At 47.6% G+C, this 114199-nt stretch overlaps 4 protein-coding genes across 22 annotated transcripts; all 4 read right to left on the bottom strand.

Moving 5' to 3' along the window:
• Positions 1–3493: 3493 nt before the first annotated feature.
• On the bottom strand, positions 3494–39374 carry ENTREP3 (endosomal transmembrane epsin interactor 3). 4 transcript variants are annotated; one of them, XM_083715687.1, is made up of 13 exons: positions 39203–39374; positions 37070–38802; positions 33583–33639; positions 29316–29492; positions 27983–28084; positions 25215–25322; positions 22872–23032; positions 21290–21389; positions 19996–20083; positions 16002–16541; positions 12468–12539; positions 10443–10708; positions 3494–5617 (listed from the first exon to the last, which is right to left on the bottom strand). In XM_083715687.1, exons 2-13 carry the CDS (start codon positions 37292–37294, stop codon positions 5453–5455), a joined length of 2061 nt encoding a protein of 686 aa, XP_083571813.1. In that variant the 5' UTR covers positions 37295–38802; positions 39203–39374; the 3' UTR covers positions 3494–5452. The 4 variants fall into 4 exon arrangements, with proteins under 4 accessions (XP_083571813.1, XP_083571812.1, XP_083571815.1 ...); XM_083715686.1 differs by having other exon boundaries at positions 27983–28087; XM_083715689.1 differs by having other exon boundaries at positions 29379–29492; positions 39203–39373.
• A 5153-nt stretch (positions 39375–44527) lies between these two features.
• On the bottom strand, positions 44528–70418 carry SCAMP3 (secretory carrier membrane protein 3). Of its 5 annotated transcripts, none has more exons than XR_014558641.1 (10): positions 70273–70418; positions 63612–63689; positions 61308–61439; positions 58306–58426; positions 56648–56776; positions 54824–54983; positions 53104–53205; positions 48367–48484; positions 46257–46850; positions 44528–44837 (listed from the first exon to the last, which is right to left on the bottom strand). XR_014558641.1 is itself a non-coding variant. In XM_083716004.1 (10 exons), exons 1-9 carry the CDS (start codon positions 70327–70329, stop codon positions 46704–46706), a joined length of 1047 nt encoding a protein of 348 aa, XP_083572130.1. In that variant the 5' UTR covers positions 70330–70418; the 3' UTR covers positions 44528–44837; positions 46700–46703. The 5 variants fall into 5 exon arrangements, 3 of the variants coding, with proteins under 3 accessions (XP_083572130.1, XP_083572131.1, XP_083572129.1); XR_014558642.1 differs by having other exon boundaries at positions 61308–61442; XM_083716004.1 differs by having other exon boundaries at positions 46700–46850; positions 61308–61442.
• Positions 70419–71806: 1388 nt separating this feature from the next.
• LOC310833432 (complexin-3-like) lies at positions 71807–81837 on the bottom strand. Of its 8 annotated transcripts, none has more exons than XM_083716168.1 (4): positions 81331–81837; positions 74950–75124; positions 73589–73676; positions 71807–72748 (listed from the first exon to the last, which is right to left on the bottom strand). In XM_083716168.1, the coding sequence occupies exons 1-4, from the start codon at positions 81338–81340 to the stop codon at positions 72542–72544; spliced, it is 480 nt and encodes a 159-aa protein (XP_083572294.1). In that variant the 5' UTR covers positions 81341–81837; the 3' UTR covers positions 71807–72541. The 8 variants fall into 8 exon arrangements, with proteins under 8 accessions (XP_083572294.1, XP_083572296.1, XP_083572295.1 ...); XM_083716170.1 differs by lacking the exon at positions 81331–81837 and adding an exon at positions 78331–79192 and having other exon boundaries at positions 74950–75121; XM_083716169.1 differs by lacking the exon at positions 81331–81837 and adding an exon at positions 78331–79179.
• Positions 81838–83740: 1903 nt separating this feature from the next.
• CLK2 (CDC like kinase 2) lies at positions 83741–103792 on the bottom strand. Of its 5 annotated transcripts, none has more exons than XM_083715852.1 (13): positions 103689–103792; positions 98536–98699; positions 96271–96499; positions 93156–93249; positions 92688–92754; positions 91835–91951; positions 90224–90390; positions 88970–89064; positions 87836–87965; positions 87600–87682; positions 86604–86683; positions 86360–86450; positions 83741–84483 (listed from the first exon to the last, which is right to left on the bottom strand). In XM_083715852.1, exons 2-13 carry the CDS (start codon positions 98697–98699, stop codon positions 84301–84303), a joined length of 1500 nt encoding a protein of 499 aa, XP_083571978.1. In that variant the 5' UTR covers positions 103689–103792; the 3' UTR covers positions 83741–84300. The 5 variants fall into 5 exon arrangements, with proteins under 5 accessions (XP_083571978.1, XP_083571980.1, XP_083571979.1 ...); XM_083715854.1 differs by lacking the exon at positions 103689–103792 and adding an exon at positions 103337–103501; XM_083715853.1 differs by lacking the exon at positions 103689–103792 and adding an exon at positions 103337–103491 and having other exon boundaries at positions 87836–87962.
• Positions 103793–114199: the final 10407 nt, after the last annotated feature.

The raw sequence follows: 114199 nt of genomic DNA on the forward strand, positions 1-114199 counted from the left end.
CAACTCTATGATTCTATGAACTTTCAGCACCTGTAACAAACTACAGTTCCCAGGGTTCTTTGGGGGAAGCTATGACTGTTTAAAATGGTATCACAGCGCTTTAAAGGCATAGTGCTGATGCGGTTTTTAGGATGAAGGAATGTATAATGCCACATTCCCCTGAACCCCCCAAAATAGTTTCAAACAGGGATCCAGTCTGAAGCTGCTGATATATTTACAAATCTACTGTGCTCTGTGGAACGGGTGGGGAGCTGTGACCCTCCAGATGTGGCTGGACTCCCATCAGACTCCCATCAGACCCACCATGGCCTATGGTCAGCGATGCTGTGATCTGTAGTCTGGGGGGGGGGAACATTGGGGTGCCCTAGTTATGCACCCTTGCTGTAAACAGTTGGCACTGTGTCAAATCCATAAACAAATTGCACACTTTGTGTGACTCAGCCTCAACAAATACTTGGCACAGAAATCTTATTAATTAAAACAATTATCTCTCCTTCAGCGTTCTTACAATGACGATCACCTCGTTCTAGTGGCATCTTATCAGCTGCTGGTGGTTACACTGTAAGTCACAAGTTTGCCCAATTCTTTTGCTTGGAATTCGAATCCAATTGCTTAACTCATTTCATTCAAAAACATACTATCAAAAAGATCGGCAGGACTATCAAAAAGACCGGCAGAGAGGAACTGAGAGAGAATTAAGAGCCTCGGACGTGAGATCTCCAGGCTGATAGTAGATCAAGACTGATGGACACTTGTTGGGGGCTGAAACCGGGAAAGGGGGGGTGGAGTTTGGGAATCCAAAGGGTTCATAATTACAATTTAATCTGTTTTTATTTTGTTTGTTATTAGTATGAAAATTGGGAAATTCGTGGAAGGGAATCTTGGTCGATCTTAGAAAAAATGTTTTAAGAATAAGAATTGATGGATAGGTATTGATGTTTAAGTTTGGATAAGGTAGAATTGGACTTTAAAATGAATTAAATTAAATGAAAATAAGGTTAGCAAAAATAAATTGAGGAAAGGGATGAAGGAGAAAAAGTAAAATAATAATATGTTATGATAAATTATTAAGTTAAAGTTGAGAAATAAGTAATAAGGATTTGCTGAGCTAATAATTTGAATTGGAATACAAGAAGGGGAGGTGTGAGGAGGTCTGAGAAATAAGTCAAAAGAAATTAAGCAATTGAAATTTTATGTGTTTTTAACTGTTTTTAAGTTTTGTATTTTTGTATGTTTGTTACTTTTTGTTTATTTTTGTTTTTGTTTTATTGTGGAAAAAGCTAATAAATATTCATACAGGTGAGTATTGTAACCTTAGATCAGGTGACGAAGGTGTGGGATTCCAAAACCGCCATCTTGAAAGGTTGGTTGGTGACTTCAGTGTTTCTCTGAACCTGACAGAGAACAAAAGAATGCAAATGGCTCTCCAAAAGCTGCATAGCCGTAGGCCTATGGGGGCTGGAATGCAGGCTTTGGGGGAAGAGACACAGTTTGGATTTTTTTAATTATCTTTTGTTTCTAAGAAGATGCTGAGCCTGTGCTGGACATTGCCCAAGATCTAATGGATATTTTGGGTGTATCATTTCCTGTTTTTTTGTTCCGTTTTTGATGAGTTCGGCAAGTAAACTTTGAATAATATTTTTATGGGTCTGGACAATGCTTTCTTTCCAAAAAGGAGTTGGTTCTTATACATCCAAACACTTCATGCTGCACAATATTAATATCAGCAATAGCAAGTGTGTGCAGAAACTAGCCTCCTGTACCGAGGTAAAATCTGCACTCCTTGTTCCCCTCCAGCCCTGACATGTGGCCCCTGAAAGGTAGCTCAGAAGAGAATGTGGCCCTTAGTCTGAAAACAGCTCCCCATCACTGCCATATATTGACAGACCTGTATATTTGTAAATAATCATCATTTTTAAAAAAGAACCCCCCCAATAATCATCCAGTGACATTTTTTTTCAAAGGAAAGCAACCCCAGCAGAGCACCCCTAAAAATTCTAACTTCTTGGGGTGAACACAGCATCCAAGCCCACTGAAAGGTCGTCCTACAGTTAATGAGAGTTTGCACTGAAGAGCCCTCCATGGTTTTGAACAGCGTCTGCAAATAATTCACATTTTGCCACATTCAAATGAGTAGAATCGGTTCCCTACCCCACCCCATCACCCCTCCATCCCCTCCTGACTTCTTTATGCTTTTAGTTTCATCTCCAGTCTTCATTGGACATCCGACAATTTGATGTCAGGACTCCGTGACAACCTGGGTAGCCACCGTTTTCTATCCGGCTTGGCTCCTGCGCTTTTAAATTAGCAGACAGGCTTTTTCCCCAATACAGCAGCAGCAGGAGAAAAGGCTTCACTTGGTGAACTGCAGGTGTCAAGCAATTGCTAATTACACCAGAGTACAGTCTGGGAGGTGAGAGGTGATAAGACCTCATGCAGATTCAACCTAGAAAGTGATAAGGAAGGGCTGTGAAATGTGTGGGTTCAATGTACTGTATAATGGGAAGACATGTCAACAACAATCGCATGATGTTCTACTAAAGACAAAGCATTGCCTAATTCCTACATCAGCATAGCGCAACCCAAATCAAATGTTAAACAAGCTCTGCGAGAGATCTTAGCTGTGTGTAGGTGTTTTTTAATGAAGTCTTCTTACAAAAACCAGCAGCTACAGATTAGATAGATATGGCTTTATTTGGTTTATTTCAGATAAGTATTTGTGCAACTCAAACTGACAGTGGTGAGCGTCTCCCAGGGCGCTAGCTTTCCCAACTCCACTTGGCTCCTTTGCTTCTTAGCAGCCACGGTTGGAAATTTGGCGACTGCTAAAGGGAACATAGGCATCATTGCAAGGAGGGGAGAGTCAGCAGCCCTCCTTGCCAACCAAGCTCTCCACCCCACCCTCGCCCCCCGCCACGTACTCCCCTCAGCTCTGCAAAAAGGAGAGAGAGAAAAGGGAGCCCTGTCATCTTACAGATGTGCGCACATGTGTTGCAAAAGAGCGAGGTAAGAGTGGGAGGACACACGACAGAGGAAAGCGTGGAACCAAACCGGTTGGGGGCTGTGTGTGGCATTGGTGTACATGCAGGCTTCCTCCTTCAACAGGAAATAGGGTTGCCGGGTCTTGCGGAGTTTGACCTGAGGTTGCCAGGGGCTAAAAAGCCTCCCTTCTCAGAGTCTTCAAGTGAAGAAGGCCAGAGCGGGTGCCGGGCGCAGGAGTTGTAGGTTTTGGGTTGGGACGGAGTAAGGGACTCTGCAAGGAAGAATGCTTGTTAACTGAAACTGTTAACAATCTAAAGGTAAAGGGACCCCTGACCATTAGGTCCAGTTGTGGCCAACTCTGGGGTTGCAGCGCTCATCTCGCTTTATAGCCCGAGGGAGCCGGCGTACAGCTTCCGGGTCATGTGGCCAGCATGACTAAGCTGCTTCCGGCGAACCAGAGCAGCGCACGAAACGCTGTTTACCTTCCCGCTGGAGAGGTACCTAGTTATCTACTTGCACTTTGACGTGTTTTCGAACTGCTAGGTCGGCAGGAGCAGGGACCGAGCAACGGGAGCTCACCCCGTCACGGGGATTCGAACTGCCGACCTTCTGATCGGCAAGCCCTAGGCTCTGTGGTTTAACCCACAGCGCCACCCATGTCCCTTGTTAACAATGTAGATAGCATTTATTTGTCTGCTCAATTCTTCCTATTGATTGTGACAGTAGATGATTAATCCGAATTATTAACGGGAGGTGAGGAGTAAAATAGAACAGTATGAGAAGGGGTCAGGGTCAAGTGAAGGAAGTGGGGAAAGTCGCTGCTTGACTTGAGAACTTTTTGTTCTTCGCTCTGACTCCTCTTGCACAGTGGCAGCAGGTGTAACTTGACTCCCACCCCCCTGCCGCCTGAGATGTGCCATCCTTTGCCCAGGGCTGGTGCCAGCACTCAGCACCCAAGGGCAGCCGCTGAGGCCCCCGCATGTCCACAGGGTTGACCGCAGTTGCCAGAAACCCTGTGGTGGTTTGATAGCTGCCTGCCACCCGCTGAAACAAAATTCCCACAGTGCCCCACGACAGGGTCGTTGGAGGGCATTCTGGGAAAAATACGCTCATGACACGAGACTGGGGTAGGCTGGGGCTCGCCTCAGATCTGGAGCCAGACCTGCTCTGCTCCACCCCACACCGTACAATGCTAAGCCCCATCTTGCCCCACCAGTGGCCAGGCCTCACCCTTTAAGCTCCTATGCTCAGCTCCTTCTGTGTCACTGGATGGCTTTAAAAGGAGGTTAGAGAAGGAGGAGGTGGCTATCAGTGGAACCTCCAGGCTTAGAGGCAGTCTATTTTTTTTTTTTTTTTGCAGGGCAGAAGTGAGGCAGCAGAGGGATGGCTCTTGCTCTCATGCCCTGCTTTCTGGGAGTCCCAAAGGCATCTCTGTTTGGGGCCACTGTGAGAAAAAGGCAGCTTTGGGGCAGATGAGCCAGCTTTGGTCTTTACGAGTCTTGGGAGACCCAGCAACCCTAGTGGGAAGCTCTCTTTCTCTCCAAAGTGATTCCAGAGAATTTATCTGGCCCTGTCCCAGCACCTGGGAAGCAACCAACCAAACAGTCAATCAAAGGCACAGCTAAAAGTGAGGTATCAGTAGTAGGCAAAGGGTTTGTTGTTACAGATACGCTAGGGCAGCTGAGCTCCTGGGCATGGCGTGTGTGCACAGGGGGCTGTGGGAGGGGGAGCAGCAGCTGGAGGTGAGAAGTCCAGGTAGAGTACCTCTCAGATGGCCATGCAGGGAAATCCCTGGTGATGTCAGTTAAATGTGCATAGAAGAGCTGAGATTATTCCCACCCCAGCCCTCTTCTCGTGCCAAGGAAACCTTTGCCAGGGCAAGCGGGATTCCTGGGCACACATCTCTTCAGACGGGACAGCGGCTGCCATGCACACACACACCCCGCCACACAACGCCGTGAATCATCAGGATGCGGGGAAGCGATTCATTGCCCTGTGCAAGGGCGTCCGCCTCTGCCGCTGCGTGCCGCAGCTGGCTGGCAGGCAGTCAACATTTCCTTGGATATATACAGGTCAATTTGCGGGAGCCAAGAGTGCTGCTGGCCGCTGCGTTTGCCAGCGTTCCCCATCGTACAAGCCCTCGGGCGTTACTGGAGAGTGAGTGCTCCTTCCCACGCCACACAACCTGGAGGAGGTTGCAGAGCGGATGAGAACGATGCTTCTCACAAGCCCATCAATCAACACCTGGTCATTGCACCATCTCTCCGCAGGGCGGAACTCCTGCGCGCTGCATTCCTTTCTTCTGTCTTCCTGACTGAGGTGGGAGAGTGGGTGGTTTTTTGCTTGTTTTTGCTACAGGGGCCCCAATCCAGTTCCTCCAGAAATCTAGCCCTGGGCTTCCTGATCCGAAGCCCGAGTCATGAAGCAGCCCCAATCGTCGGCATCGGGAAGACGCACATTAAACGCCCTCTTACAGGTTGCTCTCTCGGACGAGTCCGCTAAGGCTGTGGGGGCGCCTTCGCTCCAGCCGGCGGCCAGAGAGCAAGCGCCGCAAGGACGAGGTGGAGCTCAGGTCCCCGCAGCTCTGCAGGTGAATCCCTTCTGGAGAGCTTCGCTCCAGCCTCTGCCTGGGCACCTGAGAGAAAAACAAAATGACAGCCTGTAAAGGAAGATGAAGCCAGAGCTGCAATTTTCTTCCCTGCCCTTGAACCCTGTTAGTAGTGCTAGGGTTTGGCCGTGCAGCTTGAGAAATCGTACTAAAAAAAATATAATTGTATAAAATGTATATTTGTATTTTTTCTAATTTGTACTCTATAATATTAATAAATTTTTTTAAAAAGAGAAATCATACTAAAAGGAGAGCAGCTCTGACCTCACAGAGAGATTGGCAAGCGGCGCTTTCAAAACAGGAATCATGGCTTCTAGCAGCTAAATGTATTGCAATATTTTAATATTTTTTGGGAAGCCACCCAGAGTGGCTGGGGAAACCCGGCCAGATGGGCGGGGTATAAATAATAAATTATTATTATTCTAAAAGAGCCAGACTTGTTTCAGAGAGGTTCGCCACAGAAGTTCAGCTCTTCTTTTTAGGCGGGTGAGGCAGAAAAGTAAAAAATTGTCTTAGGGGCCCATGGAGAGAGCTGCTCACATCCCCACAGGCTGTTTGACATATTTCTCCAGGGATACTTCTTTTTTCCCATCTTCCTGCTCCAAAAATGCAGACCTAGCAGCTGTTGCACAAGAGGTTATACTGGCGGTTGCTCGCCTCCCCACCCTCCACGAGCCTGAAGCTAAGCCGGCTGCGTTGCATTTTCAGATACTGCGTTGTTAACAGGAGGGAGGGATTCAGTTCAGTCTGCATTCAAAGGCGAACCTAGCAAATACCTTCTGAAGCAATACATGGAGCCATCTCTCCAAATTCACAGTTCTCCGAATTTTGCAACGCAGTTCTCCAGCTAATTAATGGGTACAGTACAGAGATACCTATGTCACAGTTGTTTTCTTGTTCGTTACTATGCTATGTGTCTTTGTGCTGTAAACCACCCTTGGATGAAGGGCGGTATAGAAATTTAATAAAATAAATACAGATATTAGTGAAAATAACGTAGAAAATAGACACGCACACACCCACACACATATATAGCTTTTTTCTACATTATTTTCACTAATAATGCTTTTGCAAAGCAATTTTAATATATGTGTGTGTTGTTTGCTGTGCCCACCCCACTCTGCAAAATAATAATAATAATAATAATAATAATAATAATAATAATAATTTATTTAGTATGTATACCCTGTCCATCTGGCTGGGTTTCCCCAGCCACTCGGGGCGGCTCCCAACAGAATATTAAAACACGATAAAACATCAAACATTAAAAGCTTCCCTAAACAGGGCTCCCTTCAGGCATCTTCTAAAAGTCTGGTAGTTGTTTATTTCCTTAACATCTGATGGGAGGGCGTTCCACGGGGCGGGTGCCACTACCGAGAAGGCCCTCTGCCTAGTTCCCTGTAACCTCACTTCTCGCAGTGAGGGAACCGCCAGAAGGCCCTCAGCGCTGGACCTCAGTGTCCAGGCTGGACGATGGGGGTGGAGACGCTCCTTCAGGTATACTTCACCAAGGTGCCACTTGCTGGCTCAACATCTCAGCTCACACTAAGCCATGAGTAGGCAAACTAAGGCCTGAGGGCCGGATCAGGCCCAATCGCCTTCTACGGTAAATCCGGCCCGCGGACGGTCTGGGAATCAGCATGTTTTTACATGAGTAAAATGTGTCCTTTTATTTAAAATGCATCTCTGGGTTATTTGTGGGACGTAGGAATTCGTTCATTCCCCTCCAAAAAATATAGTCCGGCCCCCACAAGGTCTGAGGGTCAGTGGACCGGCCCCCTGCTGAAAAAGTTTGCTGACCCCTGGCTTAAACCATGCAATGCAATTGCTGTGCCATTAACCCTTGCCTTGCCTATGTTTTGCTCAGGTCTATGAGTTGGGCAGAAACAACAAGTTCTTCATCTGGTAGCAAGGGTCAAGAAAGGAGCCATCTTAGCCAAGATGGCACAACTCTGGGAAGCCGGCTGTGTCTGTGGCCAATGCTTTTTCAGCTTTATGTCTATTCCTGCTTTGCTGTTGTTGAGGGATAAAAAGAGCAGCGCGTATTTTAAGCCACCTCCACATCATGGCTGTGCACACATTACAGTGGTACCTCGGGTTAAGTACTTAATTTGTTCCGGAGGTCTGTTCTTAACCTGAAACTGTTCTTAACCTGAAGCACCACTTTAGCTAATGGGGCCTCCTGCTGCCGCAGCGCCACCGCTGCACAATTTCTGTTCTCATCCTGAAGCAAAGTTCTTAACCCGGGTTCTGGGTTAGCGGAGTATGTAACCTGAAGCATCTGTAACCTGAAGCGTATGTAACCCGAGGTACCCCTGTATTTGTTTCCCTCCCTCCAACTGTAGTTTGCTCAGGGTACTGGGCGTTGCACACCAGTGTGGGGCGAACTACAGTTCCCATGATGCTTTGTGGGTGGGGAAATGTGCTTTAAATTTACAGCATAGGCACAGTCTCTCGGGATTTTTGTGGGAGGGGTTAAAGCACTTACCAGAAATTTAGGTTTGCGCAACTAAAGAGGATGGGCTTATTCTGTCACCGACCGCAACAAATCCATTTGCAAAAACAACACCAGATATTTAACATTCCGATTAAGGATGGCGAAATGAGCTGAAGCGTGTTTTACGGGAAGACATGAAAGATTAACAGGAAGGCATGTGAAAACAGTGCAATGTTTGTTCTTGTATAACTCCCCTGCAATCTAATCTGAAGGAACACTCAGCAAAGACAGGGCATCGTCAAACTAACCTCCACAATTTGCGCCACGAGATCAGGGAGTATTGATGAGGGTAGACCTTATACTTGGGCTTACTCCCAGGGAAAAGTCAGAAGGGGTGTTCAATTTCTGAAGCAGCCTCCCACATACCCGGGATTTAATCAAGGAAGAATTCATTGTGAAACCTAAACAGGAGCTGGTTCAGTTCCTTTATTGCCTTCTTTCAAGAGCTGTTCCCTAAGGCTCGGGCAATTAGGATGTTTAACCCTAATTAGTCAGCACCATTAATTTGCCTCCTTAAATACCTGAAATGGCCCACATCATATGGGGGTTTCCCAGCCTTTCAAAACTGGGGGTGGGGGGGTTATATTTTTGCCTTTGACATCCTAAGCATGGAGTCCTTCCTGATGGGTCCTTTCCTGTTTCCATCCACTGTGGGTGGATTTTAATTTATTACATTTGTTATTTCAGGGGGGGGGGAGATTTTTTTTGGGGGGGGGGGGATAGCACACAGGCAGTTTACAAGTAGCTCCAGAGGCTAAGTTTGGTCAGAATCGAGTATACTTTTCCAGAGTTAATGCTAAATACATTACTTCTGGTAAATTAGCCGCTAAAGGGCCTTGGCAATTTGTGCCTCTGGCTTATTTAGACTAGTCTACCAATGTGGTATCGGGACGCGGGTGGCGCTGTGGGTTAAACCAAAGAGACTAGGACTTGCTGATTAGAAGGTCGGCGGTTTGAATCCCCGCGACGGGGTGAGCTCCCATTGCACGGTCCCTGCTCCTGCCAACCTAGCAGTTCGAAAGCACACCAGTGCAAGTAGATAAATAGGTACCGCTCCGGCGGGAAGGTAAACGGCGTTTCCGTGCGCTGCTCTGGTTCGCCAGAAGCGGTTTAGTCATGCTGGTCACATGACCTGGAAGCTGTACGCTGGCTCCCTCAGCCAAAAAAGCGAGATGAGCCCCGCAACCCCAGAGTCGGCCATGACTGGACCTAATGGTCAGGGGTCCCTTTATCTTTTACCCATGTAGTATCTGAAACCAAAGCGGCACATGGGTTGCTAGATGTTAATTCCCCCCCCCCCCCGCCCAGCTCTCCTACCCCACTATTAGAGGGAAAGGGCTTTCTTAAAACAAAACAAAAGAATTCTTGTTCAAATGAAGATAACAAAAAGGAACAGAAAATTGTAGAACTGGGAGGGACCACAAGGGTCATTTAGTCCAACCCCTTGCAACACAGGAATCTTTTTGCCCAGCATGGGACTCAAACCCACAACCCTGAGATTAAAGTCTCATGCTCTCCCAACTCGGGGAGTTTTTAATGTCTGATGTCTTGCTGTGTTTCTTATACACTGAGACACTGAGATCCAGCGCCGAGGGCCTTCTGGTGGTTCCCTCATTGCGACAAGTGAGGTTACAGGGAACCAGACAGAGGGCCTTCTCAGTGCTGCCGCCCACCCTGTGGAACGCCCTCCCTTCAGATGTGAAGGAAATAAACAGCTATCCTATCTTTAAAAGACATCTGAAGGCAGTCCTGTTCAGGGAAGTTTTTAATATTTAACGCTGTACTGTTTTTAACACTTGATTGGGAGCCGCCCAGTGTGGCTGGGGAAACTCAGCCAGATGGGCGGGGTATAAATAATAAATTATTATTATTATTATTATTATTATACAGTGGTACCTTGGTTTAAGAACAGCTTAGTTTATGAACAACTTGGATTAAGAACGCTGCAAACCCGGAAGTAGGTGTTTTGGTTTGTAAACTTTGCCTTGGAAGCAGAACATGTTCTGCTTCCCGTTGAGTGTGTTCCATTTGTGAATTGAGTGCCCTGCTGCTATGGGAAAGCACACCTTGGTTTAAGAACGCTTTGGTTTAAGAACAGACTTCCAGAATGGATTAAGTTCATAAACCAAGGTACCACTGTATTCTATTGGGAGCTGACCAGATTGGCTGGTGCAACTCAGTCAGAAGGGTGGGATATAAGTAATAAATTAATTATCATCATCTTCACTTACTTGCCTTCCGTCCCACCAGCCACCGTGACTGCTAAGCTGATAAGAACTCCAGTTCACGCGAAACAAAAAATAAACAGCATAGGAAATTCCACTACCTGGTGAAAACTTGTTTTGCCCTCCGTACCTGCTTGCGCCCCGGGGTGCTGCTTCGCCCTGCCATTTCTGCTCCCGCCAGAGCCAGGTTGCGCTTGGACCTGTGCAGGAAACGGGCCACGAGCCCACGCGTCCCACGGCACACCTTCAGGTCCCCCAGGGAGCGCGTGCCAGTCTTGGAGAGGTGCTGCAGCGGCGCTTTCCGTGGCACCTCCAGCTTGGCCTTCCCTGCCAAGCGAGCCCGCAGGGGCAGCTCGCAGAATGACGGGTGTAAAAGGCTAGCTTCCGAGCAGGGCCCTGGGAAGGGAGGGAGGAAGGAGGGAGGCAAGGTATTAATGGCAGGTAATAAGAGCCTCCGGGACGCGGGTGGCGCTGTGGGTTAAACCACAGAGCCTAGGACTTGCCAATCAGAAGGTCGGCGGTTCGAATCCCCGCAACGGGGTGAGCGCCCATTAATCGGTCCCTGCTCCTGCCAACCTCACAGTTCAAAAGCACGTCAAAGTGCAAGTAGATAAATAGGTACCACTCTGGCGGGAAGGTAAACGGTGTTTCCATGCGCTGCTCTGGTTCGCCAGAAGCGGCTTAGTGCTGCTGGCCACATGACCTGGAAGCTGTACGCTGGCTGCCTCGGCCAATAAAGCGCCGCAACCCCAGAGTTGGTCACGACTGGACCTAATGGTCAGGGGTCCCTTTACCCTTTACCTTTAATAAGAGCCTCCATCTTCAGAGGCACTCTACCTCTGAACATCACAATTGATGGTGGGGTACAGGACACAGGGGTATCAGAGGTTGTGTGATTTCTGCAGGATGCTATGGGACACAGTGGCGGAGCTTTATGCTCCGGCACCGGGGGGGGGGGCGGAGAGCAGGTGGGGGCAGGGTTGGCACACGTCCTGGGGGCGGGGCGTGCCACCCGTAGGGTCATGGCACGCATCCTGGGGGCGTGGCACCCAGTGCGGGCAGGGGGGCAGCCGCGATGGCACCCCACTGGGATTGTGATGGGACACGAACCAAGTGGAAAATAAGCAATACGTCCGCCCTGAAACTTCTTCATGCAAAAACAATATTGGAAGTGGGACCTCCCCACTTACAAGGGGTTTATATTCAGGGCCCCTGCACGCATAAGTGGAACGCATGAAAGCGGGGAACACCGTGGCTCGTGAGAAGACCCTCCCCAGAGCCCGAGTCTTTGGGGGAGGGTCTCCTTACGAGCCACAAGGACTCTCCAGAGTGCTCACCACTTCTGGGTTCCACTTCTAGGTTCCCGGCTCCGTTACACACAAGTAGATCGCTCACACGTGAGGAGTCGTCTGCATAACCTTCCTGACACCATAATGAGCCCAAATAGCTATGGAGAGACAATAAGGAGGAGGTCTGGAAGGACCCCGAGTCACAGGAGCAGGAAATACTTCTTAAACGTACAGTGTTTACAATAACCACCTCGATTTCAAGGCGCTAGACACCTGTCTCATTTCAGCTGTTAATTGATTACAGAGGGCTGAAGCTGCAACACTAAAAGTCCAGTTTCTAGTGCAGGCTAAAGACACTGCTGGGGCAGGTGGTTACTCTCAGCGGTGCCCCTTCTGAAGATCACAGTTGCCATGCAAGGATGAGCGTGTTCACAATGTTTTAGGCTGCACTGTAGTAAGAATGAGTACAGCATTCAGACTTACTACACTTTCGTAAGAAGAATGATGCCAAAAACTGTTAGTAATAATACTCAAGGCAATTTGTCATTAATCATCTGCCTTGTGTCTTAAAATAAAATGATGTAACTAGAGACAAGACATCCTGTGAGGGCAATTAACTCCTTGAACTCCTGACATGTTTTATCTGCACGGAGGAACAGGTGGGTGGGAACTGTCTGGATTCCAAGTTGGCAGTCTTCATGATTCAAGCAGTCGCTGACCTCAACCTGTACCTGTTGGCTCATTATTTGCCAGGTTCAAAGATAGCAACCTCACTCAGTTTCAGCAGCCAGCACCTTCAGCTGGATCTGCCTGATCACAAACAGCCAGGTCCAAAGATGGCTACCAAAGCAAGCTACTTCCCTCACCTGTATCTGCTGAGGAGTTGGGCCCATCCTCCTCCGACGCCTTGGCGCAGAATACCTCCTGGAAGTCCGCTTCTGGTGGGGAGTGAGGAAATGAAAGGCGGGAAAGAAATGGTTTTAAATGGGGGCGTTTCGGTAGCTCAGAAGCAGAGAACACCTTTTGCATTCAGGAGATCCCAGATGCAATCCCCAGCATCTCGAGGTACATACCATGCAAGCGTCCCGTGGGGGGAAAACCCGGGAAATCCCATTTTTCTGAGTGCGAACATGGTGGCCACTTTGAGTGCTGTGATCTTGAGTGATTTCGCACTGAGATCCCACCCCAAAAATGCTGGGGGGGGGGGGACGCAATAATACATAGCACATACTCTTGTGAGAAACCATGGCCTTGAAAACAGCACGTATGGGATGTTTAAGATGCAGACAAACCAACAATTTGTGTTTTGCTAGATAGGTACATAAAGGGAGCTGAACTCACAGAGTTTTCCTGTAAGCCTGCTAGAGAGAATTTGGTGAGATACAATCCTACTGTGCCCTGACACTGGCGGGGGGCGGCATAGCTATATATTCTCCTACCTGCCTGGGCACGTCCTCTCCTTCTTTACATCTCTTTCCGCTGTGCCAGCAACGTGACGACATCTGCCATATTTGAGCTCCAAGCTCAGACTACGTTTTAAGCCAGACTTAAGTACAGTGGTACCTCGGGTTAAGTACTTAATTCGTTCTGGAGGTCCATTCTTAACCTGAAACTGTTCTTAACCTGAAGCACCACTTTAGCTAATGGGGCCTCCTGCCACGCTGCCAGAGCACGATTTCTGTTCTCATCCTGAACCAAAGTTCTTAACATGAGGTAATATTTCTGGGTTAGCGGAGTCTGTAACCTGAAGTGTAAGTAACCCAAGGTACCACTGTATGCCTTGGTAGCTGAATTACCAATTGAAGCCTGCCTGACCAAAGCTGCTGTACCGGTTACTCTTCAACAAGTATTCCGAGAAAGTAAATGTTAATGTTACCTTTTACGAGACTGTGTGCTTGTCATTTTAAGGAGGGGACATGCCAGGAAAATCCAGTCTGCCTTAAAGCGTCCTGGATTACTCAAACCAAAAGGCTAAAACTAGGCCAAGTTTTCTTTGAAGCTGCAAAAGGATGGAATTCTGCTGAACTCAAACATGAGGAAGGAAGGATAATATCCAGAGGTTGGTTTGTTTTTTCCAGGTGGGCACCGTTCAGCAGCATAGCTAGCTGCTGGGGTGCCCGGTCCGGCACACTTATCCTGCATGGGGGCGGGAGCCTCTTTGCCGCCTCCCCCTCAGCTATAGGGCGGCTGAGGGAGAGGCGGTGGGCAGACGCAAGCCCCATGCTGCCATTTCAGGCAGTGTGGAACCTGCAGGCCCCCAAGCCACCACGTCACTCCCAGGAGAGACGCATGGCTCGGGCACACTGCAGGCCCTGCATTAAGTGTTAGAATTCCTGCTCCGTGATTGCAGTCATGGGATTGTTGTCTTTCACGTGACGGTGTATGTTTTGACTCCACAGAGTGGGAAGTGACAGGATGTTTGTGTTACTGTGTTCCGTGAAGTGGGACTGTTGTCCTTTGTTCTCTCTCTTTGCTGTCTGATGCTAAAGAGAGAGGGAGAGAGGGAGCCATGTTGCAGTGCTCCGTGTGTGTTTACATGTAAATAAAGCAGATTAGCCAAAATGCTGAGGTCTGTCACACGTACTGCACAGACTCTGCGGATCCCTAAGTGTGCAGATGTGTGCAGGCATCGGTCGCTGTGATGTTCGGGCAGAAGAAAGGTTCTGAAGCTAATGAATGAACAACCCCTTCTGAGGACCGAGGAGTCCTCATAAGGGAGCTGTTCCTGGAGGAAGAACTGAGGGGACAGACTCCATCAGGCAAGGCCTTCTTCCACCTGCCTTGCTCTACTCTCTAGTCTCTGCTTCTCAATGTGTATTGTATCGTTTTATGTACTGTGGCTTGCCATTGTTTTATTGATTATAGTTTAGATATTATTGTAACTGTTGAGTGGATTTCTGTTTAAATTTTATATGTTGATATTATTATTTTATACTATTCTAATGATTGTTGAATGTTACTTTTTTGAGGGAGGTTGCCTATTTTAAAGTTATGTTTTATTATCACATTTCTGTATTGCATTAGATTGTTATAAGATGTACATTTTTCGTTTCTTCAGCTTGTAAACGGCCTTGAGTATTGTAAGATAGAAAGGCGGTATACAAATTAAAAATGAGGAGGAGGAGGAGGAGGAGGAGGAAGAGAACATGCTAGCGTGCCAGTGCCAGCCGTGTTTCATTACGTTTGTTGACTGAACTAAAAAGTTTCATGAGCACAATTTTCTTTACCGTATTTTTCACACCATAGGACGCACCAGACAATAGGACACACCTTGTTTTAGAGCGGGGAGAACAAGAAAAAATAATTCTCCGCCTCTCTGCCCAGCGCCCCTTCAGCGAAGCGGCAGGAGGCGCTGCGCAGAGAGGGGGAGATTTCCCCCCTCTTGTTTTCCCGCTCTAAAACAAGGTGCCGTTTAAGGTGCGTTCAGGCGGCTACCTTGGAAGCCTGGAGAGCGAGAGGGGTTGGTGTGCACCGACCCCTCTCGCTCTCCAGGCTTCAGGTTCCTTTCGACCTGCTCTTTGGGGCTGGCGGGGGGAAGCCCACCACCAGCCCCAAAGAGCAGGTCAGGGAGCAGCGGAAGGGTGCAGCGGAGAGGCTGCTGCCATAGTCGCGCATCACTTCTCCAGCTGGGAGAGGGTCGCGGGGCTATGGCGTCTTCGCTCCATAGGACGCACACACATTTCCCCTTCATTTTTGAAGGGGGAAAAGTGCGTCCTATAGAGCGAAAAATATGGTAACTCATATTTTTGTCATTTCGTCACACACCCCCACCAGTGATGACACCCAGGGCGGCGGCCCGCACCCCCTTCCTCCGCCACTGGCACCATTGCCATTATAAGAGAACAAGGGTGGCGCTCATGGTGAGTTCCAGTACCTCTTCTTCTAGAAAAAAACAGCACTGATAATATCTAATAAATACAGTGGTACCTCAGGTTCAGTACTTAATTCATTCTGGAGGTCCGTTCTTAACCTGAAACTGTTCTTAACCTGAAGCACTACGTTAGCAAATGGGGCCTCCTGCTGCGCCGCCGCCGCCCAATTTCTGCTCTCATCCTGAAGCAAAGTTCTTAACCCGAGGTAATATTTCTGGGTTAGCGGAGTCTGTAACCTGAAGCGTAAGTAACCTGAAGCATCTGTAACCTGAGGTACCACTGTATATCCTTTCCCAGCATCTGTCCACATCGCAACGAAACACACCCATCCCACATTCTCCGCCATCCAACCAGTGGCGTAGCGTGGGTTGTCAGCACCCGGGGCAAGGCAAGTAATTTGCGCCCCCTAACCCGTGGATTTGCGCCCCCTAACCCTAACCCCCAGATGTTGCGCCCGGTGCGGCCGGCCCCCCTGCACCCCCCACGCTACGCCACTGCATCCAACTTCCTCCCACCCGGTCTACTCACCATTCTCGCAGGCCGTGACGATCCCGGGATCGCTGTGAGACCTCAGCAGAGGACTCCGAACAGAAGGCAGGCGGTACGAGGCCTCGCTGCTCCGGCGCTGCCGCCCGGTGCCTTTGCGTCCCGGCAGCGAGGCCTTGGGCTTGACCCGCACCTCAGGGAAGCAAGGCCCGGCGCTTTGGCCTAAGCTCTCCAGGCGCTGGCAGCTGTGCGTATGGGCACTGCCCGCCTCCCGCAAGCCCTCGTAGCCCGTGGAGCCGGGCGTGGAGCAGGAGTACGAGCGCTCCCCGCGAAGGCGCGCCTGGGCTGTCTCCTCAAAAGGACCCTGCAGGGTGGGGCTCTGAGGGTGCAGGCCGCACTGCCCGCAGTCCACGCTCAAGCAGTAGTCAGCCCGGCTGCGCTGGATGGAGCGGAACAAGACGTAATCCACCGAGCAGACAGAACCGCTGGCGTCCAGCAGGCAGGAGTCCTCGGATGGGCTGCTGTCGCCGGGAATGTCCACGATCTCCGACATAATCAGGGAGCCGCTGTCCATGGAAACCGCTGCAGGGGAGAGAGAGCGTCATTTTAGTAAAAATGGCACACTTCCAGGGTCAAAGGAAACGGTTGGAGGATGGATGGCGGCCAACAGATTGAGCTTGAATCCTGACAAGACAAGAGTACTGTTTTTGAGGGCTTGTGGGCTGGTGTGGAGGACTCCCTGGTCCTGAATGGGGTAACTGTGCCCCTGAAGGACCAGGTGTGCAGCCTGGGAGTCATTTTGGACTCACAGATGTCCATGGAGGCACAGGTCAATTCTGTGTTCAGGGCAGCTGTTTATCAGCTCCATCTGGTACGCAGGATGAGATCCTTCCTGCCCGCGGACTGTCTCGCCAGAGTGGTGCATGCTCTGGTTATCTCTCACTTGGACTACTGCAATGCGCTCTATGTGGGGCTACCTTTGAAGGCGACCTGGAAACTACAATTAATCCAGAATGCGGCAGCTAGACTGGTGACTGGGAGCGGCCGCCGAGACCATATAACACCGGTCTTGAAAGACCTACACTGGCTCCCAGTACATTTCCGAGCACAATTCAAAGTGTTGGTGCTGACCTTTAAAGCCGTAAACAGCCTCGGTCCAGTATACCTGAAGGAGCGTTTCCACCCTCATTGTTCAGCCCGGATGCTGAGGTCCATCGCCAAGGGCCTTCTGGCGGTTCCCTCACTGCAAGAAGCCAGGTTACAGGGAACCAGGCAGAGGGCCTTCTCGGTAGTGGTGCCCACCCTGTGGAATGCCCTCCCACCAGATGTCAATGAGAAAAATAACTACCAAACTTTTAGAAGACACCTAAAGGCAGCCCTGTTTAGGGAAGCTTTAATGTTTAATAGGTTATTGTATTTTGGTGTTTTGTTGGAAGCCGCCCAGAGTGGCTGGGAGGACCAGCCAGATGGGCGGGGTATAAATAATAAATTATTTTTAATATTAATATTAAATCTGTCCATTTGCAGCCCTCTCTGTTTTGCATATTCCCCATCTCAGGTCCCATTCTCCCATGCTAGTTTGGGATTTTTATCGTTCCCGTCTTTGTTCTTTCCAGAGAAGAATGGCAAATGAAGCTGTTGGACTATGCCGAAATGGCAAAACTGACCGGAAAGCTCCGGAACCAGAAAGACCAAAAATTTAATAAGGAGTGGGGGAAATTTACAATTTACCTTAAAGGTCGCTGTAAGCAGCTGAAAACTTTAGCACGATTGCAATAACACTTGTAATGTAACAAGAACTATGGATATAATGGAGTTACTTAAAAAAACCAACAACTTGGTTTGTTTTGAAAAGATGCAGTAGGAAAGGTTTAATAACAGAACCCATCGAGGGGAAGGTGGGAGGTCCAGAGATTTGGGAGAATCTTGTAACTTCGGATGTATGGTGGTATGAAAATAAGCAAAACCAAATAAAAATTATTAACAAAAAGAAAAAGAAAGTGAAGTCCTCATCAAACTCATCCGCATTCTAGCACAAATTCCCTGTGTGCACATTTTTATATGCAATTCCCCCTATCATGTGGATCTTGGGAAAGCAATTTCCCCACATATAATGCATTTTTGGGTGTGTTCTTTTCACGAGTTGTCAGGGAACTGCCATCAGAGCCAGAGGCGGAGGGAAGGCTCCTGAGGGATGCCGGAGAGGGTCCCAGCAGGGAGAGAGGCAGCCCATCTGCTGGGGAAGGAAATCAGCGTAACACCAGTGGAGAAGGGGGGCAGATGGGGGAATCGGAGAGGAGGCTCCAGGACTCTTTACCGGAGACCAGTGGGGAGAGCACGGGTACTCCGCTGCCCACACCCTCCCTGCGCAGAAGACTTCCGCGCAGGGAGAGTAGGAGGAGACTTGGCGTCAAAGAACTTCTTTGCTGGAAGAAGTTCAAGAAACGCCCACTGACAGATTCTGCCAGCGACTGAGACGGCCATGAGTAAAAGGCTGTCCAGAGAGAAAGGGTTCAACCAGGCAACCTAGCCAGGAGTGGCGGCAACTTACTCACGAGCAACCCCTAGAACCATTACACGAGTGTATGCCTTTTATGGACATTTTGCCTTAGTGCATGCGTGTTTCATTTTGTTAAAAATACTCTTTTCTCATTTTGCACATAGTTTAGAAAGCAACAAAACAAACGCAATGGGGTGAATCACATTTCGATGGGCAGGAGACAGAAATATGAATCTACTGTCTATCAAAATAGTCATCTGGTGCTCATATTCATCCACACATTACTTCACTGGAGAAATGCAATGCAAAACCTAGAAAAGTGTGGATTCTGAAGTGTGGATTCACGTATAGTTCCGCAAAGTACCAATTAGGCCTTTGAATGCGAAGTGAAATCAAATTTCTCCCCCGCCTAGAGTAGGGCAACCAAGTACAGGTGTCCACAGGAATTTTTGGGGTGGGGGAGGGGGCAGCAAAGTAAATATTCCAGATCACTTCATCAAAATACATGCTACAATCTTGTCCCTGACATCCTTGGACAGCTCTTTGGTCTTGGTCATGGTGGCTACTTTGGAATCTGCTGGACTGATGGCTTCTGTCGACAGGTGTCTTTTGTACAGGTACTGTAAGGAGCTGGGATTACAGGTAAGACCACTCCCTTACAGCAGGTGCCTCTAATCTCAGCTCGTTACATACAGTGAAGATACCAGGTAGCCTGACATCTGTCTGGTTGATAGGGGATCAAATACTTATTTCACTCATTGTTGTTGTTGTTTAGTCGTGTCCGACTCTTCGTGACCCCCTGGACCAGAGCACGCCAGGCACTCTTGTCTTCCACTGCCGCCCGCAGTTTGGTCAAACTCATGCTGGTAGCTTTGAGAACACTGTCCCACCTTCTCGTCCTCTGTCGTCCCCTTCTCCTTGTGCCCTCCATCTTTCCCAACATCAGGGTCTTTTCCAGGGAGTCTTCTCTTCTCATGAGGTGGCCAAAGTATTGGAGCCTCAGCTTCAGGATCTGTCCTTCCAGTGAGCACTCAGGGTTGATTTCCTTCAGAATGGAGAGGTTTGATCTTCTTGCAGTCCATGGGACTCTCAAGAGTCTCCTCCAGCACCATAATTCAAAAGCATCAATTCTTCGGCAATCAGCCTTCTTTATGGTCCAGCTCTCTCTTCCATACATTACTACTGGGAAAACCATGGCTTTAACTATACAGACCTTTGTTGGCAAGGTGATGTCTCTGCTTTTGAAGATGCTGTCTAAGTTTGCCATCGCCTTTATCCCATCGCCCATCACTCATTATAATGCACATCAATCTCTGACTTTTGTCTTCTGGGTTTCTGGGGGTTTTCCTGTTGTTATTCTGTCTCTCACAGCTACAATAAACCTATCATTAAAATTATGGACTGGTCATTCCTTCGTCAGAGGGCAAACAGGCAAATTTAGCAGGGGATCAAATACTTTCCCCCCTCACTGTACCTGTCAGAGATCTGGTCCACCCAGGTCCATCATTAGGAATGCATGCCTACAAAGGTCCTTACCTTCACCACTGAGGACAACAGATGGGACCCGGTTGCAGGAACAAGGACCATGTGAGGTATCTGTAAACTGCGAGTCAAACAGAGTCACCTGCAGAGCAAAGGCAGAAAATGTTGGTGCGCAGCAAACTCGGGAACACCTCGCCCCTGGGGGCTGAATGCGGCCCCTTCAAGCCTCTCTTTCTGGCCCTCATGACTCTTCCCCAAGCCGCACCCCCTACTAGGCCCTGCTTCAAGCCTTCCTCAAGGTTTCTTGCCTGGCTGAAATGTGTCCCATCTTATTGCAGCCATGCCTCTCACTTGCCTAGCTAGGTGATATAAACTAGCTTACGACCGGTCCTAAGACCTGCATTGGCTCCCAGTACATTTCCGAGCACAGTTCAAAGTGTTGGTGCTGACCTTTAAAGCCCTAAATGGCCTCGGTCCAGTATACTTGAAGGAGTTTCTCCACCCCCATTGCTCAGCCTGGACACCGAGGTCCAGCGCCGGGGGCCTTCTGGCAGTTCCCTCCCTGCGAGAAGCGAAGTTACAGGGAACCAGGCAGAAGGCCTTCTCGGTAGTGGCACCCACCCTGTATAACGGCCTCCCATCAGATGTCAAGGAGATAAACAACTGCAGTGGTACCTCAGTTTTCGAACGTAATCCGTTCTGGAAGACCGTTTGAGTTCCGAAACGTTTGAAAACCGAAAACTCAAAACGGAAGCCTCAAAATGGAAATCTCAATACGAAAAACTCAATACGGAAGCCGTGTTTACAGTTCGACTTCTGAAGCGCATTCGAAAACCGAAGCATTTACTTCCGGGTTTACGGTGTTTGAGTTTGAAAACCGAGGTAAAACGGTCTCTGACTTTTAGAAGACATCTAAAGGCTGCCCTGTATCGGGAAATTTTTAATGTATGTTGTTGTGTTGTGCTTTGACTATCTTCTGTTGGGAGCTGCCTAGAGTGTCTGGAGCAAGCCGGTCAGATGGGTGGCATATATTATTATTATTATTATTATTATTATTATTATTATTATTATTATCATCATCTCAAGTCTCCTTCACTTCCTCTAGGAAGACATTGGTTTCCCTCCAGGGAAAGAACCTGGAATATATTGATATATATATAGCCCAGATATTGTAAAGGTGATCTGTCATGGAACAACCCCCTTGTAACCAGGTAGCAGGGGCTACCCAGACCTCGTTGCTGGTTGCAAAGGGGTCCCCATGACACTTCAAGCTTCAGGGCTACAAACACATAAGTACACCACTACCAAAAGGAAGACCTTCCTGCCTTGAATTGTACCGATGTAATACCTGGCTGTCTCCGTGGAGTCCCATGACGGCCTCGTAACTGGGAGGGAAGTCAGTGGGGTAGAGAGGAACCGGGCTGTCCATTGAGCCATTGTAGGTTATGCTGTCAGGAGGAGAAATAATAACCTCATTGTCCATGACACACTTTCCTTCTTGGTTATGCATTTATATCTCACTCTTTCCCTTAAGGAGGTCAGAATGGTATGCAGTGAAAACAGCGGGGTGGGGGGGAAGTATTAGTTTTTAAAAAGTAAGAGATGAGAGGCTCTGAAGCCCATCTCCACCTGTGAGAGACACACAATCCGTACAGTTTCAAGCCTGCATTTTGCATCAATAAGGACTAGGAACCTGCATACAGTGGTACCTTGGTTCTCGAACCTAATCCATTCCGGGTGTCCATTCGACTCCCGAAACCATTCGAAAACCAAGGTGCGGCTTCTGATTGACGCGGAAGCAGCGTCAAATGTTTGGGTTCCGAAAAACATTCACAGACCGGATGTGATGGCCTGGGATTCGGACTCGGAGGCTGAACCTGAGGAATCCCAGCCTGCACAGGATTCCCCGCCTCCAGAACCAGCTGAGCCGGGGCTGGGGCCTGAGCCTGAAGGGTCTGCACCTGTGCTGGATCCTCAGGTGCAGGCACCAGCTGAGTCTGCTCTGGCTCCTGAGGTGATGGAGGACCCATTGCCTGCAGGTGCTCCATTCTCAGCCCCGTCAGGGGAAGAGGAGGTTGCCTCTGGGTCCGGTAACCCTCCAGCCTCTCCTGAGCTGCAGAGGCTCAGGGCAGAGAGGCAGAGGGAACTAAGTTCCCGCAGGAGGAGTGCTCGCCTCCAGGCCAGGAGAGGCGAGTCACCTGTGGACCGGGGCTGCCCTATGCCTCGGGGCAGATAAAAGCCGGCCAGCCCCAGTCCCAAGTTGCGGGAGCAATGTTGTTGGTAGCCTGTTCCTGCCTGCACCCTGTCCTGCTCTTCTGCCAGAGTTCCTGACCTCACCCGACTCCCTGCCTTGGACCCAGCTTCAGCTTTGACGGACAGCCTCCATACCACACTGTCAACCTCTGACTGGACTTGGACCTCGCTGCACGATTAACCCTTGGGACCAGCACACCGGAACTCTTACTTCTGGGTTTGCGGCGTTTGGGAGCCGATTTGTTCGACAACTACCGTATTTTCCGCTCTATAAGACGCACCTAGTTTTAGAGGAGAACAAGGAAAAAAATGTTCTCTCCCTCTCTGCTCAGCGCCTCTCCAGCAAAGCGGGAGGAGAAACGGAAGGGGCTCCTTCGCTAAAGGGGTGCTGCGCAGAGAGGGAAAGCTGCGCAGTGGCTCTCCAGCAAAGTGAAGCCAGCGAAAGCTGCGCAGCCTGCATTCGCTCCGTAAGACGCACACACATTTCCCCTTACTTTTTAGGAGGGGAAAAGTGCGTCTTATAGAGCGGAAAATACGGTAAGCTGTTTGAGAACCAAGGTACCTCTGTATTTAAAAACAAGGAAGACTTCTTTCCATCCTCAGCCTCTTTGTCCCCCAAACTGCTCCCAGGCTCCCCCTCTTATGTCCCCCACCTCTCCAACCCCCCCCCCCCACACCTTTGGGCATCCGTCTCTGAACTGCAGGTGTACTCTGGAGGGTAATAGGGCGGAGGTGGCACTGGGGGAACAAACTCTTCCAGGTCCAACATATGCTGCAAGAACGTGTCCGGGGGTGACGTGCAATCCAGCGTCACGGAGCTGGAACGTGGAGGGGACAGCTGTGGAAGGAGACAGAAAACAGGGTAAGTGATGGGGTTGGGCAAGATCTGAAAGGCCCCTGATGTTCTGAGGAGCCCTTTCTCTTGTTGACATAGGCTGGATACACACCATGTGTCTAAAGCAGTGTTTCCCAACCTTGGGCCTCCAGCTGTTTTTGAACTACAATTCCCATCATCCCTGACCACTGGTCTTGCTAGCTAGGGATGATGGGAGTTGTTGTCCAAAAACAGCTGGAGGCCCAAGGTTGGGAAACACTGGTCTAAAGCACACGGCGTCCCTCAAAGGATCCTGGGAACTTTTAGTCTATCCCTCGCCACACTACGGTTCCCAGCACCCTTAACAAACTACAGTTCCCAGATTTCTTTAAGCGGGTGTGTGCTTTAAATGTATGGTGGGTATGCAGCCCTGGGGTTAAGTCTGTTTCCTGGGCATAATTTGCAACCCATCAGTCCCAAAGAAGCCCAGAAATTGGATTTATCAGAACCTGGGAAACTTGTCTAAGAGTCACATCCAAATGAAGATTCCTGAGAACTGTAGTTTGCTGAGGGTGCTGGGAATTGTTGCTTCGCAAGGGGTCAACTACAGTTCCCAGGATTCTTTGGAAGAAGCCATGGGGCTTTCCATGTGACCAGAATCACGACACATCCACAAGGAATTGTGCCTCCAGTGTTGTGGGTGCAACTCTGTGGAACTCCCTCCCACAAGAAGTCACAGAAGCTGCTGTCCCTGATGAGTTTCAGGCACCTAATTAAAACCATTTTATTTCAGGAGAACCTTTGCACCACGAATGCTTCTCTGAGGCTTTACATTTTCTGGTGCTGTTTGTTGAAATTGCTTTTCTGAGGTTTAAATTATGCTTCGATTTCTATTCTGATGAGACGCTTTGAGACCTAGATGGTAAAAAGCAGGATGTGAACTTTTTAAAAAGAAAGGAAAGAAAGAAATGTATAACGTAGATGCTACCACTGAAGGAGGAGATCGAAGGGGAGGGCGAAACTTCAACATTCTTCTTTCAATCCCACTGCTCAAAAGGGAAGTGGTGAGTGAGGGGTGGGTTGTTTTTTTAAAAAAGATATTTATTGAAGTTTTAAAAGTTATACAAAAAAAAATAGCAAAAACAAAACACAAACACAAAAAATAACAGATATAAAAAAACAAAATACAAAACTAAAAACTATTTAAAAACAAATAAGGTTTTGTTCCCTTATTTTCTTATAACTTACTTCCCCGACCTCCTCATACCTCCCTTTTCTGTATTCCAATTTCTAATTATTAATTCAACAAATCCTCTCCCTTAATTTTCATTTAATTTTTAACCTTTCTTTTCTTTTTACTTAATCATTACAGCTGAAAACCACTTAATTTCTAAACCAACATCATTCTAACATTCATTAATTTTGCAATATTTCCTAAGATAGTCCTTAAATTTCTTCCAATCTTCTTCCGCCATCTCTCTTCCCTGGTCTCGGATTCTGCCAGGAGGGGTGGGTTTTTTCAGGAGGGTGGGGGTTTAAAGATTGGCCGGTAGGGCTCTGTCTTAGCATACAAGAATGGCAGGGATGGCAAACGTTCTGATCTGCCATCAGCTGTGAAGTTGTTTCTCTCCCCCCAACACACATCTGGTGCATTTCACAGGCCCACCTCACCCCATTCCAGCTGTTCACATCAGCACAACTTCATCAGTGTCAGATTTGTTTCTGTTTGGCTACACAGCAGAACCGGTGCATCATTACCCTACGTAAAGGCATTCACACCTCGGCTAGAGATGACTTAGGAGAAGCTTAAATACTCCTAATTTGTGTGGAGCTGGTTTGAGAAAAGTTATTAGAGTAGTATTTCATAACAAAACACAGGATGCATGTGTAGTTTGCATGAAGATTTTACCTGTCAGGGGAAAAGGTGGGGTAAATTGATAATTTTAATTTTTTGAATTTTTTTGAATTTAAATTCGTTAAAAAAAAAGTTAATTCAAATTTTTTTAATGTTAATTAATTTTTTTAAAAAATAAAATAAATTTACATTATTATTTCTAAACTGGCAGTGAGTTTGCAGTCAATGGGGGTGTGAAAGACAGCCCTGAAAAGATTTTGAGAGGATAAGGAGAGGTTTTGAAAGCGCTCAGATTGTTCCCAAGTGAATCTGAGGCAAGCTGGGAGCAGGCCGCCCATCTCTGGAACTCACCGCATAGAGGATGTCGAAAGAGAAGATTTGGATGCAACACATAATGGCAGAGAGGGTACACACCACGATGGCGAAAACAGTCAGGCCGCACACACTGAAGAGGAGGTCCTGAAGGGGCAGGGAAGGGGGGAGGTGGGGGGGTGTCAAAACAGATCATTGTCACTGCGGTTGCAAAGGAACACTTGATGATACGTCTGGCTGCCTAGACACTAACCCGTTTGCGACACACAAAGGTAGCTTTCCTTGACCCGGAAGAGCTCGTTGCGGACCCAAAACACACTGCTTTTCATCTAGATTTGATTCTAGGTCCTGCCATCAAGTTGATACACATTTGGAAAACCTTCCCTTGACCGGATTGGCTATCCATGCCTTTTTCTCCCTGCCCAGGGCCCAAGTGACTGAAAAATAAGGTTACCAGACGTCCCCGGATTTACAAACCAGTCCCCATACAAAATCCATTGAAGCTGAAAAGTGTCCCTGGATTTGTTAAGTTGTGGGTGAACATATCAGACCACACAGCGATTCTTCAGACAGCTCTCGTTTATTCACAGGCCAGAACAGAACTGAACTGAAGGGTTCAGCCAACCTGCCTATATAGAGCTCAACTACAAAGCAACAGTAACAACTTTCTGTAACTATCCAATCACTGAACGTCACTTTCAATTCCTTATTTGCATATGCAGACCTGAGTGAAAACTATCTACAGTATCCCCCTGCTGGCCCAGGGTGAGAACTTCAGTACATAACAGGACTCATTGAAAAAAATCTGGTAACCTTAATGAAGAAGGAATTGGTGATTGAAAGCTTGATGTACTGCCCACCCACAACTGCACTGGGCTGGTGTGGGGCACACACACACACACACACACACACACACACACCCCGTTGCAGGACAACTTACATCTGTCTTATACATCACAGAGTAATACATAAGCAATCTGCCACAAGTTTTTATTTTCAGAACAAAATCAGTTTCTCAATAAGGGCCTTTCAAGAGGAAACAAAGGGGCAAAAGATCTAGATTCGGGTAGTCCAACCTCTGCTTGTGCCCCCCCCCCCCGGCCTTTTTTGGCCGCCCTCAAGAAAAAAACACCTTAAAAATCTAAAAAATTAAGTCTGATTATTGGTAATATGTATATAATTATTGACGTTAAAAATTATTATAGCCTTGCTGTGTACGTATTAACTGTGTATTTCATATATTTAATTAAATATAACTGTGTATATCTAGTAATATTAAATATATTGCAAGCATCTTAATGTACGATATGGGAATTTAATTCAGTGCGTGGCCCAAAGGTTCTGTGTCGGAGTTCTCTTGCGGTCCATTTGGTCCGAGAGTCTGGGCCGCTTTAAGCTAGATTGTGTGTGGACCATGCAGAATAAAGGACTGAGGCTATGTTCACGTCATGGATTTGAAGCATGAGGTGACTGTAAGCCACTGTGGGAATTGTAGTTTTGTGAGGGGAATAGGGGCTGCCTAATAATAATAATAATAATAATTTATTTATACCTGCCCATCTGGCTGGGCTTCCCCAGCCACCCTGGCAGCTCCCAACAGAATATTAAAAATGCAATAAAACATCAACAACTCTCGGTGCCCTAAACAAACTACAGGTCCCAGGATTCTGTTTAGAGTGGTGGTGTGGTACTTTAAATGCATGGTGTAAAAGCGGCCTCAGCAGAGGCAGATTTCGGGGAGTGTGGCTGGTTTGCCCACACTGAGTCCCGAGCCCAGAGGGCGCCACCACAATGATGTAATGCGGCAAGAGGCAGAGGGGCACGAAATTTTGGCATCCAACAGGGCACGGCTGAAATTTGAAAGCCGCTGGCCTCAGGCTCCATTTATTCCTCCACACAACGTCGTGGGGGAAAGACCCACTTAAATCTCAGAAGCCTAATCTCCTTCTTTCTCTTGAAATAAAAAATTTAAGGTCATATATATATATAATAAATGTTCATAACTGCATGTATAAACCACATGTCTGAAACCCCACAGAAAAATTCCTGAAACCATTTTGTCCCTCCCAAATTGACCTCAAATATTTCTCTGTTAGGTCGAAGGAAAATGGAAAAGCCTCCCCATTGACCTTTTGTTCACAAATCCCGTCTTAAGGGTATGTCTGTGTATGAATAGGGTGACCCTGTGACCTGGCTCAGGAAACTAAGTATTTATCATTACAAAAGACTGGCCAGGCTCCCAAGGTAATCCAATCAAGTGACCATTAACAGGTAACCTGCCAGACAGGAGATAAACAATGCACTCAGATTTCTGTTGTAGACCGCCCTTTTTGTGATGTAGGTATGATGTATCTGGAGGGTGGTCTTGAGCTCCACCCCTTCTGTGATGTATGTATGAAGTTTCTGGGGGTGGTCTTGGACTCCAGGGGCGGGCAATTTAAAATGTCTATATAAGGGCAGGCACACCTTTGTTCTGGGTCCTCCTCCTTTCCTGTATGTGAGGGGAGCACCCTGTTGCAACAGTCAATAAAGATCAGGCTTACTAGCTGCTTTGCTTCTCAATATTCTCTGGTTGGCCTCTGTTATTTTCTCCACCAATGGAGAACCTACAAAGGACTCTATGAGGGCTCTTGTATACCCCATAAGGGAATAAGGGCAGATTTTTGTTTCTTACACTCTCATTCACATTCACACACACACACACACATACACATACACCTCCCATAAAACGTCAGATGCAGCATGTAACCTTCATCAAAAACCGCCAATAGATCCGTCTGCAATCAGGAGCATCCTTGTTTACTCACCTTGAGGACCAGGCGGACCTTGGAACAATTTGGATCCAGTTCTGCATTACTTCCACAGCTTCCGAGCTGGCAGCAAGGGCACAGCTGAGATGGAGAGGTGCCCTGCTGAGGAGACAGGAAAGGTTTGTTAGTGTGCTGCTGGCGAATGTTCTACTTTAACCTGAGGCAAGGTTTCTGGGCCTGCCCGCAGTTGCACAGCACCATGGGCCTCGTAGTCTCCTCCCTTCCTCCCCTGTTGCCCCTTTATCATTGGAATTGCCCCCACCCCAAAACAACTTTTGAAGCCTCCCCTCTTACTTCTTTCGACACCCACCTTTTCCACGAAGCGTTTGGCACACAACCATGCAAGTCCCCACAGCCCTGTCGCGACTAAACCGAACTACGCGGTAACTAAAACAATTCATATTCCCATTGCTATAAATACGCAAAGAAATAATCTAATGTAAAATGGTACATGCATGCTTGGAAGAGGGATGCAGCGGGGCATTTTTTGGGGGGGCGCAGCTGGCAGAGAAAGAGTTAAGTGGGCCCTCCTCCCCAATCCCTCTGCTCCAAAGCGCCCCCTTCAAAAGCTGCTTTTCCCCCTTTGAAGCCACCTTCCCCAACCAGGTGCCCTCCAGATGTCGCTGGAGTCATTTTCCCTCATCACTGGCCACACCGCTTGAGAATGATGAGAACTGGAGCCCAAGAACATGGCTGAACTACAACTCCCATCATCGAAGACCGTCATTGAACTACAACTCCCATCGTCCGTAACCATTGGCTGCGTTAGCTGAGGCTGACAGGAGCTGGAAACCCAATAACATTGTTGAACTACAACTCCCATCATCCATGACCATTGGCCAGGCTGGCTGAGGCTGATGGGAGCGGGAGTCCAAGAACATGGCTGAACCACAACTCCCATCATCCAAGACCGTTGTTGAACTACAACTCCCATCGTCCGTAACCATTGGCTGCGTTAGCTGAGGCTGACGGGAGCTGGAAACCCAATAACATTGTTGAACTACAACTGCCATCATCGAAGACCGTCGTTGAACTACAACTCCCATCGTCCATAACCACTGGCTGTGTTAGCTGAGCCTGACGGGAGCTGGAAACCCAATAACGTTGTTGAACCACAACCCCCATCATCCGTGACCATTGACCAAGCTGGCCGAGGCTGATGGGAGCGGGAGTCCAAGAATACGGCTGAACTACAACTCCCATCATCCCTCAGCATTAGCTGTGCCAGCTGCCAGGGGGTTCTGCCGGGAGCTTGGCGATGCCTGGAGAGTGGAAGGCTGCGCTGGAGGAAGAACGTAACGTATTAGCTCTGCTCTACGTCAAACCCCACCTGGACGTCCAGGCTCCGTATCCCCTGCTCCTTCCAGACCGCATAACGGTCTCGTTGTCTTACCGGCTCGCAAGCCTCCAGGGACTTCACCTGCTGCTGGGCATTTTGACAGGAGAGGATGGAGCCAGCCAGGGTGAGCATGACTCCGAGGACTGAGAGGAGCGTGAAGAAGGTAATCTGGGGGGTGGCGGGGAGAAAGAAGGCCGTTAAATCCCTAAGGAAGACGAAGGGGGAAGAGACACACACACAGGAAATGGAGGAAGAAGCTGCCTTGCACAGAGCCAGAACGCTGTCCCATCTAGCTCAGTAATAATAATAATAATAATAATAATAATAATAATAATAATAATAATAATAATAAATTTATTTATACCTCGCCCTCCCCAGCCAGAGCCGGGCTCAGGACAGCTAACACCAATAAAATCACAGTAAAAACATAATAGGGGGGAAAGGGGAGGGGGGAAGGAAAAGGGGGAAAAAACCCAATTTAAAATACAGGTTAAAATGCAATTTAAAATGCAGCCTCATTTTAAAGTAGCTGATAAATCAAGACCATAAGGAGAGGGAAACATAAGGGTCAGACTGAGTCCAAACCAAAGGCCAGGTGGCACAGCTCTGTCTCGCAGGCCCTGCGGAAAGATGTCAAGTCCCGCAGGGCCCTAGTCTCTTGTGACAGAACGTTCCACCACGTCGGGGCCAGTACTGAAAAGGCCCTGGCCCTAGTTGAGACCAGTCTAACCTCCTTCAGGCTCGGGACCTCCAGAGTATTGTTATTTGTGGACCTTAAGGTCCTCCGTGGGGCATACCAGGAGAGGCGGTCCCGTAGGTACATGGGTCCTAGGCTGCACAGGTTGTAGTCCTACCTGGAGATGCTGAGGACCGAACCCAGGACCTTCTGCATGGAAAGAAGATACTGTGCCCCCTGAGCTACAGCCCATCCCAAAACAGTCACAGTGAGGAATATCTTCAGACGGCAGATTTCCTTCCACCCCAGGCTGATTAAGTGTGCACAAAACCACTTCCGAACTCGAGAGGAGGTGGAGTTGCGGGCTTCACGCCTTCTTCACATGCGCGGGGGCCAGCTCTCAGCCTCCGCACGATTGAGGGGATCCCTGGCCGCGTCATCCCCTGGGATTGGCTGGCCTAGGGTGTGTGTGGCTGGTGCGACATCACACTGGCGCGGCCGGGGATCTCCCTCTTTTGCCATCTCAGCTCATCGGGTTTCCCACCCTCCCACGCTTTAGGTTTTCCTTTTGACCTTGCTATGGGCCTCGGTTGGTCGCCGTTGAGGGGCCTGGTAGGAATTTTTACCACTTGGCAAATTGGCACCAGCCACTTGGTTTTTCGCCTGCCTCGCAGCAAATCGTCACAACTTCCTCGGCATTGGTGGTTAGGCATTGGTAGGGGTATTGTCATGTAGATGAAGGGGGGGGGGAGGAAGCGCTATCACCTCCCCTGAATATTGAACGGTATTCCTGTTAAGTTGTGGGTGAACATATCAGACGACACAGTGATTCTTCAAACAGCTCTTGTTTATTCACAGGCCAGAACAGAACTGAACTGAAGGGTTCAGCCAGCCTGCTTATATAGAGCTCCAGCACAACGTTACTGTAGGAACTTTCTAAAACTATCCAATCACTGAACATCACTTTCGATCCCTTATTTGCATAACTATCTACAGTATCCCCCTGCTGGCCCAGGGTGAGAACTTCAGTACATAACAATTCCAGTAAAGGATTCCGGGGGGTGTGGTCCTGTCTGAAGCCTAGGGAGGTGAGGGCCTAAGGCACGCCCCCGAGCGGTGACCCCGGGGTAGTTCCTAGTTGATGTGCATCAGCAGGTCTCCCCCTACTGGTGTTAACCCTTCCCGGTCTTCAAGCAATCAGGCTGAAGCTGGATAGTCGGTTAGGACCAATGCTTAAGCCAATACCGCTCATTCCTGTAACCAATAAAGTTGTGGCCATTTTTTGCCCATTAACCTAAATATTTGTGTCATGTGTCTTTATTTCCACCGGGTGGGGGGGCTCGCCATGCAATGGAAGGTGCTACCAGTAGGGTTAGACCCTACAGAGTAGAGCTGGAAAAGGAGGACTTCCATAACAGCACAAAGCAAAGGGAGAACAAATTTCATCCTGGCTAGTAGCATTTTGACAGCCTTATCCTCCACAAAATTCTCTTTTGCGGCTGTCCAGGTTAGCGGCCGTCACAAATTCTTGCAGGTGTGAGTTCCACAGTAGGTGCCCTGCGGGGGCAAAACAACTCTTTTGTCTGACACCCGAATCTTCCCCTCAGTTGGCTTCATCTGATGTCCTCAAATTCCAGCGTTATAGGAAAGAGAGAGAGAAACTTTCCTCTTGTCCACTTGCAGCATTTTAAGCACATCTATCATGTCTAGACGGGGGTGGCACTGTGGTCTAAACCACAAAGCCTAGGGCTTGCAGATCAGAAGGTCGGCAGTTCGAATCCCCGTGACGGGGTGAACTCTCATTGCTCGGTCCCTGCTCCTGCCAACCTAGCAGTTTGAAAGCACGTCAAAATGCAAGTAGATAAATAGGTATCGCTCTGGCGGGAAGGTAAACGTCGTTTCCGTGCGCTGCTCTGGTTCGCCGGAAGCGGCTTAGTCATGCTAGTCACATGACCTGGAAGCTGTACTCAGCCGGTAAAGTGAGATGAGCGCCGCAACCCCAGAGTCGGCCATGACTGGACCTAATGGCCAGGGGTCCCTTTACCTTTGTCATGTCTAGGGCTGGGTGATATCTGATTTTCAACATCGCGATATCCGCTTCATCAACATCGCGATATACTGATATATCACAATGTCTGAAATAAGGATGGAGCTAAGCTGGCTTCACGGTTTTTCGCACGTTGTGATTTTTGCATACCACACAAACGCACACACACATTATGGTTTTGCTAGGTCAAAAATTATGAAACCGATATCATGATAGGGACTTCAAACCAGTTTGGGACAATATATTAATATATTGCCCAGCCCTAATCATGTCCCTCTCACCTGTCTGTTGGTTTCCTTCTAAGACAACTCATCTCTCTCTTTCTCTTTTTTTCTCGATCTCATGATGCCCCATTTTTGGAACGATAATGCCTCTCTCCACCCGCCTTCCATTCAGAGGCCTCCTCAGAACCCACCTTTTCCATAATGCCTTTGGCACAACCTCAGCTGGAAGGAATCCTAAGTATAAATGCGCTTCTTGACAATTTGTTTCCATTTATGCCTGCTTTGCCTTCCTTCTGCACATGAACCCTTTGTGTTTCCTAAGAACATTTGCTTTTCAGAGCTTGGGAAGTTTGTTCTGAAATGGAACTTGTTTTGGTTCAAGTTCAAGATGTCCAAAGAGGAACAGATTCGGACAAATGACCGTCCCTTTACAAAGCAAACTCGTTCAGGCCAGAGTTCAATTCAGGTTCGTCCAAATGATCCTCAACATTCAGACAGTTGCAGGGTGCTGAAGTAGAGAATACAGTGGTACCTCGGGTTACAAACACTTCGGGTTACAAACTCTGCTAACCCGGAAATAGCACTTTGGGTTGAGAACTTTGCCCCAGGATGAGAACAAAATTGCACAGCAGCGGCGTGGCGGCAGCACGAGGCTCCATTAGCTAAAACATGCCTCAGGTTAAGAACGGTTTTGGGTTAAAAACGGACCTTTGGAACGAATTAAGTTCGTAACCCGAGGTACCATTGTATACTTAAAGAATACGAAGAAAACATCAAAACACACGGTGGCGTGTGAATGGTTTTTTCCATATATTTCCCCCATCAATTACGTATTTTAATGGCCCAAAAACTCCAAAGCTTATTTTTTAAAAAAAAGCAAATGAAGAGAATGAACTTGATGATGAACTAGAAACCTTCCAAAGTTCCACCACCACAATAACGTTTTTTGTGTTCATTTAACTTGGCAGTTACAGGAACGACTTTCAGGCTTTCAGCCCAGAGATTTCTGAACTAATTCAGTTAACTGTGTTAAGAAGAGTTTGGACTTGATATCGCGCCTTTCACTCCTCTTAAGGAGTCTCAAAGCGGCCAACATTCTCCTTTCCCTTCCTCCCCCACAACAAACACTCTGTGAGGTGAGTGGGGCTGAGCGACTTCAAAGAAGTGTGACTGGCCCAAGGTCACCCAGCAGCTGAACGTGGAGGAGCGGGGAATCGAACCCGGTTCACCAGATTACGACACTACCGCTCTTAACCACTACACCACACTAGACTAGTTCATTCCAAACACGAACGAAGCGTCAGTACTTACCACCGGGGTGAACGGGCGCCTCCAGGAGACGATGCCAACTACTCCGGAGAATGCCAACTAGAGATCAAGACACACAGAGAAGAGAGGTTGCCTTGATTGCCAAAGATCTATCAGTGGCTTTGAGTGACCACTGCTGGTCCTCTCTAGGTGAGAAGGAAGCTGCTGAGAACTTGGCCGGGGGTGGGACGGCCCACTTCTATGCATTATTATTTTTAAAGAAGCTTTCACTTCTGCTTTCCATTAACCAAAGCTTTTCTCATTTTTCCAAAGGGCTGCCGCTGAATACGGTTCGGAAACTGCAGCTAGTGCAGAATTACACCAATCCTGGTCCAACTGCGCTGGCTGCCAATAAGTTTCCAGGCAGTGGTGTCGCGACGGGGGGACGGGGGGGACGGGCAGGGTGCCCCAGGTGCCATGTCTGGGGTGTGACAAGAAGGCACCCCGCGGGGACTTGCGGTGGCGCGAGCTGCCATTGCGCCGCCGCAGTTGCATGTGGAGGATCCTCTGCTTGTGGCTGCCAGAGGCAAACCGCTATGTACACCACGTGTGGCGTAGCACGAACAAGCTGTATGTAACGCTGCCGCACATGCGCTGTACATTGCGGTTTGCCGCCGGCGCCAATCAAGCTCCATAAGGACGGCGGTGGGATCCCTCCGTTGCCGCTACAGCCGCATGTAGAGGATCCTCTGTTCGCAGCTGTGGCAGCGACGGAGGGATTCTGGCACTGTCCATGTGGCGCTGGAGCACCGGCGCCAGCAAACTGCTATGTATATTGCATGTGCGGCGTCACTACGTACGGCCCGGGTGTCACGGTGCCTTTGTTCGCCCCTGTTTCCGGGCCCAATTTGAAGTGCTGTTCTTGATATATAAAGCCTTAAACAGCTCAGGACCGCAATACCTCAAGCATATGAACCTACCCAGCATATTTCCATATGAACCTACCCAGACCCTGAGATCATCTTATGAGGCCCTTCATTGAGTGCCTCCTCCACGAGAGGTCTGGATGGCGACAACACGAGAACGGGCCTTTATTGTGGTGGCTCCCCTTTTGTGGAATGCTCTCCCCAGGAAGGCTTGCCTGGCACCCTCATTATAAACTTTTAGGCACCAAGAGAAAGTGTTCCTTTTTAACCAGGCCCTGGGCTGACATCCGATGCCCTTTTAAATATATGGGGGGGGGGGGTATTGGTTTGTTGTTGTTCTTTATATTGTATTTTGTGTTTTTTATATTGCAGTTTTATGTTGTCAACGGCTCTGAGATATATGGCTAAAAGGTAGCATACACATTTAATAAATAATAATAATAATTTTCAAATCTTAAGCTCAGTTCTCCCCTATTTTCACATCACTGTACGGTTTGTTTAAAAAAACAACCATTTATTCCCAATAAATTGCCAGCATTTTAGTGCGAACCTCCTAATGGGCACGCTTTTCTACGCAGCATTGCCTAAAATGCACATTTTTGCAAAGCATATTTCCCCTCACACTTACATTTCCCCAGACGCAATGCATTTTGGCCTGCTCTTTTCTTTAGCATACGCAATTTTAGGCACGCTTTACCTCAGCGCATGCCTTTTCATGCACGTTGCTCAGCTGCAGAACTGCGCTACAAACAAAAAAATCTGGAGAAGTGCTGGTTTCGAAGCTGTTTCAGCTCAAATACAGTTGCAGAAAGCGTGACCGAATCACAGAGATTTTTTTTAGCAGTTGCTAGGAAGGACCTCCTGGAATAAGTCGGCACATCTCTGTCCCGGATTAAACAGGGGAGAGAGGCTGCAAAGCTCAGCGTTCTTTCCCATGGCTGCTGGCAGCCGAGTTGACTCTGATAGCAGAGGAAGGACACAGCATTTCTCAGTAGGCGGTGGATTTTATTATTATTATTTTATAATGGAGTTCATTCGCTCTAAATTATTCATGATTACATTTTTTTTTTATAAGCGATGTGATTGAAAACAGAGCCGGCAGAAACTGCCTCGAGCTGAGGAAACGGTGGATTGGTGCCTAAAGCTAAGTCCTGCTCCGAGGAGACCCAATGATATTAATTCTCAAGGGTTAACTGAGGCCAACTGGCTGCAATGGGTCTATTCTGAGCAGGATTTGTTAGATCTCAGTGTAAACAATGCTCAGAAGGGGGCGGGGGCCAAGTATCTTTGTGTCTTTGAGGTTCCAGGCCCTCCTCTCAGAGATATTTAGAGATTGGGTGCTAGAGGTCTGCAGTGCGCTGTACGTGGGGCTGCCCTAGAAGATGACTCTATTTGGTGCAAAATGGCAGCAGCCAGATTACTGGTTGGGGTTGCCTTTATAATAATAATAATAATAATAATAATAATAATAATAATAATAATAATAATTTTTTATTTATACCCCACCCTCCCTGGCCAAGACTGGGCTCAGGGCGGCTAACACTGAACATAAATACAGTAAAAACATTAAAACAAAAAACAGTTGATTAAAATAGAAGTTAGAATAATAGCTGTCAACTTTTCCCTTTTTAAAAGGGAAATTCCCTTATTCCGAATAGGATTCCTCGCAAGAAAAGGGAAAAGTTGACAGCTATGGTTAGAATACAGTTTAAAATACAGCTTAAAATGCAGCCTCGTTTTAGTGGTAGCCCATAGATCAAAGCCATAAGGGGAGAAAATGTCGTTGTTGTTGTTGTTGTTTGAATTTATATACCCACAAGTTTAACCCTATAAAAGTAAAAACCAACGCTAACCAACGTTAAAATGCCTAAATCAAATAGACATGATGAGAGACCAAATAAAAGTTTGCCAAACCAGGGAGAACTTGAAATTCAGAACCCCCCTGGTGAAACACCCACTGTGTCTGCAGAGTAGTTTATTGTCTTTTATTGAGTAATTAATGAGTAATTAATGAAATGGAATGACTACTTGCTCTCAGTGCTGTCATGTGAACCTATTGCCTATTAATGGCAATCTGCATCAGAGGCCCAGCTTCCAGGCGCCTCTGCCAGAGGTGAGGTGGGTGGTGAAATCAGACAGGGCCTTTATAGTGGTGGCTCCCTAACTGTATAATTCTTCACCTTGGGACAGTTAGCTGGTATCTATTTTGTTTGTCTCTCCAGATCCAGCTTATATGTTTCTGATTTCCCTGGGCTTTCAGTGGATTTTCTGCTGTATATTTTAATTATGATTGCTACTTATCAACTTGCTTTCAGTTTTGCTGCTGATTTCAGTGATAATTAGTGGGTAGTTTGTTTGTTTTTTTAAAAGATCTTTCTTGGAAGTGTTGGCTGATGGATGGCATCCCAGAAATCTGTTAAATAAGTAAATAACATCAGGCTTTTTTTGCCTTTCCCCCTTCTTCTTCTTCTTTTAAAACATAATCTGCAAATGGCTTGATTTAAATCAATGTGTGCTGCATGGGGAAGGTGGGGGAAGCCCAATATCTATCAATAATGGATCCAAAAATGGATCTGGGGAAAGCCTGAGGTTTCACCCAGCTGTGCTATGCAAGATGCACTCACCGGAAAACCAGCCCAGATAGGACATGCGTTCCGGATGTGGCTCTGCGAGGGCATGTTGGTGGTTACCAGCAGACTCAACGTCACGATCAGGACACCCAGGATCATCTGAACGAAGCCGAGGAGGAGGATGATCTGGAGCCAGGCCCGCCGGACGCGGAGGTGCGTGAAGCTGCGGGACGTTGTGTGGGCCGTCAGCGAGTAGCTGGAATCGCTCCTGGAGGGCATGACTCTGGCCCAAAGGAGGGCGGCTTCCGGAGGGACCCCAGAAGCAGCCGTAAACAGAAGCAACCCTGATCCTCAAAGGCTAGGCCTCGAACCCTCCTGCGTAAGGCACAGGTCCTGCTTTTCAAAAGAGGCAAGTTTTTTGTGGCTTTCCAAAAAGCAGCTTCTCGTTGGCTAACCCCAAATCCACTTGACTCTCTAGGCTCTGTATATTTGAGAAGAAACTGACGAAAAGGAGGGCGGATGTTGGTGTATAATTCCAAGGCAGCAACACGGCTTCACCAGGGCACCGCCCTAGAAGATATCTCAACGGTGAAAGGGTGCCTCTGAGCATGCGTGGAGGGCCCCTGCCCTGAGCAAACACACACATAAATGCATCCGACGGGAGAGGGATTCCAGGGGAGGAGACGAGGGGTGACGAGGAGAGTTTGGCCCTGGCACACTTTCGCTTTTAGCTGGACGCCGCCTCGGGGGAGAAGGAGATGCCAACTTCCAGATTTCCCCCCGCCCAAGAAAGCCACTGCCCAGGAGAAGGAACATCAGAGCTTGGCTTCAGGATAGGGATCATCCCAACCTCAAAAGCCCAGAGGTTGGAGAGACAGAGCCACCAACCCAACCCTCCCGTCCTCCACGTGAATCGGTCCAGCAGAATGTGAATCCTCCAGGTCCCATGTGAACAGCATCTAACCACATCACTTGGTAGTCGAATGGGGAAAGTTAGCCCTTTTTCTCAGCCTGGCTGTGGTTAAAACGCACCGTGCAGTTTTGAATGTGCAGGCCTTTGCGCTCTCCCTTTGGAAAAAGGCCTCCAGGCCAGCAGGAGATGAAGGACTGGATGCAGAGAGATTGTTACGCAAAGAAGGGGCTTTCTGACTTTTTCCACAGCTGGGGTCCTCAAGAGAGCCATCTTTCCCGAATCAGGGATCATCATGGCCCAAAGGGGACCCTTGCCTGGCAGCCATGGGATGGTTGTTTATCCGGACAGGAGTTTGCTTCCAAGGAGGAGAGAGAATCGCAAGAGCAGCAGCTGCAGCAAGCGGTTGATGCTGTTTCCGACGGATGAGAAACACGAAGTGGTTCCCGGACGAGCGATGGATTCTCAGCCGACCGCTGCTCCTCTGACGGGCGGCCTGGCACCACCGCTGCCATCCACGCGGCTTGCCTCCTCCCTCCTCCCCTCAACCCAGTGTTGGCAGATGGATCAGGAAAAGATGTCCGGAGTCAGCTCCAAAACCCCAGAGGATTCTCACTGAGCCGCTGGCAAACCGACCTGACGCTGCGGTAACCACCCCGAGCAGGAGATGGTGGCATCTCGGCTTGGTACAGCAGAAGGCAGCAGTCTCATCCGGCACAGAGGTTGGCAATTGCCAGAGTTCAAGCATTACCCAGGGAAAGTTTTTTTGGGGGGTGGGTGGGGAGAGGGTCCCAGCCGTGGGGGGAGAGGCTTGTTCTTCTGCGCCGTGCAGACAGAAGGCGTCAGCTCTTAAAGAGGCCACAAAACTCCGAGCCGTCTGAAAAAACAGAATTGCCACAGGATAAAATGTGAAATTCAGAACCCCCCTGGTGAAACACCCACTGTGTCTTGGTAAAATGTCTTGGTAAAAAGCTGGGCACCTTTGCTTCCCTATCACAGTGGGGCTCACCTCCCTCAGCTTCACCCTATAAACTTTGGTCTGCCCCACCCCACCCCAGAGGTCTACTGGGAAGCCCCCAACTTTGCAAAACACCCAAATCCCTCCATCTAAACTGCTTCTAAAAGGAAGAGACTAGCCAACAGCCTGGCTGGCTTGCTACAGATTCTTCCACACCCTCCACCTCACCCCACCCCGCTCCCCTCTGCTCCCCATCTCATCTTTCTTCCTCCCCCCCCCCCAAAAAAAAAACAGGAGCTAAACACAGCTGCAGACTTACCAGGCATGGGAGGAGTCTGCCTGCCCAGCTGCAGGGCAGCTCCTGGCCGGGGATGTTCCAGGAGCCACCTCCCCCTGCCAGGCGCTTGCATCCCTCTCTCTCTGGAGGATGCTCGGCTGGTCCTGATGCTGCAAGGAGGAAGGGCACGCCCTGCCGTGATGCATCTTGGGAGTTGTAGTTAATCAGCCAAGGACTAGGATCCCATGCTTTTGCCCTGCCAGGGGAAGGGTACAGGGAGCCCAGCTTGGGCACGGTGGGTGTGGATAATTGTGTTCCAGAGTTTCCCTGTTTGGATGGCAAGGGGCATGGGGACATAAGAAGAACAGGGAAAATCTCAGATCTTTCAGGAATGAGCAAGGTATTGCTGGTAGTAGCCTGTCCACTTTAACAGGACCAGTGCTGATTTTTTTAGTTTTGTATTGTTTTGATTGAGAACTCATGTGCTAATCCTGCCATAACTGCATACACATTTTAAAATAATAATAATAATAATAATAATAATAATAATAATAATAATAATAATAATGCATAGCCCCTGTATTTAAGCGAGAAATCTGTTCAGTCATCCTCTGCTTCCAAAACAGGGTAATAAACTCAAGGTCTGCATTAGGCTTCAGCTGTCCCATAAAATTGTATCATCTGGCCTGTCCAAATTTACAAGCAGTAATTTGGGCTTTCAGATTTCAGCAGCACCCTGCGCAACACCAAAATTCACTCCCCTTCCTCCGTCATTCAGCTTCCGTTCTAAGTCATTGTGGTAGCACCTCCAGCAGCGCCCTCTCAGCTCAGTGGGAGTGGACCGGTTGCGCTCCCTTAAATCTGCCTCTGTTCACAACCCTTATGCTGAGAAAGAAGAGCTGGAATTTTAACCTGACACCAAAGGTGCTTCATCATTGGTGTGGGTGTGTCTGCATCTGAGCATGCACAGAGTGCCTCTTCTTTTGAATAAATACAGCCAGTCAGCTCACTTCAGGGAATGGGGGAAATCAATGTTGTTCCAATGACCATTTGGAAAGGATATTGATCAGGGGTCAGCAAACGTTTCCAGCAGGGGGCCGGTCCACTGTCCCTCAGACCTTGTGGGGGGCCGGACTATATTTTTTGGGGGGGAAATATGAATGAATTCCTATGCCCCATAAATAACCCAGAGATGCATTTTAAATAAAAGGACACATTCTACTCATAAAAACACGCTGATTCCTGGACCATTGACAGGCCGGATTTAGAAGGTGATTGGGCCGGATCTGGCCCCCGGGCCTTAGTTTGCCTACCCATGGTCCCGATGATATGTTTTTATTTGAGGATTATTCAAGGTGCAGGTTCCAACCCACACCAATGGCCATCCCTATCCGCAGTAGGTTTTGGGGGTGTTTTTTGCCATCATATAAGCAACTAATCACTCTTGTTTTAATGCATTTACACTTCCATACATGCACAGAAATACAAATTTGTTCACTTTTAAGGTGTTGCAAAGTTGGATTTTTTCTGTTTTTGTTTTTGCTGCAGCGGACTAAAGTGACTATCCCTCTAAAAGAGGATTGGACAAATAACGCCAAGGCTGCAGGTTTGATCCCTGTATGGCATAGCTGCTTATACCTGCAGTGCAGGAGGGTTTGACTAGATGATCCTCAGGGTCCCTTTCAACTCTACACTTCTATGAAATTCATGGATAAGGCTGTCGGTGCATTTTAACCTGTATTTTAATTTGTGTGTTTTTTTGTTTTTCTTACTATGTTTTTACTGAAATTTTATTGGTGTTAGCTGCCCTGAGCCGGGGAGGGCGGGGTATAAATAAAAATTATTATTATTATTATTACTATTATTATTAGCCATGTGCTGCTTCCACTGTGATAGGCAGAATGTCTTTGAAAGCCAATTGCTGGGAATCGCAGTTGGGGAGAATTGCTGTTGCAATCAGTTACTGCTTGCGAGTTTCCCAAGAGGCACTGAGTTGGCTACACGAGAACAGGATGCTGGGGCTAAATGGGGCATTTGGCCTGATCCGCCAGGGCCCCTTTTATGCTCTGGAAATGGCCGTTCTGCATCCATTTGTCCATTATTTTTTTTCTTTGAGAGAGGACCTCTTTGTAAAATGCTTGTTCTCATATGAACATCTTACAGTTCAACTCCCTCCCTCTTCTCATCAGGGCCTGAAATTGCACATTGCTGAGTCTCCTGTTATATCTTTACTCTCTCTGCGCTAGCTTCTCCGCCGATTTAAAAGCCATGTAGATGTTTGTTCTTCCAGCTAAAGGGAGCATTTGCAAAGCGCTTGGTGCCGTGTTATGTACGGTTCAAAGATATCACGTCCTCCAATATTTCTCCGATGAAAATAAGGATGTCCTATTTAATAATAATAATATTTTTTTTATATACCCTGCCCATCTGACTAGGTTGTTGTTCATTAAATTTGTATATTGCCGTATACCTGTAAAGAGGCGCTTCACAACAGAAAATTACAATTAAAAAAACACAAAACACATAACAAAAATAAGGACAAAGAGAACCCAATAACTCCTCCCACTTCCACAACATATTTAAAACCAGGCAGAGGGCCTTATCAGTAGTTGTACCTGCCTTGCAGAACGCCCTCCCATCAGATGTGAAGGAAATAAACAGCTATCTGACTTTTAGAAGACATCTGAAGGCATCCCTGTTTAGGGAAGTTTTTAATGTTTGATGTTTTATCGTGTTTTTAATATTTTGTTGGGAGGCGCCCAGAGTAGCTGGGGAAACCCAGCCAGATGGGAGGGGTATAAATAATAAATTATTATTATTATTATTATCATCATCATATGAAGGGGAACATCTTTTCCTGGCACCTAAAGGTGTACAATGAAGATGCCAGGCCAGTCTCCCTGGGGTCCCACAAACTGCTAGCACCTTGTGTAAGGCTTGTGCAAGCAAAAATGTTTTCAGCAGGCATTGAAAAGAGCAGAGAGAAGGCACCTGCCTGATGTCAATAGGCAGGGAGTTCCGAAGGTTGTGCGCTGCCACACTAGAGGATAAATTTCTTACAAATACGGGATAAGCTGCAGCTGTCACAATACCAGTTCCCACCACCTGACTCAGTATTGCTGGCTCAGACTGGCAGCAACACCCCGAAGTCTCAAGCATGGAAGGCTCTCTTTCCCATCACTAGGTATCTGCCCCCATTTAACTAGAGACTAAAACTTCTGTTGGCAAACATGCCGAGTTACTTGCGCTGTGCACACTACGCAAAAAATACACATTTAAAGCATATTATTTCCAATTCTGTTGCAGCATTCGAGGAACTTCAGTAATAGTTGCAAGGCAGATATAAGAAATTAGGTTTATTAAGAATAAGTTTAATTATGATAAAAGTGTGTATTGGCAATAAGTAATATGAAATTGAAATAGGGAATAGACGGGAGGTTGGGTCTTTAGTGTCAAGACCAATATATGTTTTATTGTTTGCTAAGAAAATTATGTGTCTATGGTTATTCCTGTGTGTAATTTGGTATTTGTGTTTTGTTTTTTTCTTGTTGTATCAATAAAAACTAAGAAATAAATAATTAAAAAAAGCATATTATTTCCCCCAAAGAATCCTGGGAGTTTTCGCCACACAGAGCTGCAATTCTCAGCACCCTTACCAAGCTAAAGTTCCCGTGATTCTTTGTGTGGGGGGGGGAGAGGAAGGAATAACATGATTATTTAAATTCATGGGGTGCCCAGGTCAGAACCAACTCCAGCTACCCTGGGCGAACAAGGGGGGCTATTGGCTTCAGTATCCAAGTAGAACCTCCAGCTCCAGCAACACTATACCTCCAAACCCTAGAGAGGCAACCAAACAGAGGAAGGCCGCCGTCTACACATGCCCTGCTTGCGAGGTTCCAGAGGATGCTACTTGGGGAAATATAATATGCGACGTGGCCTGGTCCACAAATGCTGCAGCCATTCTGAGAGGTTTGTTCTGCGGGAAGGAAGAGGCAGCGAAAGCCCAGCAGCTCCAGCTTTTAGCTCTCCTCTCCTGCCATCAAGACAGCTCCCCAGAGGCCCTCCGTTGCTGCTTAATGGATGATGCTCCTCCACCAGCCGCAGCCCAGCTCCTTCCCCGCCCTACGCTAAGTGCAGCTCGCCGGAGCTGGCGGAAACCCCAAATGGGCCAGGCCCGGTGGCTCCCTGCTCATCCGCCACCCCCCAACTGCCTCCCCCGTTCCCTGGCACCAGTGGGAAACGGCCAGGCAGGTGGTGGCAATAGATGCCAAAAAGTCTTTTCATGAAACAGCAGCCGGGGCTCCCAGGCTTCCAAGCAAAGCGAGAGCCATTAGCCTCACCCCCCCCCAACGTGTCTTATTTATTGAAATCGATGCCAGCAGGGCTCAGATCCGCCTGACAACAACAACAACACCCTGTGTGACCAGGAAGGTCTTCTCTGGGGTTTTCGGATGTGTGGGGGTTCTCTGAAGCAGCGGTGGGGTGGCAAAGGCAGGGCCCCTCCTTCGTGGTTAAGTCACAGCCTCTTCTTAATATTCTGCAACCTTCCAAGATTACACATTCAATCTTATAATTATGCAATAATAGTCGCCAGGGATGTAGAGTGGTACCTCGGGTTACAGACGCTTCAGGTTACAGACTCCACTAACCCAGAAATAGTACCTCGGGTTAAGAATTTTGCTTCAGGATGAGAACAGAACATAGCTGTCAACTTTCAGATTTGAAAATAAGGGATCAGCAGGCTCGAAAATAAGGGATCAGCAGCCTCACCTGTCCCGGGGACAGTCTACAGGATATCTAACAATCTGGGATAACAGCAGGAAGCGGCGGGAAACGGCGCTGGAATAAGGGAATTTCCCGCAAAAAAGGGAAGGTTGACAGCTATGGAACAGAAATCTTGCAACAGCAGCAGTGGGAGGCCCCATTAGCTAAAGTGGTGCTTCAGGTTAAGAACAGTTTCAGGTTAAGAACGGACCTCCAGAACGAATTAAGTTCTTAACCCGAGGTACCACTGTACTGCAACGGATCAGTGCAGATCTCTAGGTGGGCTCACGTACTCAGAAGATGAACTCAAGTTGTTGAAACTGAAACCTTGCTGAACATGCATTTGGCGTCTTAGCAAACAAAGGATGCTGAAGAGAACAGATAGATAAAAATGGCTTCTTGGGTTTCTGCAGAGAAACAACTTGCTGTATGGTAAGCCACCCAGCTGGGAAAACCCAGGCAGATGAGTGGGGTATAAATAATAAAATTGTTGTTGTTGTTAGGGTGGCAGGACAAAGGCTGGCGTTACAATCAGGAAAGCTAACGCAATATGGTCCCCTGGCCCCCCCCAAAGCCCCTTATACATCAGTCCAGGAGACCAGCGAGTTAAAATGTAGTTTATTCCTTAAATAAAGTTCCGTTAAGTCATCTTGCATTTGGCACAGCAAAATAAATAATAAAAAAGTCGGGGTGGAGGAAGAACCACGCACGCACGGACAAGAAAGTCCAACATGGGGGGAGAGGAAGGGCATCGAGTGAGTCAGGGAAACATTGGCTACGCGGCACAGACCCGGTAATTTCAGACGCAGGGAAAAGGAGAAGGGCGGTCGGCCTTCGGGGGGTCAAACAAACGGAATGAGCCACGGAAGAGAGGATCGAAAGCCTCTGGGCTGAGATCTGGAACCGGCAGGAGCTGAGAGAAAGAGAGACAGAAAGAGCACAGGTGTGAAACCGAGACCAGGGGGAGAAGAATCGGCAGGCTCTCTTTGCTCTTCAGAGCATCCCAGGCCACAAAAAGCAGGCCTTCGAGGCACAGGGAGAAGAAGGGGACCTGGCCGGGCCTCAGACCCCCAACCCTGTTTCCTTTCCTTAAGCCATGGTTCAGGAGAATAAGGCGAGCGCAGATGGGGACGGAAAGAAGGAATAGACCGTTTTAAGCAGAATTTGGATAGTGGGGTGCAGGCTCCCCCCTCAGATCTGGAGGCAGAGAAGGAACAGGGAGTGCTGGGAAACCTCTAAAAGGGTGCCAAACCCAAAACAGATACCTATTTATATCAGTCCCTCACCCCCACTTTAAAAAATGAAGACTCACAATATCAAAGACAAGGCAGGGCTGTAATGGATGAAAAACCTAGGGAGAGTTGTGGTACAAAGATTTGGGGCACAGAGCTCCCCACCCACAGGCCATGTGAGGAAAGCAGGAGGCATGGAGATGAAATTCTGTGGCATCACCCGCAAGGGTTCAGCTCAACGACGATGACAAGGGGCGGGGAAATAACCCAGTACTGTTCTATTTACTAAAATAAAACAGATGTAGGCCAACACCACCCTCCAGTGGCCAGCACCGGCAAGAAAAAGCCCTATAAAACTTGGTGGAGGAGAAAGCCTAGAAAGGGAGCGCAGCAGAAGCAATGGCTGCTCTGAGAGCAGCAGTTAGCTAATAAAGAGGGCACAGCAGAAAAAGCCCAGCGCCTCTTCTCCCACAGACCGACCCACACACACAGGCCCCCAATCTGCACTATATACATTTTACATTTGTGTCATACCGCTTTAAGCAGCTACTTTGGCTTCCCCCAAGGAATCCTGGGAGCTGTAGTTTGTTAAGCGTACCAAGAGCTGCTAGGACACATTAGAGGACTACAATTCCCAGAGTTCCCTGGGAAGAGGGACCGATCGCTAAACCCCTCTAGTAGTAACTGTGTGAGGGGAAAGAAGGCCTGCTAACAGGTCTCGGCGCTGTTGACAGACTAGTTTACCAGGATCCTTTGGGGGGAAGCCGTGACTGTTTATAAAGCGGTGTGATCCTGCTTTAAATGCATAGTGCAGAGGGGGCCGCAAACACACACAAGCAAGGGTCCAGGAAGCACCCCTCTGCACCAAACAGGAGGAGGAGGACCCCTTATCCTGCCAGTGCAGTTCTCCCTGCTCTGTTTTCCACCAGCAGGGAAGATGTTTGAGGCATCAAAGCCCCTTGCCATTTAAGGGGGGCAACCAATCAGGAAGCAAGGGAGGCAGAGAGAATTGTGGGAGATGCGAGGATCCGGCAGCCCATGGTTGCAGCTCAAAGGAAGAAATTTGGGAAACTTGGGGAAGTGCCCCTGCCTCACCCCACCTGGGCTAAGCTGAAGGAGGGGTGGGGGCACGTGAAGAGGCTTCAGCAGTTGAAGAGTCGCTCCTAGCAAGGCCTCCATCCTCCACGCAGCCTTGGGAGAAAAGGCAGAGAGGTCCCCTGCTGCAATCTCCGGCGCCGAGGCGAAGAGGTTCAAAACTTCTCGCAGAACGGTTGCGGTTGCAGGAGATGAGGCGCAGGTGCCGATTCCATGCTGGGAGGTGGTGCGGTGGGGGTGGGAGTGAAAGGACAGGGGGGCGGGCAGGGAGAGCACAGCCTTCTAAAATCAGCACACATAGGAAGGACTTCCGACGAGGGAGAGAAGGAGAGAGAAAGTGCAACTCGGCTTGTCGGTCGAAGCTGCCCCCGCCCTGGTTGGGAAGGGGGCCGGAAGAGGAAGAGCAGCGGCAGATTTCTAACACATGCGCGTGCACACACACACGCACGCCTTTACGAAGGCCGGAAAGCGTTGCTCGCCGCCCCGGTCGCTGCGCTGGCGGCCGCCGTGCGCACCGCTTGGTTGGAGAAGACGCCGGCGGCAAACTCCTCCTGGGCTTTCTGGAAGCTGGCGCCTGTGCGGCGGTAGAGAGAGTGGATCTGTGGGGAGAGACAGACCGGAGATGGTTGTTCAGAGTGCTGGCTGTGTTATATAAAAGCCCTAGATCAGGCATAGGCAAAACTCCAGGTGTTTGGGACTACAATTCCCATCATCCCTAGCTAACAGGGACACGGGTGGCGCTGTGGGTTAAACCACAGAGTCTAGGACTTGCCAATCAGAAGGTCGGCGGTTCAAATCCCCGTGGCGGGGTGAGCTCCCTGCTCCTGCCAACCTAGCAGTTCGAAAGCACGTCAAAGAGCAAGTAGATAAGTAGGTACCGCTCTGGCGGGAAGGTAAACGGCATTTCCGTGCGTTGTTCTGGTTCGCCAGAAGCGGCTTAGTCATGCTGGCCACATGACCGGGAAGCTGTACTCCGGCTCCCTCGGCCAATAAAGCGAGATGAGCACCGCAACCCCAGAGTCGGTCTCGACTAGACCTAATGGTCAGGGGTCCCTTTACCTTTACCTAGCTAGCAGGACCAGGGGTCAGGGATGATGGGAATTGTAGTCCCAAACATCTGAAGGGTCGGAGTTTGCTTGTGCCTGCCCTAGATGGTGTCAGCCAGGTGACGGACGTTAACTCCCTCCATGCCACCAGAAGGTTGGTGGTTCGAGCCCACCCACAGATGGCTGCGGACAGGATCCCCGCATTCCAGGGGGTTGGACTAGATGTCCCTCAGGGTCCCTTTCCAACTCTACCATTCTACCTGCACAGGTGCTAAGATCCTCAGGTGAGCACTATTTATTGAATTTATATACTGCCCTATAAGCCACAAAATACATAATAAAAACAGCAACCCAATAGGCCCCTCCCCACAGATCAACCAAAGGCCTGGTTAAAAAGAAACGTTTTTGCCTGGTGCCTAAAGGTGTATAATGAAGGCAAACCTCTCTGTGGAGAGCATTCCACAGACGGGGAGCCACTGCAGAGAAGGCCCCGTTCTCGTGTTGCCACCCTCTGGACCTCTCGAGGAGGAGGCACACAAAGAAGGGCCTGAGATGATGATCTCAGGGTCCAGCTAGGTTCGTATGGAAAGAGGCGGTCCTTGAGGTATTGGTGTCCTGTAATTTGGTGCAAATGTGGCCACAAAACCACAAGAAATCTATGGCCAGTTGCCACATAAGGAAGGAAGGAAGGAAGGAAGGAAGGAAGGAAGGAAGGAAGGAAGGAAGGAAGGAAGGAAGGAAGGAAGGAAGATGTGCTACCATAGTGATTAAGGTTTTAAATGATAATTTTAGGTTCTATGTTAATGACTAAGTTTTAATTTATATATTTTTAAACTGTTGCTATATCTGTATTGTCCCTGTTATACCTAATTGCAAATTCAAATGTACCCCTATCGTGTTTTATGACTCCCTTGATATTGTATGTGGGCTGGACCTGGGCTGTGACCGAAATAATAAATTCATTCAAGGAAGGAGGGAAGGAAGGAAGGAAGGAAGGAGAGAGAGAGAGAGAGAGGGGGGGGGAGGGAAACAGACTGGGAGCTCAGCAACCTTCAGCTGCCATACTCACCCTCTTCAGCATGATGATGCCAAGTCCGGCGACAACCGTGAAGAGTGTGGCCACCAGCATCATGAGAATGGCCACCCCAGTGTTCAGCTTCAGCGCTGTGAGGCTGACGATCCAACCACTGCAGTTGAGAGGGGGGGAGGGAGAAGGATCAGCGCCCGTGAGCAAGGGGGCAGCAATTGATAACTGTGAGCAACCCAGGAATTTTAGGCATAAGGAAAATCTCCCCTAAAAGCAGCCACAAAGCGTAATTATTATTTATATCCCTGGATTCCCCCCCCCCCCACAAAGCAACTTGCAAACCATTTTAAAAACAAAGAAGAGGAGTTTAAAGATGGCCAGTCACCATCTCTTAGCCTAACCCTACCTCACAGGGTCGTTGTGAGGATGAAACAGGGAGGAGGAGGAGGAGGACCACATATACTACATTGAGATCCTTGGAAGATAGAGGTGGTATACAAATGCAATCAATCAATCAATCAATCAGTCAATCATTTTTTGTTGTTTTTTTTGTTTTTTATAAATAATCCAGCAGACATTTTAATTGAATTCCAGTTTTACAGTTTGGACCGATTTTTGCTTTTGTTGTATTGCGTTCCTTGTACATTGCTTAAGAGAATTCTGCAATTAAGCAGTACAGTAGTACCTTGTGTTCCCAACGCTTCAGGTTACATACGCTTCAGGTTACAGACTCTGCTAACCCAGAAATAGTAAAAGGTAAAGGGACCCCTGACCATTAGGTCCAGTTGTGACCGACTCGAGGGAGCCGGTGTACAGCTTCTGGGTCATGTGGACTAAGCCGCTTCACGCGAACCAGAGCAGCGCACGGAAACGCCGTTTACCTTCCCGCCGGAGCGGTACCTATTTATCTACTTGCACTTTGATGTGCTTTCGAACTGCTAGGTTGGCAGGACCAGGGACCGAGCAACAGGAGCTCACCCCGTCGCGGGGATTCAAACCGCTGACCTTCTGATCAGCAAGCCCTAGGCTCTGTGGTTAAGAACTTTGCTTCAGGATGAGAACAGAAATCGTGCAGCAGCAGCAGGAGGCCCCATTAGCTAAAGTGGTACCTCAGGTTAAGAACAGACCTCCGGAACGAATTAAGTACTTAACCCGAGGTACCACTGTGTATGAAATGTCTAAATAAATAAAAACCGCCCCAGGAAAGCATGGACTGCTTCCGTTCCACGAATTCTGCTTGGTTGGCACATTTTTAACACTTTCCCCGCAAAGGCCTCAGACGGCTGATTTGCTAAACGTCCCTTCAAAGATCAGTGCTGCCTTTGCATATACTTAAGAGCTTGAAACAGTCCCTCACGTGTTTTCCCTATTGTACGCATTATTAAAGTGTTAGAGAACGCGAAATTCATCCCCTTAGGAGCCAGTTTCCTGGTCCATCCCTAAAGACACTATTGAACTCCTTCCTTGAGAGGCTGTAATCTATTACCTATTATGAAACAAGGTGGCAATAGATCAGAGGGGTGTAACTTATATTACACCCACTGAGACAGTTAGCTCCTAATTTGTCACCTTCGCTCTTTGAAGGCTGTTGTATGTTTTTTTCTCTGTTTTCTAATCGTCTGCAAATCTTCCATGGTCAGTTGACTGTAATTATACATTTGATTGATTGAGCAACTCCACTCCCTGCCTCACCCAATATATATTCACTCCCCGTTCAAGTCAGAATTATGGTGCCTAGAGTTTTCCTCAGCCCTTGCTGCTGGGCTGCTGTTCCCCAAATCCATCAGGGTCCCCCCACCCACATTTCATTCTTATGCAAAGCTTGGGGTTCCCAAATACCCGAAAGCAGTGCTATTTTTCTAGAAAAAGAGGTGCCGGAACTGACCATAAACACTTTCCCTCATCCCCTCAGAATGGCAATGGCGTCCAATGGCTGGAACAGAGTTCCGGAAAGTTCCGGCTTAAAAAACCCCCACCCTGTCTGAAAAGCCGCCTCCTTCCCTACAGACCCCCTTGGGTGTTAAGATCAGCAAAAGGGATCCTCTTGGTTCTTCCACTGCCCTCAGAAGCTTGGGTGGTGGAGGCGGCCCAGGAGAGAGCCTTCTCTGTGGCAGATGGGGCGGACCATGATAATATGGCCGCCCTGCATGAGGCCAACATTTGACGCCCTCCTCACAGCCCTCGTGGCACCGGCTTAAAGCGGGGCTTTGGGAAGGAGTCGCGTGGCTCTAGCAGCGTCCTAGAGTCCCCGTAACTCAGGGGTCAGCAAACTTTTTCAGCAGGGGGCCGGTCCATTGACCCTCAGACCTTGTGGGGGGCCGGACTATATTTTGGAAAGGGGAAAAAATGAACAAAATTCCTATGCCCCACAAATATCCCAGAGATGCATTTTAAATAAAAGCACACATTCTACTCATGTAAAAACACGCTGATTCCCGGACCGTCCACGGGCTGGATTTAGAAGGTGATTGGGCCGGATCCGGCCCCTGTGCCTTAGTTTGCCTACCCATGCTTTAGATCAGGGGTCAGCAAACTTTTTCAGCAGGGGGCCGGGTCCACTGACCCTCAGACCTTGTGGGTGGCCAGACTATATTTTGGAAAGGAAAAGAAATGAACAAATTCCTATGCCCCACAAATAACCCAGAGATGCATTTTAAATAAAAGCACACATTCTACTCATGTAAAAACACACTGATTCCCGGACCGTCCGTGGGCCGGATTTAGAAGGCGAATGGGCCAGATCTGGCCCCCGGGCCTTAGTTTGCCTATTTATGCCATAACTCCTTCCCAAAGCCCAGAAAATGCTTGTCCGGTTTTGGGAAGGAGACAGGACTCTGTCAGGGCCCTCGTGCCTCCTTCCCGAAGCTGGCTCAACCAGGCTTTGAGAAGGTGCCCCTTCTGAGATGACAGAAAGACAAGGAAGGGGCCTGTATGAGAGGCCGGTCAGAGTGGGTCTTCTCAGGGTGGGAGGCTGAGGAAAGGGAAGCTCTCCCAGATGGGAGAATTCAGCTCTCTGTATGTGTGAAGATTAAGATAAAATGGTAACCGAGGGCCACACAGATATATTTATAATTTTGCGTTATACAGCTGTACTTTGGTTGTCAAACGCCTTGGTACTGGGACGGTTTGACTCCCAAACTCCGCAAACCCGTCCAGAAGCGAGTATTCCAGTTTGCGAATGTTTTTCGGAAGCCAAATGTCTGACGCAGCTTCCTATTGAGTGCAGCCAATTGGAAGCTGCGCCTTGGTTTTTGAAATGTTTCGGGAGTCAAACGGACTCCCAGAACGGATTAAGTTTGACAACCGAGATACGGCTGTCTGAGGATCATATGAGGATTATGTATATTTCTTTTCCTCTTTGGTGTTTTTTTTTTTCGGTTTGATATATTGTTTTCTCTTATTCTTTTTAGCTTAGTTTGAATTTCATGGTATATTCAGTTGAAAACCTTTAATAAATTTGATTTTTTTTAAAAGAGAGAAGGCTCCCTCCTTGGCTGTGGGCGAACCTGTGGCCCTGCCCTTTAGCTGTGAAGTTCCTTCCCCGCAGAGACGCAATCCAGTACCTTCATTATACAGCTTTCCGCGATTGCTGAAGGTGTGCCTCCTTTATATCCCTGGACTTTTTGTTGGAAAAACGCCCCCGGGAAGGGTGCCAACTTCCCAAGGCACCAGGGCTTCTCTCCGGTGGTCACTCTCTGGCTGAAATCCTCCCTCAGTCCAGAGAGACCGGTAGTAAGCGACCCCTCCATCCTGAGAAGAGCACACTAATCTTCTGGCATCCCATCACAGAAGAAAGAAACAGTCCGTAGTCTACTCACTACTTTATTAAGACTGTATAAGCAGCTCTTACAAGCAGGGGCGCCGACTTATAAAAAATATTGGGGGGGCCCCATACCGGGGTCCTCGCCACAAGATCCTGGCTGCGGGGCGCAATTCGGGAGGGCTCGGCTGGCCGGGCCCAGGCCCGCGGGGCTCCTCCGCGCTCCCCTCCCCTGGCCGGGCGGCCCCTGCAAAGGCTGCGGGTTCCGCTGCACCTCCGTCTCTCTTTCCACTGGTAGCGAGAGCGGGTGGGAGGAGGCCACCCGGGAGCCGGAACCGGGCACCAAATAAGGAGAGCGGGGCGGGCCTGGATCCTGGCCTTGTTTGCCGCTTCCCCTCGGCCGGCGGCCCAGCCAAACCCGCGGCGGCGGCGAGGTGATGCCCGCGCAGGGGGGCGCCCACCCCTCGGCCCCCGCCCGGCGCTGCCGCCCCAGCACCTGCCCGCTCCTCCAAGGGGCCTCCTCTCCCTCCCGCCTCTTCGCAGCAGTAATATAATTTTCTTAAATTATTGGGGGGCGGAGCCCCCCCAAACAAATTTTTGAGGGGGCTCGGGCCCCCTCAGGCCCCATGGAGTCGGCGCCTATGCTTACAAGCATGACTGCTCTCCTGAGCAACAAACACAAGAGTCTCCGACTCGACTCACACTTTGACTCAGAAGTGAATGTAACTCTCCGGTTACAAGAGAACTGGCAGAGACTTCCTGTCTCACGCTCAGAGACATCACATGTCAGCAATCTAGCTGCTCTTCGCAGCTGGTGAGATATAAAATCCCAACACTTTTGACGCCACAGATATATATTTCTAGGATCCGCCTTATTTCTGTGACCGCCAGTTGATTTAAACTGTTTTCAACCTAAGTGTTTCAATTGTTTTAGCTTGCCCTGGGACCTCAGGGCAGGTAATAAATTAAAGTCACAAGACTGCAGGCCACAGAGACAGCGAAGAACAGGGTCGCCTTACCTGAACCCCCAGCCTGGGATGCCAATGGCCTGGAGAACGTACACCACATCTTGCGCGAAGAAAATGAAGAAGAAGACGAAGAAGTTGAAAGAGCTGTCACTCCTGAAAGAGGAGGAGAGAAAGGAAGAGTTAGGACCCTATTGCTGTAACTGGGCTGTGTCTGTTTATAATATTTAGATACAGTGGTGCCCCACAAGACGAACGCCTCGCAAAACGAAAAACTCGCAAGACGAAAGAGTTTTTCGTTTTTGAGTCGTTCCGCAAGACGAATTTCCCTATGGGCTTGCTTCGCAAGAAGAAAGCCCATAGGGAAATCTCCGGGGACCTCTTTTAAATGCTGGCGGTGGGGAGCAAAGCCTTTCGCCCCCCTCCGGCCTTCAGAAGAGGTCCAGGAAGGCTGGCGGGGGCCGAAAGGCTTTGCTCCCCACCGCCAGCATTTTAAAAGTGGTCTGGGATAGCAGGGAATTGCGCTGCGCTTTCCCACTATCCCGGACTGCTTTTAAAATGCTGGCCGTCGGGAGCAAAGACTTTCGCCCACCGCCAGCCTTCAGAAGAGGTCCTGGACCTCTTCTGAAGGCCGGCGGGGGGCGAAAGTCTTTGCTCCCCCCCGCCCGCCTGCCTTCCCGGGATAGTGGAGAACCGCAGCTTTTGATTTTCAATGCATTCCTATGGGAAACCGTGCTTCGCAACACGAAAAACTCGCAAGAAGAAAAAACTTGCAGAACGAATTAATTTCGTCTTGCGAGGCACCACTGTACTGCTGTTCCATTGAAATAAATGTCAGAGTGGTTCACAATAGTCATACATAAAACCAGACCAGTAAAAAACTCTATCCATATAAAACTCTCAAGAATGGGGAATTGGTGACCCTTCAAATGTTGCTGAGCAGGGGTGCCATGTGCCCCCCTTTTCCAGGACACATCCTCTTTTACAGGGGTAAAAATTCTGTCCGGGTGGATTTTTTAAATATCTGCCAAATTGTCTCTGGCTATGACTTTTGGATGATACATTGACATAACTGGTGGTTGAAGACTTGCTTTTTTCTTTTCTCCTGCCTCCCCTCAGCAACAGATCACAGCTTCTATAGCCTACATATAGTAAAGGTAAAGGGACCCCTGACCATTAGGACCAGTCGCGGTCAACTCTTGGGTTGTGACGCTCATCACGCTTTATTGGCCGAGGGAGCCGGCGTACAGCTTCCAGGTCATGTGGCCAGCATGACTAAGCCGCTTCTGGCGAACCAGAGCAGCGCACGGAAATGCCGTTTACCTTCCCGCTGGAGCGGTACCTATTTATCTACTTGCACTTTGAGGTGCTTTCGAACTGCCAGGTTGGCAGGAGCAGGGACCGGCAACGGGATCTCACCCCGTCGCAGGGATTCGAACCGCCGACATTCTGATCGGCAAGTCCTAGGCTCTGTGGTTTAACCCACAGCGCCACCCGCGTCCCTTCAACATACAGTAGAGCTATTTAAAAATGAGAGTCGTCGTAGCATCCTCATTTTTGCTCTTCAAAATGTGGCGTTCCCCTCACTAGGCTGCCTGCGACTGAAGGGAGTTGTGAGCCCAGTTTACATTCAGGTGGGCCCAAAGGTTCCCTCATTCCTTAGGCAGCGGAAACCAATTCCCAAAATATCCCTTCCCAATTTGCCTGCCGTCAAGTTACCCCGCTCCATGGCAACATCGGGCCTCGCAGCCGCACGCCCATTTCCCCACCGTACCTGAAGGCCTTGTACATGGGCCGATACCAGCAGAGGAAGGAGCACGGCGTGAAAATCAAGGCCCAGAGGATTGAGAGGCCAAAGCCTGAGCCGCCCCCAGAATCCACGCAGAAAAAGGCCAGGGAAGCCAGGAAGTTGAAGAAGAGAGTCACAATGCCGGCTGTGGGGACAAGAAAGGGGGCGTGGGTTAGCTGATCTCGAGGAATTGGGGGGGGGGGAGAGGGGCAAAGGTGGCCCCCACAAACTGCAGCCACGGGGTGGGGGGCAAAAGCTAAAGCCCTCCCTCGGGACGCAACTGTGACCCCTCTCTCTGCCCTGTACAGAGTTAAGACTAATCATTCTTTTTAATTCAGCTGTGCAATCTCCTCTCAAAGGCTGCTCGTTTATTTATTTGTGGCTTGGGTTCGTTTACTGTCCTGCATTTCTCCCACAGTGCAGAATCCAAGGCAGCACAGAGAATAAATTTGAAAAGATACAACAACAAAAAACCCCCACAATAAATATATTTTAAAAAAACAAATCAGTACCCCTATTCAGTGAAAACACCCAAAAGTGTTTAAAAGCACGCACACGCGCGCACACACACACACACACACACACACACACAATGATATGGCTTGTGTTTCCTAGTTGCTGTATTTTTCACTCTATAAGACGCACCAGACCATAAGACGCACCTAGTTTTTGGAGGAGGAAAACAAGAAAAAAAATATTCTGAATCTCAGAAGCCAGAACAACAAGAGGGATCGCTGCGCAGTGAAAGCAGCGTTCCCTCTTGCTGTTCTGGCTTCTGGGATAGCTGCGCAGCCGGCATTCGCTCCATAAGACGCACATACATTTCCCCTTACTTTTTAGGAGGGAAAAAGTGAGTCTCATAGAGCAAAAAATACGGTAATTTGTACTTATGCCGTGAGTGTGTGTGTGCAAGCTTGCAGGGCACACAGAACGCTTCTTCAGGTGGCTGTTTGTTTCCTGTTTTGAAGCTGCAAAGTAACTAAAGCATGTGAGGAGGATCCCCATTGACACAGTGGCCTTAGGCTAGTTCATCTACGTTCTCCCTGCACTGTCAGAGGCAGCATGCTTCTGAATGAACAGTTGCCACGAACCTCAAGTGGGGAGAGTTGTTTGTTTGTTTTTAATATGATTTTTATTAATTTCTTTTTTAACACAATATTTCAGCATACCAATAACAAAACAAATAAACTCTTTGCTCTACTGAGCTCGTGACTTCCCTCCATCCTTTCAACCGGTTTTTACTCTTCAAATCTTTGTGTCGTACTTTATATCCTCTACTTCAGACCTTTATATCCTTATGATCAACTCTGTCTCAATGGTCTATAAAGTTTTGAGATCTACAGTTGTTGTTTGCCCTCAGGTCCCCTTCCTGGGCTGTCCCTAAACACCTGGCTGGCCGCTGTGAGAAAGAGGACGCTGAAGAAGAAGAAGAGGAGTTTGGATTTGATATCCCGCTTTATCACTACCCGAAGGAGTCTCAAAGCGGCTAACATTCTCCTTTCCCTTCCTCCCCCACAACAAACACTCTGTGAGGTGAGTGGGGCTGAGAGACTTCAGAGAAGTGTGACTGGCCCAAGGTCACCCAGCAGCTGCATGTGGAGGAGCGGGGAATCAAACCCGGTTCACCAGATTACGAGTCCACCGCTCTTAACCACACTGGCTCAACTGGAACAGTGATGGGCCTTTGGTTTGATCCAGCAGGATTAAGACCACATCTGCTCTAAATTCTCCCTGTGGCTGCTGGGGACTCAACCTTCTGCCTGCAAGACATGGACTCCTCTGCCGCTGTGCTGTGCTTCAAGGACTTACCCATCCACAGGTAGTACATGGTCGTCACCGTTTTCTGTGATTCCACGGGAATCTCCACAGGGATATCCTGATAGAAACACGGCTTCACCGGACAGAAGGAAGGCAACGGAGGCCAGTTGTTCTGATGGGCTGCAAATCCAAAAGCAGAAAAACAAGCGTGAGGCAAGTGGAAAATTCAGGGTCCTTTCACGATACTCACAGCCAAGCCCCCTCAAAGATTATGCAATAATACTCTAATAATACACCGCAACGATCCATGCAGATCTCCACCATGCAGATCAACTAGATCTACTATTTTCTGGGAGGAAATGATTTGGAGTGCTCCAATACCTTTTTTTTCAGAGTAACTTACAGTATTTTTCCATTTATAAGACTAGGGTTTTTTTCCTTCAAAAACTAAGCTTAAAAATTGGGGTCGTCTTATACGTGGATAGTGATGTGGCTGGAAAGGCGATTGAGCCGAAGATTGTCAGCGGCGTTTTGGCGGGTGATTTGTTGTTGCGGCAAGTTCCACAGGCTATTGGCTGCTGCGGCAATTGGGCAGGCGATTGCCGTTTGTTGCCGTTGAGCGTTCAGACGATTGGTCGCTCCGTCGATGTGCGCGCCATCGGCTGTCTTGGTTCCACGAAAAAGTAGACTTTTCCATTGTACAGTCATACCTCATGTTATGTCCGCTTCATGTTACGTTTTTTCAGGTTACGTCCCGGAAGTACCGGAAAGGGTTACTTCCTGGTTTCGCCGCTCGCGCATGCACGCAAAATGATGTCACGTGCATGCGCAGAAGCGGCGAATCGCAACTTGTGCGTGCGCAGACGCGCCGCTACAGGTTGCGCTCTTTTCATGTTGCAAACGGGCCTCCGGAATGGATCCTGTTCGCAACCAGGGGTACCACTGTACGTAACAGAACTCGCATGTCGTTCTCTTGAAACTGAAGCACCTTGTGGTTTCGGTGTTCCTAAACACTTCGCTTTGCAGCTGTCAGGGAACTGCCATCGGAGCCAGAGGCAGAGGGAAGGCTCCAGAGGGATGCCGGAGAGGGTCCCAGTAGGGTGAGAGGCAGCCCATCTGCTGGGGAAGGAAATGTAACACCAGTGGAGAAGGGGGGCAGATGGGGGAATCGGAGAGGAGGCTCCAGGACTCCTCGCCGGAGACCAGCGGGGAGAGCACGGGTCCTCCGCTGCCCAAACCCTCCCTGCGCAGAAGACTTCCACGCAGGGAGAGTAGGAGAAGACTTGGCGTCAAAGAACTTCTTTGCTGGAAGAAGTTCAAGAAACGCCCACTGACGGATTCTGCCAGCGATTGAGACAGCCACGGGTGAGAAGCTGTCCAGACAGAAAGGGTTCACCCAGGTAATCTAGCCAGGAGTGGCAGCAACTTACTCACGGGCAACCCCTAGAACCATTACAGCAGCCTACAAAACAACCTCCTCTTTTTTCTCCAGAGTGATGCCTGGAGGCTGAGTCCCCTCCTTTCACTCTGACGGGCTTCAACCGGAGCGTGTGGCTAAAAAGCTCCCCTTTCGCCCTGATTAGGCAACTCTGCAATAGACCCTGCGGCAGGAAACAGTCGTGGTCTTTGGCACCGCCTCCCCGCGGCCCCAGATCACTACACCCCCAGAGTGAGGTCAGGGTTTTTCTTACTGCCAGGGTGGGCTATACCTGCTCCGCCACTCAGAGCAGCGTTCTGCAGTTCCCGCTCCCGCCGGTCCAGCTCCTCAGCTTTGCGGTTCAGCTCCTCTTGCCGTTTCAACAGCTCCGCCGTGGCTGCCGCAGTCGACTCCTGGGGGGAAAGCAGGAGAAAAATCAGCAGGAATGAAAGAGGAGGGACATTCCTTCCCCATGTATAGGAATATGCTCAAAGCAGCTCACAATTGATACGTAAAATGCATATCAATACAGTGGTAGCTTGGTTCTCAAACACCTTGGTACTCAAACAACTTGGAACCCAAACACTGCAAACCTGGAAGTCTTCTGGCTTGTGAACCTTTTTGGAAGCCGAATGTGCTCTGCTTTGAGTGTTACACTTCCAATTTGAGTGCCACACTTCCGTTTTGAGTGGTTACACTGAGGTCTGTCTGTTTTTGCTATTTATTTTGCCTTTTTGTTTTTGCAGCTCTTTTTGTTTTGTTTTTGTGACTGTGTGGAACCTAGTTCTGCTACTGACTGACTGACTGATTGATTGATTGATTGCAGTACATTGTTTATTGCTTTCATTTTATGGATCAATGGTCTTGTTAGATAGTACAATTCATGTTAAACTGATGTTTTAGGGGTTGTTTTTAAAAGTCTGGAACTGATTAATCCGTTTTGCATTACTTTCTATGGGAAAGTGCACCTTGGTTTTGGAACGCTTTGGTTTTGGAACGGGCTTCCGGAACGGATTAAGTTTGAGAACCAAGGTACCACTGTACATCACTACTAAATTATTTTAAAACACAAACACTCCAGCCAATAACCCAATTTGGTTCTATGAACATTCAAAAGCAAACATATCAATGGTATCACTGAGAGGGAACGGACTTCTGGAACGGATTAAGTTTGAGAACCAAGGTCCCACTCTAACTGCAGAGTATCCACGCACAGAAAGACAGTCTTGTTTAACAGCCCTGGAAAAAGAGCCTTAAACTATTGCTCCAAAGGGAAAATGAGAAAACTATCCCTACCTACATACATGAAGATTATTATGATGGCATAGTTTTCTTTGTAGGTGTGTGGTTTTTTTTTTCCATTTTTGGTTTCTGTTTGTTTTGCTTTGTTTTTTGTTTGTTTTTGGATTTTATGTTTGTAATTTTTGCTGTAATTTTGCATTGAAAATAAATACATAAATAAAGGAGAAAACTATTTCTGCCTGTAGTACATCAGAAGGTTTCTAATCGGCCGAAGCAGGTGCACTGTAACCCATCAATGGAAACGGTGTGCTGTTTTTTTTCAGGGAAGTGGTTTGGGAGTGTCACAGGGAGAGTGGTCTGATATCTCTCAGAGTTAACTCACACTCGTTGAGTCTTCTGAGAAGTGAAAGTAACTGGGTTTCTTTTTCCCCGCTCGTTCATTTCCTTTTTTCTTTACAGTTTGTAAAAGCAGCCTTCTGCTTGACGTAAACGAAGTTTGCCAGCGAATCGGAGAACCATCACTCCGGTTAAGAAAGCCTCGGCCGGCACAACATCACATAATCACAGAAAGTGGCAATGGCCTCAGAAAGCAGCATTATAAGAATACCAGTTTCATTTTTTTAAATAACCCACACAATGCCAAGTCGCTAGTCCTGAAGATTGGCTTGAAGGAATACAAGCTGAAAAGAGCAGATGAGAAGCATTCTTGAGGAATCAAAGAGTGCAAAGTTTCACCACCATTTCTTCATTTATTATCATTGTTGTTGTTGTTATTTCTATACCACCCTTCATCAAAGATCACGGGGCAGTTTACTATATAAAAACGCAAAAATACATAATACATAGTAACAAAACAAAGCAAAAATACCCCCACACACTGTTTAAAAGGCCATAGATTGTTTAAAGGCCTGAGAGAAGAGGAATTCTTTTGCCTGACACTTAAAAATATATAATGAAGGCACCAGGCAAACCTCCCTGGGGAGAGCATTCTACAAACATGGGGCCACCACAGAAAAGGCCCTTTTTTTTTTTTTTTGTTTTATTGATTTTAATTCGTTTTGCTACATCAAACATTAAAACAAACGAAAGAAACATACATAACACATACACACAAAAAAGAAATACATAAAAAAGAGAAATAATAATAAAGAAAACAAAAGAAAAAAAATCTCCTAACATAAGATACCAACAAATTAGGTTACATTTACTAAATAACACACAACACTAATTGACTTCCCTTCATCTCGGTTTCAGAATATATATGATTTTTTATCTGCAGTTTCTTTTCCTTAGAAAACTCTTTACATCACAAGTGTTACGTCACACCTACTGTGATTTTTAGATTTTTTACCTCTGTTTCCATGTATGTCATAAATTTATTCCATTCTTTGTTAAACTTTATGTCTTTTTGATTTCTTATTTTCTGTGCCATTTTTGCCAATTCTAAATAATCAAATAGTTTGGATTGCCACTCATTTATAGTTGGGATTTTTGATGTTTTCCAATTCTGCGCTATTAGAGTTCTAGCAGCCACTGTCGCGTACTGAAAGAGTGTTTGATCTTCCTAGAAAAGCCCCTTTTGCGTGTTGCCCCCCTCCAGACCTCTCATGGAGGAAGAACACAAATAATGGCCTCAGATGACTAACGGAGAGTGCATGTCGGTCCATACTTAACCTGAAACTGTTCTTAACCTGAAGCACCACTTTAGCTAATGGGGCCTCCTGCTGCTGCCGCCGCGCCACCGGAGAACGATTTCTGTTCTCATCCTGAAGCAAAGTTCTTAACCTGAAGCACTATTTCTGGATTAGCAGAGTGTGTAACCTAAAGCGTATGTAACCCGAGCTAGAACTGTATTTAAATTCCTCTTTTGTTACTTCCATCACAAAAGCAATGCCACGAGGAAACAAACCGATTCGTCTGAACTCATGCAGAAAACAGCAGCTGTTTTGGAGGATTTAAGAAACGGAAAAAAGAACGTAAAATAAAAAGCGACCATCCTGGATTTATAGTCTCGAACCCAGGAGCGTTTAAACGCAGGCGCTTCCCCCTTACCTGAGTGCCATAGGAGCCGTAATTCTTGGGCTCGGTGGGGCTTGGCTTCTTGGCGGGCTGCAAGGCAGGAGCTGGCGGTGCCGCAAGGGGGGCTGGTGAAGCCGAGGGAGGGGCAGCGTACGGAGGGGGCAGCTGCTGCTGCAGAGGGGAGAACGTAAAAACATAAGATTGCTGGATCAGGCCAACGACCCACTGAGCCCAGCATCCTGTTCTTCCCGCGGCCAACCAGATGCCCCAAGAGAAAACTCTCAGGCAGGATTCGAACACAAGACCGCTTTCCCTGCCTGCGGTTCCCAGCAACTAGGATTCAAATGCATTCCTGCCTCCAACTGTTGAGGCAGAGAATAGCCGCCATGGCTAGTTAGGCTACTGGCAGCCTTCCCCTCATCCTCATCCTCTTTTTTTTAAAAAAAATATTTATTAAAAATTTTAAATACAAATGCAAAAATAATAAACAATATAACATGTATCATAACATAGTTTCATAGCTTCTTTGGACTCCCTCACGTCTCCCGCTCCCACTTACATCATTGTAGATTTTTACCAGCAATTTATCATCTTGTTTGCGTTCTTATGTCCCGCTCTTTTAAATATAATATAATAATTCTCCAAAAGATTTATATTTTCCTCAATCTCACTTATCATCCTAATTCCATCTAATTTAGTGGTGCTCAATTATTTGTGATCTAGCATCCTTCTTAACATTCAACCAAATTACAATATTTTTGTAAATAAATCTTAAATTTCTTCCAGTCTTCTTCAACCTTCTCCTCTCCCAGGTCTCGGTTCATCCTCTTTTATTTTATTTTATTTTTATTGGAAATGTTATTTACAACATACCGTATTTTTCACCCTATAGGACGCACTTTTCCCCCTCCAAAAATGAGGGGGAAATCTGGGTGCGTCCTATGGGGCGAATGCAGGCTTTCGCTGAAGCGTGGAGAGCGAGAGGGGTCGGTGCGCACCGACCCCTCTCGCTCTCTAAGCTTCAGGAAGACATCCGCAGCCTAGGCAGTTCCCGCAGGGCTGTCTAGGCTGCGGATAGCAGCCTGCTTCCCGGAGTGCAGGCGCCCTGAAAGCAGAGCACCCGGCGCTTCGGGAACACATCCGCAGCCTAGGCAGCCCTGAGGGAGTTCCCCGCAGGGCTCCCCACGCTGCGGATAGCAGCCTGCCGCCCGGCGCACGGGGCACCCTGAAGCAGAGCGCCCGCGCGCCGGACAGACACCCGCAGCGTGGGGAGCCCTGCAGGAGTTCCCCACAGGGTTCCCCACTATGCAGATAGCAGCCTGCCGCCCGGCACACAGGGCACCCTGAAGCAGAGCGCCCCTCGCGCCGGGCAGACATCAGCCAGCCCCACAAGCTCGGGGGACAGCAGGCAGGCGCAGCGCCGCCACCCCGCTGTTCCTCGACCTGGTTCGGTTTCCCCGACCTGCTTTTGGGGGGGGAAATAAAGGGGGGAAATTTCCTTTATTCCCCCCGCAAAAAACTAGGTGCGTCCTATGGGACAGAGCGTCCTATGGGACGAAAAATATGGTAAATAACATAAACACCCCACACCCCCCAAATACAGAAATCCACCCTCATTAAACATGAACATAACATACAATGAGCATAACGTACAACAATACAAACAACCAAATAAAAGACTTCCTTTATCCTGTATCTGGCCTTACTTACTTACTTATAAGCTGTTTCCTTTATGAATAATTATTAAGATTTTTCTAATTATAACTTAAATATCCACAAAGTCTCCTGCAGGCATTAATCGAAACAAGTCCAGGTATGTATTTTAAGGCACCATTTTGTGAAGTAGTCGCTGCATTTCCCCCATGCTTTTTGAAACTCTTGTCTAGTGTGGTCTCTAATTGCCTCTGTTAATCTAGCCAGTTCAATATCCTCTAACAGTTTGTCTTGCCATTCCATTTTTTTTGGGGGGGGGGGGCACAGTTTCTTTTTTCCAGTTTTTAGCAATTAGCTAAAAACTGCCTCATCCTCTTTCAAAGCCATCCAAGACGGCGGCCATCACAGTTTCCTGTGGCAGGGAGTTCCATAGTTTAACATGCTTCTGGGCTCCCTACATGCTGCCCTGACGGCCTCGAAAGAACCCCGGCCACCATGCGCCCGTGTAAGGAGAGACACGGCAATTTCTCTCACAGGCACACCAGTTCTAGAGCGTTTCCCCTCAGCACCCCATACGCCGAGTGCAATCTCATCCCAGCAGCAAACTGGGCCTCGGAGACTTTCCCTCACCCTGTAAAAAGAAGCAACAGCGAAACTGGTGTAATAAAAGAATAGCCCTCCTACCGCTGTGTTGTCAAAAGGGTTGTAGACATCCAAGGTGGCGTAATCCGACGTCGGCCTGTGCTGTACAATGGCGGGGTCCTGAGAAGACAAAAGAAGTTGTGTTTAGATTCGAGAACTGGTGTAGGTGTTGAAGTCAGAGGCAGTGACTGATATGATAGATTAGCCATCCCTGACTTTGGATCCCCAGATATTGGTAGACTACAATTCCCATAATCCCTGGTCACTGCGCCATGATGGGAATTGTAGTCCAACAACACCCGAAGTTGGGAAATGGCTCTCAGTGGCTCCTAATCTTAATAATAATAATACTACAGTGGTACCTCAGGTTATGGTACCTTCGGAGTTACGAACGAGGCAAAGACTTCTGGGTTTCGCCATGCGTACATGCGCAGAAGTGCTCTATTGCGCCGTGCGCACGCGCAGAAGCAGTACCTCTGGATATGGATTTTGGGGGGCAAGTACTGATCCCCAGGATGAATTAAGTTTGTATCCAGAGGGTCCACTGTAATAACTTATTTATACCCTGCCCATCTAGCTGGGTTTCTCCAGCCACTCTGGGCAGCTTCCAGCAAAATATTAAAATACAGTAATTCATCAAATATTAAAAGCTTCCCTAAACAGGGCTGCCTTCAGATGTCTTCTAAAAGTCAGATAGTTGTTTATTTCCTTGACATCTGATGGGAGGGTATTCCACAGGGCAGGTGCCACCACCGAGAAGGCCCTCTGCCTGGTTCCCTGTAACATGGCTTCTCGCAGTGAGGGAACCGCCAGAAGGCCCTCAGCTCTGGACCTTAGTGTCCGGGCAGAATGATGGGGGTGGAGACGCTCCTTCAGGTGTACTGGACCGAGGCTGTTTAGGGCACCAACACTTTGAATTGTGCTCGGAAACACACTGGGAGCCAATGTAGGTCTTTCAGGACCGGTGTAATATGCTCTCGGTGGCCGCTCCCAGTCAGCAGTCTGGCTGCCGCATCTAAGACAACAGGCCTCTGAACGGCAGTTACTGGGGAACCCAAACTGGGAATACTATGCACCTCCAGATGGTGGAGACGTCAGGCGTCATCCTGGCACCCAGGCATCTTCACTCGGTCGCAGGTGGCCAATAGCCAGGTGCAAAATGCAGGGCTCGCAGTTTAGTGTCCCCCTCCCAGCTGAGCAGCACAAACAAGCTGTGTTATCCCTGCTCACGAGGAAGTGGGGTGAAAGTGTCTCAGCTCCCACGGGGCCAATGCAGCTTCTTGTTTCAACATCATGGTGTACAGTGGTACCTCGTGTTACAGAGGTTATAGACGCTTCAGGTTACAGACTCCGCTAACCCAGAAATAGTACCTCGGGTTAAGAACTTTGCTTCAGGATGAGAACAGAAATCACGCAGCGGCGGCGTAAGGCCCCATTAGCTAAAGCGGTACCTCAGGTTAAGAACAGTTTCAGGTTAAGAACGGGCCTCCGGGACAAATTAAGTACTTAACCCGAGGTACCACTATATCTCCAGATAGCGATGTTTGGCTGGTGATACATCATGGTGGTGGTGTTTTTTTCTTTATTATTATTATTATTATTATTCCGCCAGATTGCTAGTCAGCACCGTTTATGGTTAGAACTAGTGACTAGTAGCCGCTGGAAAAGTTATCCTCTGCAAATTTGTCGAATCTTCTCATGCTTCGTGGCACAACTCCGCTGGATGCAAAGGTGGTGAAAGGGAGCCATATTGTGCCCTGCCAATTCAACAAAGGGGAAGGGGGTGGGGGAATGCTTTGAATGTGCGGCATGGCTAGCACCCCTTGATCGCCTGAGATCATCCCACGAAACCACCTGACCTCTGCGCAGTTAAGTTGTATTCATCTAGCAGTACCTACATGAATCAAAGGTTTTGGTGTCAGTTCTCTGAAAGGCTTTTTCCTGTTGAAAGCAGAGAGGCACCTGCAATTCTGCAGAAAACATTTCTGAATTTCATAATCTTAAACGTTTGTGATGTTTTAAGGATTCCCTTGTACGCTGCCTTCGTATGTTTCTGTGAGTTGGTGGTTTGCAACAACTTTTAGGAACAAAAATACGCATCCCTTTCAGTCCTAATATCTTTTTGCTGTTCGCTGTGATAGCATCTGAATGGAGCCCCCATCTTCTGGGGAAGTCTACCTCCAAATACTCTGTTTGCTGGGAGGGCGGAGAAGGGAGGGTGTGCTCTCCCCCCCCCCCCCGACTCTGCTCGTCGGCTTTCTGGAAGCTTCCGGCCAGCTGTTATTGGAAACAGGATGTTGAAGCAGATGGTCTTTGGGGTCTGATTTCGCAAAGCAGGCCCTGTGTTTTAATCGCTTATATGCTGGCCAGTCGCTGTTATTGTAACTCTGCACACAAAAAAACCTTGTGGGAAAGGAGTGTTGAAATGGAGAGCTCTAAAGCTACATGTTTTGATTTGAAGCTTGCCTTCGGAGCCTGTCTGAAGCGGGTGGCTCAGCTCTCGCATGGCTTCCTGAGATGGGCAGGATGTGGAGGAGAATGCTCGAACTCTCTGCCTCTGTCAACAGCGTCGCCAGATTGAGCCTAATGGTTCGTCTAAGTCCAACATCCTATTCTCACAGAGGCCAACCAGTGGAACAGACACCCCTTCATTGGAGGTTTGTAGACAGAGCTTGGCTGGCCATCTTGCAGGGATCCTTTAGCTGTGATTCCTTGCATTGAAGGACTACAGCAGTGTTTTTCAACCTTTTTTGGGCAAAGGCACACTTGTTTCATGAAAAAAATCACGAGGCACACCACCATTAGAAAATGTTAAAAAAATTAACTCTGTGCCTATATTGACTATATATAAAGTAATTCTCTTGAACAGGAATCAAATAAACACAAAGAAAGTATTTTATAATTACTTTATTATGAAATAGTAAGTAAACAGAAATATGAAAAATTATAAAATACTTTATTTTTAAATCTTTCGAATTTTTCAATTTTTCCCATGGCACACCAGGCAACATCTCGCAGCACACTAGTGTGCCGCGGAACAGTGGTTGAAAAACACTGGACTAGAGTGTGATGGCCTGGGACTTGGGCTCGGACTCAGAACCAGAGGAGACTCAAGTCTGCACCAGATCCTTTGCCTCAGGCATCATCTGAACCAAGTCTGAGGCCTGATCCTGAAGAGTCCCAGTCTGCACAGGTTCCCCTGCAACAAGCACCAGCTGGGCTGAGTCAGGGGCCTGAGCCTGCCCTGGCTCCAGATGTGGGGTTACCTCATCGCCTCCAGCTGGGCCATCACTTACAGCTGCTCCGGTTGGGTCAGGGGAGGCTGAGGCGGCCTCTGGGTCTAGTATTCCACCAACATCTCCTGAGCTGCAGAGATTGAGGTCTGAGAGAAGGAGAGACCTGAGTACTCGCAGGAGGAGTGCTCGCCTTCGGGCGAGACAGGGAGGTGAGTCGCCGGGGGGTCAGGACCGGCCGATACCCCGACAAAGATAAAAGGCTGTCGGACCCCGCCCCAGGTTGCGGGAGCAACGTTGCTGTGTGATTGAGCCTGCCTGAGATCCTGTACTTGTCCTTGCCTGGTTTCCTGCCTCGTGTCCCACCTTGGCCCTGTCGGACTGACTCCTAGCAGAACCTTCGGATTCTGGACTGGTCCTGAACCGTGTTTCACGAGTTACCCCCAGGCCCAGCACACAGAAGTCCCTCGAGGCCTCTTCCCAATTCTATGATTCTACAACCAGTTGCCTTCTGGGACAAATACTAGCAGGACCTTAGTGCAGTAGACCTCTGCTAGTGCGCAGTGTTCAAAATGAGCCAGGCACATTTTGCACCAAGCTATTGGCCACTTGTGACCAAGTGAGGCTGTCTGGGGGCCAGGAGGGGGCCTGACATCTCCACCATCTGGGCATCATTGGATCTGGGCTGTTTCCACACACTAATAACCCATCCTGAAAAATTCTGTCAGTTATATTTTTTCCTGCACAACTGGAAAGCATTTCTGGAACCAAAATGCTTTTTTTCTGTGCCAGCCTGGGCAGGAACAGCGAATGGCATTCCAGTGAGTTGTTGTCGCTGGTCTTCACTTAGCCCACCCGGCTGCCCTGATCACGGTTGTGAAAAATATCCTGGCATTATGAATGGCTCTTGTCGCCATTAAGAAAAAGAGGTCGAGATAAGCCAATATACATGTGGACTGTCCCTGGGTCAAGTGACTTTTCTTCTTTCAGTTCTCTAAGCTCTTAACTGAGCTCAAAGTTGCCATCTGAACTGGCCAGATGTTTAACTGAGAATCAATCACAGTCAGTCCATTATTTGAAAAATAAGACTTGAGAGCCGTCTTGCCCCAAAATGGCAACTAGACCTTCTGCTTTGGTGACTGTACCCTTGGTTTAAGGAGCCATTTGGCGCTTAGCTTACAGTGGTACCTCGGGTTAAGTACTTAATTCGTTCCGGAGGTCCGTTCTTAACCTGAAACTGTTCTTAACCCGAATACCACTTTAGCTCATGGGGCCTCCTGCTGCCGCCAGAGCACGATTTCTGTTCGCATCCTGAAGCAAAGTACTTAACCCGAGGTACTATTTCTGGGTTAGCGGAGTCTGTAACCTGAAGCATCTGTAACCTGAAGCGTATGTAACCCAAGGTACCACTATATATATCTGAATTTCTAACACTGGACAAGAGTACCTCTGAGCACCCACAGATAGCACCCACACAGAGGCTTAATGATGATGATGATTAATAATAATAATGATAATTTATACCCCGCCCATCTGGCTGGGTTCCCCCAGCCCCTCTGGGTGGCTTCCAACAAAATGTAAAAAATACAATAAAACATAAGACATTAAAAACTTCCCTAAAGAAAAAGGCTTCTGGAAAGCAAGACCTCTAAGCCCTGTTCACAGCTCTCTCTTTTGACCAAAGGATAAATATTGACCCAGGCAGTTACTCATTGCCTATGAAGGCTAGGCAACCCATTTTGCTTAGAAAAGTTGGGTTGGGCCCAAAGAACAGTAGAAGGGACAGGAAGACAACGTGCAAGATGACCAACGTCTCAGAAATATTTCCCAGTCAGGAGAAGACACTATTTGACAATAAAAAACGACCACGCTTGAAAAGATAGTCAACAACAGGCCTACAGCTCTGAAGGGACCACGTGCTTGGGGTCTCATATGATAAAACCCCAAGGTTAATAACCTTATCGAGTTGACAATAGTTTACCCCACCTCAGAACCTAGTTATATCTAGGAGAGATAAGTGACGCAGTGGACCAGGCCAAACCTTAAGAGTTTCACAGCCGTGGAGTTGAAAGGCGGAAGAGGCAATTAGAATGAAGCCAAGCGGCCAATTATCCAAAGAGATCTGGGCTGGGCGAGCAACTAGGTTTATTTAATCCATAGATAGGACAGAATGCAGCAATTCTCAGGAGGTGGAGATAAACGAAGGCACCACGGGAAATACCATTTGAAGAGTATGTGTAAAGCCCCTCAGTTATTCTAGGGCTCGGGTGGCTCCGTAACAGGCAGCCTCCAATTATTCCTGAGGATTTTAAATTTATTTTTAAGGCAGGGCAGGCACAAACACTGCAGCGTTCGAGAATAGTATGGTTGACTAAACAGAGATGGGGACAGCAAATCCAGCCAGATCAATTGTTTCTTACCCCAACTGATGAGACGGGAGTGGCGAGAGAGGCCCTCATTCCACCAATAAAGAGTAATTTAAAAAATTAAGCCTGCCCTACAGGCTCGGCTACAAAGGATCCATTGACCACCAGATTCAAAGCAGCAGCAAACGACGACAACAATTGACTGGCATCTCGCTCTTGCTCTGCCAACAGTCGCCAGGAGGAAGAGTCGCTTCTGAAGGGTCGGGATGGGGGAAGCAGCAGACAGTGGTTCCTAGGAGCCAACTCCTAGGGGCCCGAGGTCCCTGACGCCTCTCCCCAATAAAATGTTTGAGGGGGCGAGGCCACCTGCTCCCCGCCCAAGTTGATGGGCATTGCCATTCAAATAGTATGCGTGTGCCGCGTCTTGGGATCGATTATGTGGGGAGGGGCTTACCTGCCCTTCCAATATTATATTCAAGTTGGTTTATTATAAGGGGGGGGGGACAATGGTTGGGGATGGCACAGAGACCAGCACCCCACAATCACAGTACAGTGGTACCTCGGGTTAAGTACTTAATTCGTTCTGGAGGTCTGTTCTTAACCTGAAATTGTTCTTAACCTGAAGCACCACTTTAGCTAATGGGGCCTCCTGCTGCCGCTGCACCGCCAGAGCATGATTTCTGTTCTCAACCTGAAGCCAAGTTCTTAACCCAAGGTACTATTTCTGGGTTAGTGGAGTCTGTAACCTGAAGCGTATGTAACCCGAGGTACCATTGTACCAGGGGCAAAAGCAAACCCAAAACGGAGAGCCAAGCAGGCGCCCGACTTACTCCCAACTTCGGACTTACCACGGGAGGGTAGTGGGAGGTGAAAACCCCTCTGCTCACCCCCCCCGAGGGACTGGGGGAAGGTAAGCTACGAGGACCCCCCCCCCACCTCAAGACAACGGGCAGGGGGTCAACGAGATCAACGCCCCAGGGGAAATCCTGCTCTCCGAGTCCCCGGTCCGTATCCTGGTACAGAGCCCCTTTTACCCCGGAATGGGCATCACCACCCCGGGGGAGGGGAGGAGAAGCCGCGCCCCCCCCCCCCCGCCAGACGCACCTGGAAGGGATTCCCCGTCTCCCCCTCGAAGGGGTTTCCCCCGCCGTTCAGGGCCATGCCTGCCTGTCCTGCCCTCCCTCCGCCGAGCGTTCGACTGCGTCGCCTCGCCTGCGAAGCTCAATGCCCATTGGCTGCCGAGGTTCTGCGCGTCACCCGCAGAGAGGGAGGGGATTCCTACGCACGTGACTGAGAGGAAACGGGGGAAGTGGAGCCGTGACGCCCAAAGGGAGATGTCACGCTCGCGGGGGATGATGGGAGATGTAGTTCTCTACAGAGTTTGAGTTTAGAGGGGACTGGGCGCAGGGTAGGCTGGGGGCTGTAGTCCCATATAGGATACAGAAGAAGTGCAACGAAAAGGGTATCAGTCATGCTCCGCACCAGGGGTTAGGCAACATGGAGCTGATGGACTCCAACTCCCATCAGCCCCAGCCAGAATGGCCGGCGGCTAGGCTTGATGGGAGTTGTAGTTGCTGGATTACAACTCCCATCGTCCGTAGCCATTGGCCGTGCTGGTTGGGGCTGGTGGGAGTTGGAGTCCAGCAACAGATTCCGTGCCCTACACACGTTGCTTGAAAAGCACGTGGCACCTCCACAAAATCCTGGGGATTGTAGTTTGTTAAGGATGCTGGGAATTGTAGCTCTGGGAACTACAGTTCCCAGGTTTTTCCCGGGGAAGCTGTGTGCTTTAAATGTATGACATCGGCGCAGCCTAAGTTTCCAGAAATGGCTACTTAGCTCAGTGATGGACTCCAGGTGACCAAATTTGTTGAGCGTTCATTCTGATTTCTTGCACGATTTTTTGTAGGGCAACTGTACAATGCCAGCTGCTTATTAAGTACAGTAGTACCTCAGGTTACATACGCTTCAGGTTACAGACTCCGCTAACTCAGAAATAATGCTTCAGGTTAAGAACTTTGCTTCAGGATGAGAACAGAAATCGTGCTCCAGCAGCGCGGCGGCAGCAGGAGGCCCTATTAGCTAAAGTGGTGCTTCAGGTTAAGAACAGTTTCAGGTTAAGAATGAATCTCCAGAACCACTTAAGAACTTAACCTGAGGTACCACTGTATTTATTTTATTGCACAAAGTCTGGTGCACGTATACGTGTGTGTGCTGTGAGGAGTTTTGTCCTGTAAGAGCACCAGATCTACTTGTAAGTGAACAACCTGAATTTGCAGGCATTCAATGGACTCAATCCCTACCCCAGCAAAATAGCAGAAGTCTGGAAGCATTCCTGGTCTTGCTTTTGAGCTGCAATCTGGTGCTGTCAGATTACTGGGTAGGGCTCAGGGATTCTGCTGCCTTTTCAAACAATTCACCTCTGACTCTCTTTCTCTCTCCTTCCTGCCCTGTTTCCTCCCAGCTGCCTCTCTCCTACAGCTCCACCCTCCATGTTCTGATTATTCTCACAAGCTTTATGAAGCTCCAAGAATGAACAACAGCCTGGGTCAAAACTCCTTGTAATGGAGAATTAACAAAAGCCCCTCTTCAGATCATAATTCTTATTGTTACCAATAGCAAAAATGACGACAAAAGCAAAAGATCAACTGTTTTATTGAGACAAGGGACTCTGAACCCACAACATCACCCCAAAGACAGCAGGAACGTGGACTGTCAGGAGATGGACCATCTTCCCCGGGATCACCCAACCTGGCTGCTGGCCGCTCCTCAAAGCCCCAAGCACAGATCCTTCTCCTCCCACACTGCCAAAAATCCCAGCGCCCAAAGACACGGGGACTGAACCGTAGGCCTTGTGCACAGTGTTGATGTCCTCTGCCACTGGCCAGCTGAGTTCTACTTGTGGCTGCTTTAGAGCAGCCATGTTCATGGTGGTACCACAGATTTTCTTCTTCAACAGACTTTTGATGCAAAGATCCTGAAGGACCTAACACTGGCAAGGGCAACCAGGCTGTGTGGAAGGAGACATCTCAGGGAACCTCCCAGATAAACGTAAACAGTGGCCATGCAGCCGGTTCCAGGTGGCATCATCCTTGATGGCGCCCAACCACTTGTCCCATCAGAAAGCCATAAATTCTCCTACAGCAGTGGCAGGGAAGCTCTGTCTTACGGGCTTCACGAGACCCACCAGGACACCCCCATCCAACCCACAAGTCCTGGGCTACAGAACCAAGACAGCCTTGAGTTTGGTGGACGCTGGGCCCACGTCAAGACCGTGGAGGGGCTTTGAGGTCCAGCGATCCGCAGTCGCGCATCCCGGTGAATAATAACTCCTGTGTCCGCTGGAGTGAGGGTCCTTGGAAGGGGGGCTCACTCACATGATGGGGCACTGCACCGGGCGCTGCAGGGACTGCACAGCACTCGCTGCCGTCACCCGCAAGGCGCTGAAATCCAGACCACCCAAGCTGGAGAAGATGGAGCTGGGATCTGTGGTAGCTTTGGGCTTCACAATAGCCAGGAGGTCCTGGGGGAGTTTCGTCTTGTTCCCAACCGCTTCCAGCTGCTTCTTATCTGTCCGGTTCTGGGAGAGGAAGAAAGGGGGGCAGGGTGAAATTAATGCTGGACCATGGCTGTCACCCTTTGGGACTGGTAGGACGGAAGGCAAGGAGCCCAACAGTAGATGGCACCAATGGCAGGCAGAGCTGGCTAATGATGGCTTTCTTGCCACCCTCCTCTCTCTGTTGACTTCTACAAGGACAATGCTGAGACTAAGGAGGAGGGAGCCTTTCCACTTAAGATGCATTGTCTTGATTCACGTGTAATGCTCAACCATAGCTAATGCTAACCACAGTTAATGAAGAAGCATCTGACAATCGCTTAAACCTTGGTTTCTTGTGTCGCAGGCTAGTTAAATGTACCAGCAGGAGCAGCTGAGCCTTCAGAGTGGTTTTGATAGTTTTGTGGATCTGTAGCTGTTGGGCAGCGATGACTCCTTAACCGTTCTTAAGGAGGGCATCCAGGTTTGCGCATAATACTATGGTTAACATTAACTGAGGTGTAGGAAGGAAGCAACGGCAAACTTTGGTCTATAAGAGACTGTTAGCCATAGTCAGTAAACAGTAGTTAGCTGGGGAGCTGGGCTCACATATAACACTAAACTGTGGTTTAGCAAACCATGGTTCAGCAAACTATGGTTCAGCAAACTGGTTTAGCAAACCCTGGTTTAGCAAACTGGTTTAGCAAACCATGCTTTAGGTCACTAACTATGGGGAAATGGAGTTTGGAATGCCACAGTTGGGACACCACCACCAAGAAGCCCCTTCCCCTGCAGTCAGTTGTTTAATCTCTGGATATGGGGACCAAGGAAGGCCCCGTTGGAGACAGACAGGGCAAGATGTGTCAGGGAGAAGGCAAGCCTTACCTTGGGCAGCTGGTATTTCTGCCGGAGGTGGGCCCTCATGGTGGCTCGCTCAGCCTTCTGTTGAGCAAAGGCTGCGTCCCGTTTGCTCCTGGAGGAAAAAGAGAATCAAGATGAGCCACTCAAGCACGGGAATGAGATGCTTCTGGAAGAGGTGGGCTCGCCTCCTTTGTGGAATTTGTCAAAAGTTTGGACGAGCAACTGCAGGTGCTTTTGTGTGGGTGCTGGACTTCAGCCATGTGTTTCCACCATTGCTGTCAAGCGCAGAATTAGCACATGCAGAATTGGGTAGCAGGGAAACCTTGAGAATTCCGGAGAAATCTTAGCATCATTTTCATTTTTTAAAAAACGGGTTTCTAGCCCTTATGGATGAAAGGGTAGGCAAACTCCTAGGGGCTGAGGAGGTCCCTTCGCGCCCCTGCCAATAAAATATTTGAGGGGGCCAGGCCCCCCGCCCAAGTTGATGGACATTGCCATTCCTTTTTTATATATATATATAAATTTTTATTAAGATTTTAAAGGTTACAGAAAAAAAATGAACAGAAAACAATCAAAGAAAAAGAAAAAACAATGCATATGAAAAAACATCATCAAAAAACAGAAAAAAGAAATAAAAAACAAGTCATACCATTAACTCACTTACTTACATTCACCTATTTCCTTGACTTCCTCACGCCTCCCATTTTTGTATTCTAATTCAATTAGATATTCCAGCAAATCCTTCCAACTTTGTTTTTATCCTAATAATTTATCTTAACATACTATAATTTTACATTCTCTCTTTCACCAATTCATTTTAACTTAATCCTTTATGTCATTTCCGCTAAAACCACATAATTTTCTTTTCCCAACATCTTTCTAACAATCCTTAATTTTACAATATTTTTGAAGATAAACTTTAATTTTTTTCCAATCTTCTTCCACCAACTCTTCTCCTTGGTCCCGGATTCTGCCAGTCATCTCAGCCAGGACATTGCCATTCCAATGGTGGGTGAGTACCGTGTATTGTGATAAATTATACAGGGCGGGGCTTACCTGCCCCCGAATATTTTATTCAGATTAGCACCACTGGGCCACACCCAACACCAGTCTTACTTTTCACCCTCCTAGGGTGCTAGAATATGTTCCTGACCTCTGACCATGTCTGGTTGGAGGACAGAGAGGGCCATTTGTGTTCATGTGTGGAAACTAAGCAAAAAGTGAAATTTACATCTGTTGCCCCGCCTACTTTGGCCTCTGCCCCCGCCCACCACCTGCATGCGGCCCCCGAGAGGTTGCCCAGAAGGCAATGTGGCCCTCGAGTTGAACCTCCTGGCTTAGGGTTTTGAGGTCCTCGGTCAGGAAAGAAGGAGAGGGACTCTTACTTGTGCTTTTCGTTGATCGGCTTCTTCAGAGCCGGAGGCTGCGCTCGGTTCTTGCTGTGGCACCTTTGGGGGCTGATGCCCTTCTCCCTGGGGAAGTCGGCCGAGACACAGCACAGCAGCTGTCTGGCCGGCACTCCAAACGCCGATTTCACTGCGGACTCCATAGGGAGGACTGCTGGAATGCAGGGCAGAGAAAAGGGAGGAGGCAAGGTTGAACATGGCGGCTCACAATGCGAAATGCACAATCTTTTTTTAAAAAATGAGCATTTTGCGGGGAACCTGTCAGAATTCCTTTGCCAGATGACTAAAACAATACAGCGGTACCTCGGGTTGCAGACGCTTCAGGTTACAGACTCCACTAACCCAGAAATAGTACAAAACAAAATAAAAAAATTCCTTCCAGTAGGACCTTATAGAGCAACTAAGTTAGTTCTAGGTATGAGCTTTCGTGTGCATGCACACTTCTTCAGATAGTACCTCAGGTTAAGAACTTTACCTCAGGATGAGAACAGAAATCGCACGGCGGCGGCAGCAGGCCCCATTAGCTAAAGTGGTACTTCAGGTTAAGAACCATTTCAGGATAAGAACTGACCTCCAGAACGAATCAAGTTCTTAACAGGAGGTACCACTGTATTTAAAAGGAGAAAATGTGTTTTAATGACGATTCCAGTTTATTTCAGATTAAGCGCCCTGGATAAAGTCCTTGATTCCATTCCGCTCTCTGCCACGAATGCAGATTAGGATCAAGGTTTTGTGCTAAGGCTGGGCGATCTGTCATCCAAAACTGGTTTGAAGCCCATATCGTGATATCGGTTTCATAATTTCTGACATGGCAATATATTGTGAATCGTAGGGTCAGTGTTTGTGTGTGTTTGTGTGCTATGCAGAAATCGTGATGCAGGAAAACCCGTGAAGTCGGCCAATGCCTCTGCTTACATGTAACTCCATCCTTATTTCAGACATGATATATCAGTATATCACAATGTTTAGCTGGTCATATATCATGATGTTGAAAACCAGATATCACCAAGTCCTAGGGGGCGCAATTTGTTGTTTGTAGGACAAGAGCAGCCATTTTGTCTGTATAAGCTCTCCATCCTAGGACAAGGAGAGAGAACCAGTGGCCCCCTCACACAGAGTTTCAGAAATATTATTTGAAGCTATATGAGGAGGATAAGTGGGGGTGGCGCTGTGGTCTAAACCACTGAGCCTAGGACTTGCCGATCAGAAGGTCGGCGGTTCGAATCCCCAAGACGGGGTGAGCTCCGGTTGCTCGGTCCCTGCTCCTGCCAACCTAGCAGTTTGAAAGCACGCCAAAGTGCAAGTAGATAAATAGGAACCGCTCTGGCGGGAAGGTAAATGGCGTTTCCATGCGCTGCTCTGGTTTTCGCCAGAAGCGGCTTAGTCCTGCTGGCCACATGACCCAGAAAAACTGTCTGCGAACAAACACCAGCTCCCTCGGCCAGTAAAGCGAGATGAGCGCCGCAACCCAGAATCGTTTGTGACTAGACTTAACTGTCAGGGGTCCTTTATCTTTACCTTTAGGAGAATAAAGGGCCCTTTGGGCTGAGAATCTGCGGGGGGGGGGTGTGAGAGAGAGAATCTATCCCATTTAGTTTCCTCGCAGCGATATTTGCAGCAAAAAGGAAACTCTTGCAAAACCGTCACAGGTGAAAGAAATTAAGAATGTTATTTGTAATATGAAGTGTGTGGGCCAGGCAGTTTCCCCATGGGATAGTCTATGACATATTCCGCAGCCCAAATCATATGAATCAGCAAAGACTGCTCTCTTTGAAGAACCGTCTGGTCCAAATCTTGTTTGAAGATTTAGACTGCCCCCCCCCCTTCACAGAAGGCAGAGCAGGAGGAACCATGAAGCTGCCAGTTCACAGTGAGTAGGCATTCGCAGGTCCCTAGAAGAACATAAGACGCGCCTGGTTGCTGGATCAGGCCAGTTGCCCATCAAGCCCAGCATCCTGTTCTCACAGTGGCCAACCAGATCCCTGCTGTAAACCCTCAATCAGGATTCGAACACAGGAGTGACTCTCCTCACCTGCGGTTCCCAGCAACCGGGATTCAGAATAATTACTGTATCCAACTGGGAGATCCATACTTAGAGGAGATCCATTGAAATCAGTTGAAATCCACTGATATCTAGGAGCCTGCTTAGAGTATGACTTCGCCAGATCTCACCCAGTAGATGCTGGGTTTCCCAATCCAGCAAAGATCTTCTGGCATGCTCTCACCCCAGTCCTAGGTGGGCTACTTTTTCCCCATCGAGGGCCACATTCCCTCAGGAATAATCTTTTAAGGGCCGCATGCTGGCAGCGAGTCAGACCCAATGATGGTTGGAGCCAGAGATGCAAAAATATTCCAGGACAATTAATCTGGGATAAAGATCACCCTGCTTCAAATTTCACCACATATTAATAATTCTCAGTCTTTCATATCCTCCAACGTTTCTCCAGTGAAAATAGGGACGTCCTATTCCCTAATAATTATTTTATTATTTATACCTCGCCCATCTGACTGAGTTGTTCCAGCTACTCTGAGCGACTTCTAACATATATAACAACATAATAAAACATGAAACATTTAAAACAGGGGTCAGCAAACTTTTTCAGCAGGGGGCCGGTCCACTGTCCCTCAGACCTTGTGGGGGGCCGGACTATATTTTGAAAAATAATAATGAGTGAATTCCTATGCCCCACAAATAACCTAGAGATGCATTTTAAATAAAAGGACACATTCTACTCATGTAAAAACACACTGATTCCCGGACCGTCTGCGGGCCGGATTTAGAAGGCGATGGGGCCAGATCTGGCCCCTGGGCCTTAGTTTGCCTACCCATGATTTTAAAAATACAGGGCTACCTTCAGCTGTGTTGTGAATGTGGTATCGTTACTTACAGTGTTTTTTTCTGGGGTTACGCATACCCCTAAACATTTTTTGAATCTGTGTACTTTCGTCCGTTTACTGTATTTATTTCCCCTGATTTGAACTATAAAATGGTGATTTCCCTGGGGCAAAATGACTCAAGAACATTGAAAAACAACAACAACACTGATTACTTATCTCCTTATCACATTATCCCAGACCCTCCAACATTTCTCCAATGAAAACAGGGGTGTCCTGACCTAAGGTGAAGCGGGACATTATGGGATCAAATCAGAAACCGGGACAGCTTCTGTAAATTGGTGACCGTCGCTGGAAAATAGGGACACTTGGAGGGTCTGGTTTTGATGCAGGCTTGACACTCAGAAAAGTACAGCAAAACACAAGGAATCAGCCTCCTGCCTCTGGAAGCCAGAAATGTACAGGCACATTCCAGCTCCTGCTGACATCTTCTCACCTGAATATTGCCCTGTTCCGTAAACTCACCTGGGAACCTGGGAGTCTTTTGTGCTTCTGTCAGGCATAGGTAGCTTCCTGGTCTTCTCTCTCCAAGTGCCCCAGAAAGAAGATTAGAGCTCTCGGGCAGCTCAAGCTATTTAAACAGGGATCAGAAGCGACGCAAAGACTCCGGCTGACGCCAAGCTGTCTCTGATCCACCTGGGTGACAGTCAGGCCATCCAGATGGCACCTTGAGCAAAACATCCGCTGGCTTGCCGTGTGGGACACCCGGCACGTGCTGGCAGCCTGTGACACACTGCTCCATTTCCAAGGTATCTCAAACAGCTTGCTGGGGGATAGAAGAATTAGCTTCGTTTTTCTTTTTCCAAATTGCAAGTTCCTAGTCCTCATGGCTTGCTCCAAAAGAGGAAAACAAAGCAATTGCCAAGAACTGATATCAGTACAAACCCAGCACATTTGTATTTCTAGTTCGGCATTTCCCAAACTTGGGTCTCCAGCTGTTTTTGGACTACAACTCCCATCATCCATAGCTAGCAAGGTCAGGGATGATGGGAATTGTAATCCGATAACAGCTGGAGACCCATGTTTGGGAAACACTGTTCTAGTTTATATACGGTCAAAACACCTCTGGCCACGTCACTCTTCCGAATTTTAACTTACCTTTTTTAATCGTTTGCTTGAATGTCGCTTCAGTAATTGAATTGTATTATTCAAGAATTCACAGAATCACAGACTTGTAGATTTGGGAGAGACCACGAAGGTAATCTGTTCCAACCCCCTGCAATGCAGGGGTCTTTTGCCCAATGTGGGGCTCAAACCCACGACTCTGTTTGTTTCATGCTCTACCAAATGAGCTATCCCTCAACTCCCATATTAAGAAGACATCTTACTGTCTTTCACCTGTTGAGAACTGGTGGGTTGAGGAATACCTGCAAGAAGTATCTTCGCCTGATAAAAAAGAAGTACCACCTCCTTATACCTTTTTATATTAAAAATGTATATTTCAAACTGTTAAATGAAGGAATGGTGCTAGTATTAGGGCTTTACTGGGTGAAATGTATTTTTAAAAACGGGGCTTTCAGAAACACAACTTTTAACTGGCTTTCAAGGTGCTCCCTGGTTCATAAATTACCACATTTTAAAATTTCACCCACAACAATTCTAAGATCAAGGAGTGTAGACTGAAAACTGTCTTGTACAATGTCACAAAATGAATTATCTATGGCTTCTAAACTATGCCGTTTAAACTGGAGAATATCAGTTATTGGGCAGTATACAAAAATTGTCAACAAGCCAAGAATAAAATCAGTTTCCAAGGCCATGATCAAACCTATCCATACGGATTGCATTATTCATTCCTAATATATTAGCCTCGAATGTCTCATGGACAAAAAACAAGGACTCGGCTTGCAAATGGCTTGACGCCAATGCGCAGGATCATTGCCTCTGAGTCGCATCTCAACCATTGCACATTGCTGATGACTCTCCTGTGCCTTACGCTCTTTGCCAACCCAGTGCCCTCCAGAGACGTGGGACTGCAAATCCCATGCAACCACAAGAAGACTTCACAAGCTTTTCTTTTGCAGGAGACCAAGGAACCTTTTTATTTTTAAGAGAGCTGCAATTTGTAGAGCTCTCAGTTCTGCACCAGTGGACAGTTTGGGCTCCCATCACCCACTTCCAGGAAGAAATACCTCTGTGTTTCTGTATCAGGCCAAGTGAATCGCATGACACCCCCCCTTCCCGCCCAGGTTACTCAGACATCTCCCCTTCCCTCCTTTTGCTCTAAGCCGCTTAAGTATAACCCAGGTCTGGGTCCTACCACCTGCCCGGGTTTGTCCTTGGCCGGAGAGTCCCCCAGCTCATCGCGCTGCAATCTGTTTAGCGCGGCCTAAAACCCAATTGGTGCGTCAATCTGCTCTGAATCTCCACTCTTGATGGATTGCTTTAGACAGGAGAGCCTACAGCAAATGCGCCGACTTGGGAGCCAGGCTGTGCCAGAGAATACATGGGGCACACGACCCACATCAGAAGAAGGCCATTTTCTATGTTCTGGAGATGTACCCTCCAACTTTTCAACTTCCTTTTCCAGTGCATCAGTACTGCTAAAGATTCCCTCTGGTGTTTGTTTAGAGAGGAGACATTGATCATGCAAAATTTCCCATGCCAAGGGAGCTGCAGTCTCTTGTTGTGGCAGAGTCTACTTTGCCAAGATTGTTCTCATGCCTAGTTGAGGTTTTGTTATATGGAGGAAGATGAAGGAGCCTGGGAGCCTATATATATGCCAGCTCCTAACAAGCCCGGATCAATTGACCTATACTTCCATCAGAGGAATATGTGGCAATACCTCTTACTTGGAATAAAGTATCTCCAGCCGCAGTACTTGAACACTCGACATGTAAAGGGCAAAGGCTGCAAGACATATTAATTACATACTGCTTTGCAGTTAGCTTTCCCTTGGCTGAGTCACAATAGTCCAGCATAGATTTCTGGGCTAAATTTAGCAATGGAGTTCTGGGCGCTTTAACTGAAGCAACGTTAAAACTGCAGAGAATCCTTCGGTCAAGATGGTCTTCTAAGAGCTTTGTATCAGTTTAAGAATGTCAAGGCAAAACAGGTGCTCTCCCAGCTCCTGTCCTCCAATTAAAATATATAGCTTTTGAGCCCACATAGAAGTAAAACGGGTATGTCCCTTGCCTGTATGTAGCAGTTAGCATCAACTACTGAGCCAACTGACTGTAAAACTATTCAGGATAAAAACTAATCCCACTAAACGCCCTGTTCTATAGATAAACATGTGGAGACGCTTTGTCAAGAACTGAATTGACTCACCCCCCCCCCACACACACAATGAGAGATCCTCAGTTGCTTTCAGGCTTTCATTGCTTTTTCATTTCATCTTTGTATGCATTTGATCGGTCACACTTATTGCTTTTACCATATTTTTTGTATGTGTTTTTATCAATATATATATATATATACACAAAACTAGAACAGACCGCAGAGCTCAAGGACAAGCAGCCTTACTCGTCGCCATCTTCACTTGGAAGTCCTAGTTATAAATATATATATAACCCGAGCATGGATTGAAAAGGCTCAACAGGCCATGCGGAAAGGCCTATCCATTTGTTTCTACGGCAACCTCTTTGCACTAGCCCAGGGGTCAGCAACCTTTTTCATCCGTGGGCCGGTCCACCGTCCCTCAGACCATGTGGGGGGCTGGACTATTTTTTTTTGGGGGGGGGGAATGAACAAATTCCTATGCCCCACAAATAACCCAGAGATGCATTTTGAATAAAAGCACACATTCTACTCATGTAAAAACACCAGGCAGGCCCCACAAATAACCCAGAGATGCATTTTAAATCAAAGGACACATTCTGCTCATGTAAAAACACACTGATTCCTGGACTGTCTGCAGGCTGGATTGAGAAGGCCATTGGGCCGCATCCTGCCCCTGGGCCTTAGGATGCCTACCCCTGGACTAGCCAAACAAAGACATTACCTTAACATAGGAACTGGTTTGGCAAGATTCCCCTTATACATTCTAACCTCACAGATACAAGATGACAGGTTCTGGAAGGACCTAGGCTGACCCCCCCCAACTCATCTGGACCTCCATCCAGACTGAACCCCCCCCAAAAAAAAACCCCTCATAACTACACACGCACACACATTTTACACAAGTCAATGAGAAGTACTGGGACCCCATGCCATGAAAAACGTGATTCAGGGAAGCAGAACTAAACCCCCATCTTCCAACACACACATGGCTTGCTGTGGGGCATTTTAATACCCACCCCCCATAAAGTCATATGTATATTTTTGCAGTTTACATCAAAGGAGGTTTAAGGGTTGTTTGTACTTTAATTAAGACTTTGCACTTGTTTTAACAGATTAACACACTAGCCCTCTAGAACAGATCCACGAGAGGGATGAAGAGCAAGAACAGCCAACAGGGATCTGCCATGGGTCAGCCCTCGTGACTTTGCCACTTAAGCCTCCAGGGATGGCCCAGCCCAGCTGACTCAATGAACCACCAGCCCCACTGACTTGCAAAGCTGGAAGGATTCCAGCTCCCTGGACACATGCTTTTAAAAAAAGAACTCAAAACACACCGTGACGCCAACACCACGATCCGCCTCTGACCTAATTTATGTCACCTGATATCGTGCGCAGATCAGAACATTGGGGTTTTTTCCAGCATTAGTAGACCCACTGAAAGTAATAAACAGAACCATTTCAACAAGTCTACTTTGAGTAGGACTAACACTGGATAAACCCCGTAATTACCCATCGGTGCTTGCTTGTCTCCAGATTACACAATGTATTTCTCACCACAACATACCCAGGTGAGTAAAAAGATGCCCATTTTAGGGTAAAATGTGCTGCTTTGGTTTCTCTGCAGCAGCCCCCGAATTGCGACACTCACTTCCGTATAATGAAGATGCGATACTTCAGCCTGGCATTTGACAACTAAAGGCATTTTGTTTTAATGAATTTATACTGCTCTATTCCACTTCGACTGGGTTTACTCATTTTATAGTTGCTAAAACATTTTCCTCGCCATTTTTTGTAACGGTATATTATTGTAATTTTGAGGACCTTATAGGAAAAGTTGATGGTGGTAGGAAATCTTACGGGGACCTATTTAAATACAAATCTCTGTATCATTAAATTTATACAGTACTGCCCAATCTGCAGTCCCAAGGCAGGGTCCAACAACTATTTAAAATTTTAAAAAGTTAAAACAGATTAGTCATAGGAACAAGGGTGCGAGCCCTGAAAACAGACATCTTGGGTGTCAAAGCCCAGGGCAAAGAGGTGCATCTTCAGTAATCACCAAAAGTTGTCTAGCGAAGGTACCAGATGGACCTATGTGGGAGGGAAGTCCACAACTGAGGGGCTGCCACCGAGAAGGCCCTGTCCTGGGCTGCCACCACCCAAGCTTGAGGGGTAGTGGAACTATTCAAATTAGACCCAGTGACCTGAATGGACATGCCTAGCGCTGGGCGGTTAATTTCCAATGGGTCTACTTTATGAATGACTTGGACGCAACGCCACCCTCCACAAATTGGTGGTGTTGTGTGTCTTTTGAGGCAGTGATTGGCCCGAGGCTACACAGCAAGAGCTTCATAGAAATGTAGAGTTGGAAGAGACCTCAAAAGTCATCTAGTCCAGCCCTCTGTAATGCAGGAATCTCAACACGGCTGAGTGAGGATTTGAAACCTGGGCTCCCAGGCGCTAGCCCACTGCTCCAACCACTATACCACCTGTTTTAACTTCACCAAACTTTAAATGATAGTTGGGGCAGAGGACTATTAAGACATTCCACTTCCCACTGGAATCCTATTAACCACTGTCAGGATTGAGGTGGGCAAAAGAAATAGAGAAGGAAGGAGACAGCTACAACCAGAATCCCAAACAGCAGCCCTGATAGCATTAATTCATGTCATATTTTATTTCATTTTCCCACAAAGACTGTACAAAATCCATATAAAATCCTGGCATTGGAATGGGCTATGGTTTAGTATCCAAAAATAATTCCCCAAAGGGGATCCCACCAGCCTTATAACTTACATGGGGACGTTGAGAACACGCTGCAGAGGGGAGAGAGGGGGCTGGAATTATGTACAGCAGGAGCAGGAGAGGAGAAGAGGGCACCGATTCAGAGGGAGAGTCACATTATTTACAGGAATGGGGGCAGGTGGGAAATGCCACAAGATTTCCTGCATGTTTATATATATAGATATTTATAGATATTTATATTTATATATATACACACACTATCTCACATATTAACAAGCTTTACATGATAACAAAAAGGGGAGCCTGTGGTGAATCAGGACGCAGTCTGTATTATCGTCGTCCCTGTTGTTATTATTTTTAAAGCACCAAAATGCATGAGCGTAACCTGCACGAGCCTCCACAGGGGCCGAATGTGCGGGAAGGTATCGAGGGGGGCGGGGATGAGTCAGGGAGGAGGAGCTACGCTGGTCACCGGCTGATGTCACGGCTGGAGTCCCAGGCTTTGGGGCCAGGCTGCAGCTTTAGGGAGTCGAAGAAGGGGTGCTTCAGGGCCTCGGCCAGCGTCAGCCGCTTGGCCGGCTCGTATTCCAGCATGCCCTCGATGAGGTCGAAGAGCTGGTGGTGTTCTTCGGCCTCGGATGCCAGGTACCTCTGTGGGGAGAAGGCGGCTGTCAGAACGCAAGGAAAGACCGGCTGCTGGAGGCAAACCTAGGGGGATGCTGTGTGCCGTTCTGGTAGCCTCACCACAAAAGGGATACAGTGGTACCTTGGGTTACATACGCTTCAGCTTACATACGCTTCAGGTTACGGACTCTGCTAACCCAGAAATAGTGCTTCAGGTTAAGAACTTTGCTTCAGGATGAGAACAGAAATTGGGCTCCGGCGGCGTGGCAGCAGCAGGAGGCCCCATTAGCTAAAGTGGTGCTTCAGGTTAAGAAGAGTTTCAGGTTAAGTACGGACCTCCGGAACGAATTAAGTACTTAGCCCGAGGTACCACTGTATTGTAGAGCTGGGATGCGGGTGGTGCTGTGGGTTAAACCACAGAGCCTAGGACTTGCCAATCAGAAGGTTGGCGGTTTGAATCCCTGCGACGGGGTGAGCTCCCGTTGCTCGGTCCCTGCTCTTGCCAACCTAGCAGTTCAAAAGCACGTCAAAGTGCAAGGAAATAAATAGGTACCGCTCCGGTGGGAAGGTAAATGGCATTTCTGTGCGCTGCTCCGGTTTGCCAGAAGCGGCTTAGTCATGCTGGCCACATGACCCGGAAGCTGTACGCCGGCTCCCTCGGCCTATAAAGCGAGATGAGCGCCGCAACCCCAGAGTCGGCCACGACTGGACCTAATGGTCAGGGGTCCCTTTACCTTTACTTAGAGCCGGGAAAAGTTCCCCAAAGGGCAAGTGGAATGATCAAGGGGATGCAGCAACCCCCTTCATGAGGAAAGGCGATTCTTAGGTTTAGAGCAGCGTTCGAAATTTGCCAGGCACATTTTGCACCTGGCTATCGACCACATGCAACCAAGTGAAGATGCCTGGGCATGTGGTTGGCGCCTGACATCTCCACCATCTGGAGATAAATGCCAGGGGATCCTTGGATCTGGATTGTTTTCACACACCAAGACCCCATCCTGCAGAATTCTATCCATTATACTTTATCTGCACAATCAGAACCAATTTCAGGAACCAAGAAGTTGTACTGAAAAACGTGACCTTTGAGCCGCCTGGCGCCCAAATGGCAACTGAGACATTCCGTTTTGGAGACTTGTAACCCTGGGTTTAAGAAGCCATTTGGCACCTAGCTTATATATCTTTTAACATTGGTTTATAGAGTAATATGTGTGATATTTTAGTGTATTTTTGGTTTCTGTGGAAGCCGCCTAGAGTGGCTGGGGAAACCCAGCCAGATGGACGGGGTACAAATAAATTATTTATTATTATTATTATTATTATTATTATTATTATTATTATTATTATTATTAGCGAGTAACAGGTGGCATGAGAGAGATTTATGGCCTGGAGGAAGTGGAGAGGGAAAAGGCTCCCCTCGTCACTCAGAAACACTAAAACTTGGGGGCATCCAAGGAATACGAACGTTGGAAGATTCAGGACAGATAAAACACGGGACTTCTTCATGCAGCGCACAGCTGAGCTATGCAACTTGCTCCCGCAGGGGGCAGTGACGGCCAACAGATTGGATGGCTTTAAAAGAGGATTGGGCAAATTTGGGGAGGGGGAGGCTACCAATTGGCTATTCCATGGCCAGAGGGGAGTTGCTCTTGTGTTCAGGACCTGCTTGAGGAGTCCACATTGGGGCACCGGGCCAGCCACTGGATGCTGGACTAGATAGGCCACTGGCCTGATCCTGCAGGCTCTCCTTATGTCTCGTTATATATGACCACTTCGTAGGTGAAAACTGCTCTTTGCTCCTACCCAGAGTTTCCACTGGTGCCAGCCAACCCGCCTTGCCCAACCCTTCTCCCAGACCCTGTGACATCCCTCCAGATCTCCCTCTCCCATCACAAAGCAGCCTTACTCTCAGCGGCTTGCAGTTCTCTCGAACATAGCGCCCAGCAGAGGTGTTCTCGTCCCAGTCCAGGCGGCCGTGGTAGAAGTATTTCTGCTTCCTGCAGTGAACGAGGAACGGCCAGGTGAGGGCCAGATTACAAAATGCCAGGTGAGTGGAGGGGTTAGGGAGCAGCCACCCACCCAACAACCCCAAAGGAAGCGTTTCAGATTTTCCCATCCCATCTCACACATGAGGACCAAAAAGGCCCCACCTGGTCTTCCTGGTCATCCTCGATGGAAGGGGACCCAGGATTCGCTCCATCATTGCCAGATGCTCTCTGTTATCATGGGTCTGAAAGAAAAACAGCTTGGGGTTGAAAATGGTTTGGGGGGGCAATATGCCAAAATAACATTTCGTTTTGAAGTTGGTGTCAAAGCTCTATCAAGGTTTCAGGAAATTACGATCACTCCTCCGGTGGCAGTCAAAAGGCAGATACAGTGGTACCTCTGGTTGCAAACAGGATCCGTTCTGGATCCCCATTCGCAACCTGAAAGGAACGCAACCTGCATCTGCACACGCACGGGTTGCGATTCGCTGCTTCTGCGCATGATGTCATTTTGCGCACATGCACGAGCGGCGAAACCCAGAAGTAACCGTTTCCGGTACTTCCGGGTTGCCACGGGACACAACCTGAAAAGACGTAACCTGAACCGAACATAACAAGAATTATGACTATAAATGAAATCTTACCACGTAATTTATTCAGTATTCACAGAGAGAGACACAAAGGAACACTGTCTTTACAATAATGGTGTTGCTCCAAGTAAAGTCCCACCCCTTCAGTCCCTCCTAATATACATCACCCCTGCGCCGGCTGGTCAGTGCTTTCTGTCTCTGAGATTTCTGCTCTGCTACTCACAGAGCCTGTCTGGTTTTGGGAGAGGGAGGATCAGGAATGCTTTCAAGAGACACTGGGTCTGTTAAATGTCTCTCCCCCGATGCATCTCCTTCCTGCTGCTCCCCCAATATATCCCAGCTTTCCCCCCCTGAACTATGCCTTTTGGCAAACAACTGTTCTAAATCTACACTGTCCTCCTCTTCCCAGGAAGCTGCAGAGAGAGGTGAGCGGCAGCAGTGGCTCCCACCATTCCAGTCCAGCCCCTGACAGTTGGTTGCCAGTGTTGTAGTGAGGCCTTTGTGCTGGGGACGGAGTTTTGAGAACTGACACTACAGGCAATTTGTGCTACAGACCTTGTGGGATGCTCACCTGGAACAAAGTGAAGCCCATGTAGTACTCGAAGATGATGCAGCCGATGCTCCAGACGTCACAGGGCTGGGTCCAACCGAGCTCTGTCATACAGAGAAAGAATTTCAGCAGGTTGCCCAGCCCCGCCGCTGCCCCACCTCTCCTCACCAGCCCAGTCATGTGCGGATCTTCCTGCCCTGCCCACCTGCACAAACTCACTAGCAACCCCCAAATCGAGTGAGCGCCAAGACACTGACCCAGGATGACTTCCGGGGCCCGGTAGTGCCGCGTGGAAACGATGGTGCTGTGGTGCTCGTGGTCGAAGGTGGCGCTGCCGAAATCGACCACCCGGACGGCCGTGTTCTTGACGCTCCGCTCGTCTCGCTTCTTGTGGGGAGGGGGAGACAGGGGAAGAAAAGAAGGGGAAGGGGCAGTTAATGCAGGATGGAGGGGGGGTCAGGCTCTGGGGCTATGTGCAGCCCCCCCCAAGGACACTATATCTGGCTACACCCCTCTTCCCCAGGCCACATCCCTCAGCAGCTCTTGCTTCACCTCCCACCCTGGCTTCTGAGCATTTTTTGCTTGGCTGGAATATGCCCTGGCACTCCCATAATGCCTCTTGCTTGGAAGATCAAGAAGGGAGGTTTGAATGTGGGTAGCAGTGTTTCCCAAACTTGGGTCTCCAGCTGTTTTTGGACTACAACTCCCATCATCCCCAGCTAGCAGGACCAATGGTCATGGATGATTGGAATTGTAGTCCTTTCTAGGGAAGCTTGTAATGTTTAACAGACTACTGTATTTTAATACTTTGTTGGAAGCCGCCCAGAGTGGCTGGGGAAACCCAGCCAGATGGGCGGGGTATAAATTATAAATTATTATTATTATTATCCAGAAACAGCTGGAAACTCAAGTTTGGGAAACGCTGAAACTAGCCTACTGTACATTGGGGTAACTTGGCGTTTGTTGCTCTGCACACTTTTGCCTCTGGCCCCTGGAAGATTGCCCAAGAGGGAATGTGGCCCTCAGGCTGAAAAAGGTTCCCCACACCTTGACTGATTTCCCAGGCAAGGATGGGGAAAGGACGCAGCTCTACATGCAGATGATTCCTGGTTCATTCTCTGGCACCTCCAGGTAGGGTGGGTAGAGACTCCCTTCCTGAAACCCTGCAGAGGTGCTGCCAGTCAGTGTAGACAATACTGAGCTAGATGGCCCAAAGGTCTTGAATCGGTGCCTAGCAGCTTCCTATATCCTGCCAATCAGCCCTGCTCATCACTCTTTCCTCCCTGGAGCCAATGCTGTGCAGATTGCAAAGTGCAAGGGGAGTTTTGGCCACCCCTGCTCTGGCCTGTTTGTTGCAGTACGATACAGATTTATCCAACGCACAGACTCACCTTTTCCAGGTTGTAGGTCATCTCATAATCAGAGTTGACAAAGAGGATGTTTTCGGGCTTGAGATCCGTATGCGTGAGCTTGTTTTCATGTAAAACTGGAGAGGGAGGGAGGAAATGTAACCAGGTCAGATTCTGACACGAGAGGTGGGTACAAGGCAGGATGTTAAAACTCGCAAAGGAAAAGCTGTACTCATTCATCCTGCACGGCTCTAAAAGTTCTCCACGTGAACCAGGCCACAGGTCAGCTCCCCTCCCATCGAAGCCCTCTCCTTGGAAACCCTTTAAAGACAACATTTTCATCTTTCCAGGTTTAACACATCCACTTTTAGGGGACACTTCCCTCCTGGCTGCAGCTGAACAAAACCAAGTTGCTTTCTACAGAGACTGATGGAGAGTAATGTCTCATCGAAGGGCACACAGAGGTGTCGTCTGGCTTTTCTGCCTGGGATTATTTTAACTGGAGATTTCAAAGTTTGTGCGTGGACATTTTTCGTGCAAAGCAAGCTCAGCCTTCCAGAGATCTGTGGCAGAGGTGAGTGAGGAACTGAAGACCAAATGTGGCCTCTGGTACCTCTCCACTGAGTCTCTGAGAGGCTCCTCGGACTACACCCTGCTCTGTCTCCTCCTGAAGTGCATTTGTGTGGCTGGAACGTGTCCTTGAACTGCAACCACCCCTCTGGCCTGCCAGGATGGGGGACAGAGTGGGGCAGGGGTGTCTGCGAAGACGCAAAAACCTCTCGACTTTGTACAGGTGGCTCTACCTTCCGGGTATGCAAAATGTAAGAACCTGTTCCAGGTTCTCGAATCCAGGAAAAGGGAAGACTGCATGTTCTGGGTCTGTCGCTGCAACTCCCCTGTGAGGCATGTTTGTAGTAATAATGCTGAATACCAGCTGCTGAAAAACACAAGAGGGAACTGCATTTTTCTGCTTGGGTCCTGCTTTCTAGGCATCTGGTGGCCACTGTGAGAACAGGGTGCTGGACTAGATGGACCACTGGCCTGATCCTGCTGGGCTCTTGTGTACTTTCTCCAGGCCATGCATTGTTTTACAAACTTCATGTCACCTCTTGTTCAGCTTTCCTCTAAACTACAAAAAGCTGCAACTCAAGAGCTGCAGCCTTTTTTTTTTTAACGGAAATGGTCTAAATAAATAAATGCATTAAACCGTCCAGATCCAGCAGGCCTGCATCTTCCTGCAGCCTCTTGTCCCCACTTGCCCTCCCACCCCAGATCGTGTCTGCTCTTGGCACTCACATTTGACAGCCAGGCACACTTGATAGGCCATGTGCCTTATCTGGTGGAGGGGGTAAGGCAGGTAATTGTTGTCCTTCAGGAAGTCAAAGGTGCTGAGTCCCAGCAGCTCGAAGGAAATGCACATGTGACCGTGATAGTCAAACCAATCGTACATCTGCACGCACAGGCTGGAGGACAGAGAAAGGCACAGGCAGTTGAAGACTCCTCCCTGCAGTTGTTTTATCAGGCTACAGGAGGAGGAGAGTGATGGGACTCGCAAATATTTATTGCCTATCCTTTTACTGGCCACTCGGCTAGCTTTGGGTGAAACCTTGAGGGCCTCAGACAAGGACTATCCCACGACTCGGGGTACAAAAATGTCTGGTAATTGGCCACTCCTGAGAAAATAACTCAGAAGTTATAAAACTGGGGAGGGGGATTTGCAATATGGTGGCCATTTACTCCATATACGAATGACACTGGTCTTGGAAGATAATACTCTCCACAAAGCATCTTTGCATGTATTGCTATCCTGAAGAGGACGGCTTGAACTATATTTCTTCCTTGGGAATGACTGAGACAGATAGCACAATTTTTGTGCTGTCTCCAGAACGTTACATGCCAGACATTTAGATAATTTGTAGATATTTATAAGAATTGTTCATGTTAATGTGCAACCTAATACCGGTTATGGGGGTGGGGGGATGTCATGTTATATAATTGCTATTATATATGGTAATCCAACAAAGATTATTCTTTTCAAAAACCCTCCCCCCTCAACTAGCTGCAGCCGTTTTAACAGGTTAAAGCAGGAGAAAGAAGGGACGGCAAGGCCTCTCCATTGCCTCTGCTGAGAATATAATAAATAATAATAATAATAATAATAATAATAATAATAATAATAATAATTTATTATTTATACCCCACCATCTGGCTGGGTTTCCCCAGCCACTCTGGGCGGCTTCCAACAGAATATTAAAATACAGTAGTCTGTTAAACATTAAAAGCTTCCCTAAAGGGGGCTGCCTTCAGATGTCTTCTAAAAGTCTGGTAGTTGTTTTTCCTCTTTGACATCTGGTGGGAGGGCGTTCCACAGGGCGGGTGCCACCACCGAGAAGGCCCTCTGCCTGGTTCCCTGTAACTTTGCTTCTCGCAATGAGGGAACCGCCAGAAGGCCTTCAGCGCTGGACCTCAGTGTCCAGGCTGGACGATGGGGGTGGAGACGCTCCTTCAGGTATACTGGACCAAGGCTGTTTAGGGCTTTAAAGGTCAGCACCAACACTTTGAATTATGCTTGGAGAACAGTGATGCTCAGGTCCCCCCTTGGCTGTTGCAACAACTCTGCTTACTAGGTGGGCCATAGGCTGGCTGCTACTTCTCTCAGTCTAACCTGCCTAACCCAATGGCCACCAGCTACCACTAGTAAAGACATTTCTACACTGCCCTTGAGTTCCTTTACAGAAATATAAGTAATCTCCACTAGGTGGCATTGTAGGAGAAAGCCAGGAGTTCCTGGACCTGGTCTAGGAAGGCAAACCAGGGGGGAAAAGGCTGGGCCGGAGTTCTTCTCCTTGACAAGAGATTTTGCAGAGTCTGCACACACCTATTTCCAGATGTGTTAGAGCTACTCACTTCTTGTTCTCCGGATCCTTCTCGTTAATTTTCTCCAGCACGTTGATCTCCAGCCGAGCTGCCTCTTTGTACTTTTCCACATTCTTGATTATTTTTAGAGCCACCCGTGTATTGCCCCTTGGGAGGAATGCAGGAGAAGTATCTCAGAATCAACGTATTTGGGTGGAAGAAGGCGGGGAGAGATGTTTGAAATGCTATTGATCATCTCAACTTCTGACTATAGAGAACCTGTGGAGCCCTCCAGAAGTGGTTATGACTGACCCCTGTACTAGTCAAACCATTAGAACACCTAGCTCAGTACTGTCTACACTGACCGGCACAGGCTCTCTGGGGTTTCAAGGAGGGAACATTTCCAGCCCTACCTGGAGATGCTTCACATTGAACCTGGGACTTCCTGTACACAAATCGGATGCTCTACAACTGACCTGTGGCCAACTGAGCTACTGCTGTATCCTAGAGACACTCTAGGAATCTGCCTTCTACTGAGTCAGACCATTGAGTCCCTCTAGTTCAGTACAGGCTATGCTGACTTTCCTGGATTTCAGACAGGAGCCTTTTCCCCAGCCCTACCAGGGGATTGAGGCTGGGACCTCCGGCATGTAAAGCAGCTGCTCTAGCAGTGAGCTAGGGCCCTTCCCCACAACTCCTGAGTCACTCCTTTTTTCTAAGCTGGAGGATGCCCAGGTGCTTTTGCTGTTCCTCACACAAAAGCAGTTCCAGCCCACAATGCACGATTCAGCCCCCTAAGCCTTTAAGCAGAACACATTTGCTATGTTTGCTGCAAGTGGCCAGCACAGCTGCCGCTCAGACAAGAATCCCAAACGCTGCTTCCTTCTGCCACCGGCTCACTCACCTGCGGTGATCCACACACTGTACCACCCGGCCAAAAGTGCCCTCTCCGAGGGTGCTAATAATCTCGTCTGAGAAAGGAGAGAGAGACAGAGAAAGAGAGAAAGAGAATGTAAGAGAACAAGCAGTGTCTGGTCACAGCGCATAACACACCATCACAAAGGCTGCCTTTGCCAGCTCAGAGAGCCAAGACAGGGAGGCCCCTGCAAACTAATTCAATCCCTGACACTTTGGGTAACAATATGAAAAGATAACAGAGAATGGAGTTGGGAAGGGAGACTCTTTAAAGAAAAGGAAACAGAAGAAGGGCTGGGCTTTTTTTTTCCCCTTAAAAAAAATAACAACAACAACAATTAATACTGCGAAGAAAAATAAAAAAGATACAGGGCGGGAAGGGGAAGCTAAGAGAGCAACTGCGCGACTGCAACGGGAGCTTAACTAGAGACTAGATTATGTTACGATTTGGCTGTACATCTTTCTTGAAGCCAGTCGCCGATGCGATAGACGAGGTGGCCTTCGTCGTCGTCTTCCACGCTCTTGGCTCTCCGGCCGCTTTGCTGACTCCGCTGAGGGGGGGTCCCCAAAAACGCAGGCACAGGCGGAGGAGGGGAGGGTTTTCGTGTTTTCATTCATTCATTCACCCGGCCAATTCGGGGCGTTTTCAAACCAGCGCAGGGGCAAGCCAGCCAGCCAAGCGTCGCCCATGGAAATGGTAGGTAGGCCCGTTGGCAGATTTGAGGAAGGAAGGAGGGACGATTCCCAGGCCAATTCATACGGCGCAGAGGCGCATATATATATAAACGATAAGGGATATTGCAAGGGAAAAAAAAGTCAAGATAACACACACACTAGCTTAGGAAATCTCTCTTTTAAAAAAATAAAAATAAAATGTATAATCAAAGAAGTAGTAGTAAAATATATAAATATATATATATGGAGAAAGTCTTCCACAAAACAGACCCACCCAAGGCAGTAAAAAAGGACAGGGCAGAGAGAAAAGTTGGGTCCTCGCATGATAGGGTCTACAAGCTGGAAGAGCACACAGACAGTGGTTCACCAGCCAGAAGCTCAGCAGCCACAGGAAAGGGTTGGGGCTTGCTTGAAGCAGACCCCACCAGACGATCAGTGGCAAGGGGTGGAAATCCTCCATGGTCAACTTCATCCTTTTCCAGCCTCCTAGACTTGCTTACCCCCAACATGCAGAGAAGGGAAGGAACTGGACTTTGATGGCTGAGCACATGCTCTGTAGACTGAAGGCCCAGGGTTAAGTCCCTGGCAACTCCAGGCAGCTGGTGATGGGCAAGACCTTTCTCTGTCTGAGGTCAAGGAGAAGCACTGACAGTCAGAATCTACTGGGCTAGATGGGCAAAAAGCCTGAACTGGTCTAAGGAAGATCCCCCATGTTCCTAGAAGCTATAACCTCAGGGCGCATTTCCCCCAGTTACCACGAGGAGAGAAATTAGGTTGAAGCACACAGCTCCCCGTAAGGTGGAACTTTGGCTGAGCTCTATCCACTAACCAAAAAAGCTGGGTCAGTTATGTACCTACGCCTTGTACCAGAACATTTCCTGGTTCAAGGATCCCAAAAGTCCAGAGGACTCATGAGTGGAAGAGCCTGACTGTTGTTTCTCTGCACCATTTGGCGCTCTGGCCATGCCTCCTTCTGAACAGCCTCTGCTTTCAGGGGAGAAGATAATTTTGCAGCATGTTTGCACAGTGTGTGATGGGGTGATTTCAATTCCTTCCGAAACATAGAGGCAAGAGCTCTTGTACGAAGCTGCCTGCTGCATCTCTGGACTAAGTCACTGCTCTGGCCTTCCAGTCGAGAGGTATGACCAGGACAAGCAGACACACGACAGAAAACAAAGGAGTTGTTGGTTCATACTCTTACAGAACCTCAAAGGCAACATGTTTTTAAGTGCAAGAAGGAATTGTGTCCTCAATTTTTAACATCCTCATTTGTTAGTTCGGGGAAAGGTATGTGTGTCAGCTATCAGAAGTTGGGGACACACAATAAAGCCCATGCCTGTCCTGGGAAGCGACAGAAAACCTATCGACCTCCAGAAGTTGCTGGGCAACAGCTCCCATAATCACTGGTCATGCTGTAGTCCAGCTATCAGGAAAGCCACAGATTCCCCATGAGAATTGTTAAAAAGCTGGCAGGCACCCACTGTTCTGGGAGTATATTTCTTCCTATAACACAGAGCTTGCTCACTTTAAAAACCTCTTCAAACTCTATCAAGCGAGCTGGTCTTGGGCAAAATGAACCAGCTGTTTCACTCAGTATTCAGTAGCTTCATATGCAGAGAATTCAACGGACTACATCCTTTGCAAGCGAAAAAGGTCCCCTGCTCAGTTGCTGGCATCTCCTTGTAAAGCTGGGAAAGGTCCTCTGCCCCAAATAAACTTTAGAGAGATACTGCCGGTCAGGCTATGTAAAGACTGGGCTAGATAGATGGAATACAAGTTGGTTTTCTATTTCATACTCTCACAGGTTGCCAGTCTGGCATCCCTGTTGGGCTTACAACAGGGTGGGGAGAAAGACATATTGCTCAGGGCCACAGCATCTGCTTTGCTGATGCTGCATCTTCAGGTAGGACAGGGAGAGACCCCCTGTCTGAAATCCAGGAGAGCCTCTGCCAGTCAGTGTAGGGAATACTGAGCTAGATGGACCATGGTCCTGAAATTTAGACTATGGAGCCAGCAGGGTGTCAGAGGCCTCTACTCCCTACTTTCATGTGGAGGTGAAGACAGCCACCTGGGAGCAAACAAGCTGAGGAGGCCCACTGCAAGGGATAGGTTGAAATCATTTACGCACCCCCGTGGCGAGGCTGTCGTCACAAGAAGTCAAACTGTGAATCTTCTTTTTAGCAAAAAATCACAGGCCTTGCCTGTGTGTCTAGAGAAGTCTGAAAACTCTCAGATCGGGACGCATTAGTCCACCCTCGACACTGGCTGGCCTGAGCACTCTGAGAGCACCTCAGGTGACCTTCAAAGGGGATGCAGGCCAATTCATGAGGTGGGGAAAGGACATCAATGGCTGGTTGTCATGATGGCTATGAGCTACCTCTGAGATGGGGGCAGCCTGCCCCCTAGAGAACAGTAGCCAGGGAGAGGACTATTACCATCATGCTCCGATTGATGGCATCAAAGGAGGACCAACTTGTCCACTGGGGAGAAGGGACTCTTCTTACGTCCCTAATGCAGCAGCATTTGCAGTCCATCGTAAGAGCACAATCAGAGCCCTGCCAGATCAGGCTAATGGTCCATCGAGTCCAGCACCCTGAGCCTGAGCAAAACAGCGCTCTCCCTCTTGTGAATGGTATTCGGAAGCAATACTGCCTTCAACTGTGGAGGCAGAGCATAGCCATTATAGCTAGTAACCATCCTTACCAAAAGACAAGGGCGGGAGCAGTCTAGGACTCTCAACAGAGCAGGACAGGCCTCCAAGCAGAGTGGACATTTCTGGAACGGAAGGGGGCTCGGGACTAACACCAGGGCCTCAAAAGCATCCACTGCACAGTTGTGTTTCTCGCGGAAGAACTCTGGCTGCCTCTGGAGGCTCGGAGGCCGCGACAACTACTCACCGATGAGGAGCGGCTGAAGGAGCGGCTGCGGCGGCGTCTCCGCCGTCGCTTCCGGCGGCTGCTTTTGCAACTGCGGTAGCTGCCGTCCCGGGAACGCTGGTACTCGTAGGAGTGGTGGTAGTCAGGCTCGTAGTAGGCGTCGCCCCGCTCGCGGCTGTACCCGTCTCGCCGATAGCCGTCGCAGTAGCGTCGGTCGTAGGCGCGCCGATCGGAGGAGTGGTCATCGTAGCTGGGAGAAGGGGAGCGGGGAGAAACATGGCACAGTTCAGCCAGCGTCCAGGAGCAGAGGCAAAGGGTGTTGGGCAAGGCTGGTTCACAGTGCCGCCTGGGCCAGGCTTGCCCCCCCCCCCGACCTGCTTGCTTCTGTTGCCTGCCCAGCCCCCCCTGGACCCAAGCGCTGTGACATGTAAGAGCTGCGGCGTGCGAAGCTGTTGCATCTCAGTGACAAGCGATACCCCTCGCATTTAATTAACAGTTGTCCCCAGCCCTGGTTTGCAATCATCCTTTGCGCTGTGGACGTATCTGTTCTCAGCCACTGTTCTCACTCTTCTCAGCCACTCACTGTGCACCAAACAGTTTTTATGAAAGTGTCAGAGAAGGCCCTCTTTATGCAAGAACACAAGAAGAGCCTTGCTGGATCAGGCCAACAGCCTATCTAGTCCGGCATCCTTTTCTCACAGTGGCCAACCAGATGCCCCAATGGGAAGCCCGCAAGCAGGACCTCAGGGAAGCAGCAACTCCATCCATGTGTGGTTCACAGTTCCTGGTATCGAGGGGCCTGCTGCCTCTGACAGTAGAGGTAGGGCACAGCCATTGTGCCATTAGCCACTGATAGCCTCATCCTCCAGGAATTGTTCTAATCCACCTTTAAAAGCATCCAAGCTGGTGGCCAGTCCGGCCCCTGTGGAAGCGAGTTACATAGTTTAACAGTGCACTGTGTGAAGAAGTACTTTCCTTTATGTACGCTGCATCATACACAACTACCCCTCTGGAATTCCATATATATATATATATGTACACGTACACACACACACACACACACCATAGCTGTCAACATTTTCCTTTTTTTAAGGGAAATTTCCTTATTCTGAATAAGATTCCTCACAAAAAAGGGAAAAGTTGACAGCTATGCATATACACAAACAAACAAAATAGGCCTCATCAGGGAGCTTACCATGTTTCTTTCCCCCCAGGTGTACATCTCAAAAGCATGGAAGAATGGGCATTGCAAACACACACACACACACACACACACACACACACACACACACACACCATATAGACAGAAGCCTCAGGGACCTTCAGCCTTCCCTGAACTGATGCCTTCCACACTCCAACTCCCTTCAGCCCCAGCAGGCACAGCCAATGGTCAGGGATGATGGGAGCTGGAGTCTAACCTCATCTAGAACAGTGGATCCCAATCTTTTTGGCATGGCGACCTGCAAATCCAAAGCATCTTGGAATGGTGACCAACCAATTTATTGCCACAATTTGCAACACAGCATCGTAGGTTGCCACGAAATAAAAAAGACCACTTAAAGGATTACAGTGGTACCTCGGGTTACATACGCTTCAGGTTACAGACTCAGTTAACCCAGAAATATTGCTTCAGGTTAAGAACTTTGCTTCAGGATGAGAACAGAAATCGTGCTCCGGCGGCGTGGCAGCAGCAGGAGGCCCCATTAGCTAAAGTGGTGCTTCAGGTTAAGAACAGTTTCAGGTTAAGTACGGACCTCTGGAACGAATTAAGTACTTAACCCAATGCACCACTGTACAAGCAATAATGATTTGGGGTTTGCTTATAAAACTTGCAACAACATAACGGGAGGCTTGTTTCTAGGAACAAGGTGAAACTTTCAAGCTCCCTTGCTATTTTTACTATAGGATGCTATTAAGGTAACCTTGTTAAAGTTAACAGTACTGAAATTTTGCTATTTGTATGTTGTTATATTTGCTATTGTTTTATTGTGTTCTTATGAAATTGCTCTTGCACCATTTGATTTTGAAATGCGTATGTTCCTGTTTTCTTTGTTTTAAGCCGCTTGGAGCATGATTATTTTGGTGCATAAAAGCGGCATACAAATACAATTACGAATGACTTTGCAGAGGCTTTGCAACCCACTTCGTTTGAATCTAGAGGGCTGATCTAGAGGGCACCAGGCTGGGGAATGTTGGGTCATTCACCCAGAGCCACTCTTTCCTAGGGTCCCATTCCAGGTGCCACAGCCAGCGCTGGCTCTTGGTACCTTCTGCTCACATGCTCACCTGCGGGAACGGACATGATAGCTGTCTTCCCTGCGGTGGCGCCGCTCGCTGCTGCTCGACCGCGAGCGACTCCGCCTCCTCTTGTGCTTGCGGCTTCTGTAACGCTCGTGGAAGCTGCCCCGGCTGCTGCGTTCTGAAGAGCGGAACCTTCTGGAATGAGGCATCTGCAAGGAAAAGAAAGAAGGGTTAAATGGGGCTACCTAAACTGGCCACCAGGTGAGCAGTAATTAAAACGTTAATGGTGGGGAGGAGCCTGTTTTGAATTGCAAAAAAAATAAAACAAAGGGCTTTCCCCAGCAGTCAACAAAATAGTGTTTTGACACAAACTAATCTATACAAGCTTTTCATTAATTAAAAAAGCCCTGCCATTATGCTGTTACATCCAATCAAGAGCCATTTACAAGAGCTATTTAAAAGACCATACAGAGTTTCCAAATTGCTCTTAAAATAGCTCTTCCTATCCCCCAGGGATGGAGGAGCCTGTATATTTCCAGATCTTGCAGGGCTACAGTTCCCTCCATTCCTGACCAGTGCCTCAGAGCATGCACTTGCCCACGCCTTTGCTTTGAATTCACAGCAATTGTAACCTGGGGAGGAAATTCCAACTGCCACACTGGGAATTGCACCTAAATAAAAGATGTCACGGAATGCACCATTGTGGGAGGGGAGCTTTCGTTACTGCTCTTGTTAAAACAGCTGAGAATCAGAAATCCTTGCCAATCTATCACAAATACACCCCCCCCCCAGTCTTTCTGCCCACCTCTACGCCATGAGGTCCTTGTGTTCATTGATACACAGGAAGCTGTGCAAGTTTCTCTTCCATGACCTTGCCTAATTCTCTTTTAAACTTGAAGCCATCCAAAGTAGGTGGCCCTCAGTACCTGCTCAGGTGGGAGCACATTCCAGAGTTTAAGCATGCCGAGAAGAGCTTGAGATTCATAAATCCATGCAACCCACCACCTTTCCACACACTCAAAGCAGCATGCGAAAGAGATAAAAGTACCACAAAGAAAACCATTTTAGAAACCCTGCAGGAAAAGAAAAGAAAACCGGCACCAAACAACAAACACACTCAAAGCTGAGCTGGAGACAAAGCACAAGAACACACACAAAAATGCAGCTCCATTTTCAGTTCAGACTAATAATTTACAAAGCAAACTTTAAAAAAACAAGGAACTGTAAAAGGAGCAGAATAAGACAGCTAGGACACACATAGGCAGCAGGATTCATTACAGACTTTAAAAAAAATCCCAGTAGGATAAAGAATAATTCAATATACAAATAGTGTCCAGAATAATTTATTTACATCCATTTCTTAGTCTGTATCTAAATCAGTTTCTTAGGCCACATCCACACCACACCTTTTTTTTTTACAGCACCTAGAACACATTTATTAGGTGCCTTGCCAACAAATGATGACATATTATAAAAATAATATTATTTATATTCGTTAGTCACTTTCCTCACAAAAGTGATCTAAAGCGACCTTCATTAAAACAAATCGGGTAAAAGCCTTAAAACCACATCTTGAAATGATGGGTCTCACAGACAGTGGCGGAGCTTCATGGAGCTTCCCCCTGCACTCCTCTTCCTCTGCCAGTGCTCACAGATCCTGCCCCACTCAAAGAGGACAGAAATGCCTGAAACCCTTCAAGTTAAGGGCCAAAAGTGCAGGTGAAGAGGAGAGTCTTTGCCTAGCAACTAGAAATAAAGATGGTGCCAGGTGAACCTTCCCGGGAAGAGCATTCCACAAGCAGGGGCCACCTCTGAAAAGGCAATGCTCTCTTGTCAGCCTCTGGACCACCCATGGGGGGGGGGGGGACACGACGACACACTGTTAACAAAGCTGCTGTTAATTTATCATTCATATTAATGAAACTAATTTTAAAAACAGAACCTGTCCCTTGAAAATCTGTCCTTCCTACCCACTATCAGTGGCGGTGCTATGTATATTATGAATTACAGGGTTGAATAATATAAGCATCATTATTAAATTAAAAAACAACAACACTTGAACTGAAAAACTACTCTCGTCACCCACCTCAGATACAATTATGGTGTTGAAAATACTGCAAATACACTATTAACAATGCTACTGTTGTTAAGTCATTACTACTATTACTACTACTGATATACTACTAATAAATAATGCTAGCAGGAGCCAGCCTCTTACCCTGCTGTCAGTGTAACACATTTCACACACAATTGTGCTGCATCTATTACAGACACATTACTCAACAATGTCATTACTTTTCATATTCAATGACAAAATCATGCTAATGAAAAGAAAGTCAGCCTCCTCTACTGAAAAGCTACAGTAGTCACCCTACAATGCTGGTGTTGGGTATATAAAGGGCATGATGTTAATAATAACTTTAATAACTTTATTATTTATTCCCCCACCCAAATCTGGCTGGGTTTCCCCAGCCACTCTGGGCAGCTTCCAGCAAAATATAAAAATACAATAAAACATCAAGCAATTAAAAAACTTCCTGATTCAGGGCTGCTTTCAAATGCCTTTATCTCATGGTGAGTACCGGAACCTTTCCCCCCTAAAAAATAAAAGCACTGCTGTTAACCATGTTAATGTGCCAGTGTGGCACATAATAGTTCAAGTGATGAGCTAGATCTCTAGGAGACCTGGGTCCAATTCCCCGCTCAGCTGTGAGTGATCCTGGGCTAGCAGCTGCTGTCTCTTAGCCTAACCTACCTCAAAGTGTTCTTGTGAAGATAAAAATGGGGAGGGGGAGACCCATGTATGCCACCTTGAGCTCCTTGGGGGTATGGTGGGATATACATGTAAATAACAGTGGCATTGTCATTATTATTGCAATGAAAAGCCACCCCAAAGGAGCTGCTCTTGTCACTCCCCTAGAGTGATGGAATTTTATCAAACCAAGTTCTACTTAGAGTAAACCCACAGAAGTCAACAAATTTTAAGTTGGCCTCTCTCTCTCTCTGAATGTATATGAAAACCACCCTCAGTAACAAGCAACTAATAAATAAAACATCTGATTTTATGATAAATTTGCTTGTTGTCCTGTTTTCGGTGGATTGTCATTTATAGGCACCACATAGAAATGCAAATAATTAAGTGGTATACAAATGTTTCAAATATTATTTTTATTATTGGTATTGCCTGTCTTTCACCTGCAGGTCCCAGGACAGAGTTACAACAATTTAAAATAATTTGCAGGTTTCTCACAGGAACCTGAAAATCTGATTGCTCACTGTTAAGAACAGGATGCTGGACTAGACAGGCCCTTTCTTAGGCTCTTCTGTTTAAAATTCAGTATTTAAAACAGTCAAAAGAGGGTGGGTCCTAACACAGCTCCCGATTACAGGAGGTCTACACAACTTCGCTGTACTTTTTTTCAGCACCTGCTAAAAACATTTTCTTGCTTAGACAAGCATATCCAGATACGCAGAATGCTGACATGCATTTTAATCTGGCTCTGGTTTTTTGTTTTAAATAGCTGAGGTTTCTTTACTGATAATTTCACCGCTTTACTCTTTTTGTAAACCCTTTTGAGGTTTATTTGGTTTTTACAATCAAGCTGCAGATAATAAATTATATAAAACAAATAATACCCCCGAAGTTGGGCTCTTAGCCCAACACAATCCACACATCCTGGTGTTGCCTGCATTAGGACTGTGCTGTAAACAATGCCTAAGTGTGGTTGTGGTTGCTGTTAATCACCACCCCTACAACAACAATGGGTGATGATGTAGTGCTGGGGAAGGTGATTAATGGTGGGTGGAAGAGAGAAAAAGAGAGAGAGAGAGAGAGAGAGAGCGCGCGCACAAGCCAGCAATAACACCTTCAGTTCCTCGGAAGAAAAGGTGGAATACAAATGCGATAAACGACAACAAGAGCAAAGAAAGAGAGCGCCAAGTGAAGAGCTGCCCCTCCTCACCCACTACAACTACAACAGCAGGACAATTTCACGGAATAACAGACTTGCAGAGTTGGAAGGGACCACGAGGGTCATCTAGACCCCCCCCAACCTCCTGCCCATCCGACCCTGGCATTAAGAGCCTAATGCTCTACCAACTGAGCTATTCGCTGCTTTCCAGTCTTTTCCCCCAGCCACTCCGAGGGGGGTGCCTGTGTTTACAATTGAGCGGCCTATACAGGAAAATAAATAAGGCTGTCAGTAGGGCTCTCAGAGGCCCACATTGCTGGGGTTGCCTGGTTGTTCCCAAGGCCTAAGTGTGGTTGTGGGGGCGACTGTTCACGACCCCCCATTACTGTGATGTAATTAACTGAAGGGTAATTAATGAGAGGTGACTAATAATAATAATCCTAATAGTAATAATAATGATGTAATAACTGTTCACTAATTAACTGTACATAATAATATAATAACTGATCACGACCCCCATTATTGTGATGTAATTAACTGAAAGGTAATTAATGAGAGGTGATTGATAATAATAATACTAATAGTAATAATAATGATGTAATAACTGTTCACGAAATAACTGTACATAATAATATAATAACTGTTCACGACCCCCATTATTGTGATGTAATTAACTGAAAGGTAATTAATGAGAGGTGATTAATAATAATAATACTAATAGTAATAATAATAATAATAAAAGGCAACCGAGGGAAGAGCTGCCCGAGGTCACCCCCCCTCCCACAGCACCCCCTGGGCCTGGTCTGCCCCTCATGAGCCCCCCCCCGTCCTTCCCCATAGATGCCCCCCACCCCCACAACGGGGGGAGGGGCGGAGGGCGAGTTCCCCTCGCCCCACCCGTCCAGAACAGCCCTCCCCCCCGCACTTTCCCGCACCCTCTTGGCCGCCAGCCCGGTGCGCTTGTCCCACAAGAAGTCCGTCTTGGCGGCGGCGGCGGCGGCGGCTCCTCGTCTCCCCACTTCCCCGAACTGAGGGACGAAGCCAGCTGCTCCGAGCGAACGGGCGAGTGGCGGCGCGCATGCGTCGCCGTCGCCGTTGCGCTCGCGATCGACGCGCGCCCAGCATACGCACATACGCACGCCACGTACGGCACGTATGGGGGGAGGGAGGGAGGGAGGGAAGGCGGCGTAAGAACGCGCCGCGTGCTGGCGTCGCCGGACGTGCGGTGGGTTGGGCGAGGCGTAATGGAGCCGCAGAGATAGGAATGAGGAAGAGGCGCGCGCCCACCTGGAAAGAAGGGTAATGTTGTTTGCCTTGCGAGTTGCGGGACTACAACTCCCGTCATGCCCTCCTCGACCTTTTGGGCGTTGCTGGCTGCTGGGGTTGCTGGGAGTTGCAGTTCAGCAACGGCTGGAAAGCCAGGCACGTTCCTCCAGCCCTGCTTTTTTTTAAAAAAAATAATTATTGGTTTTCACATTATAAACAAACAAACACATAACAAACATAAATCATAGCCTTATTGAAAATTACACTTATTAACATTGTTACGTGACTTCCTCGCTTCCCCTTGGTTGGATTTCATTGCATATCCTTTTAACGGTTTTTGTTATGTACTGAGTTGAATAGGATCCAAACTGCAGCAGTCTGATTGGTCCTAGAACAATAGGATCCAAATTGCAGCAGTCTGATTGGTCCTAGAACAATAGGATTCAGAATGCAGCGGTTTGATTGGTCCTAGAACAATGCAGCAGTATGATTGGTTGGCAGGAACCACCCAATCATGCTCCAGATATAAGTGAATCCACAACCTGATTGGCTTACAGTAGAATTCCAGAATTAGCCAATCATGTGCAGCCCATTGTGTAAATAATGTATATAAAGCAGATACTTTGAGGGGACTTTCATTCATTCCTCCTCACCACTATGAGCTGAATAAAGAGCATGAAATCACTTTGCGACTCTTGAGTATATTTCAGTTTTCCAAATCACAGTTCTTATAAAATTTAACTTAAACATTAACATCCTTAGATCTTCACATTATGAAGTTAAACATATTAATTCGACACTTAACATAGATAATATCTTAAGCCAATTAAGTGTCTGCAAGCTGTTTTCAGTTAATTTAACTTAACATATTTAACTAAGTAATCATTAAATTTAATCCACTCTTCCTGATACTCCTCCTCCTTCTGGTCGCGGACTCTTCCGGTTAGGTCGGCTAGCTCCGAGAAATCCATCATCTTCATCTGCCATTCTTCCAGCCCTGCTTTGGAGGCTTGTCTATCCCCAGCAAAGTGTATTGCATGTAAGCGTAGTGCCTTTGCTTGAGCTGTGTTCGAGCACAACCTCTGTTTTTATTACTTCTGTGCTGTTTTTACATCTTTCAGTTTTTTAAAAAAATATTGTTTCAATTCTGTTACAATGCAATTACTTTTTGACTATTCTCTTTTGTATGTTTTCAGCTTTTTGTGGTTTTTGGCATGCGTGTTGTAAGTTTTGTAAGCTGCCTCGAGTCCTGGATATAAATGAGGATGATGATGCTCGGATCTCCATCAGCCCCAAGTGACACGGTTGGTGGTTACTGATGGTGGGAACTGGATCCTTGCAGCATAGCGTTCCTCCCATCCCCTGCCTTAAAGACTAGTAAACGTGTGTAACAGAATTACAATTTCCAGCAACTCTTAATACACTTCAGTACCCAGGATTCTTTTCCCAACCTTGGGCCTCCAGCTGTTTTTGGACTACAATTCCCATCATCCCTGACCACTGGTCTTGCTAGCTAGGGATGATGGGAGTTGTAGTCCCAAAACAGCTGGAGGCCCAAGGTTGGGAAACACAGCTTTAAAGGATGGAACATGTGCTTCAGTTGTGCTCTTTTTAACTCAAGCTTTGTTCGGGGAGGAGAGGAGAGCCATTGACACCTATAGAAAATTATGCACTTCGTAATTCAGAAGTTGGCGGTGTGTGTCACCTCTACATTTTCCTAATTCTAGAAATACACGAGAGACCCATGCGTAGTGAGAAAGAGAAGCCGGGAGAAAAGGGGAGCAGCAGCACGTGACCCCTCCTCCTCTCTCTCGCTTGCCAAGCGAAGGAAGTGAGCGAAAGGGCAGGGTTAGGAGGAGCGGGACAAGCATATGCCACGCCCATAGCCATGCCCCTCCCACTGAAACCCAAACTGGGCGCATGAAAGCGCCTGCAAGAAATTAGGAACTAACATGAAATTTAATAGCTGCTTTTTTATTACAATTGCTGTTTGCATTAATACAAAGCAGTATTAATTGTTAATCATATCCAATATCAATAAAAAGCAACAATGTTAATTATTAATCACAAGTAGGACTAATTCATAAGTTGTTGTTGTTTAGTCGTTTAGTCATGTCTGACTCTTCATGACCCCATGGACCAGAGCACGCCAGGCACTCCTGTCTCCCACTGCCTCCCGCAGTTTGGTCAGACTCGTGTTTGTGGCTTTGAGAACACTGTCCAACCATCTCATCCTCTGTCGTCCCCTTCTCCTTGTGCCCTCCATCTTTCCCAACATCAGGGTCTTTTCCAGGGTGTCTTCTCTTCTTGTGAGGTGGACAAAGTATTGGAGCTTCAGCTTCACGATCTGTCCTTCCAGTGAGCACTCAGGGCTGATTTCCTTCAGAATAGAGAGGTTTGATCTTCTTGTAGTCCATGGGACTCTCAAGAGTCTCCTCCAACACCAGAATTCAAAAGCATCCATTCTTCGGCGATCAGCCTTCTTTATGGTCCAGCTCTCACTTCCATACATCACTACTGGGAAAACCATAGCTTTAACTATACAGACCTTTGTTGGCAAGGTGATGTCTCTGCTTTTTAGGATGCTGTCTAGGTTTGTCATTGCTTTTCTCCCAAGAAGCAGGCACCTTTTAATTTCATAGCTGCTATCACCATCTGCAATGATCATGGAGCCCAAGAAAGTAAAATCTCTCACTGCCTCCATTTCCTCCCCTTCTATTTGCCAGGTTATTATATAATCCATGCACATGGAGCCTTACAAACGATGAGACGACAGGGCACTGCATCAAGGGAGCGATTGTGGTGTACTGGTTAAGAGTGTCAGACTAGGATCTGGATGATCAGGGATCAAATCCCCTCTCTGCATGGAAACTCACTGGGTGACCTTGAGACAGTCATTCAGCCTCTCTCCTGCTTAAGAAGGTTGTTGCGAGGATGAAATGGGAACATGTACATTACATTAAGTTCTTTGAAGGAAAAGTGAGATATAAATGTGATAAATAAATCATGCAATAAATCAGGGGTAGGCAACCTAAGACCTGTGGGCCGGATGCGGCCCAATTGCCTTTCCAATCTGGCCCACGGACGGTCCGGGAATCAGCGTTTTTTTACATGAGTAGAATGTGTCCTTTTATTTAAAATACGTCTCTGGGTTATTTGTGGGGCATAGGAATTCGTTCATTTCCCCCCAAAAAAATATAGTCCGGGCCCCCACATGGTTTGAGGGATGGAGGACTGGCCCATGTCTGAAAAAGGTTGCTGACCCCTGCAATAAATAAACAAATGGGGCTTTCAATCTGAAAAGAGAGGAAGCAAGGGAAAGGCAAGAAAATGCAGGTTGAGATAAAGGGAGGAGAAATATTTACTTATTGCATTTAGGTAATTATTTCACTTCTGTTTACTTAAAACCTGTCAAGAATCCGACTGTGTAAGATCATAATCCTAAACACCTGCTAATTAAAAAGCCCCTCTGGACTCTACAGCTATTAACGCCAAATAAATCATCATTGGATGTGTGCCCTTTAATCCTATGACTGCATTATTATTATTATTTATTATTATTATTTATTAATTATTATTATTATTATTATTATTATCATTATTATTATTATTATTACAGTGGTACCTCAGGTTACATACGCTTCAGGCTACAGACTCTGCTAACCCAGAAATAATGCTTCAGGTTAAGAAGTTTGCTTCAGGATGAGAACAGAAATCTTGCAGCAGCGGCGCAGCAGCAGCGGGATGCCCCATTAGCTAAAGTGGTGCTTCAGGTTAAGAACAGTTTCAGGTTAAGAACGGACCTCCGGAACAAATTAAGTACTTAACCCTAGGTACCACTGTATTATTAAATTCATAGCTGACCCTTCAGCAGGTTCCCTTGACAAAAAAAAATATGCAATAAAATAAAATGTTGAAATACCACAGTAGAAAAGAGCAGCAAAGAAATTGTCAGACTCGATGAGATTGAAAACAAACACCAAGCACCATAATAGTGACACATAGTGGATTAAAGCAGAAAGGTCTTTACTAAAATGACATCAAGGTGTAGCACCCTGCTTGTGGTTAACGCTTAGCTGGAATGAAATATTCAACGCAGCAATAGAGAATTTAAAATAGTAATTTATTTGTCAGACAAATAAATGAGAGGCACAGTGGTATATGGTTACCAAGCTCTGGCCTGGCCTCCTGCCATTATGGCCAGCACTTATATTTCCTTAATCCAGCCCCCTTGCTCCTCCTGTGGCTGCCTCTGTCCAATCAGCCTGGTTGAAATTCCTATTGGCTGTTTGCTAGAACCAATCACAAAAGATACACCCATTTCCCTTCCCTTTTATGGGAAACAAAAAGCTATATATTCTTCTATCTATAAATGACAAATAAGTAGTAATATATCTTACATTTGTCTCAACAAGGAACCTTAATTACCAGCTCACCTCTTGCCCTCCTTGCCTTATTGTCCTCCAAAACAGATGGTTAATCTTAAATTTTTATCTTAAACAGATGTCAAGGATCTTGAGTTCACATCATCATTGAAAGATCTCCTTCTTTTGGAGGTCTTTAAACAAAGGCCTGACAACCATATGTGTGCTCTAATAATGTTTCCTGCTTGGCAGGGGGGCTGGGCTGATGGCTGACTTAATTTCAGGATAGTTACAACTCTTACAACTATATGAAATAAGAATCCATCATTTCTTAAATCCTTTGCATAATTACATTTAAGCCATTATATTTCATACATTATCATAGGTAGCTTTTTAGAAGAATAAACCTTCTCAGAGTAAAAAGGAAGGTTTACAGCCTCAAAATAAAAATAGAAAGAAGCCTCTTCTTCTGTTTACACCCCTCCTTCTCCAGCCAAGCCAGTTGCTTTTTCCCATTTGCTCTTGACCTTTTAACCTTAGGAAAATATGGCTCAAGTTTAATGGGAGGCACATGGTTTTATTTTACTATTTATCAACTCTTAATTTAACCACTCTTACAGCTTAATTGTACTTTGCAACATGCAAGGTCAGTGTCCTCGCTCTCAGCCTGTAATTCCCTTTGTACGACTTTGAGAATTGTTTTCTGCTATAAATCAGGGGGCCCCCTTGTCCAGGAGGATAAACATTGCCAAGGTTCTTAGGCAGCTGGTCTTCTGCCTGGCATAAACATTTGAAAATCTTTAAGCTCATTTTAAAATACAGGCCCTGATCAAAAATATAAGCTTTGATCAAAAATATAAGCTTTGATCAAAATGCAGGCTATGATTAGATGCCTCAAAGGTAGGGATCAGGAGGGCTTCCTCAGGGAGAGTATTCCATAGTCAAGGGGTCATCACCGAGAAGGCCCTTTCACGTAGAGCTCTTTTCCGCACCTCAGATGGCGGGGACACCAGAAGGAGGGCCTTTGCTGAAGATCTCAGCATGCAGGCAGGCAATTATGGAGGCAACCAGCCCCTCTGGTCTCCCTCCCTCAAGCCTCGCATAAAAACCAACATCTTGATCCTGAAAATTAATCGGCAGCTGTTGCAATTGGCAAAGCAAATGCATAATGTGACCATAGCACCCAGTTGGGGTTAACAGCTCTACAGCTATATTTTGGACTAAGGTCACACCCACACATACATTTAAAGCAGCTGGCTTACCCCACACAAAATCCTAGGAACCGTAATTTGTTAAAGGTGCTGGGAATTGTAGCATTGCAAGGAAAAAATGAGAGTTTCTGGGATTCTTTGTGGTCGGGGGTTGGGTGAGGGAAGGAAGCATGTACTAAAGCGTGCAGTGTGGATGTGACATAAATTCAGTTTCCATATGGTCTTTAAAGGCAGCCCCACATATAAACAAATTATAGTACAGTGGTACCTTGGTTCTTGAACAGCTTAGTTGTCGAACAAATCGGAACCCAAACACTGCAAACCCGGAAGTAAGTGTTCTGGTTTGCGAATGTTTTTCAGAAGCCGAACATCCAACATTTCTTCCACTTGAATGCAGGAAGCTCCTGCAGCCAACTTGAAGCTGCACCTTGGTTTTCGAACGGTTTCGAGAATCGAACAGACTCCTGGAATGGATTAAGTTCTAGAACCAAGGTACCACTGTAGTCTAATCTGGAGGTTCATCAGCAAGCCAGTTCTATTGTAGGAATAGGGACATGGGTGGCGCTGTGGTCGGCAGTTCGAATCCCTGTGATGGAGTGAGCTCCCGTTACTCTGTCCCAGCTCCTGCCTACCTAGCAATTCGAAAGCACACCAGTGCAAGTAGATAAATAAGTACCGCTGCAGCGGGAAGGTAAACGGCGTTTCTGTGCACTCTGGCTTTCGTCACGGTGTCCTGTTGCGCCAGAAGTGGTTAAGTCATGCTGGGCACATGACCCAGAAAAGCTGTCTGTGGACAAACGCCAGTTCACTCGGCCTGAAGTGAGATGAGCACCGCAACCCCAGAGTCGCCTTTCCTGGACTTAACTGTCCAGGGGTCCTTTACCTTTACCCTTTACCTACTAGTAGGATTACTGCAGCCTCACCAGCTTAAGGTGGTAACAGATGCTCCATGCCAAGGAGAGGCAGTGTAGTGTAGTGGTTAGTGTGTCAGACTAAGACCTGGGAGATCAGGGTTCAGATCCCCTCTTAGGCACGACCTTGAATCAATCACTGTCTTGCAGCCTAACCTACCTCACAGGGTTGTTGTAAGGATAAACGGGGAGAGGGGGCAAAATGTATGGCGCCTTGAGCTCCTTTGATAAAATGTGAGGTACAAATGCAGTAATAAACCTGTGCCTCAGACAGCTCAGAGAGGGAATGCCACTAAACCATGCAGGCATATATGATATCAGCCAGCTAAGGATAATTGGTTTCTGAAAGTCACATTGATTATGCTACTTCCTGCATTTGATTGTGGCACCAGTCCACAAAACCTATAGCTGAGATGTGGGCCACAACATAATGTTTGAAGACTGGGAAAGACTGTGGAAGAAAGGGGTCAAGTTCACTGCATGTACAGTGTTAAAGGAAAATATGATGAAAATGATGTATAGATAGTATTTGACTCCTGTAAAACTAGCAAAAATTTACCATAACACGGTGGAAATGTAAAGAAAAAGAGGGTACTTTCTATCATATGTGGTGGACTTGCCCCAAGGTGAAAGACTTCTGGGAGAAGATTTATAATTAATTGAAAAAAATGTTGAAATATACATTTATTAAGAAACCAGAGGCCTTTCTTCTTGGAATAATAGGTTTGGAATTTCCCAAAAAATATGTTAAATTATTTTTGTATGCCACAACTGCTGCTCAAATTTTATTAGCTAAGAACTGAAAAACACAAGAAATACCAACGGTGGAAGACTGGCAGATGAAGATGATGGATTTTTCGGAGCTAGCTGACCTGACCGGAAGAGTCCGCGATCAGAAGGAGGAGGAGTACCAGGAAGAATGGATGAAATTTAAAGACTATTTAGTTAAATATGTTAAGTTAAATTAAGTGGGAAAGCTTGCAAATACCAGATAGGCTTAGGATTTAAATTTGTAACGTGATGAATTAATATGTTTAATGTCGAACCAGAAAGAAAGAAAGATGTTAAGTGATTAAGTTAATTTTTAAAAAATAATTTAGGATTGGGGAAACCGTTAAAATGATATACATTGAAATTCAACCAGGGGGACACGAGGAAGTCACTTAACAATGTAATTAAGATTGAATTAATACGGTGAAGATTTATGTTTGCTTGTTTATTTGTTTGTTCGTTTAAAAAACTTTTTGGAAAATTAATTTTAAAAATTGGAAAGAAAGAAAGACCGCCTCTTTCCCTACAGAGCTGCCTGGGTGCTGAGAACGGCAGAGGGGGAGGTCCTCTTGGTAGGTTTGCTACCCTCTGAAGTTTGCTGGAAGGGCTCAGGAGAGGACTTATCTGTGGCAGCCCCTAAGCTGGGAACTCCTTCCCCAAAGAGGTGCGTCTGGCCCCTTCACTGTGCAGCTTCCCCCAATGCTGAAGACAAAGCTGACCTTTGACACTTGAGATGTGTGTTTTCAGCGCTCGCCCTATTCCTGTGGCTGCAGAATGGCAGAATCCGAGACCTGGGAGAAGAGTTGGTGGAAGAAGATTGGAAGAAATTTAAAGACTATCTGCAGAAACATTGTAAAATTAATGAATGTTAAAATGATGTTGGATTGAAAATAAGTGGTATTAACGACAAAATTAATAAGAAATGTAAAAATGAATAGATATTAGATGAAATTATAGAGTCATAAATGTTAAGAAATAGAGCGAAGGTAAAGGAAAGAGGGTAAGGATTTGCTGACTTGATTATGTAAATGGGAATACAAAAAGTGGAGGTGTGAGGAGGTCAAAGGAACAAGTTAAGGAGTTTAAAGTTATGAAAAATGGTATTGTTTTTAATTGTTTCTTATTTTTTCTTTGTTTTTTGTATGTAGTTTTTTATTATTATTATCTTTGTAAGTTGTATTTCTTTATATATTCCTACTTTTTTATGTATTTCTTTTTCTTTCTTTTTATGTGGTTTTGTACTGATGTTTTTGTAAAACTTAATATTTTACACACAAAAAAATATTCCTGTGGCTGCAGTCCGTTTAATCTGTTTTTAATACTGGTTTTTAGATCCCCTTTAATTAGGCCCACAAATGAACTGGCAGCCGAAGCAGCTATTTGAGACTAGGGCTATATGACTTATAAAGGCAGTCCCAGTCCGGCCACTGCGTTTTGGACCAGTTGATTATTCCCAGTCGTCTCTGAGGGCACTGAAACAATCCAATATGAACTTTATACGAAAGTATGGAGGATGGGGGCCAAGTCCTTTCTGTCCCAAAGGAGGCTGAAGCTGCCAAACCAAGCTGAGCTGGAAATCATCTCTCCTACCCACGACATCCACCTGGGCCTCAGGTGATAATGATGGACCCAGGAGTCAAGTGTGCTTTCCCCATGTGTTGTTGTTGTTTAGTCGCTTAGTCGGGTCCGACTCTTTGTGACCCCACGGACCAGAGCATGCCAGGCACTCCTGTCTTCGCTTTCCCCATGTATCCAATGCTAATTATTAGATTCTTTTGCCCCATCTTTTTGTGCCTGCCAAACAGCCGTGTCATGCTTAAAATACTTTATTTTCTGTTTAATTATGCTGTTTTAAATGTGCATTTTATATTTGACTTCACTTAGCAATGTTTTCTTTCGAAATGTTTAAGATTTTGTCTTTGTTTGTGTTAAATATGTTTCCATTATTTGACCTCCTTTGTAATGAGAAATCTTTGAGATGGTATTTTGGTTTCCTGTCAATTGTGTTGCTTTGACTGTGTACTTTATATTTGACTTTCTTCAGAAATGTTTGATTCTGCATTGTTTTGTTGATGTTTAATATGCCGTAAACCGCTTTGAGATTTTCTTTAAAATATAAAGTGGTATAGAAATCATCATCATCATCATCGCAGACCCACCCAAGTGACTGGGACCTGAGTTCAAATCCCCTCCTGGCAGTGTAACTCAATGGGTGACATTCAGCCAGCCACTGCCTAACCTACCTCCTAGGATTGTTGTTGTTGTGGGGATTAATTAGGGAGGGGTAGAAACATGTTGGACACCTTGCGCTCCTTTGGAAGAAAAAGTTGGACTACAAATGTGATTAATTAATTAATTGAATGATTAATTAATAAAAATGGCTGAATTAATTCATATTCGCCCATTGATGTGAATAGCCAAAACTAACTTAGGGTCATTCGTTCCAACGGGTTTACTCTGAGCAGAATTCCACTGCTATTGCTATTCATTTTAATATTTTTATTAAATGTGTATACTGCCCTATACTCATAGATCTCAGGGCAGTTCACAAGATAAGATTACAATATGAAATTTATTTGCAATATTAAATGTATCAGTCGCTTTCTTGGGGGCCACAGGAATCCAATGCAACTTACATTATTTAAGCAAGCAAACAAACACAGGGTGCCAATTTCAATAAAATATTGGGGGGCAGGTAAGCACCGCCACACATAATCACAACACACATAATGCCAGTGGTCATCAGCTTGGAGGAGGGGTGTCTCGGCACTCTCAAATACTTTATTAAGGGACTGAAAAGACCTCGGACATTAGGACTTGGCTCCTATGAAATACATACATTAAAACCAGCATTTAAAAAAAGCAAGTCTCTTAAAAAAACAACAGCAAGTAGATTTCTTCTTCTTTCGTATCTCATCTTACTCGGCGCACTTTGTATTTTATTTTTTAATTTTTCAATGAAGAAGAAAAACTAGATTAAGACAACCCGCCCACGCAAAAAAATAAAATAGATAAGGTCGCAGATAATCAAGAGTCCAAGCCCCGCAAAGAATGACAGCGGTCGCCACCACCATCACCATCGCCATGGCAGCAATGCAATTTACCTCCCCAGGTAAACAGGCGTCATTAACCCACAGAGGAGATTCCCTCCCCCCGCCCATCTCTAAGGGGTGGGCACCTCCGAGGCTCGTGCCTTTCCGCCCCCCACCCTCGGCACCGCCCCAGCCGGTGGCGATCTGCCGGCCGACGCTAGATGGCACCTTCCCCTCGCCGAG

This window comes from Podarcis gaigeae, assembly GCF_964106915.1.
Source record: "Podarcis gaigeae genome assembly, chromosome: 16".
Classification (NCBI taxonomy): Eukaryota; Metazoa; Chordata; class Lepidosauria; order Squamata; family Lacertidae; genus Podarcis; species Podarcis gaigeae.

What these genes read in the sequence shown, in the direction of transcription:
- LOC310833432 (XM_083716168.1), bottom strand. An exon ending in CCGATCAACGAAAAGCACAA is followed by an intron (nt 73,677 to 74,949) that starts GTAAGAGTCCCT and finishes TTTTTCCTCCAG; the next exon opens with GAGCAAACGGGACGCAGCCT. An exon ending in AGAAATACCAGCTGCCCAAG is followed by an intron (nt 72,749 to 73,588) that starts GTAAGGCTTGCC and finishes TTCCTCTCCCAG; the next exon opens with AACCGGACAGATAAGAAGCA.
- CLK2 (XM_083715852.1), bottom strand. Translation starts at nt 98,699, where the DNA reads ATGCCTCATTCCAGAAGGTTCCGCTCTTCAGAACGCAGCAGCCGGGGC. An exon ending in AGTGTGCCTGGCTGTCAAAT is followed by an intron (nt 89,065 to 90,223) that starts GTGAGTGCCAAG and finishes CTCCCTCTCCAG; the next exon opens with TTTTACATGAAAACAAGCTC. An exon ending in TGACCTACAACCTGGAAAAG is followed by an intron (nt 87,966 to 88,969) that starts GTGAGTCTGTGC and finishes CCTCCCCACAAG; the next exon opens with AAGCGAGACGAGCGGAGCGT.
- ENTREP3 (XM_083715686.1), bottom strand. Translation starts at nt 37,294, where the DNA reads ATGCCCTCCAGGAGCGATTCCAGCTACTCGCTGACGGCCCACACAACG. An exon ending in TCAGAGACGGATGCCCAAAG is followed by an intron (nt 21,390 to 22,871) that starts GTGTGGGGGGGG and finishes TCCTCCTGACAG; the next exon opens with CATAACCTACAATGGCTCAA. An exon ending in GCACCCCGGGGCGCAAGCAG is followed by an intron (nt 5,618 to 10,442) that starts GTACGGAGGGCA and finishes TTTTTCTCTCAG; the next exon opens with GTGCCCAGGCAGAGGCTGGA.
- SCAMP3 (XM_083716004.1), bottom strand. Translation starts at nt 70,329, where the DNA reads ATGGCCCTGAACGGCGGGGGAAACCCCTTCGAGGGGGAGACGGGGAAT. An exon ending in TGCTCTGAGTGGCGGAGCAG is followed by an intron (nt 56,777 to 58,305) that starts GTATAGCCCACC and finishes TTGGATTTGCAG; the next exon opens with CCCATCAGAACAACTGGCCT. An exon ending in GCATCATCATGCTGAAGAGG is followed by an intron (nt 46,851 to 48,366) that starts GTGAGTATGGCA and finishes CTCTCCCCACAG; the next exon opens with ATCCACTCTCTCTACCGCCG.